Genomic DNA, 144,179 nt, shown 5'->3' with positions numbered 1-144,179 from the left:
TTGGTATTCAGTAAATTCATGTGTGTGTGTACATGTGTGCATGTGTGGTTTGTGTATTTAAATGCAAATATCTTCTCTCCCCAGTCAGGCTGCAAATTGCTATATGACAAAGTGTATTTTGCTAATTTTTAAACATTCATATCACCCAACAGGTCTTTTTTATTAAGTCATTGGTTATTATGATCATAGTTTTAAGTGTATCTTAGGAAAAATATCAGAATCCAATGGATATTTTCTTCAATAGAGAATTCAAAAAACAAAAAATAAAAACAATTAAGTAATCACTCTGAACTTTATCTCAAGTCCCCTATTTCTTCATTCTGATCTCCCTAATTTATTTTTAATTTCTGAATTTGGTTTGGTGAATTTTTAGGAAATCGTTATAAATACATCTGTGCAGAATCCTAAAATTACACATCTTGACTTATAAGTTTCTGTAAAGTTTTACATACTGGCCCTTTTGTCTATAAATCTTTCCTTCCATCCCTGTCCTTTAAGACTCAATTCAAAATGTTTCCTTTCTCAGAAACCAACTCTAAAGATATCTCCATACCATCTTACTGAAAAAAAGTCATCCCTACTCCTACTTCTATTTCACTGCTACATTTGCACATATCTCAATTCTTGAATATATAGGACACTTTCCTATAATTTTCACTTTACAGATTTAACTTCCTTTACTAGATTTTAAAATCTGTGATGTCGAGGATTATCTCTTTTTAATCTTTGTCTCTTTAACTTCTAGCACATTGCCCCTTTGTTTTGCAAGTGAATGAATCAGTGCATAAATCTTAAGTAAGGCAAGCACAAAATTACGTGGTTTTATTTGGTATACAAAGAAATCAAGGCTATGATAAGAAAGTGAGCAGGATAAAAAAATCAGTGACAAAATGGCAATCAGGACCCTCACCTCTGGACACAGTCCAGCAAGTTACCACCATCCCCTACTCAGGGCTGTCTTCACAGCAAAGCAGTCACAGGAATGTAAAGGCAATTTCATGTAACTACCAGAAAGGAGTTATTCAGTAACAAGTGGTTTCCCAGGGTTAAAATCCATCCCATACACATGTAATTTTTCTTTATCCAATTTCAACAATAAAGATGATTGTGTTTATTGAATCCTTAACATATGCTAAGCATAGTTCTAAGCATTTACATCATTTCATACCTTTTCTTTAATTATCACAACATTTCATTTGTTACATATTTGTATGCCCATCTTATGCATGTGGAAAATGAAACATGTAAATTCAGTAACCTACTCAATCAAAACTGGGGTAAGTAAAAAAAATAAAATAAGTTATATGTTCTTAAAATTAAGCCTAATGTTATTATTTAGATTGTCAACAGACTATTTTAAAAATTAGAGCTGTCAGGGCACCTGGGTGGCTCAGTCGATAAGGTGTCCGACTTCAGCTCAGGTCATGATCTCGCGGTCTGTGAGCTGGAGTCCTACGTCAGGCTCTGTGCTGACAGCTGGGAGTCTGGAGCCTGCTTCAGAATCTGTGTCTCCCTCTCTCTCTGCCTCTCCCCCATTCATGCTCTGTGTCTGTCTCTCTCAAAAATAAAATAAAACATTAAATTTTTTTTTAATTTATGAAAATTAGAGCTGTCATGGCCTAATATTTCTTCTTTACATACCTAGTGCTCATTTGCACATTTGGCCAGAGAGCACTATTAAATGACAAGGACAAAGAGTCTCTATTCTTAATTCCTTACCTTAAGCACATAAAACCTCTGAGCCTCTCTATCACTGAAATGGGAAAAATAAATTATGAGAAAAAAAAAAGCAGACAGGAAGGATTTCATGAGCTACAAAAGATCATACAAATGTAAATGGTATTCTTAGACCCGGTTTTCACCACACAGCTCTGTAGTAAGCAAGGGCTTCATTGTGCACATTGTACAGACAAGGAAAATAGATTCCATACGGCTAAGGAACCCTTTAGGGACACAGAATGCATCAAGGGAATGCAAGAGGTTGGATCCCAATGACCTGTGTCTCCTTCCAGCCCCTTCTATTGCACCAAGCCACCTTTCTAGTGGTTTTGCATATGAACGTGATTCAACCCTCATCTTTGAATTAGAAAGAAAGGCTGAAATGTTGTGATTTAACTTATTGATCTAAATTTTGGATGCATAACTGAGTAAAAATAAGAGACTGCACTATCAACTTGTGAATGTTGTTTATCCATTAAACAAAGGCACCCCAACTGCACCTGTGCAAGTCTTCACATGCCACCGTGATGATCAATTTCAGACCTCTCTACCAAGTGGGAATGGATTTGAAGCTTCATGTTAATTTAATCATTTCCTTCTCTACTGAGACTATCAACAAGGCCACTAGTTGGCATCCTTTTGATTTAGTATTTAAAATAGCTCTTGATAATAGCAAAAGATCCTCTCATCATTTTTACAGGGGTTTTGATGATTTCTGTTCCAACTCCAGTCATTTACACATTTTGTACCTACCACAGAGCAGCAAACCACCTGGACAGCCTGATTTGATAGATGGGAAAACATAAGTATATGCCTCTGACATATCCTTGGGCTGCTGTGTTTGGGTTTCTCTTCTGGAAAATAAAAACAAGGATATTATGTGCAATTAGATTAACCAAATAAACATGCTTTTGTTTTTCACTCTCACACACGCAAATATAACACTTTAAAATGTTTCACTTAACAAATCAATAAGAAACAAAAGAATATGTTTGCTAAATATGTTTGCTTTGTCACATTCCTTGAGAATCCTGGATTTCTATGTCCTTTTTGGTGTATCATGTGGTATCAGTTTTTCTTACTCTAATTAGGATTTAATTTCAATTGCTCAGTTTCTGTAGAGTTTGAGTTCCATCACACAATATTAATAAAAATTAAAGATGATAATAGCAGTGAGATGATAATGCATTCAATTTCCCTATCTACTGGTGAAGTAATCAAAACATTGCATCTCAGGGGCTGGAGGTGGGTCCTAGATTCCATTCTCTGCTCTTCACTAACTGCAGGGCCATTCTGGCCAAGTCTTAGGAATTCATTGGATCTAAGTTGTTCAGCTTTACATGAGAGGACAGGTTGACATCTTAGACCCCTTCCACTTTTAAATCTGCTCTGAGCTTAGGAAATATTTAAGGATATACTATACAAATAAAAATGGTAGAGAATACAAAACTATTTCACTGTTTTCAGAGAGCTAATGATTAAAATAATGTAGAGTAAGTGTAAGAAGCTAAGGATGGAGACGTTAGGAGCGAAAACTTTAGACTTTGTATTAAGCTGTTAGGGCTGCCAAAACAAAATACCGCAGACTGGATGGCTTGAACAACAGAAATTTATTTGCTTACAGTTCCCGAGGCTAGCAGTGCAAGATCAGAGTGACATCAGGGTTGGTTTCTAATGAGACCTCTCTTGTTGGCTTGTAGACAGCTGTCTTTCCGTTGTGTTTTCATATGGCCTTTCTTCTGTGTGCACAAAGAGAGTGAGCGAGCTCAGGTGTCTCCTCCTCTTCTTATAAGGTCACCAGTCCTATGGGTTTAGCACCCCCCCCCCTTATGAACCCATTTAACTTTAACTATTACCTCATGGAAGGCCCCATCTCCAAATACCATCACATTGAGGATTAGGGCTTCAACATTTGAATTTGGTGGGGGCCTCTTAACTCAGCCATAATTGCTCTCTTTCAGTTCTACCATATATAGCTGAATGACCAGGAACAACTTATTCAACCTCTGATTCTCATTTTCCTCATGGAGAAAATAATCATTCTTTCCTCAAAAAGACATTGTGAGAATTGAATAGAGTAAAAGACCGTAATGTGTGATGTTAACTACAAAATGCTAAAGGAAAAACCATTCAAAATGATTATAAAAATAAAATGATTAGTGCTGGAAAAATTAAGTGCATTTGGAATTGAAAACTGTTAGCATAATTTATGGACCAGAGTTGTCAAAAGAAAGGCATTGTGTCTAAAATAAGAAATAGAATCTTAGCGATGAGTATTGATATTTGAATCACAAAGGCCTGAATTTAAATCCCATTCTTGATTTATTTACCATGTGAATTTGGACAAGTTTTGAAACCTTTTTAAGCCACAGCTTTCTCACCTTTAAAATGAAAATAATATTGCTTCTATCAGGCTGTCATAAAAGTGATAATACTACAGCTTAATAAGTTATTAGTAAATTAACAAATATCATCATTTAAAAGACCTTAAAGGATATGCGAAAAAATGGAAAAGCTGTGTCAACAGGAATGGGCAAGTATGTTTAGGAAATGAAACAGACAGGGGGTATTAACAGAAACAAATGATACGTTTGAAAAGATGAGATGGAGTTAGGGTAATAGAGCTTCTTGCATAATAAACCACTGCAAAACCTCAGTGGCTTGAAACAATTACTTACTCTCACTGGGTTGGGTGAGTGTTGGCTGGTCTGGAGTGGGCACAGGTAGGTAGCTCTGCTTCAAGCTGCAGATCTGGCAGGGTGGGGCTCTGCTCTGTGCTGGGTTCACATATGCTCCACATTTCTCATCTTCCCTGGATCAGCAGTCTAGGTGGACGATGTGCCTCTCATGGGAGTGGCAGAAACGCAATTAGGCAAACCCAGTAACCTAAGTGCGTTCCATGCTTCTATTTGCATTGTGTCTGCCATGATTCTATTGTCAAAGTAAGTCACATGTCCAAGTCAAACATCAAGGGGTCGCAAGTACTCTCTGCCCAGCATGAGGTCAAAACAAGTCTAGGGTGAGATCAGAGCAAAGTCAAGGGAGGAGGTGTGAATACTTCTGAACAAGAATCTAATATACCACGGTAACAAAAACAAGGTTTTATCTGGAAGGCAAATGGAAAAATTCTAGGTTTTTTGAGCAGAAGAAATGTATGGCATCCATGTGTTTCAGAGAAAAATAATTTATAGGTCCACTACAGAGACTGAAAAAAGGGAATCGGGGAGACTGGTTAAAAGGTTAACACTGCAGCCATCTGGGAAGTGATAGTCTGAACTAAATGGGGGTAACATGACAATCAAATTTCAAAGAAGGGACAGACACCAAAATCACATCAAAGTAAGAAACCATGAGACTTAAACATTCTTCAGATATAGGAGAAGTGAATGTCGGAAGAGTGGCAGAATAGCTAACAATTGCTGCACAAACAATGACCCCAACACTCTGTGACATGCAATAACAATATTTACAATCTGAGATCATTTTTGTAAGCTGGGAATTCTGGAACAATTTAGCTTGGTGGTGCTGGCTCAGGGTCTCTCATGTGCTTGCGTCAGACAGATGTCAGCGAGGACTACCATCTAAAGGCTGACTACCATTTAAAAGCTGGAAGATCTCCCTCCAAGCTACACACAAGCAATCCACTTCCAAGATCCACACACACACACACACGGCTGGCACATTGTTGCTGGCTGTGACTAAAAGCCCTCAGTTGCCCTCCACATGGACTGTGGAGACTGTCCTTACAATATGCTTGCTTTTCCCTGCATGAGTGACCTAAGAGGGAGCAAAGTGGAAGCAGCCAAGTCATTTATGACCTAGCCTTAGAAGTTACACATGGCACTTCTGACACATTCTATTCATTAGAGGCAATTATTAAGTTCATAACACACTCTTTTGAAGAGAAGAGTGTCAAAGGATTTTGGACATAGGATGATAAAAACACCACAGGAAAACAATCTATAGCATTTAGTTTTAGACTTACCAAGTCTGTGATATGTACAACCAATGGAAATATCAAACGGACAGTGTAGCTACTGAAACAGAAATTTGGGTCAAAATGATCATTTTTGGAGTTACCTACATAGTTACAGCAGGTGAAAATTCTTTTATCAAATAGATTTTTGGTTTTCTTCCTTTGAAGCTGAGAAGAAGTAGTAAGATAGGTAATAGGAGGTGACTCAGGAAATTGTTCAGAGCTCTGGACAAAGCAATCGAAATATTGGTAACACAGCACTACCTATGTTCAAGACAATTTTATGAAGTATAAATCATTCTTGAGACAACTACAAAAGAATATTCAGGAAAAATATTCCGTATTACATAGAAAAAGCGAATTAATGACAAAATCACAGGGCAAAACTACATGCATCATCATTAAAGTGGTGTGGGTTTGAAAAAAGGATATTTTAGACTACACAATACAGTGTAGTTGTGTGTTAAATATATCACAAGTCAAACTGTAAAGAAGAAATCCTGCTCAGCCTGACATCTGCTATCCTAGCATTCACACTCACAAAATGTTTTCAAATATGAATTAGTGGGTAAAAGCAGTAGTACAAAAACATGTCTTTCTTTTTATCGTCGCTTCTTTAGAGCTTTGCAATACACTAACTCGACTAGAGTATAAATATATAAGGTAAGACTTTCTGCTAAAATTTCCTTCAGGAAGACCAAAGGACTGTCAGACAAAAATAAAAAATAAGAAATTCTTTCTCCAAATGAAACTTCAGCAAAACTACGAACAGGCTCTGTTTGATTCCATTTCAAAGATTAGGACTGACAGACATTAAGATGTCAGCCAGGTAGAAAATGACGTCACCTTATAAAATCCCCTCCACATCCATGGCCTGGCTTTCAAACAACTATATGTTCTTAGGTGGGATTCTCAGTAGCTTAAAAACAAACAAACAAACAAACAAAACACCTTTAATATTTTTTCTCCAGGCAAAAGGGTTCTAAGTATTTTGCTTCAGGGTTTTGGTTCCCTTTGGTTCTTTAAACTGAAGGAACAGAGCACTGGCCCCAAATCCATAAACACGGAAGACAAGCTTTAGCTTCAAGGTTCTAAAGAAGCTGCCTTTCCACAAAGTGGCCTTGTGATGTCTGTCTGTCTGGGTTCTGTGCAGGTTCAATCGCTTCATTGAAAACATAATAAAACTATGGAGAATGGAACTTGGTGACCCTGTTTCACAGTTTTCCAAAGCACAAGAAAAGAATCGAGGGCATTGAAAAGTGAGTCCAAACTTTTATGGGTTTTCTTTCCCCCAGACCTCAGACAACAGCATTGTCATGAAGCAGCAGTATTCCTAAAAGGGGTCTGTGCATTGATATGCAAATGTGGTCTACAAACATCCCATTGGGCTGCAGAATCCCTGTGTCTAGCACTGTCACACAAATAGTTTTTGAATCTGAACAGTTTATTCAGGACCATAAATATGTGTTTCACCCTGTGAACAAATTCTGTTTGCTTACAGAGTTCGCAAGCAGTGAAATACAAGGTAGACTATAAAACAGCCCCGTTTGATAGGATGCGCCTGAGCAAAGATACTTTTAAATGGACCAGATTTTTATTTACTGCCCAAGATTGTCGTGCAAATGTATCATACCCCAGATTGTAAGGGCTTCTTTTTTTAAATATTATTTTACGATAGGTGCTCTGTCTTGAAATAACTGGCTTTCTTTTAAAAATAGAAGTTGAAAAACAATTTGAGTTTGCATTGTTACCACATTTTTAGCAACATCATAAAAACCTTGCTGTCACGTCTTAATAGGTCAGTGACAGTGGAAGGAAGAAAAATAATTTTTAAGACATTTTTAAGATGGTAAGATATGTAACAGGGGTAGAATTTACTCCCAGAAACAATATAAATTAACTGAAAACAGTTTGAAAAAACATTCCAACCACCAGAATTCTATCTAGCCCACAAAATTTGTACAGATTCTACCCACATTTCCCAATGCTACTTCTAGCCTCTCCTAAGCATCCCACTTCTTTCTGTAACCACTCCACCTCTAGGTAACTACTTACATGTAGCAGACCCACTGAATTCTCAAATTTTCCACACTACCATTGAACACACAGAGAATAGTGTAAGGCAGAGTACAGAAAAGTTCATTTTCTATGAGCTCCATCCTGATTCTTTAAAACACTGAACTCATGATTGTATGTCTATTTTCATAAGAAATCAAAGCCGAAAAAAATTCACAGAGAAGACTAAGATTCCAAGTAAAATATAAAGCATATATGCCTATATAGATGAGTCTGACAGAGAACATAACATCAAAATAGAGAATGAGTTGCTTTAAAACACCTATCACCAGTAAATTCTTTTCCTGATGACTATGAAATAACTAAAGACAACTATCGTCTGTAACCACATGTTGCACACTGATGACTATATCGACTCACCTATTTTGACTAAATTTTCAGTATATGGTTGTATGGTTCTTTGTCCTACACTGAGGTCCTCATTCTTGATCTTCCTTCTCTCTGTTCTTTATTTACTCAAGATGATGACACCAGACAGAAGTGGGAAATGTCTGAGTCACTGAGTCAGTCACAGAGTCAAGGTGAGGAAAAGAGTGATCTCTCAGAAATGTTAGGGAAGTCACCCTCAACTACACTTTTGAGAACAGAGAAATCTATTTCTTTCTTTGAACACCATTCTTAAATTGTTGAATTTTAAAACTAACAAATTTGTATCATCTCCACTCATATTTTTTACTTTCTATTTCATTGAAAGCATGCTATATTAAAGATCAATATAGAAGCAAATGAATGTTTATGTGCTTCCCCCAATCATTAATTTGACCTAATTGAATAAAGAATAGTTATTATAATATGTTAATATAATATGCTATCACATACTCATAATATATTAGGGAATCATGTTTTATTTTATAAGAGTTGTTGATTTTAATCCACCTAATAAAACCCATTCAATTTGAACAATTGAATATCAGAAATGATGAGTCTGTTATAATTAAAAGATATATAAAATTAGTATCTTAGTCTAGTTTCACATAATAAAAGAGAAAGGCAGTAGGGGATTTAAAAAATAAAATTACAACAAAATTACATAACATTTCAAGAAATTGTGAGTAAACATTTGTTCATTTCAGAGGTTAAAGAAAAGGAAAACTGTGGATCATCCCATTGGGAAAAGGAACGTAGCAATATTCAGGAAGGAGGATGTTTTAATTAGGAATCAAAGCTTTCAATGCCAAGAAGACTTTGAACATTAATTTTCTTGGGTTAAATTTTGGAAGCACCGGTGCGTCTTTGCTTTCCTTCTCTAGTTTTCACCAGTACCTAGTGTGCCTCTCCCTTTCATAGTTGTAAACAATTGGTGAGCTGCTGAAGTGTAACCAAAATAAGGGACAACTCACGAAAAGGAGAAATTAAATACTCTTCATTGCTTTTGTGATTATTTTCATAAATTTTGCAAACAAGATATAGCCAAAAGCATCTTAGAAAACGCCCTGACCTTGGTGGGGCCTTTTCTGCAGAAATAATCAACAGTTTCCATTTGTTTCTTTCTATCTAGTCTTTTTTTCTCCAAGAGTAACTGCCATGAATTACAAGCTGAAAACTTGGAGAAACTTTTTCAAAAGATAAACACTTCCTCAACTATTTCATTTCGTATTTCACTGTATAGGTCTGAATATTTGTGTAACAGTCTCTTGGATTTTTATGACATCTGCTTAGTTTTAATTGTGTGCATAATCTGATGCCATTGTTTTTCCTCAGCCAGCCGAGACTTTTCTTTGAGGCACTGGTGCCATCTGCTGGACACAAGTAAAATTAAAAACTTGTGACCATTGTCCCCAGTGTGAAAAGTCCAACCAGTGTGTAGTAACTCTTATTCCTTAAAATTTAACCTTTGTAAAAACACTGATTATTTTTGCCATTGTACCCAGAAAAATAGTTTCATCTCTGTGTTTCAATGGAACATACCAAGAAATAAAATGAAAAGCTGTTTTGGAATATTTGCCACAGCAAATATAGCTTAAAAGTACATTCAATATTAAATAGAACATGCACCGAGTATACTGGGAACACATGATGAAGAGGGCTCAGGAACCTGCCATCAAAATACTAATAGTCTCTTGGGCCACCTGGGTGGCTCAGTTGCTAGGCATCCCACTTGGACTCAGGTCATGATCTCGCAGTTCTTGAGTTCGAGCCCCACGTGGGGTTCTGTGCTGACAGCTCAGAGCCTGGAGCCTGCTTTAGATTCTGTGTCTCCCTCTCTCTCTGTCCCTCCCCTGCTCATACTGTCTCTCTCTCTCAAAATAAATAAACATTAAAAATATACTAGTAGTCTCATGGGTTGATAGGTCAAAAGAAAGAAATATAATGAAATAAATGCTGCAATAGAATAATTCCATCATTCAAACATGTAACAATTGATGTAAAAATATACTCACTCTTAGAATAACAAAGAAAATAATAGTTCTGGGATTTTAGATAATTGCCTACTTTTGCAGCTAAGAAAACTAAAACTGAAATATTAATATTTTATTCAAACCAGAACCCAGATCAACTCGTGCTCTTTCCATGGCTTCCCCTTTCCTCACAATGATTTCTTTATGAAAATATCCAAAAGAGGATGTAGTGTATGTAAATGTGCATGGGGGTGTGTGTGTGTGTGTGTGTGTGTGTGTGTGATGGAATATTACACAGCCATAAAAAGAAGGAAATCCTGCCATCTGCAACAATGTGGATAGAATTTGAGGGTATTATCCTAAGAGAAATAAGTCAGATAAAGAAAGACAAATAACAGATGACATCTTTTATATGTGAAATTTAAAAAACAAAAACCAGAGTTTATAGATACAGAGAAACTTCTAATTATAAAATTAAAATAAATAAGTTCTAGAATATAATACACAGTGTAGTGACTGGAGTTAATAATACTATAGTATATATTTGAAAGTTGCTAAAAGAGTAGATCTTAAAGGCTGTCATCCCAAGAAAAAAATTGTAACTATATAAGGTGATGGATGTCAACAAGACTTATTGTGGTGACCATTTCACAATATATACATATGTTAAATCATTATGTTGTACACCTGTCACAAACATAATGTTATATGTCAATTACATCTCAGTTAACAACAGTAATATCCAAAACATAAAAAGCAATGGAAAGAGTATTTCAAAATCTTCTCGCATTTTTTAGTCATACTGTTTTTTTGTTGACTGGTTTAATGTACGTCCTTTTCCACTAGATTATAAGATTGCATACCAGAGCTCAGCAGAATGCCTGGCATATACACAATAGGTTTGTGATAAATGAATGAATTCATTCATTCTAGACTTGTTTTCAGCCTCTTAGCCTAGTGAGAAGGGAAGTATTAAGCTGGCAGGTTGCTGAAGGAAAGAGATGGTTGATGCCTATCAGTGGAACGAATACAACTCTATAGGCTAAGAAACACATTTAGAACTTGCTCTTATTTTTCTCAGGTATCCATTGAAATTCCTATGGATACGTTAGCTATATTTAAATTAATATCAAAGGATTAACACTGCCAAAAGACTTGATCAAACTAAAAGATATTCCATACTTTTCTCTCTTTAAAACAAATACATATTAATTTGGATAAGAAAAGACATTGAAAGAGCACCTGGGTGACTCAGTAGGTTAAGCATCTGACTCTTGATTTCCTCTCAGGTCATAATCTCGTGGGCATGGTATTGAGCCCCACATCAGGCTCAGAGTGGAGTACAGAGCCTACTTGGTATTCTCTCTCTCTCTCTCTCTCTCTCTCTCTGCCTCTCCCTCATGTGTTCTCTCTCTCTCTCCCTCTCTCTCTCTGCCTCTCCCCCATGTGTACTCTCTCTCTCTTTCAAAATAAATAAATAAACTTTAAAAAAAGACATTGAAAACCAGGAATAGAGAAAAAAGCATTTTCCTCATCACAAAGGTAACTATTTCCTGTGGTAGGCACTATTGTAATTGCAAACCAGCATCAATTTATTTAATCCTCAAAACATCTCTAAGAAATAGATATTATTATTAATTCCATTTTAGAGAAGAGCACACTGAAGCATAAGTTTAATAACTTTCCCAGGATCCTAAAGTTAAGAAGGAAAGGAAATTTGTCTGCACACACAGACAGTGGGAAAGGGCTTAAGCTCTTACTCAATATGTTAATGTTTTTTTGATGTATGCTACAAAGACTATCCAGAGGTATCTGAGACTCTTTTCAGGGAGTCTGTGGAATCAAAACAATATTCACCATATCATTTGAGACTCTGACTATTATGATAAAACACAACTCTCCAAGTCCATCCTAGTTCAGGCTGAAGCTCAACTATACAAAAGTTATCAGTAGAATTGAGAAAAATAAGGTTGCAATAGTAGGTTGAATTAGATCATTGAAGGTTTTGAACACTAGGCTAAGGATGTATTTCTGCATGCTATGGAAATTCAATTAGGATTATGAATATGGAATAGTACCAAATGGAGTTTGAAAGAAGTATATTAAGTAGATTGGAGATGCAAAAACTGAATGTAGAGCAGAACTGAGAAGCAAAAGATAGCTAATTGAATGGAATAAAAATTATTACAAGAAAGTGATGAATGTCCTACAAAAAATATTACAGAAGCTTGGAAAAGAGAGGAAAAGGCTAAGAAATTATTTTTAAATGTTTTAAGTATATAGAGAGTTATTATGTAGAAAAGATAACTCACTGTGTGTCATGCATGAGCCCCCTTGTGGGGAAATGGACTTAAATTTCAGTCCAATAATCTGATTAAATTATAAAGTGAATTATTGATCAATGGGGATGATTACATATTGGAATATACCATAAACAGAAGGCCAACAACATCTCTCCCTGGAAAAATTGTACATGTTATGCTTCATATGATCAATGACTAGAGAAGGTGTCTATTGAGAGGCAGTAAAATGAAAAGTGTGCTGAATCACAGCTCAGAAGTCCTGGCCTAATTATGCCATCTGTTAAGCTCCTCACCAATAAGATAGATACATTCTAAGTGTCTTTGTTTTCATATCCCATATGTTTTTTATAAGGACCATCTTATACATAAAGGCATATAGTAAGTATAAAATATAGCTCAACAATAGATGCTTATGTCAATGCTGATAATGACAGTGACAACTCAACGCCCACCCTTTCCTATGCTTTTATGAAAATCTAGTATTTCTTCTTCTTCTACTCATATATTTTACTCCAGAGTCTGGGAAAATAGTGGTGAGTGAGTAAACAGACAAGACCTCAAACTAACAGAAACACAAGTTTTTAATAAAAATACTTAAATTTACACTGGGAATCTATTTGTTCCCAGATCTATTTGCACTAACAAATATAAGTGAAAAGTTATATGGAGTCCATGTTAGATGATATTGTCTTGATTTGGGGGGATGATTTTGTAAAAAGTTTAACAAAAGAAGATAATTTCAAAATGGTAGAAGTTACAGAAGTTTGCAATTTGTTGATGGGTATGTTCCAAAAGGTACAGTATGTAGCCTGAATTTTAGCCAGCCAAAAATCACAAAAGAATTCATTAAAAATAAACAAAATCAAATAAAGTTGGTAATTTAATCAAGTTTTGTGGTTTATTTTCTTAAAATTGACTCAAATATGTTAAAAGATAATCTCCTTTGAGAGGATTTCCTAGATTTGCATTCTATCCTATAATGAAAAGAGGTAAGGACATTGTATACACAGACATAAACAAAAATGCTGTTTTTACATAAATACATATGCTGTATATACATATCTTTGAATGGAGGGATTTATTTAGGTGAAATATGTTATAGGATTTTGAAAAATGCCTTTAAAATTTTTCTTTCCCATAATGAAATACAGTAGAAAAAGGGTCATTTTACAAGAGTGTTTTATTGTTGCCATCTTTCATCATATTTGAAGAGAAACAAGTTAATCTTATGGCAATTCCAAGCTCTGATAAGCAGTACTATTTGGGTTCTCATGGCAGATTTAGCAATAAATAATAATACTGCCACTATTTGACAGAACAAGCAGATCAACTGACAGTAAGATCAATAAAAAGCTATTAAAGCCTTTCCCCAAATACACACATTCACAGAGCTATTTCACAAAGGCATATAAACTTAAGTCATTTGAGATTGATACCCTAACAACCACTTAGCAAAATAGGAAGGAGAAACTAGGGACTTAAGTTGGTGACTTTGTGACCTCAGTGCAATGGCAGGTATATTTCATATTACAAATACCAAAAAGGAAATTCATTCATTTCCTACAGGTGTCAAAGACAGGAAGATAAAGTCACATATTTAACTCTCACTGTGATGTTAAAAATATTTTAATAGCCACAGTCAATATTTTATACCAGCAGACATTGCAAAAATTATCTAAGCCTTGTTTGTGTTTGAGAAAGTATCTTCAGCTATACTTACTTGAAAGGTCTTCATGCTAAAAATAAAGCTAATTTTTCAAATCTCTAAAACCTCAAAGTTTTTCTTTGAAAAATCAGCATTTACTGAAATTATTTTCTTCTACACTTTCACCTCCTCAAACATGTTTCTATTATACATAAAGAATTAACATATCAAAATAAAATTTTCCAAACTGAGAATTTTAAAAGTTAAAATTCATTTCATTGAAGACAGGAAATACACAGTTTGAAAGTGATATTTGAAATCTTCAACAAAAACTTAGTCATTTCTGACCTTCATTGAAAAAATGAAATAAAATACACTGGAATATTCATTTAATAGGGAATTTACCATTTAATGACAGAAGAGAAACTGTCCAAAACAGATGAAACAATCAACCATAATTGTGAACAGCTGCACACCTTCAGAAAATAAGCAAAAATTCTTACGGAAAAAGCAAAAAGAAGTATTTGTTCTTATTAAAGCCAAATGATTTCCCATGAGGGATAAAGCTCATAATAATCGGTCAAAACTTTATTGGCCAAGAGAAAACTCAACGAATTAAGAAAAGAAAATGCATATGACAAGGGGAGAAAATTCAATAAAGCAGAGCTTAAATTTAATCTTTTAGATGAAAAGGGGCTTCTTATGCCCAATGTTTAAAGTGGCACATATGTCAAAGGTCTGAGAGGACCACCAAGTCATATGGATTATCAGATCACCAAGAAAGTGGGAGCATTAATCTGTGATGGCTGAGGGATAAAGTATCTAAATGTATCCTCTGTGGACCAAATGTCATCACCATGTGTTCAAAATCATGGAATGTTCCTTGCATCAAGTCACTATATGTTTCCAATAATTTCTCTACAAGAGAGATCTATAATTTATCCTGTTGAACTTAGAAGACTCTCTCTGGACCAGCAGACTTAAAAATTTACTATGCCTTCTTTTGTTAACACCATAGGATCATGCATGTTCAAAAATGGAATCCAGTAGAAAGGACACTAAAGATGACACCTGATTCAAGTTCAGCCTTTCTTCCTCTATTTCATCCTCCATTCAGATGTTGAAGGAGAATTCCAGGGGACAGTTCATGCCAAGTAAGTATGAACATCCAGAAGAATACTCATCATTGAGAGATGCCCCTGGCTTAACACATCTTCCATTAACATAAAAAATGCCTCTACACTAAGCACTGAAATATTTCCTCTCTCCCACATCCTGGAAGCATCCAGCCCTCTACTGAGCCTACTTCTGAAGATCCTGAACCACAGCAAAATTCCTTTCTAACAAAACTTTTCTAAAGAAAATTTGCACTTTCTCTTTTAGCTTCATTTCTGTTGAGTGATTACACTACTACTCGAATGAAAGCTTGATAGAAGTATGATTCGGGTAATACTTTACAAATGTAGAACATTTAAGTGTGATTCCTGAGAGTAATTTGCTTCCATTTTAAATTTACTTTGTCTTTTTAAACCATCTTGAAATTTTCCCCTTTTCGTTTTATTGCTGTTAGTTAAGTGAATATGCAATTGCTTATACTGAAGCTTGGTAGGATAGAATTCTTTTTTAAAAAAAATTAATGTTTATTTATTTTTGAGACAGAGAGAGACAGAGCATGAACAGGGGCGTGGGGGGGGAGGAGTCAGAGAGAGAGGGAGACACAAAATCTGAAGCAGACTCCAGGCTCCGAGCTGTCAGCGCAGAGCCTGATGCAGGGCTCAAACTCATGAACGGTGAGATCATGACCTGAGCCACAGTCAGAAGCTCAATCCACTGAGCCACCCAGGCGCCCAAGTAGGATATAATTCTTAAGACATTTTTTTACAAACATAGATTATTTAAATGTGACTTATGAATAAATTGTTTACATTTTATTCCTTGTAGACAGTGTAAATGTAGCTTTTTGTTTTTAGTTTTTAACAAGTCCCCCATAACATGAACTATAGCAAGAATTTTACACGAGTAATTCATCAAATGGAGATATGTGAGACTCAAGGGTCATGTCTGTACTCCAAGGGCTGGGTTTACTGTAAGATAAAATATAGTAGCTTGATATCTACATGAGTAAATTTTAATTTATTTTTAAAAGTAAGTATTACTTGGTTTCTGCCATTGTATCTAATTCTCTGTTATGTCTGTGAATTATTATATATGGGCAGTTTATGTCCTTAGAGAGTTAACAATAAAAAGTAACCTCTTTAGGGATGCCTGGGTGACTCAGTCCATTGAGTGTCTGTCTGGCTCTTGATTTCGGTTCAGGTCATGACCTCACAGTTCATGAGATGGAGCCTGCCGTGGAATTCTCTCTCCCTCTCTCTCTGCCCCTCCCCTTTTTGCATGCTCGCTCTCTCTCTCTCTCTCTCTCTCTCTAGCTCTAGCTCTCAAAATAAATAACCATTTTTTTTAAAAAGTAACCACTTCAAATTTTCTAGTTAAAATTAAAGTTTAAACTTTTACATCACTATCTTTAAGATCATATATCCAGCTTCCACTTTTCTATACTGAATGGCATCATTTTTTTTTTTTTTTTTCTGACTAAACATCCCTTGTAGGCCAGGACCATCCTGTAGTACAGTATCTCTGAACACAGTAGACCTATAAGCATTGTAAATAGATTGATAATATGGTACAACCTAGCAAACATTTACACATTTATTTTGTGTAAGATTAGTGCTAAGTACTTAATGATAACTAATTTAATCTTTATAATATTTCTTCTGAAGTTGGTACTATTGCTACCCCTTTTTAATGTTTGTCTTTATTTTTGAGACAGAGAGAGACAGACCATGGGCAGGGGAGGGGCAGAGAGAGAGGGAGACACAGAACAGAAGCAGGCTCCAAGCTCTGAGCTGTCAGCACAGAGCCCGACACGGGGCTCGAACTCGTCAACTGTGAGATCATGACCGGGGCCGAAGTCAGAAGCTCAACCGAGCCACCCAGGCCCCCCGCTACCCCTTTTTAAATATGGGAAACTGAGTCACGGCAAGGCTAAGTAACTTATCCAAGACACACAGCTCTCAGATGGCACTGCTGGAATTCAAACCCAAATGACCTGGGTCTTGAGCCCACTTCAAACCACGCTATGCTGCTTACATGAAGAGCAGTAGCATCCAGCAATTGAAGCTCGAATCAGCAACTGCTGTTGTGTCATCACCATTAAAATTCTTATATGTTCCCAGTCTTGGGGCATCTGGGTGGCTCAGTCAGTTGAGCGTCTGACTTCGGCTCAGGTCACGATCTCGCGGTCCGTGGGTTCAAGCCCCGTGTTGGGCTCTGTGCTGACAGCTCAGAGCCTGGAGCCCGTTTCAGATTCTGTGTTTCCCTCTCTCTCTGCCCCTCCCCTGTTCATGCTCTGTCTCTCTCTGTCTCAAAAATAAATAAACATTTAAAAAAAATTTGTTTTTAATTCTAATATGTTCCCAGTCTTAATTCTTTTGATCCACATAATTTCTTTGACTCTCTGAGGCTCTAATATTTGGCTAATTACTTACACATTTGACATAGAAACTTGTCAGGAATAGCAATCTGATATTTGAGAAATAATGAAATAAAATGTTCTAGCTAGGGGCTCTTGAGTGGGCTCAGTCAAGCGACAGACTCTTGGTCTGTGTTCAGGTCATAATCTCAGTTTGTGAGATTGAGCCCTGAGTCAGGCTCTGCACTGACAGTGAGGAGTCTGCTTGGGACTCTCTCCCTCCCTCTGCCCTCCCCCCGCTCATACACGCATGCTCGCTCACTCTCTCTGCCAAAATAAATAAATAAACCTTTAAAAATAAATTAATTAATTAATTTAAAAAATGTCCTATCTAATGTGGATGAGTTCATTTATATAATGTCCTTCGCTTGAAAGAAATATCCCCTTTTCTGCCATAATCTTTAGAGGTATGATCAAATGGTTTGCCTTTCTAATAAAATCATTCCTCAGAAGTACTTTCTGACTTTCCAGAAATGAACTAAATGGGGTCTCTGAGAAAGCGAGAAATTATCCTGAAAGAAAAAGAATATACAACATTTTGAAACAATAGTGTATAGTAAATCTAAAGAATCTTGGCACTTTCCCCACCATAAAATGCTAAGGTTATCACTGAGAAATTACCAAATGCTTTTATCCATCAAAGGGATAAGACCATCCACCTGGAGGGGCCCCTGGGTGGCTCAGTCAGTTAAGTGTCCAACTTCAGCTCAGGTCATGATCTTGCGATCTGTGAGTTCAAGCCCTGCATTGGGCTCTGTGCTGACAGCTCAGAGCCTGGAGCCTGCTCTGGATTCTGTCTCTCTCTCTCTCTCTCTCTCTCTCTGCCCCTCCCCTGTTTGCACTCTGTCTTCTCTCTCTGTCTCTCAAGGATAATAAACATTAAAAAACAAAAACAAAAAACTCCACCTGGAACTGAGCAGAAGGCTCAGGCTTCTACAGAGACTTATTCAATATTCGTGACTGTAAGAAACCCAACCAGTGTCTGGGTCATGGTTCACAGGACGAAGGAAGGGCTCCTGCCTTTCCCCTTGGCGCTGAGGCTCCCACGTATCTCCAATATATGACAAATGACTTGTTAGTCCATAAGTTCACATAGCTTTAGCAACTGTTATATAATTCTGTCAGCACTTACAGTTAGATTTTAACCAAGGTGACCAGGAAGGCTCCAGCCTGGAGGTCAGACAGAGATCCTGTTTCTGGCTAGAATCCGGAAGAGAATAGAAATTTTCTCATCCGCTGTTCAAGTATCCAATGGGGCCAGAAGCTGAATCAATCATTGGTCTCTTTTGGAAATATAGTTGAATCAGCCCCTATTCCCAGGGGAAAAAAAAGGTTTATTAGCAAATAGCCGTATAACATAGTGATTCCATTAAAGATTAAAAACAGTGTCCATAATAACTGTATGGAATTAAAAAGATATACATGTTGATTTTTGTTTAAAAGTAACCCCAATTAAAACAAAGTCAGAAGTCAAAGAGTAAGAGGGTTTCACTACTATAATTACTAACCTTGAAGTTAGAATAAACACATTTAGTCAAGAAACTGAAAATACAATAAAATGTAGATGCTGAAGACATCTTCCAATGAGATAACTTAGAAGCTAGAAAACAAAACTTTTCTTTTTTCTTCCTGTTTATTAATCAGAAAAGACCTTTTAATATCACAAATGTGGGGGGAGGGAATAAAGCCGGGAGACACAAGAGGCTACCTTATCAAATCATTTATGAGCCTTTAGACTAAAGATAAATCTTGACTGATATATAGACAGATAGATAGATGATCTATTCTAAGGGGAAGGGCAGAAGTGGCTAATAAATAATGAAACTTAAAACTTATGTCTAATAAATGCTTACTCTAGATCTGTGAGCTAGTAACTCTTATAGAATATATATATATATATATATATATATATATATATATACACACACACATACATATATATGTATATATATAGTATACACATATAAATTACATTATGTATTATATATATTCTACATATATATGTGTGTGTATATATATATATATATATAAATGTGTGTATGTGTGTGTGTGTGTGTGTATATATATATATATATATATATAATATATATTATTATATTAGATCCCTTCTCTGCCACTTACTAGTTATATGACATTTGCAAGACAGTTAAACCCTTTGGGAAATAACACAAGAGGGTAATACTTTAGAATGAAAAAAGATCTTTAACTCAAAAGATATTTTCAAATTCAATGTGGAAGATTGCCATAGCAGTGGTATGGATAAATTTTACAATGATGTCTAGAAAAGGCCCCTTCTTACTGAATTCCTAATTATGTTTGTATAAAATGAGATAATGTTTTATAAATGAATGGTGATTTAACAAGGTTTTATTGCCTCAAACCCATTTGACCCACTGATAAAATTTCTAATATTTATGACATTGTGTAGAACATTCAAAGGCATTCCAGTGGAAGTTCTCACATCATCCATCAGTTTCTTTGAAAACAGGCAGAGTTCTTTATGGTGACATCTGGCTAGTCCCATGATAACCTTTGATCTTTTTATCTGGGATGCATCCACTACAGCAATCACAGGTTTCCATGGCTTTCCAAGTTAACAGCTTAGTACATTCAGGAAAATCCAAATTTTGTATCTTTACAAGTGTGTTGTTAATGTTTTTATTATCTTGGAAGGGGAAGGGAGGTTCAACAATAGGGATAAATTGTATTCTCTTTAGTTAATACTCACAAGACTTGTGGAAAGTTCATTTCACTCCTTTACCTGTAAGATGGAAGGAAGTGTGGTAAAGTAAAAAGAAGCAGAAAATTTGAAATCAGGAGTGAGATGAAGGAACAATCATATATTGAGTATCTATGATGTGCCAGGCACAAGTTTTCTATAAATGTAAATACTGAGTATTCAATACTGTATATATAGTATGTAAAGATATGTCTGTGTGTCTATGTATATATACTGTGTGTGTGTGTGTGTGTGTGCACGCGCAATTTAACTCAATAACGATATTCCAATCTGTCTTCAAATCTCAACTTCATTGCTTACCAGGTGGACAAGGGCAAATTACGTAACTACTCTGACTTTAATTTCCTCTATTAAATGAATTATATTATAACATCTACTTCACAAGATGGCTGTGAGGATTAAATGGGATAAAGTGTGAAAAAGTATCTGACAAACTGCCTAGAACACAACAGGCACTCAATAAAATCATAATGTTTATTATGCAAATGCTTAGCACTTAACATGGGCCTATCATTATTTTAAATACTTTATAAATACGAACTTTTAAAATCTTCATAACAATCCTTAGGTCACCCATTATTATTATCTCTCCTTTACTGATAAAGAAACTGAAAACCTGAGATGTAAAAATGATTTGCTCAAGCTCACACAGTTAATAGAGACAGAAATAAAATTAAAACCCAGGCAATTCCATTCTAGAGTTTCTGCATCTAACCAATAAGCTCTACTGTCAGGGTTGACTCTGAACTATCTGACAAAACTTTTACTTTAAAGGTTTCCTTTAGATATTTTAAAATAAAATAATATTAATCCAATTTTCAAAAATTATGTCAAGATGATTAGAAACTATATTGTCTAGTTATATAGATATACTTCAAATAGCCCATTGCTCAAGTAGAAGATAAACAATATACAGGAGGCCAATGATACACAATTAGGATAATTCAAGGAGGATTTAAATGAAAAACCTATTAACAAAAGAGTGAGCTGGCCATAGGGAAACCATAGAAGAGTACAATATCTCAGGTCAGAAACAGTGAGGCTGTGTAGATCAGAAAGTACAAAAGGAGGGAATTTTACTGGAACCCAGAAAAAGCATATTGTGTAGGGAAGCACCCAGTAGTAAAATTATTGGGTCAGAAGAGGCAGCCATCCCAAAGTGACTGGGCAGAGAGGGAAGCAGGGGAGCGGACACCCTGACCTTATACACCCTTCTTGAGGATCTCCCACCAGACCCCTCACTGGCAACTAGAAGTCAAAGAATCTTGTTGATATTGTCTATACAAATCAACCTCCTGGGTCAGGGAGCAGAAAGAAGGCCAGTTGAGGTATTTTTCTAGATTTCTAAAATATTAACATTTTAAGTATCAAAACTTAACATATTTTTGTATTATCTTATCACATATCTTCTTAAAATTTATAACAGTTTGTCTTCTAAAATAAAGTACATAGTGCACAAATACATTTTTGTACTAATTCTAAAATGGTAGCACCCTCAGGAATAACAAACTTGTATAACCATTGGCCTTACGCTAGTGTTCACAAAGCATACCCTCCCATTTCCTCAGAACACAAGTAACAAGCACATTTTCAGGTGCCATGTGAGAAAGGTTTTTTGGGACAATATGGGATTAAACAAAGTTAAGCAGTTTTCTTAACTGAGCAATTTGCATGGCAGAAACCAGAGCTATTTGTATGGCCGAAAAAAAGATCGGAAGATAATATGAAGTGCATACATAACTAACTAGACCACATGATCTTTATTCTTTCCTAGAAGTATCTTTGCAACTACGGTTGCAAGGAACATGCTTTGAGAAATAATTTTCTTCATACCACTTCCTCACCCTTTCGCAGTGTTGCAAACATGAATATATTTATTCCTTTAGTCAACAAAGATGTATCAGACACCTACCAGATATCAGATGCTATTCTGCATACTGGGTGTTCAGTGGTGCACAGGACAGATGGGATCCCTTCCCTTATACACATGCTCTGTTTCATTTTATCATGCTTTGTTTTTATCTCCTTTACTTTTTTGATAGAGTCTCTGTTTTCCCCCCCTCACTGCTACATATCTCGTGACCTTGTTTGTAACTGTGTGCTTGCTTCTGACAGTACTTTTGCCCCAACTCCTCTAAACTTGCTGTTTGTAATCATTCATGTGTTTGGAAAAGCACATAGCCAAATATATAAGAATGAGGATATGAGGGGCTGACCTTTCCATATAAAATATGAACCATTTTATGTGAATATATACAGTTATTGAGGCCTTTCTTAATTACCTCCTCATGTAATAACTAGTTGAAAGTCCTTCATCAAGTGAGACAGCATACTTCAAGTGGTTTAACACAGAATGTTTGCTTTCTACAGGGAGACCTTCCTGATAGTCTCAATCTTGGCCTTTCTTGCTATGTGACTCATGCCAGCTTCTGTTTCTTCCTCTATAGAATTGTAGAAATAACAGTGCCTGCCTGCTAGGGTTATTACAGAGATCAAATCAGGTAACATACTCATAGCTCACAGGAATATCTAAAGTCAACCATGATTTTTGCAGCACTGAAAGTCCTAATGGATCAAATAGAATAGTATATCTCTACAAGCACTGTGACATGTAGACCATAAAGGGAGCCTTTCACATCAACAGAAACGGCACTGAAGATTAATAATAGGACATCGCTTGATGGCATAAAGCTTGCAGATAGTAGGTTAATACTTTGCTGCAAAGTAATGTTAAAATGTGTGCCCAAATCAATTTTAACCTCACTAAAATAAATAACTTGCTAAATTAAAAAAAAATGGTTTCTAAACCTCCATAAGGATATTAATCCCACCAGAACCTTGGTTTCAGACTTCTGGCCTACAGAATTGTGAGAGAATAAATTCTGTTGTTTAAACTACCCAATCTGTGGTACTTTGCTACAGCAATCTAAGACATACAGCTTCCTAAAATGCACAGCTGATGGAATTTCTGAAGAACAGTGTTTGTGGTTAAGTAGACGCAAAGGTCCACACTCCTGCATACTTAGAGGACCAGGAAACACCATTTTAATCATGTGAGTGGTGAGAGAAATTCTTAGAAAATTCACCTTCATCTTGGGGTTTTCTTTCCTCCCTGCACCTTCTGACATCTGCCTAATAGGCAGCAACATCCCCATGGCCTCCAGGAACATCAGGTCTTTTAAGAAGAAAAAAATTTCCAAATTGGGCTTTTACATTTTAAAAGGGAAGTCCCTGAGGTGAGGAGTGTATGGATTGTATACCAAAGTAGAGACCAGGGGCGCCTGGGTGGATCAGTAGGTTAAGTGTCAGACTCTTGATTTGGAGCAGCTCATGATCTCAGGGTTTGCGAGTTTAAGCCCCACATGGGGATCTGTGCTCCTGCCGGCGTGGAGACTGCTTGGGATTCCCTCTCTCCCTCTCTCTACTCCTCTCCTGGTCAATTCTCTCCCTCTCCCTCCCCTCTCTCCCTCTCTGCCCTCCCCTGCTCGAGCCCTCTCTTCCTCTCTCTCAAAATAAATAAACTTAAAAAAAAAAAAAAAAGACCAGAGAGAAAATAGAGGGAAAAGTAGACGTCCTGGTACCTCAATCTGGAGAGGTGGATAGAAGAGATGGGGCCTTGCCTTTGAGGGCTTAGGGGCCCGGGGAAGGAAGCTGCAGGGAGAGGGGAGATGCCTTGTAGGGTGCCAGTAGAGTATCTGAGATGGCCAGCCAAGAGGCCAGCCGTGTGGGAACCAAGCCAATGCCCTAGACCATTCCTGGCATGCACAGCTCCTCATCCACAGAAGGGATCAGCCACAGAAGCCATCTGTGGACCATCCAGAAAAGGAAGTCAGCCTGTGCTATGTAACTTTGCAGGGCCCCATTTGAATTACTCCTGGGACCATAACCTCCCTGCTAATTGTCCAAAAAGAAGTGGTTCATAACAGCCCCCACATCCTACAGAGTGACGGTGTTGGTACCTAGACAGGTCGAAGGGTTGGGTGGACTTATGCATATATTACTCACCCTTGGTAAAGTCTCCAAATTTAGACAAATTGCTGCTGAAAGACAATTAGTTTCATTTTCTTAGATGAAAATGAATACTTTTTATTAAGATGATAATAAGAGAAACATTTTTATTAATACTGAATCATGTGCTAGAAGCTGATGTACTCCTACTGACAAATTTACAAAGTAGGGGTTTATCTGACCCTTACACATGTGAAACTGCTGCTCATAAAAATCAAGAGTCTTTCCCAAGGTTAGGAAATCAGTTAACAGTCATAATGAAAACAGCCACATAGAGTTCTTACTCTATGCCAAGTAATTTCATGTGTTTCACCTTCTGTTACTTGCAACACATGCTGTTCTTAGAAGGTAGCATCAATATTATTATCATTCCCAATGGATACATGGGAAAACTGAAGTGGGAAAAATCAAATGACCTGAGGTCACCTATCTAATAAGTGATAGAACTGAGTACGAACCAAGGCTATTTGACATGGGGTCTGTGTTCTTAGTCACATTCTCTACACCATCATCTTGGTAAGGAAATCTTTCAATCATCAGAAAGCACATTTAGGTATTTTATGTACTACAGGAACATCTGAGATATATTTTATAATTAACCAGAGGTAAAACATTCTTTTCTGTCAAATCATCTTAGCTATCTGTAACACTAAGTCAACAAACAGATGCTCTAACAAAATATATCAATGTATAACAATGCTAGGAGTAGGTGGCCTTCAAATATTTTTGTGGATTGTGTTGACAGCCTAAACTAAAACAACATAAAGTATCCAAATGTCTTCATATTTTTCAATGATATTATTAATTTGATTTTAGGTAATGGCTGTTCCCATAATTATCTACCAAATCTTTAAAATTTCCAGGAAAAACTTTTTTTTTTACTATCCTTTCAAAACTTTAGCTAGTACCAAGGGTGTGGCGGGGGGGAGGGGGTGGGGGGGCACACACACACATGTGCACTTGTATGTGATTTCTAGCCTAAATCTTTTTTTTTTTTTTTTAATGTATTATTCCTGTTACGTTGGTTTCGGTGAAAAATGGGGGTAAAAGCTGGTCGTTTCTCTATAAAAATTCTCTACATACTTGAACACAGTTATTATTGTCTAGACCTCCCTTTGGGAGGCAAGCACATGTCTACAGATACATTGTAGTTCTAGCATTACTGAACTGGGAAGGCAGCAAGGGTCATGGTGGGAGATCTAGTTAAAAATCTATAGCCAAAAAAATAAGATGATAATAAAAGCATTTAATTTTGGTCTTGGATTCTACTTCACTATGCTACAAAAATATAATAATCTATTAATTTTTTATCACTTGATGTATCTATCCATCTGTAAAAAGGGAATAAAATACTTGGCTCTATAATCTGTGTATGGTATTTTAAATACAAAGATAAGAGGGAATTTTTCTGCCACTCCAGTAAAAATGATTAACTTCAGAACCAGAGATATTTGACCACGGTGAGTTTTCTCTAACAGGAACATCTTTTGTTTTGCTGTCCACCTCCCACTGGCAGCTGACCTCGCCTTCTTTTCCTACTCACTACTGTGATGGCCCCAATCCTTTTTTCCCCCAGATAAGCCTTATTCTTTGTGTCCCTGCCCCCTGATGGGTGGGCTCTGCTCCTCCCCTCTGAAGCTACCACCAACCTCTATACCACCCTAATTCTTCCCAGCCTGACTTCATTCACTAACCTCAATTCCTAGCACCTGCTCCTGCCCAGCACCTCTCTCACTGTTTAAAGTTAGTAGATACAAGAGCAAAAATCTCTGGCAGCCAAACAAACATAAGGAAGCCCATCCTGTAGTTAAAGAAGACACACACATATAGTTTATCAGATTAATATTTTATGCTACAGAACACATGTTAATGGGCAGCATGCTAATTAGCTATCATAAGTTAACTGTTTATACATTATTCTTCCAAGATTTTGAACAATGAACCACAAGCACTGAACAAGCAAATGGGGTCTAGGGAGATAAATGAGAAAACAAATTATTCCCACTATTTATTAAGTTTCAACCAATGTGCTAGACACAATAGGTACTTTTGCATTCAATACCTTATTTAAGCTTTCCAGCAAAACTGTAAGCTAGATATTTTTACGGTTCTTTTTCAGATGAAGAAATTGTGATTTAAAGAAAAGGAGAAACTTACCTGCGGCCACTAAGCTGGTAAATGACAGAGCTGGTAGTCGAACTCCATCTTTCAATACCCAAAGCTGTTCACTACCGTGCTGTAATCTCCAAAATATATCAGCCCATTTTTGGTGGTTGTAGATCTTCAGATCTCTTCAGAGGCCTCAGGAAATCTTTAGAAATGTTCCTCAAAATGTGAGCCCTTACACAACACCATTCATGGATAGCATATAATTGGGATCACAGTGACATGTGCTTTTTTTGTAGCTAAGTTTAGTATAAGATGTACCAGTGGTAAGAAACAACCATATTTGAGAAAGCCTCAGTATAGTAAATCCAATTCCAGAAATATCTTTTCCTATAAGAAACAAATAGTAAAACAGCTTCATGGAAGATTTTCGTAGTAGAAATTGAAGTCTTTGGAAAATTTAAACTTTGTTTTTAAATTAAGCATATTATATAATGCACATACTTTATATTGAATGAAATAAATGTCAAAGGTAAGCATAATTCTTTCCTAAGGTTCCAAAAAACAAAACAAAACAAAAACAAAAAAAACAAAGGAAGAAAAGAAAAAGAAAAAATATTTTTAGCCTCCACACTACATCAAAGTTATGGAAGATTCCTAAAAATCTTTTTTTGAGGTCATGCCCTATTGATTTCATAACCAAATTATCATCACACTAATTTTCCACATCTGTATTTCTAAAAAGCCAAGACCCCAAATTCCTAGAAAATAATATTTTAAACCCTAGATATTTCTCTTAGAATGACAAAAGATAAGTGATAGCTTTCTTAGTTTTAGAATCTTCAGCATTTTACCTCTGATAAGTTTGGATATGGTCAAATATTACAAAAATCTTCATCCAAGACAGAAAAGTAAAAATTTCACTAAATACTGTCTCTAAATATAGACACCTTTTTACTGAGCCCTTGAAATCTATAGATATTCCCTTTTAGGAATCGATTTTTGTGACCATGGAAATATTTTCTTCTATGAATCACTGAGAAGATGGTATCTGTTTTCCCTAATTTATCAACTTTTTCTAACAACTTCAAGTTATCTTGAATATTCAAAATAATGCTGTACCTCTAATATTATTTTAGAACTGTACTATAATAATGATACTATAATATATTAAAATGAATGTCATTTCTCTGAATAAAATGAGGTCTTCTTATTTTTAAGAAAGATCCACATTATGAATTGTATATTTGTTTTAGTAAATATTATGCTTGATTGTGAAAAGAAATGAAGAGTTAACCTCAACTCGAGAATTTTCAAGATTATTTGACAAGTTTTCTAAAAGTTGCAACTTGATGGAGATCACAAAATACACTTTAGAAATGTGAAAGAAAATGAAAATAAATGGCACTTGTCTTTTGGAAACATAAAGCAAAAGATTGAAATTATAGATGATCAGGTGATCTCTTGGCTAACTCCAAATAAATATTTTATTTATTATTCAGTGAGTACTCACTCTTTTGCTATATCTCACATTCATTTCTTCACCCCCTTTTATTCTGGTATATCTCCTGAGTAGATAGCCCAGAGATTTTGAAGGAAGCCACAGAGATAATAGTGGCAATTATAGAGATTCTAAGTGAGTTTTACCAACAACATTCTGTCAGATGGAGTCCTTTCACCCTTTACTACAACTCAGTGAGAACTGGCTCCTAGAGATGTTAAACAGCCTTAGGCAGTCTGACACTTAATGTCAACCAAAGACTGAGGATAGCCATTCCGACCATAAGACTGTGTTTTGCCCTTAGAAACAATGCTCTGTGTATAGCCTGTCATTATTAAACTTTATGGTAAAAAAAAAAGAAAAAACATAAGAGTATATGCAAGCTTTTATAAAACAGCAGTGAAAGTCTGTGTCAATAGTTTTCTCTTAAAAATACTTCAGATCTATAAGTCGAGATCAAATTCAGGGGGCTAAACAAATCAATATTGAAAAATCCTTTACTTTTTTTTCTTGTTTATTTATTTTTATTTTGGAAGTAGAGTTGACAGACAATGCTATATTAGTTTCAGGTGTACAACACAGTGATTCAACAAATCTATATATTGCCCAATGTTCACTATGGTAAGAATAATAACCATATGTTTCCATACATTATTACAATATTTTTTACTATATTTCCTAGGCTGTACTTTTCATCTCCATGGCTTATTTTATACCTGTTTGTACCTCTTAATCCCTTTCATCTATTTCACCTACTCCCACTTATCTCTCCTCTAGCGACCACCAGTTTTCTGTATTTAAGAGTCAGTTTTTTTGGTTTTATTTTTTAGATTCCACATATAAGTGAAATTATAAGGTATTTGTCTTTCTCTATCTTGACTTTTTTCACTTAGCATAATATCCTCCAGCTCCATCAATATTGTCACAAATAGTAACTTTTCATTTTTTTATAGATATATATCAAATTTTCCTTAAGCATTCACCTACTGGTAGATACTTAGGTCATTTTCATGTCTTGGCTACCACAGATAATGCTGCAATAAACATAGGCATGTATATATCTTTTTAAATAGTGTTTTCCTTTTCTTTGGGTAAATACCAAGTGGTAGAATTATTGAATTATAGGGTATTTCTATTTTTAGGGGTTTTTTTAATTTTTTTAGTGTTTATTTATTTTTAGTGTTTATTTATTTTTGAGAGAGAGCAAGAGGGAGACACAGAATCTGAAGGAGGCTCCAGGCTCTGAGCTGTCAGCACAGAGCCCAACATGGGGCTCGAACCACAAGCCACAAGATCATGACCTGAGCCGAAGTCAGATGCTTAACCGACTGAGCCACCCAGGAGCCCCTATTTTTAGTTTTTTGAGGAACCTCCATACTGTTTTCCACAGTGACTGCACCAATTTGCACTCCCATCAACAATGCATGAGGGTTCCCTTTCCTCCACATCCTCACCAATATTTGTCATTTCTTATCTTTCTGCTTTTAGCCATTCTGATAGGTGTAGGGTGATATCTCACTGTAGTTTTGATTTGCATTTCCCGGATAAGTGATGCTGAGCTTCTTTTCATGTTTCTGTGGGCCATCTGTATGTCTTCAAATATCTTCTTCCATTCAGTAGTTTGCTTTTTTGTTTTGTTGATGGTTTTCTTAGCTGTGCAAAAGCTTTTTATTTTGGTGTAGACCCAGTATTTTATTTTTGCTTGTATTTCCCTTGCCTCAGGAGACATAACCATAAATCTGTTTCTAAGGCTGATATTCAAGGGATTACTGCCTATGTTTTCTTTTAGGGGTTTTCTGGTTTCAAGTCTCACATTTAGATCTTTACTCCATTTTGAGTTTACTGTTGTGTGGCATGTAAGAAATTGGTCCAGTTTCTCTCTTCTGCCATGTCACTTTCCAGTTTTCCCAACACCATTTATTGAAAAGACTGTCTTTTCCCCCATTGTATATTTGTGCCTGTTATCATAGATTAATTGAACATACAAGCATGGGTTTATTTCTGGGCTTATTCTGAAAAGCCCACATGATGAAAGCCTTCGTTGATATTCTTCTCTTAAACATAGTTTAGATTTATAAATCAAGATCAAATTCATGGAACTAAATAAATCCATATTAAAAAATCTCTTAATTTTTAAGTGCTATATTACCCTAGCCAGTTTTGCCACATAACAAATATTCTAAAATCTCAGTGGCTTCCTAAATAAACATTTATTTCTTGCTCATTTTACATGTCAATGACTAGGGTTAACTGTTGGTTCTGTTTGTCTCTGCTCCATGTATGTCCCTATTCCTGCAGCCAGTCTAAAGAAGCAGCACTTTATGAAACAATTTCATATATACTTGCAGAAGAGAGAAACAAAAGGCCTGCCTAACTTAAGCAACACAGTTGCACTTAAAGCTTCAGTTTCTATGTGGCAAACATCATATTACATTGGACAAAGTAAGTGACATGGCCAACACCAAAGAACACGGGGGAAGGATGTATACTCCTCCCACAAGAGCAAGCAAGTCACACAGTAATGACAATGATATATAATCCTCTTTCTTGGAAGGAGGGAGTAATTGTGAATATGATCTAGCTCAGTTTACCTTCTTGGTAAAGATACTCACTTTCTACACTTCGGCATACAAAATTCACTCACACCTATAAGGAAGGCTTCCTAAAAGCTTCAGCAAATCAAAACATCTGTCCTGAAGTTCATGATTCTTTTTTTTTTTAAGTTTATTTATTTTGAGAGAGAGAGAGTGAGAGTGAGTGGGGGAACGGCAGAGAGAGAGGGAGAGAGAGAATCCCAAGCAGGCTCCGTGCTGTCAGCACAGAGCCAGATGGGGTGCTTGATCCCATGACGCTGAGATGATGACCTGAGCTGATATCAAGAGTGGGACACTTGACTGACTGAGCCACTCCAGCGCCCTGTTGAAATTCATGATTCTATTTACACCAAGTCGAAATAGCTCCTCTTGATTTGGACACATATGAACTAAGTAGACAAATTATCTTCTCCATGTGCACTCAGCATACAATGGTGGAAGAGAGGCAAGACAAACACATAAGCATTCCCATTTGAAGGAGGGAAAAGTGGAGAACACACAGCCCTTGCTGGCCCATAAAAGCTCTGAAATCCCACTGGGCAAACAAAAGGGCATTGGGGATAGAGAAAACTATTTTAAGAAAGTCTTTGATTAGGAGTCTATAACCTGAGATTACCTCCTCAGAGAATTGTTTCCAGGGCAGCTGATGCCAACTTCTTCGTTCCTTTTCCTTTACCCTCCTGACCACAAGTGAATAGAAATTTGGAAAATACGCCCTCCTTAGAGCTGAGCAGCGATTTTGGCCTACTTCCTGCCCAGAGAGAGCTGGGAGTCCACATGTCATTTTAAGCTATAAAAAAACCCACACATCTGCCATCTCAGGCTGGCAATAATTTTGGCATTAAAACTTTTTTAACATTTTATCTAGATCTATATATCTATATCTTTATTTTGTTTGTTCTATTGTATTCCATGTACTAATAGACACACTCATCTTTAAAAAAATAAAATCTGTTTCTCTCTCTAAACTTAAATATAGGTATTTGAGCTTATCACGCTTCATGAGATCACTCTTCGGTTTTTTTGGGTTTTTTTTGTTTTTTTGCTTTTTTGTTTTTTTGGAGCCATTTTGTCCAATTGAAAGGATTTACTGAGGGACACCTTAATCCAATCAGGTTTTGTGCACAAGCCAGTAATTTGGTCTTTGTCCCTAAACTGAGTCCTAATCTGCATCTTAATTGGCCTTGGTGGCTCACAGAATTTATCTTTTAACCAGTCAGAGATGAGAAACAGTTTGATTTTCTAACCCTTAGGCCCTGGACTTTCTCAGCTCTTTAGTTTCCTTTCATCTTTTATGTGAAACAAGTCACTTATGCTTGAGCTCATTCTCCTCCTTGCATTACTTTATCAAATGCAGCTTCTAACAACCAATTCACATTCGTAACATTTCAAATCCTCTTTACAGAAAGCTTTAAGTACATTATTATGTAAGTGTATGCCTTCCAAGTTATCTCAGGTAACAGTCTGACCAAATGTTTTGCTACTGCATAAAATGTGTCACCAATTTTTCAGCCTCCAGCAAATTTCCCAACTGCTAGCTGTCTGGGCCCTAAAATCAATGCCACATATTTTAAGTTTGCATTATGGTAACACTCCACCTCTAAGTATCAAATTCTGTACTTTTCAACTTTGCTGTCTAACAGCTGTAAAAATCTCATAGGCCTTCAAAAATAAGCATTTCATTCTTGTAAATGTTTCATATAGGCAGCTAGTAGACAGATGTACCTACATTGGCTCTGTTTGGCTCAGCTGTATGGATCTTATTCATAGACACAGGCTGAGATTGAAACCCTTATGTGGTGCAGCATACCATTTGGGGGGCTGAGAAGAAAAGCAAGAGGCTGAGCCAATTCTTAGAATTTCCTTTAGGGTCACCTGGGTGGCTCAGTTGGTTAAGCATCCAAGTTCAGCTCAGGTCATGATCTCATGGTTCATAGGTTCAAGCCCCGCATTGGGCTCTGTGCTGACAGCTCAGAGCCTGGAGGCTGTGTTGGATTCTGTGTCTCCCTCTCTCTCTGCCCCTCCCCTACTCACATTCTGTCTGTCTCAATCAAAAATAAATAAACATTGTTAAAAAAATAAAAAGAATTTCCTTTAAAGCTTCTAACTGGATGTAACGTAGTCATATCTGTTCATATCCCAGTGTCCAGAAAAAATTACACTGTTAAATCCAAAATCATACGGCAAAGGAGCGAACATATATACTCCTCACGACAAAAAGCAGGCAAGTCCCGTGGCAATGAGCTGGGAGGTATAAACCACTTATAAGGAGCAGGCACCATGTACAATTGTAATACAGTAATACAACCTACCAAATGCATATTTAGCAACTTCTTCAGATGATTCCAATGATTTTTTTTTCTTTGATGCAAGTATCCTCGATAAAAACAGTTAAAAAAAAAAAAAAATACACGCATGCCACTTTCCCAGAAAAGCAAATTGTTTATGGAGCCTCTTAAATAGCCTATGTTTTCAAAAATGGTAGTGAGTCTTGTTTTAAGTTTCTATCATTAGTAGGCACTGTTGAGGAGGTTATTTCTCTGTGTAATAAAACCTCCTTTTTCGTTATCTCTATCAGGGCAGGTCAGCACAGCTGAGACTGTAATTACTCCTATTTGCAATGATCTCTGGCACACATCTGGAAGACTAGGGCCACCCAGCAGGAAATAAAAAGGAGTTCAGCGGTCATATCTTGTCATTGCCGTTCATTCATGTCTTTGCAACTATTGCTGACATTATCAACATGGGCACTGCAGTAAGACATGCCAAGACCTCTGAGGCCAGTCAGTGGCTGGGATACAACAGACATTCTAGAACTATCTGTTGAATGATATTAAATTATCTAACATTACCAGAGTATGGGATCAAATCTTTAACTGGTCCCCACCATAATGCCAATCTGCTGATTTGAGTATATAAGCAACATAGTTCTGTCATGGCCCTCATCCCCTTCAGTCCCAAACCATTGTCTAAAACTCTAATTATATTTGATATTGTTTATTTTAAAAAGTAATACACTTTAATATATAATTGATTTCACCTTTTTTTTTTTTTTTAAGTTTATTTTGAGAGAGAAAGCACAAGTAGGGGAGGAGCAGAGAGAGGGAGAAAGCAGGCTCCACGCTGTCAGCATGGAGCCCAAGAGGGGGCTCAAACCCATGAATTGTGAGATCATGATCTGAATAGAAGTCAGATGCTTAGCTGACTGAGCCACCCAGGCACCCCTCATTTCATCCTTTTAAAAGATGTTTTATTTTATTTTACTATTTTTTCATGTTTATTTATTTTTTAGAGAGAGAGAGAACACACGCGCGCACATGTGCGCGCAGGCAGGACAGGGGCAGAGAGAAAGGGAGACACGGAATCTGAAGCAGGCTCTGGATCTGAGCTGTCAGCACAGAGCCCGACATGGAGCTCGAACCCACGAACTGTTGAGATCATGACCTAAGCCAAAGTCGGATGCCTAACCAACTGAGCCACCCACGTGCCCCAAAAGATGTTTGATTTTAAAGGGAGAAATCTTTTTATTCAAATATGTTTTTCTGGTAAAGGAAATATTTTGGAGAGAGAGAGAGCTGCTTTTCCCTCCCCAGCTTCAGAGTTCTGTCCCATCAACTTGTTCACAGTACGGGATGTTTGTTTCTGTCTCGACAATGTACATGAAGTTCTTCTTTGTAGAGCATTCTCCTCCACACACCACACTTCCTCAAGTAGTTAATTCCTAGTTATTTTAGAAAGCAAAGCCAAGAGAAGATTTTCACGACCGCTGGATCACTTTATGACCATCTGATGTAAACTTTGACAGAAACATCTACTTCTTTTTCATAACCCTGAACATACTTGAAAATTTTAAATTATCTCTGTAATTGGTTAGTGATTGATTATCTCTCCAAGTAGAGTTTTAGCTCCATAAGAGTAGAGTCCATACCTAACTTCGTCACAACTATATGCCCAATGGTTATTCTACCTGTTACACATTACATGTATCCCAAATATTTGATGAATGTATGACTATATGAAGAAATAAATGGGGATTTGGACTCTTGTTACATAATGCCTCTATTTAAAGAGAGCAGCGACTTTCTATATAGTGTCCTGAAGTGAAGCTCCAAAGAGCTTTCTTACTTCCCTTCTGAATGTGGTGGTCTCTTCCTGTTAGTCTACTTTCTTTAAATACCCTTTATTTTCTGAACTTTTAGCACTTCATGACCACCCATGACCAAATACATCCTTAGAAATTCCTCCAGTTACATGACTTTAAGTTACATTGTGTGTTTGTGCATGTGGGTGAGTTTGCACGCACATGCGTGCGTGTGTGTATGTGTGTGTGTGATTTAGGAACTATGTCTTGCTTAATCAGGACATGATAATGTTAAGAGAAACAAATAAATACAAGGGTAATTGTGTTTTTTTAAGGTTTGCAATCTGGGAGGTATTGAAAATGATGTCATTCCCTAATGACCTCATTCATGATGGAATTGTGAAGTGGGTTATGACAATGAAAGCATTACTGGGAGAGTTTCCAAATCCATCTGGCAAGCACAGAACATATATTTTTGAAAACGATTGCTCAGTTTCTAAATGTAATATGCTAGGATTCAATGTCAAATGAGTGAGAAAGTAAACATAAAAGACAGCAAACATAAATCATTAATATAGACCAAAAGCAAGAGAATATTTTATATTTTGTAACTTGGTCATCAAGGCTTTCATATATGAATAACATGAACACACATTTACATGGCACTTCTGAATTATGCTTCAGGAACTCAAATTATTCTACTCTGTCTAATAACTTTTTAACAGATTTTTCCCCCAGGAAATGTATTTTTTAAATCAGGTTTTGTAAAGTATAAATTATATACAGTAAAATTCACCAATTTTAAATGTTTAATTCAATGACTTATAGTTTTGACATATTTTTTCTTCCAACTAAAATTTCAAATTTCATGGAAAAGAAAAATGTATATTACACAACGTCATTCTATTTAAAATTATTTAAGATGTGTGTATACATTTTTATTTCACCTTACTCTGAACATAAATGTTACATTTTCAAATAAAACTAAGAGTGTTAAGTCTCTCATATCAAAAATTCCTTTTTAAAGTGAATTTTCAAAACCACATAGGTCTTTTCCCTATTAAGAGGTTTCCCTATTACCTCAGAGAAATAGTCAAAAGATAAGATACATGGAGGAGGTAGGAAAGCAAAAAAAAAAAAAAAATTGTTTTTCATTAAAAAAATAAATAAAATGTAGCTTCTGTATTTAATTTCTAGATACTGAATGTGATATTATTCATTATTCATCATGAAATCATTAGTTTTCATATCATCTTGAAAACCAATTGTATATACTAACTCCAAGTCACCTAGGACATCTTCAACGGATTTATCAGACTTGACCCCTTACCCACTAGCTTGCTCAGGCACAGGTCAGACCTGACCTAGCCTGCCATGCCCAGCAGACAACCAACACTCAAAGGGTCTTTCCAAAGCCCTTCTCCACTGACTATGAAGGGGCAAACACCTCCATCCTGCCCACCGTAGGTTAGGAGAGTTACAGCATCCAAATACTCCCCTCTCAAAATCTTCCTCTTAATCTTTAATTCTCATAAACCTTTTATCTCAGTGCCTCAGCCAAAATTTCAATCGAATTTTAGTTGTTTTTGCATACTGCTACAGCTGAGCATCTTACTAAAGACTTGACTAATACCTCCTAAGGACTCAACCAAACCTTTTTTTTCCACTGCTGTACAAGAAATCTTACCTGACTATTCTTGAGAAGTTCAGCGTAAATTATTAATGGTGGTTAACTCTAGGAGGTGGGAATGGAGAGGATCAGAGAATCTTGACTTCTTTACTATAAAGTAATATACATATTTTTGTATTTTTTAAATTTGCCTCCAGAAGCACATCTTACTTCTCTAGTATAAAACATGTTGGAGACTTGAAAGACAAGTAAAACATAATAAATGTTTTACATAATAAAAGGTTTACAAATAAGGGGTACCTGGGTGGCTCAGTCAGTTAAGCATCTGACTCTTGACTCAGCTCAGGTCATGATCTCATGGTTTGTGTGTTCCAGCCCTGCATCAGGTTCTGTGCTGACAGCATGGAGCCTGCTTGGGATTCTCTCTCTCTTCCTCTCTCTCTCTCTGCCCCTACCCTGCTCATACTCTCTCTCTCTCAAAATAAATAAAGAAACTTAAAAAAAAAAGTTTGCAAATAAAACAATAAAGGAGAAAGTAAAATTTTTCTTGCAAGTAAAGCATGGAATAGGGATAGAAGAAATAAAAGGGATAACTTTTGCTAATAAAAAGGTGGAATTTTTGTATTTTGAGAGTCATTTTGATGTGGCTTCACCAAAACTACCTGATGAAATGTTCCTCAGTCAAAATAACTGCATCAATATGAATGTTAAAAGTGGTTACATCAGAGTGGTCTGCTTCCCTCACTGTGGAAGCATCTCCCATGAACAAAAGTCATTGGTAAGGCAGCACACCCTCGGACAAGTTTCTCAGAGCCATCCTCGCCTACTTTTAGCCTGCTTCTCTTAATACACGCGGATGCCCACTCAGTTTTCTGATGCAGATTTCACTTATCTCCCTGGGATTTGTTCTTGTCTGGTACCTGGCTCCTCTATCTGATAACAAATTTTGCTTGACCCTGGAACAAGAAATCCAGAATGTTGCTTCTATATGTAAGTGCCTCTTATTGCTCTTATTGGTCATTCCAAACAGTCTCTTGAATCTTGAAATGTGAGCCTCCCTACCTACTTCTTTTATTGTCCATACATGGCCCCAGACTCCTTTTCTAAAACTGTTATATCAGTCTTCATCCCAGCTTTTTTCTACCTAAGCAAGGCCACCTAGATGCTATGCATATTCCAGTGTCTTCTCCATAATGTTAACAGGGACATTGTATGATGTGGTCACCAGGCATTGAAATGATATTGCCCATCATTGTTGTCTCCTGAAGATTTACTGCTGTTACACAGATATTGTCATGGCCCTGGCCACCAGTGAAGACATTTCAGGTTAGGTGTCAAATATAAAGTGAGTCCCACTGAAAAGGACTTTAAAATATCCCTCCCACCACCATGACTCAGATACATATTTAGCCTGACAGAGACCCACAACCTTCAGAGACAGTAAGCTACTGTGCTCAAGTGAAAGACCAAAACCTCTCCTACCTAAACCATTCCAGAATTACACATAAAAAGAACAACCAGATTTACAAAGGATATTAGAAGAAAACAGCACCTTGCTAGAAACCGTTGATGAGATTCAGGGCTTAAAGCGTGTGCTTTCTTAAGCAAAGCAGGTCAAATGTATACAAAAAGATAACTGGTGGTGCTCGATAACTTGAGACTTTACTGAGAATGTCTGAACCCGTGTTCTGAGAACTCCCCTTAGGTAACTACATAAATGTATATACCAACTCTGCTATCTTAGCCAAAGTGCCAGAAACTAGAAATAACCCACCTCCTATTACATTTCATGAAGAATTAAGATTTTTTTAGGGGTGCCTAAGTGGCTCAGTTGGTTGAATGTCAGACTTTGGCCCAGGTCATGATTTCATGGTTCTGAGTTCCAGCCCCACATGGCTTGTTGCCAATGTCAGCCTATCAGCACAGAGCCCCATTTAGGACCTTCTTCCCTGCCCTCCCTCCCCCACCACCCCTCCCCTGCTTACACACTGTCAAAAATAAATAAAACATATAAAAAAAAGTATTAAGATTCTTTTAGAGAAAACAATCAAGTGGGCAGGAAAACAAGTTTCATTTGATATGGCAGTCACAAGTTGTTTTTTTACACTGTGATGTGAAAAGATAGATTTGGTGAGTCTTCAGTTAAATTAGATTAGAATTTTCATCTCATCTACACTTATTTCAATGTAATTGCTACCAAAGGCAGTTAGTACAGATACAAGTATGCACGCCACCCATCAGACTTCTCCTTGAGTGCCCAAAGTACCTTACTTCTCCAATAGAACTGAAGAATTAAAAAAAATTCATCTTCATCCCAGTGTAGGAGTGAGGGGAGACAAATAAAACTAAAGATCTTTATGGAGCTCAGTTAATAGAAACCATCCGGTAGAATCCTGAGTATGCTCCTTATTTCACAGGCATTTAAGGTATATCCAAAATGTTTAACCTGGCATCTTAAGAAATCCTACTGCTTCCACGCTCTGGAAAATATCAGAGCCAGGACTCTTCACCTCCATCCCTGGCAATTCCTTCAGCCTGCCATGCCAGAGGAACAGAGACACGGTTGACTGGCCTAGTAGCATGACAGTTTATCTCAAGGCTATCAGACATTTTCATGTAATAAAAATGCCAAAGAATTTAGGAGCATCTGCTTTGGTATCAACTCTTAGATCTTTACTGAATCACACTAAATATATAAATATAAGTATAAATATTTAACACACATAATTACCATAATCTCCAGGGATATTTGGCCAGTCGATTTAATTTCCTACCTTTACAGCCTACTCTGTTTATTTGAAAATGTTCTGGATTCATAGCGGGACACACACAAATCCCAGGAACATGTACTTGTTTGGTGTTAGTTGGGGTGTTTGATTTCTCCTCTGAAAGATCCACAAGCAGCATGAGGAAATAAACGTAGGCTTGCGGAGACCCACTGGGGACTTTTTTTCTGTTTGGTCAGTCATTTCTCTTGTTGGCATATGGCACTACATGTGTGAATTTATTGCTTTGTTGTTGTTGTTTTTTTCTTTTCTCTGGATATCCTCATTACATGAGAAAATGTAATAAAAACCTTTGTTTTCCTGAGAATAGTCCTATCCTTCACTTTCAACAGCACCTGAGGGCTCTTCAAACATTCTAAAGGAAAACTTACAGCCCGACAGATTTCCGAGCTCACACATCCCCACAACACATAGTGGTCACAGAAGACAAATATTTCTTGGTATGAATTACATCCAACAATTCATTTACAACAGCATGCCTAATGAGGCAAAACAGTCAACACGGACAAAGAAAACCCCATGCCACAAGGTGCCAGAAACATGGTTCTACATAAGTAATTCTTCTTTATAATCCACTGACAATATGTAAGTAATCTCCTCAATCACCACACAAACAAAACTGAAACATTAAATTCTAGAAATTGCATAAAAATGAAAAATTATAATATTATAATTTAACAGGAATTGATAACCAAAAGGAGGAGCTAAAAAGAATGTTCCATATTCAATTATTTTTTCAGTTACCAAGAATTTAAAATAGCCTATATAATGACTGGATATTTAAAAAGACTCTCTTTGAAATGATTATCAGTCAATTCTTTCTTGATTTGAACTACAGGTTAAATCCACAGAAAGACTGAAGATGAAATAGCGTGTACAGTTTACGTAGTTTAAACATCTGTAACACTACACAAAGGAAAAGGAGAATAAGAAAAAAGTAGCAAGACTAAAGAAGTACTAATAGAAATGAGGCAAAATATTTCACTGTAGTTGACTAAGCTTTTTGGTTTGGGGTTTCAGGCTTTTTAAGGCTAATCTTCAGTAGCAGTCTAAAACATCTGTGTATCACCATTTTCCCAACTCAAAGGGAATCATAAACAAATTGACTGCAACAGTACATTGGGTTGGGCTACCATAACAAAATACCATACACTGAGTGACTTAAACAACAGAAATTTATTTTCTCACGTTTCTGAAGGCTCTGAAGTCCAAAATCAAGATGTGGGCCGATTGGGTTCCTGGTGAGAGATCTCTTCCTGGCTTGCAGATGCTGACTTCTCACTGTCCTCACACAGTAGAGAGAGGGGAGGCAAACTCTCAGGTGTTTCTTCTTATATGGGTACCAATCCCATCATGAAGGCTTCACCCTCATGAACTCATCTAAACCTAATTACTTCCCAAATGCCCTATCTTCAAATAGCATCATATCAGGGGTTATGACTTCAACATATGAACTGGGGTGAAAGGGGGACACAATTCAGTCTATATCAAGCAGCAACAGTTGCTCTCTTCCCACCACACACACACGCATACACACACACACACACACACACACACACACACACTCTCACACTACAGGCACAGCTCCAGGAAAAACGACTAGAGTTTATCTTTCCTACCATCATCATCACCCCGCAAGGTGTGTAGGCCCTTATCTTCCTTCTCCTGTCTTTACAGGGGTCTTAGGCTGCTGCAACAGTGTAAGTTAAGGGGGTTTGTGGAAGATCTTGAGGCACAGATGGGCAACACTCCATCTGGTCAGTCATCAAAAAAGTTCTAAAGATCACGGAGTGAAAAATATATTCACGGGACATAGATTGGAAAAACAGCCAGTCTACTTAGTCCCTGGGCACAAGAAATGGACAGTATTTGGAGGCAAGAGTACAACATAAGGAAATAATCAGAAACACAGGCAAAGAATTATGTACCAGGATGTTCATAGAAGCATTATTTAAAATTGCAGAACAGGAAAAAAAAATTGGACTCAAACCAAATAGCTCAAAATAGGGGATGGCTAAATAAGATGGACTATTAAACAGATATTAAATATTATGTTTTCAAGATATATTTAATTAAATGGAAAAACACATATGATATACCGTAAAGCTAAAAAACATGCACAGCTATATACATAGTATGTTTTAAATCAGTGTCAAAAGTGCTATATTCAAAATAAGCTGAGACTTGTGAAAAATACTTAGGACAATATAAGGTATCCATCATGTTTTAGGCAATGAGAAAAGAAAAGGCAGGAAAAGAAGAACCCTACTTCTTGAGGAAGAGAGCAATTGGCTAACAGACAATAGATTTTTTTTTTCTCCAGCAAAGGAAACGATCTACAAGTTCTAAAAATAGAATATACAGTGAAAACATAAATTTCAACCCAAAGTGATAAGAAAGGCTAGTCCATAGGCTAGATAAGGGGAAAAATCATATCCGTTTTTGTGTACCATCACATCTATAACACCTGGTACATTGGCACATAGTAGCATCTCAGTTAAAATTGTGACAAAAAATGAAATATAGAAGTGAATACACACTAAGAAATACCCAAAATTGTGGTTATCAGTAGCTGGGGTTTGGGGGAAACACAAAGGTTTTAGTTAAAGGCTGTAAACTTTTCTTACAAGATTAACAAGTTCTGGGACTCTAATGTAGAATATGATGATTATAGCTAATAATACTTTGTTTTATTTATATATATTTATATTTATATTATTATAGTTAATTATATACCTTAAAGTTGATGAAAGAGTAGATCTTAAGTGTTCCCACTACAAAAAAGAAATAGTAACTATGTCACAGGACAGACGTATTAGCCAATACTATGGTGATAATCATTTTGCAATATATAAGTGTATTAAACCAACACCCTGTATACCTTAAACTTACACAATGTTATAAGTGAACTACATCTCAACTATGTTTAATTTCTTAAATATTTTTTTAAAAAAGGATTAAGGAATTTATAAAAAAAATTTCAGGGATATCTCAAGTTGCTCAAAAAATGTACAAGTATGTCTTCAGTATTTGTAGATAAGTTTCAAAAGGTCAACGAATCTCCTGAGTGGTTTCAGAAGAGTGTGTAGAGAAAATTTTCCAATAATTTATCATGGAAATTAAAATTGATGTATTTGATACATTCAATCCTAATGCCTAAGGAGATTTTAGAGCAGGTTGCCATATAGATGATTGGTCAGAAAGGATTTAGGTGTTTAATGTTAAAATAATTACAAATCCTTTTATCCATATGTGACCAAACAGAATTCAGCCTCCACTGGTAATTGTATTTCATTATTTAGTAAAAAAAGAAAAAAATAAGAAAAAATTTTTAAAACAAAAAAACAAAAATAGGCAACCACTGAAGATTTTTGAACAGGAACTTCACTTTGAGAAGATTAGTCAGTTCTGTACCTAATACACTGGAAATTGAAGAGACTGGAGGCCTAAAGATCAAGCATATGACAAACTGGAATATTCTAGGAAAAAGCAGTAATAGAACAAAAAATACAAATTAAAGTTTAAAAAGAGGGGATTAAGAGTAGAGATGTAAAGGGAAAAGCAGAGGAACAACTGACCTAGCTGAAGACAGGAAATGGAGAAAATCACAGACAATGCCAAGGTCTCAAAATTTGATGGCTAAGTGAATAGAAAGAAGAATGTAGGGTTTCCTAACATAGAGTGAGGTGATGCTTAAAATTCAGTTATTGATGAGAATACGTTGGAACTGTCAATCAAATAGGGCAGCAAGCTCAGGCACCTGCCCCTCTGGAGGAAAAAAAAAGGGCACATCTGAGAGAGTTCGGCACCTGAGCAGGTGATACCGCCGTCCTCCTCCCCCCCCCCCCCCCCCGCCCCGGCACCCTCTCCCCCCAACCAAGAGGGAGCCTGTGGGGCCAGGTGGAGCAGGCCCTCTGCTGTGACTGATGGTGGCAATAATGGGTTCATATGTTCTACCAAAGGCAAAAGTCCATTTAGTTTTGAGTGTAGTCCACCTCTCCCAACTGATTCCTCTTTTTCCATTTTTTACTTATGCTAAAAGACCTATCAACAACTAAAGCAGTTTCTCTCTAGAGATTGCTGCATAACACAAAATTTTAGAGATTTTTTTTCAGTATTCTGTATATAAGAATAACAGAAAGATGTGCTGTAGAAATATTTCTATCAGAAATAGTAAAAAAAAATTGGTTTGCCATTTAAATGTATATGCTTCAGTTATTTGGGAAATTTACTGACATGAAACATATCTTGTTTGGGCAATGCTGGGAAAATGAGGTGTTGCTGTCTTGGTTTAGCAATATTAAATCACAGATTATATCTAGACAGTGAAGTGATTGAGAAGTAATTTTGGTTTCCTCTTCAGAAAGGGGGATCAGAGAGATTTTTTTTAATAACAATCATCAAGTACAGTAATGGCAAACACTCTGAAAAATATTGAGTGTTGCAAGCAATTTATTATGCCTATGACATTTTTTAAAAGATAATCAGTCAATATTGCAATCTTAAATATAAACTTGCAGAGTGCTAAATCCTCTTCCAAACTAAACTTCAAAACCCTCAAAGATGATTGTCTATAATAAACAAGACAGAGTAGTTTACTTATGGCCCAATGTTAGACTTTGAAGTTCACTTTTAAAGAATGTATTTGGAAATAGTTCTCCAAAAGAATGTTAATTATGAGAATGAAAAGAAATTTAAATCCTTTAAAATTTTATTTTTCAATCTCTCTGAGAAAGGCTTCAATGCCTTTGATATGATTCATATCACCCCTTTAAAAGACACAACAACAAAAACCTCTTTAAAATTAGCAACTCAAAAATTCTAACATTTCATAATGTATGTTCACTTCACAATCATAATACCATGATTGTAAGGATGTGCCACAAAGAAAGGAAAAAAAATACTGCTATACAAGTTATAAAAGAATGTTTTCTGTAACTCAGAACTTGAACTACATACTTATTGAAAGGGCTTTTTTTTTTTAATTTTTTTAAATGTTTATTTATTTTTGAGAGAGACAGAGTGTGAGCGGGGGAGGGGCAGAGAGAGAGGGAGACATAGAATCCAAAGCAGGTTCCAGGCTCTGAACTGTCAGCACAGAGCCCGATGCGGGGCTCGAACCCATGAACCGCCAGATCATGAACCAGACCAAAGCTGGACGCTCAACCAACTAAGCCACCCAGGCACCCCTTGAAAGGGCTTTTCAATACTTACTAATCTTAGTAAGTTTAGTTAAGTTTTTTTTTTCCTTAGATTTTTATCTTGTGTCATTCTTGAGTCTATATAAACAAATATAAACAAAACAAGTTGGTTAGGGTATTCCTAAAGCTTACTCATGTCCTAAGTCCAACATTTCCAAATATTTTCAACTAGACTCATGGGTGACCATGTTTTCCCACATGGTATTATCATCTATGCCATCATGTCTCTGCAATTTTATTCCAAGTTGCTGACTTTCATTCCGTAGGTCTTCTTTTTTTTTTTTTTAATGTTCATTATTTTGAGAGAGAGAGAGTGCACACACGTGTGAGCAGGGGTGGGGCAGATCAAGAGAAAGAGAGCAAAAGAGAATCCCAAGCAGGCTCCACACTGCCAGTGCGGAAACCTATGCGGGGCTTGATCCGACAAACCATGAGATCATGACCTGAGCCAAAATCAAGAGTCCGATGCTCAACTGACTGAACCACCCAAGTCCCCCTATTCTTCTGGTTTTTATGCGTGTGAACAAACAATGACAACTATATCAGAACCACAAGACACAACCCATTTCCAGAAATGTTAAAATGTAAAATGAGATGTAAATGGTAGAATCTTTGAAATATGATGTATCTTAAGAACTAAGATATACTAAAGAAATTTGGTTTTCAGATCTAAGCACCCCCGCCCTCCCACTCCACGGAAGCAGAGTTGACACACTGTTACATTAGTTTCAGGTGTACAACATAGTGACTGGACAACTCTATCTATTATGCTGTGCTTACCACTCAGCTCTAATTACTTGTAGGCTCTTGGAATTTCTGCACTGTTCATCTTAAATTGTAAATCTGACATTTGAAAAGTGTTAACTTCACTTCAAAGGGTTAATTTAGAACTTTAAAAAAGTAAACAGTGGCCTTCCTGCTGCTTCTTTTACTGTAGTAGTGATGTCAGCACCCACAAAGGAGCCAGCACTGACTGGCATCTTTACCAGCTACAGCAAAACCATCTACTTACTGACACCTTAGGAGCTATTAAATTTACACAGAACTGAACTCATCCTATTCCCATAGCCCCAGGATTAAAAAAAAAATCCTTGCTTCTCAGAGGTTATAAATAAATCTAGGAGAGATGGTGTTTTTGTTGGGGTTGTTTGTTTGCTTGTTTTGAGAAAATATTGTCTTATTTCAAGTTATGGACTGATTCCTGGAAATTAGATTCAAAATTTTTGAGACTACAAACACTGAGTCAAGCAATACTCTTGAAGTAAACACCCTAGCAGTCAGACTAGTATGATACATATGATTAAGGCATTGTGGTGCTGACTTTTGTAAGTTTATACCTAAATCAGAGAAAATCAGCTACAAGATGAATCTAAACAAATAGTATGCCTAAATATATTATGTACACTGAAATTTTAGTTTTTCAGATTTCAAAATTACTCAGGTCAGCTTTGAGATTTTTTTTAACTTACCAAATATCTCATAAAGTAGGAAACACAGAAATGGCAAAAGGTTTTGAGAATTTCAATGTAAAATGTTTTTAAATGCTAGACTCTGATCCATTTGCCACTGGGAAAAATCACATCATTTGCAACTAGATTTTGAATAAGGAAGATTAGGAAAAAAGGAAAGAGCAAACAATACATTTTACTAGGCATTTTTCTTCATGCATATGTTTATTATTTCTTTAAGAAACATAAGTCTTATCAAACTTTAGTTAAAAGCATGAAAGAAAAGCAACCTAAAATGGGTCAACTGAAAACACATATAATAACTACAAAACACTAAAAATAAAATTACATTAATGTGTACTTTTAGTTCAAATAAGAAAATAATTTAGCCTGAGATGATATTCAAAGTATATAATAACTGCCGGGCACGGACCCAAATCAATTAGAACGACACTGTTGTCAACAAGGACAACCATACATCCATCCAATCAACTGGATACCAAGCCAGCAAGTCAGTATGTGGTGTGCTCCACAAATTGTTCAACATCTCAATCTATGAAAAAAATAATGAAACATTTCTATTACTTGTTTTACTTACTAGAAGAGTTCTGTATTTTCTTGTACTAAACAGCTAATGTGGGGGAAAAAATATCTTGATTTTGTTTATTTAGAAAAAAATTGTGCACTTTTTCCATTGATAGGAAAGAGATGATAGAGATATGGAGGCCAGTTACTTGAATTACTAGAGATGACAGAAGGATCTGACAGAGGGAGAAAAAAGGAATTCAGAAAACTGACAACAAAGAAGAAAGATGGCCAAGGAGAAATTTCTAGTAGTCAACACGGCCAGAGGACTTTTAAGAACTAATGCCCTGGGGGTGCCTGGGTGGCTCAGTTGGTTGAGCTTCTGACTCTTGGTTTCAGCTCAGGTCATGATCTCCTGGTTTGTGAGTTCGAGCCCCATGTAGAGCTCTGCACTGACAGTGCAGAGTCTACTTGGATTCTCTCTCTTTTCCTCTCTTTCTGCCCCTCCCCCCAATACTCTGTCTTTCTCTCTATCTTTATCTCTCTGTCTCCCCTCCTTGTGTGTGCACACTCGCTCTCTCAAAATAAATAAACTTAAAAAAAAACTACTGGCCTGATTTAATTTGCTTTTTTAATTTTTTCTGTCTTTAATCCTCCTATATTAACCATCAAACCTAAGCCACTTACATATATACCCTTGTTGTACTATAGCTTGAGGAAACTAAAAACCAAGGTTGAGTCCTACACTTAAGAGAGAAGCAGAGTAGAAAAAGGACAGAATCTAAAGAAAATTATAGGAATTGAGAAATATACAAGAGCACTAATTTAGAGCAGACTAGAAATTATCCCACCCAAACCAAGAATCAGTAGAGATATTGAGCAAGGCAGTATGCTTCTCACAATACTTAAAATGGGAATTCATCTATTACATTTGGATATAGAAAAAAATAAATGTAGGTGATATCAGAAAGCTGGAGTACTTGGGACACCTTTGCTTCACTACATAACATTTTACTATATAATAATGGTTGTCATTAGTTTCTTCTCAGCGTCGAAGAATGTGAAAAACTATTTTAGAATAGGTATATTGGGGCTCCTGGGTGGCTCAGTCAGTTGAACCTCTGACTCTTGATTTCCGCTCATGATCCCAGGGTCAAGCCCCACATTGGGCTCTACACTGACTGTGTAGAGCCTGCTTGAGATTATCTCTCTCTCTCCCTCTGCCCCTCTCTTCGGCTCACATTCTCTCTCTCTCTGAAATAAATAAATAAATTAAAAAGTTAAGAATAGGTAGATTTATGAATTACTTGGTATAAATGTTGCTTTTCTTATTTCTATTCTTTCAGAAAAATACACTTCTAAATTACCCATATCTTTGACTCATTGTTTTCCATCATGTTTTATCATTTCACAATATGAAATGTTTCCATCAAAAAAACCTCAAAAAAACCTCCTCTCTCATCCTAAAAAACACAGACAAATAAATCAGTGCTATTCTCACTCAAATGCATGGATAGGGTGTCACATTATTTATGGACCATTTGGATGGAAATACAGAAAAAGAACATTCTTAATGTCAGTTAAGCATAATCACTCGTATGGACCATAAATGACGCTGAAACCAGTTGCTTTGTCAATGTCTGTGTAGGAGATGTCTTGGAAATCAGCCAACTTTTTAAGGCCCACCTGTGTCAAATCAGACCCTGGGAATTGGTCTAGAGGTAACAATTATGCAATGCAGATAAAATTTTTATTTACTTCTTACAATTCTATTCTTCATCTAAATATCTGACATAAAAAATCCTGGAATATTGCTATTTAGAATATTTGAGTGAAGTAAGCAAGTTAAGACAAAAGATTGAAGGAAATTATGAAACTCCACATCAGACGAGGTCTTTGATTTTTGTGAGGTAATATATTTGCCAATAAAATAGCCTGGAATGCAAGAATTAAGTAGAACAAAAGAAGAATAGAATAAATGGAACAAAGTTGAAGAACTGAAGAGTCCTTCGTAGGTATAACTTCAATCACTGCTGTTTTAGAGGACAAGCAATAAACTCAAGACAGAAAACAAAGTAGATTTTAGTCTCTATATGGATGTTAACAGCTTGGTATCCATGAAAAAGTGATATATACAAATAGGGAGGTACCTGACTTTCAACTAATCCTAAAACAATTCAATTTAGCAAAACTGTACTGGTAGAGGCCATTTTATAATTGATTTTTTGTGTATTGATTTTGTGTCGTATAAGTTTGCAAAATCCACTTATTAGTTTGAATAAGTTTTTGTAGATTCAATTGGATCTTCTATGGAGACAATCTTGCCATTTGTCAATAAAGACAATTTTACCTCTTTCTTCTCATTCTGTAGGCCTCTGGATTTGAGGAGGGTTTTTTTCTCCCTTTATTGTGCTGTCTAGAACCTACAATATTGAATGTAAGTGGTGAAAGCAGATAACCTTCACTTTTTCCTGATCTTAGAGAAGAAAATACCCAGTCTTTCATCATGGAATATAATTTTAATTATAAGTTTTTTAATAATTCTTTAGCAGGTTAAGGAAGTTCTCTTTTATTCCTAGCTTTCTGAAAGATTGGACATTGGATTTTGTCAAATGTTTTTCTGCATATATTGAGCTTATCTTTGGTTATTACATTGAGAGATTTTCAAATGTTAAACTAACCTTGCATTCCTGGGTTTATCTTGGTCATGACATAGTATCACTTCTTTATATTGCTGTAATTGATTTTTTAAAATTTTCTTTGATAGTTTATGTCTTTCAAGAAATTTTTCTACATCAATTAAGTTATCTTAATTATTAACATGAAATTATACATAATATTCCTCTATTATCTTTCTTTATTGAGATAAAAATGACATATAACACTGTATTAGTTTTAGGTTTACAACATAATGATTTGATATATACATATATTCATGCATATGAATGACCACCACAATAAGCTTAATTAACGTTTATCACCATACCTAGGTACAATTTTTCTCTTGTGATGAGAACTTTTAAGATTTACTCTCACCAACTTTCAAATAAACAGTATAGTATTAACTACAGTCAGCATGCTATACATTACATCCCCAGGGCTTATATATAACTAGTTTATACCTTTTAACCACTTCCAACTATTCCACCCCCCCCCCCCCAACATCTGGCAACCACCAATCTTTTCTCTATATTTATGGATTTAGTTTAGGGGGTTTTTTGTTTTGCTTTTTAGATTCCTCATATAAATTAAACCATACAGTGTATGTCTTTCTCTGCCAGTCTTATTTCACTTAGCATAATGCCTTCATGGTCCATCTATGTTGTTGCAAATGACAAGATTTCATTATTTTTTATGGTTGAGTAATATTCCATTACTACATAATGTATAGTACTACATAATGCTATATATATATATATATATATATATATATATATATATATACACACACCCACATATATATAGCATTATGTAGTATATATATATATATATATATATATATATATATATATGTGCACATACATATAGAGACATATACACTACATCTTCTTTATTCATCCTTCCATAGACACTTAGGAAGTTTCCATATATTCCATAATGCTACAATGAACACAGGGGTGCATATATCTTTTCAAGTTGGTGTTTTCATCTCTTTTGGATATATACCCAGAGATTAGAACTGCTGGATCATATGGTAGTTCTATTTTCAATATTTTGAGGAACTTCCACACTATTCTCCAAAATGGCTTCACCAATTTACATTCCCACCAACAATGCATGAGGGTTCCCTTTTTGCCACATCCTTGCTAGCATTTGTTATTTCCTGTCTTTTTGATAACAACCACTGTAACAAGTGTGAGGTCACTGTGGTTTTGGTTCACATTTTCCTCATTATTAATGATGTTGAGCACCTTTTCATTACCTGTTGTCCATTTATATGTCTTCTTCCCTATTATCCTTTTAAATATCTGTATAATCTGTAGTGATGTCACTTCTCTTATTCCTGACATTTACAATATGTGTCTCCTCTCTTTTTTTTTTTTTCTAACCAGTCTGACTAGACTGCTCCATAGCAGTTTGAAACCTCAATACCACTATCAGATTGGCCTCTCCAGATCTAATAATCTAGCACTGACAGCTGGATTTCCTTGACCTATCACCTCCTTCACCAACCAAACCTAGGGTCCAATGAACGGATGAGTAATAAGCCTGTGGTGATCAGGTAGCCAGATCCTGTTGGCCTAATCCATTAGACTGAGTGTCTGGCTCTATCTCCCTCTCTACTTTCTGTCAGATTAACTGGCCTAGAATTCCAGCCCCACGTTTACCCTATTTCACACCACCCCTACACAAACTGTAGAATTGGGATGCTATTTTGAACTTCAGCAAGTCACAAGGGTTCCTTAGTCCTTTGCCTCAATTATGATAAGCCCTCTTCTTTACCTGATTACTACACTCTGAACTTGTCCGCCTCTGGCAGAGGATATGGGAAGATGTGGAGGCATGCACTCTGATTTTCCTGACTTCCAAAAATTGCTATTTAATATTCTTTATTGCTACTCTGATGTAGGAAACAAAGGCAGAAGAAAAAAAATTAAATTTCCTTACAACTGGCAGCCCCTTGACAAACCCTTGAGGCAGGCAGACTGATTTTCCTTTGAGAGCTCAGCTGCCTCCATGTTGGCACTTTGCTAAGGGCAAATAAGGGCAATAAATTTTTAATTTATTTTTGAAAAGAAGCATGAGTGAGGAAGGGACAGGGAGAGAGGGGGACAGAAGATCCCAAGCGGGCTATGCTCTGAGAGCAGCAAGCCTGAGGTGGGGCTCAAACTCACAGACTGTGAGATCATGACCTGAGCCTGAGCTGAAGTCAGATGCTCAACCCACTGAGACACCCAGATGCCCCAAAAGGCAATCCTAACCAGACCCCCCAGGATCCTGTGAGTCTTCTTTAGCATATGAAAATCCCTTTGGAAATTTCCTGTATCTCTACCTCCTCAAGGTACATGTTAGCAATCATCCTACAAACATATTGCCCACTAATAAACATCTGAAGGGACTCATGACTAAGGTTTTACTACAGTAATAAATGACCTTATCTTAACAACAGCTAGCCCCTCAAGTTTCCCCTTGTTTCCAAATTCCTTAGAGACTTACACTATCCCTAACCCACTCCCAACCTGAAAGTACATAATCAGTCACCAGTCACAACCCCAGTGCGCGCTCTTTCTGCCCACAGGTCATGTCCCCTATGCTTTAATGAAACCTCCTTTTTGCACTGAAGACGTCTCAAGAATTCTCTCTTGGCCATGGGCTTTGAACCTCACCTCTCCAAACCGCACTAATTCTCCATATATAATACATAAAATCCATACAATTTTCCATTTACTGATGGAACTTGTATGCTTCCATGGACCAGACAATACATGGGGGTCAGCTTGCCAAAGCTGCTTCTCCTGCATTTTCCTCCTTGCCTCACTGCTGTCCCAGGATATGTCATACCTATGCCCATCCAAATTTAATACGGCTATTATCCTGCCATTTAAAAGAACTCTTTATTAGCCTCAATACATACTGAATAAAGTCCAAACAACTTGCTCCAAATTGAAGTCTCTCAACAATCTGGTCTCAAGCTTCTTTTTTCAATTATCTATCACTATCTAACAAAGCTGATCATTGAGCTGCTCCTGAAATATTACTGCCTTCTCCGTATCTTTGAGGTTTCAGCTGACAATTCTTTCTTAAGCAAGCATAACCAACCACCTCCCCTTCTTACATTAAAATTATATTCAGAAGCGGTGGGAGGTTCAGTTGGTTATAAGCATCTGACTCCAGCTCAGGTCATGGTCTCATAGTTCCTGAGCTTGAGCCCTGCATGGGCTGAGCTCAAGCCCCACTTTGGGTGAGCCCTGCTTCTCTCTCTCTCTCGCCCTCACTTAACTTGTACCTTCTCTCTCAAAAATAAATAAATAAGTAAATAAATATACAAATAATAACATTATAATCCTTTTTCAAGACCCAATTTAAATCCTACCTTCCCTCCAAAGTGATTGACTTAAGGGTATCCTCCTGGTCTGAGGCAACCACAGAATGGCAGGTAATAGAAGCTACACTTAAAAGAAAGTTTCCCAAGGGTGTGATCTCAAACATCATAGACTACAAGGCCTCTTGAGAACCAAGTCATAAAGAAAATATCCTTATCCTTTATCCAAGAGACCTTATAGACTTTTCTCCTTTATCAGACAAGAAATAGCTGTTAGTATGGCCAAAAAGCATTGTTTACATTACCCTAAATTCCCTTTTTTAATTAGTGATGGCAAGATCAGAAGCAGTGCAAATGAAAATGGCATAAAGACACAGCCTGTCACTTTTAGAAGTGTTAATGAATGCCCTGTGGATTTTTTTTTTTTTTAATTTCATGAGAACAGACAAGGAAATGTCTCCATAAAACTGTCGATTCTCAGGGAAAAGTGTTAATGTTATGTAAATTAAAATTTGAAAGTCTACTTAACTGAAATCAGCAACACCAAGGGCTGGGCATATGGAAAACACAATTCCTCTGTCCAATCTGCTGAGAGCTCTACATTATCTGTAGCTTTGCCATTTTAGGAATTGTTCCCATTTTATGTTACTATGTAAGCAAGGAGATCTAATTGACTTCAAAGAGATTTTTCCCTGGTTGGGAACTGGTGGGGTGAGGGTGTGTCAGGGAGCAGAAGACAAACCTGATTTCTCTCTGAGAAAATTTCATAAAGCCTAAAGAATTCTTGAGAAATGGAAGTAATTACACTGCCCTGCATGCCCAGAAGACACTTTTCATCCACTGTGATTTCTAAATTTTTCCATAAGGTAAATAGAATTTTTGTTAAAGTTTGAAATGAACTTTTGGGGGGGATTTGGTTATCAATATTAAGAGATAAATAGCATTCCTACTCTTTCTTTATTTTATTTAAATGTTAAAAAGGCAGTTATATTCCCATTCTTTTTCTCATTCCTTACCAGCTTCAGGCAAAAATGTTACCCTCCGGTAGCACAGTTAAAATAAATCATGAAATTATTAGTCATAGTGCATATAATATTTATAAATTTTTAGCTTGACATTAGCTAAGAAAAAGTCTGAGGCTTTCCAACCCGGAAAAGATAGATTGCTCTGTTAAGAATTAATAGATACAGATTATGGATATATAATTGCTTTGGATGACCAGCTACAACAGTGAAGAAAATCTAAGAAGGGTAGGATTATTTTACATAAAGAAATGTAAGATCAGTAGTTTGAGCTAAAACAACAACAACTTTTTTATTTACTTGGAATAATATTTGCTATACAGAGCGATTCACCACTTTTCAGAAGTACACATCACAGTTTAATTTATTCCAGAAATAGCTAGTGAGCAGGTGCCCTTTGTTCCAGGAGCTGTGCAACTTATTGAGAAACAGAGTCACAGCGCTTGACCTCAAAGAGCTCTGTCCAACAACGAAGACGACAATCTAATATCAGCTGCAGTGCAAAATAATACGTGCTGTGATAAAAGCTATTTACAAAATACTATGGAGAAGGGGGAAAGCAAACAGTTGGGAAGCTGTAGTGGTGAATGTAATGGGTGTTTGAAGAAAATTTCATAGAGGAAGTGACCTTTGAGCTACATCGTCCTTGAAAGATGAGAATGATTTCATGAAGCTGAGAAATAAGGAAAGGTCACTCTGGAGACAGTAAGATCAGACTGACGAGAAAAGCCAAAATTACAGAAACCCAAAATAAGCTTGCAGGAACGTTATGTACTCTATTGCTATGATTCTCAAAGTGTGGTCCAGAGACCAGCAGAAAAGCATCCCTGGGAGCTTATTAGAAATGCTGAACCTCAAGCCTCACCCAGATCTCCAGAATCAGGGTCTGCATTTTAACAAGATGCCCTGGAAAGCTGTAGCCACATGAAAATTTGAGAAGCACTGCTCTGGAGCCAAGAGTAACTGGGGGAAGAATGGTGTGAGAAATGAGGATGCAAAGACAAATAATGTCGTTGGTATGTGCCACGAAGTTTATAGTAATCAGAAGGACTGCAGGGGCGTCTTAAGCAAAGGATTGCTATCATCTGTAACTTATAAAAATATAGTTCCAGTGGCCCTGTGGAGATATGTTTGTGTGAAGAGAGCACGGGACACAGGAAAATCAGTTATGGACTACGACGACATGATACGAATGACAGCTACTACATACTGAGTACCTACTACATGCCAGACATCGTGGTATAAATCTTACATTTTATGCGTTGTTTTAAACTTCCTATAATCCCCATTCTGCAGGTGAGAATAAATATAAGAAAACTTTTTAAAAAAAATTTCCAAAGTCATATGACAAGATGCAGAATTCTAACTTCAGTCTAATATCAAAATTTGAGTTCTGTCTCCAAAATATACCCCAAGTTCATCTACTTCACTTCATCTCCACCCTAGTGTAATAACACCATCTTATGAACTACCTCAATAGTTCATGAGCTTCTGCTTCTGCTTTCTATAATCTCTTTTATGCAGCAGCCTAAATGATCTTTTCTTATTATTTTTTTTATTTTTTTAGAGAGGTGCACACGTGTGCAAATGGGGGGCAGGGGGAACAGAGGGAAAAAGGGAGGGAGGGAGGGAGGGAGGGAGGGAGGGAGGGAGAGAGAGAGAGAGAGAGAGAGAGAGAGAGAATGAATCAGCTCCTCGCTGAGCATGGAGACTGAGCCTCGATCCCACAACCGTGGGATCATGACCAGAGTCGAAGTCAAGAATCAGACCCTTAACTGACTGAGCCACATCCAGGTACCCCAAATGATCTTTTAAAAACAGAAATCCTTTATTTATCATCAGAAACAGAATAAAAGGTCAAATTTTTTAACCAAAACCCACAGGTCCATAACAATTTGGTTCCTGCCTATATCTGAGATCTCATTTTGTGACACAATCCCACATCACTGTATTAATCACACTGTATATTGAATAATATCAAGCTTTATTCCCCTTTCAGGATTTTGCCCAGGTCACTCTCATTTCAAGTTTTTTAAATTATTACTTAATACTTTAAAAATACAATCAACTACTCAAAGTAAAAAATGACAACAATGTATTACGGGCTTAATAACATATGTATAAGTAAAATGTATGACAGCAATAGCACAAAGACAGACAGGGAAGTAATGGAAGGACACAATATCCAAAGTTCTTATTCTATATGTGAGGTATTAGAATATCACTTAGAGGTAGACTGTGAGAGGTTACAGATGTATAATATATACTCTGAAATAACCCCAAAAATAAATAGCAGAGAGTTATAATAAACTGACAAAAGGAAGTAAAATGAAATTCCAATAAATTAAACTATTAGATTAACAATCTATTAGATTTTTTAAAATGGGGAAAAGGAATTGTATATATCTGATATAACCAATTAATTTTGGAATTTTATGATATTAATTTCTTGCTCCTAATAGACTGAATTATATTTACAATAATATAATTTTCTCTTTACCTATTATATTACAATCACTTCAAATGCCACAATCAGTTATTTAAAAATGTAAATTAATACATCTTGTTATGGACCACATTATATTTTAAATTGTAATATTTCTTTCCAAGTATAACCAATGGTTCTTCTTTTTGTCATGATTTTCAAACATTCTTAAACAATTTTTAAATTATCTCTAAAGAAAATGATAAATATAAGATAGATATGTCAATGCCTCATAAAATAAGAACATTTTCTCCAAGTTATACCTACCTTCCACATAATTTGGAAGGAAGATTCCTTAGTGGCATGAAGAATGCTAACTCGTTATTCCCATTTCTTTTTCTGGAATTCAAACTGGAGAAAACAAATGAGAGTCAAGTGGCAGGAAATTTGCTTTGACCTTTCTAACTAAACCTTCTGTTATATAAATTTGAACTTTTCCACTGACTGGTAGGTTATATATATATAGAATATCATCAACTGTCATTTCTTTTCAGGGATGAGACTAGATGTGTTCCTGGTACCTTCCTCTGAGGTCTGCTCAATCTACTGAATTAGTTACCTTTATGCTGATTATCCCAGAGTTAAGATTGGGGGAAGGTTGCTGAAATTACCTCTCACATACTGATAGAGAATATATCTATCGGGAGGAGAGCTCCATTTATCTGGGTTTAGGTTGCATGTGGAAATTTATCCATTGTAGGAACCTGACTGTTGTTCCAACCAGATGAAGAGTGACTTACCTGATTGAGAATTTTAGGAGAATGAATTTATTGGTTCAATATAGACCGCTCCTCTCTCAGAGGCGACCTGACCTTGGAAAGTATACATTGGGGTCAACTTTCTGTGATAGACAGTTTTCTGCCATAAGAAGGAGCTTGTGCCTGTCTAAATTAGAGGTGCATATACCTGTTTGGCATAGATTATAAGAAATCCAAATTGTTATTTTACCCAGGTAGAAGTAGTTTAATGAATAAATAACAATTTATGAATGAATAAATAACAATTAGGGAAGGCTTATACTATGAGAAGAATAAATTACATTTTGGGGTTAAGAAAGGTAGAAATACTTCTCAATGAACATATGGAATCCAGAGCCTAAGAGTCAATTTAAAATGCCTATGCTGGAATACTCTGATTCTAAAATTCAGCTTTCTCTTTAATAAAAGTGATATATTAAGTGATTATTTTCTTCTTTCAAAATCCTGCATCTGTCTCTGGATTGGTTCCAGACTTAGGGTAAGGACGAAGGAGTAGTACTTATTGATCCAGTAAACCCCAACACCTTGGTAAATGGGCAGGAAACCTTGAGAATTAAGTAAGAGATGGATGAGGGAGGGGGCAAAATTACACCGGAAATCAGTGTTTTGATCAGGGCTGGGATTTAGTGTATTGAGCTAAGTGAGCTTTGGATCCTGGGTGAGACATGGAGTCGGGCAAGTAACTTGAGATTCTTTCGACAGTGCTGGCTGAACTTGCAGGTGTGGCTGAGGCAGGGATTAGATATTTTTAGGCATTGTTGAATGTAATAATATTTGCAGCTTTTATTGTGTCTTTGAGTCAAGACACAATTCAAGCTTGCATTTTAAGGTCCAACGGCAGATGTGTGGCATGGCCTTAACATGTGGCTGCTTGCTGGGCCTTGTCTGCTTCTGAGATGTGTGTCACCAGCTCTGGGACCCTCAAGTATATAGTCACTGTTCTTGGGATGAGCACCATACAGTTGCAGAATGTGGGGGGTGGAGGAAGCCCTTTCTAGAGAGAAAAACTGCATCTTTTCACATGGTCCACTTCAGTCAAAGGGTCTCTAGCAGCAGATGCAAATGAATCCCAGAGGGTTCTGTTGCCTACACAGCAAGTAAATGATGAAGGTAAGCAAAACAGAAGAAGTTATGGAGAGTTCTTTGATGATAATTATGACTACTTACAGTGTCAGACTAAAAGGCTTTGTGTGTGTGTGTGTGTGTGTGTGTGTGTGTATAAGTTTACTTATTTATTTTGAGAGAGAAAGAATGAGGAATGGCAGAGAGAGGGGGACAGAAGATCTGACGTGGGCTCTATGCTGACAGCAGGGAGCCCGATGTGGGGCTCAAACTCACAAACCGTGAGATCATGACCTGAGTCGAAGTCAGACACTTAACCGACTGAGCCACTCAGGTGCCCCATTAGACTGAAAGTTTTTAAGAATTGTGTGATTTAGAAAGACTACTCCTGTACTAGTGTGCATGATATATTGAAGACAAGAAAACCAGATTGTGGAAGGAGTGGAAAGGCCATCACAACAGAGCAGACATAAAACAGCCAAGGTGTGAGCTAGAGTGATGGTAATTGGGATGAAAACCTGCATCCTGAGTGAGAGACCTGATAAGACTCAGTGACAGCAAGGATGGAGGCAGAACAAAAGTTGGAAGAGCAGTGCTTCCATGATATAAAGAGCAAGCACAAGGGGTCAGTTTGGAAGATGCCATAGACCTATGGGCTTCATAAAGATAGCCATCTGATTGGAAATGTACAGAGAATACCTGGAAAATGCAGAACCATAGTCTAAGGGAGAGACTGGGATTGGAAATTTAGCTATGGAAATCACAGAGGTTATGGCTAATTGAGAGAAAGTGTGTAAAAAGAGAAAAATAGTAAAAGACAAGACACAACTTCCTGCTGGCCTTAAGGAACTAGAAATTAGAACAAAAGGCCATGGAAACCAAGAAACAGACTCTTAACTCTAGAGAACAAACTGATGGTTACCAGAGGGGAGGTGGGTGGGGGATGGGTGAAATAGGTGTTGGGGATTAAGGAATGCACTTGCTGTGAGGAGCACTGGGTGATGTATGGAAGTGTGGAATCACTGTATCGTGCACCTGAAACTAACAATTCACTGTATGTTAACTGACTGGAATTTAAATAAAAACATTAAAAATTAATAAAATAATGAAATATATGCATAAGGGGGAAAAAGCCATGAAAGAAGACAAGAAAGGAAGAGTCAAAGAGATGAGAAAGAAACAACTAAGATTTGTCACAAAACCCAATTAAGAAGGATGGAGAATCTCAAAATATAAAAGGTGCAGGAAAATATTCTGGAGAATCTAAAGTGCATCAAATGTTCAACGGCATTCATTTAGTCATGTAATCAGCAACTGTTACAGAATTCTTAACAGGTGCCAACACTGTGCAAGGTCCTGGGCATAAAATAGAAAAGCCTCAAACTCTTCCTTCTTAGATCTTACAGTGTAGTAAAAGAAATGGCTATTAATCAACTTGACTGTATAAATAAATAATTACCAACTGCAATGAGTGCAATATATGGAAATCCAAGTCTGTATAAATGAGTGTGCACAATAGGGGAACCTTATCTATTTGGGGAGAGTCAGAAAGATAAAGGATGGTTTCCTGGGATCTTGAATATATTTGATACCCACATGTGCAGGAATCCTCTGTTACTGCTATTGGGCTTGCAAGCAAAGAGTGACATGATTGTTCTCATCATTAAAAAAAAAAAAGAACATGAAAACATATATACATTTCCTAGTGCAAACAACTAGACCTCCATTTTGAAAGAAAAGCAATATTAAAGAATTTTTATAATTCATTCATTGTTAAGACATTTTGCACCACTGTTTACAAGGAAAAGACACATCATGAAAAGCAATGTGTGGGAACATTCAAAATTATTTTTTAATAATAATGTGACATATTATACGAGTGCCATAAAAGGAAATGTGTATTTTGGCTTTGATTTCTGCATAAAAATTTATCACTGAAAAAGATATTTTCATTTGGAAATCAATATTTTGGTTCTTAGGGCTAAAGCAAAGGCTTTGCTTGGAAATGTACTTTTTTTTTTTTTATGTTTGTTCATTTTTGAGAGAGAGAGTAGGGGAGGGGCAGACAGAGAGGGATACAGAATCTGAAGCAGGATCTGGGCTCTGAGTTGTAAGCACAGAGCCCAATGCAGGGCTGGAACCCACGAGCTGTGAGATCATGACCTGAGCCGAAGTCAGACACTTGACTGACTCAGCTCTCTAGGTGCCCTGGAAATAACTTTCTTTTATACTTACTGTGAGGACAGAAATCTAGGAACGTAGAGTGCCATGACAACAACCATTGATCAAACACTGATATTCCCATGCAGTTCCTATCTGTTTAATTCATAAAGTTATCTCACAAAATTTGAAAAGCAAAGGCTTTAACACCTCACGCATGCAGTAAAAGTACTAAAAGTTGATTCACCTAAAAATTAAGAAATCAGGTTCAGAAATTGGAGCAGTACTTGTCAGAAAACAACTTTGATGCAAATTATACCATTACCCTCAGAATGTGCTGAAGATTGTGTTCTTAGTATTGCAATATTATAATTTATTTTTTAAAAGCAAAGTTAGACTCCTTTTAGAAACTTTCTTGAGAAACATATTAAAAGTTTGTTGATGGAGTTTCAGATTTCACATTGCATGTGACGTTCAACAGACTACTACTTGTTGAGATTTGGTGTAATATTAAAGAAGAATATCAACAATTATCTGCAAAGGTTATTAAAATGTTCCTCCCTTTCCTAACTATACATTTGTAGGAAGCTGAGTTTTCTTCATATACTTCAACCAAAATAGCACATTGTAACAAATTGAATGCAGAAGCAAATAAAAGAATCCAGCAGTCTTCTGCTATGCCATACACAAAAGGCGTTTACAAAAATGGAAAACTGTGGGGCACCTGGGTGGTTCAGTCAGTTAAGCATCTGACGTCAGCTCAGGTCATGATCTTGCAGTTTGTGGGTCTGAGCCCTGCATTGGGCCCTGTGCTGACAGCTCACAGCATGGAGTCTGCTTCTGATTCTGTGTCTCCTGCTCTCTGCCTCTCTCTCTCAAAAATAAACATTAAAAACAATTTTTTTAATAGAAAATTGTGCTGTCCTCAACAGATCTTGTTTTGTATTGGAAAAACTATATTACTTATGTTAATATATAATGGTTATTCATCATTATTTTTAAATGAATTAATTTCTCAGATTTAACATCTAATGTAATAACCATAGATGTAATATAAAGAAAAGGCCTTTGAGAGTCTTCAATAATTTTTGAGACTACAAAGTTGTGCTGAGATCCTGGATAAATATATGGTTATTATTCGTTATTTGGGATCATTCTTGGGATGCTTTAAACACAACATACTTCTCACAGTTTAGGATGAAACTGTAACTTTCAGTGAGTGGTTTACTTCAACAGCATGGCCAAATTAGTAGTGCCAAGGAAAGGACAGAGGATTTGTCCTTGCAGGTATTTGCCTTTACAGAGATTTCAGAGGACAGGGAAAAATCATTGTCAAACTACACATTACCTATGCTGAGATTGTAAAGTATATGTTGTTTGAAACTGAAAATAGCTATATTTCTTCCAAATTATAAAAAAAATCATTAAAAATGTAAGCCAATTCCATAAAAAAAAGAATTTATCCATCACCCAAAGACAGTGTTAACATTTTAGTATCTTTTCTTTCAGACACGTTTTTCGTATTATAGTGTTTGTGTGTGCATGTGAATGTGTGTGTATGTCTAAGGAAGAAATAATCCATGTGTAAACTTAGCTACAAGAGTTCTATGATAAAAAATTTCAGCTTGGAAATCTCTGGATTCTGAAAATCACGGGGGGTTGAGTAAGAAAGCTATCATATAAAGTTAAGTGTTAATTCCACTAAATCAAATGTAAACTGCCTTAAATGCTACAATAATAAAATTAAGTTTTAAAACTAAAATGTAGCTGAGTAACATATCTGGACATTAAACTACTTTCCAATTAGGGGCACCTGGGTGGCTCAGTCAGCTAAGCATCCAACTTCGGCTCAGGTCATGACCTTACAGTTCGTGGGTTCGGGCCCTGCATCAAGTTCTGTGCTGACAGCTCAGTGCCTGGAGCCTGTTTCAGATTCTGTGTCTCCCTCTTCCTCTGGCCCACCCCCACTCATGCTCTGTCTCAAAAATACATAAACATTAAAAAAAAAAAACTTTAGGGATCTTAATATACAGAAGCCATTCTAATCATATTTAAATGCTATTACAAGTTAGAATAAGCACAAGTGAATTGTCACAGTACTATTCTTATATTTGGTTTATTAAGAATGCATATATAAAAAAAAAGAATGCTTCTATTTTAAAAATCTTGTCTCACTGGATCTCTACCTTATCTACCAAATTTAGCTTTAAAATCTTACTTAAAAAAGTAATGTAACCCTATACATTCACCAACATTTAAGTCATGTGAAAGGTAGGAAGTAATTAGTATCAAATGTTTCTTAAATTAAAGACCATCTGCTTTTAATTTTTCCTCAGATGTCTTATCCACCTTCACTATAGAAAATATTAACTTTCCACAGATTAAGCATGATTGAAAAAATTTCTAAGAAGGAGAAAAACTGGTAGAACTGACCATTATACACTAAAGTTGAAATGATAACATCCAAAAATGTGCAGGTGAATGCTTTTTTCTTAACTACCTGGCAAATGTTTCAACCCAAGGACTGCGCTCCTAAAAAAGGAAATAAATACTCAAGTGGCCTTCTGAATTATTTTATGTATCATGTTCAGGCATTACTGATGAATTCCAGTAATCAGATTTTGAAGAACAATTATCTGAAATAATTTACTGAAGAGATTTTTTGGTTATACCATAGTAAAAAGTATCATTGTATTTCAATATATCTTAGATTAAATGAGTTGTTTTGAGCAAAATAAACTCAATTTTTTGAGTTTTAACTGAATACAAAGTTTTAACTGAATACAAAGTTTATAAACTTTAATTTTAAATGATTTCTTCTTGGGGCACCTGGGTGGCTTGGTCGGTTAAGCGTCCGACTTTGGCTCAGGTCATGATCTCACAGTCCGTGAGTTCGAGCCCCATGTCGGGCTCTGTGCTGACTGCTCAGAGCCTGGAGCCTATTTCAGATTCTGTGTCTCCCTCTCTCTCTGCCCCTCCCCTGTTCATGCTCTGTCTCTCTCTGTCTCAAAAATAAATAAACGTAAAAAAAAAAAAATTTAAATGATTTCTTCTTGATTTCAAAGTTGTCTTGCACATTGCTCATTTACACATGATACGTATATGAACCAAAAAGGCATCAGACATGAAGAAAGGCAGTTACAGACTAATGTAAACAATAAAATAAGAATCATGTTAACTTGCCATTGTATTTTCAGCTTAAAAAATGCTAACTTAATAATTAAATTATTGTCATTAAGGAGCATATTTAATTAATATGAAGAGCACTTACTAAAAACATTCACTTGTTTTAGATGTTATCAAAATCACAGTTTAATCCAAATGGACATAAAAATGTTGGACTTCAAATAATGCCATTTATATGCATGTAGATGTTCTCACAGGCTGTATAAAGTCCCCACCATGTTCATTTTAAGATGGATATATACAGCATTTACTTCAGTTCACAAAGTGTGGGCATAAAACAATCTACAGAAGCTTTTTATAGGGTTTAAAAGAGTTCTAATCACCCATGCCAACTGCACTCCTCTCTCAACACAAAACTGCTTTTGAAACCAAGCATTCATTTGCTAAAACAAGGCATCTGCTGTTAAAGAGATTGATTATCCTGGGGCCTGACCTAATTGGGAGATTAGATATGCTTCTCTACTATGGATGGCATGGTTTATAAAGAAAAAAAAATTAGACCCAAAAAAGAGCAAACTTCTTTTGGACTCCAGTGCACTTTTATTTATTTCTAATTTTCTTTAAACAGAAACAAACAATATTGTGAGTATCAGGTTGGTGAAATTAGTGTGTTATGAGTTAAAAATTCATTGAGTCTACCGTGTCGTTTCTTTAGTAACAGGTACACATTCACTTTCACCACAGAAACCAAACATTACCAAAAAATGTCATTTTGGTCATATCCTACTGAGTTAAGATCATTATACAATATAGCACACACACACACACACACACGCACACTCACACAAAATCTGGCCTTTTACTGATGCTATCATTTCGGTGTTTTCTATTGCCAGTTAGGTGTCGGTTTTTCCCCCAAACACAGACATCACCTCATTGCTGTGGCTAATTGCATTTTTCTTTCTAGTCTTTGACAACCAGACCTTTGTTAATGCTATTCACCAATATATCAGACTCAGGTCATCCATCCAAAACATGACAAAAGACCCAGATGCTCATGTAAATTGCACTCCCCAAAAGTACTGCCCTCTTCCTCCATGCAGATACAGATCTGTGACCCCCTCCCATTTTTGTACACTCCCTTTGTTTTCACTCAATCTTTCATGGTTGGAAAAAGTGGTTTTTATAGGCTTTAAGAAACACTATACTTTGTTTACAAAATAAGTCAAATAATCAAGTTAATCATGAAATCAGATAAATTTTCCATACAAAATTTAAAAAAAACGCTTATTTCAGTTGAATTTCAAAATGGGGATTCATTTTCCACAATGAAGACATTTTCTATCCACTTTTTAACCTTTCCTGAGCTCTCAAGATAAAACTAAGTTTGATTGTCCTCTTTCACTGAATAAAAAAGTTTTCACGTAGAAGTGTCCAAGCAGAAGTGCAGGGCTAAATCATTTCCAAAATATCCCTTAATTGAAAAGTCAATCTTATGTACTTGATGCTTTCTTATTGCCTTCAGGATAATTTGTGTCAAGCATTAATCACTCAAAATTTCTACTTTCCTAAAGCCTTAAGTAACTTGAAAATAATTTTGAGATACTTAAAAATTACTATAATTCTGCCTTTAAAGGAAGATTATTAGGGATTCAAACGGCATAGGCAACACACTGTGTGTGTGGAGATACATCCATATTTCAGGCTCAAGACTTCTTTCCATTCATTTTCCACCTTTTATATATTTTCACCTCATATACTTAAATGCTCACCATGTTTTAGATACTAAGTCACTGGAAGAGAAGGCAGAAACTGGTAATTTATTAAGTAGAAAAACAATGTATCCAGATAGGAACCAACAGCAATATTCAGTATTTTAAGGAAAGCATCAAGATCAAGTTAATATATATGATATTCTGACTTTAAAGAGTTTCAATTTGAATAAAATTGAGTGAAAATTACTAAAATGATAAGAAATCTGCAGGGTTACTAGAGCTACTGCTATCCTTACCTTCTACTCACAAATACAACCACACTAAGTTTAACATGCTCATCTGTCAGTTATAATACCAAGAAAAAAAAAGGCAGAAATACTTTACGGAATTTATATAATAAAATGACGTAAAACATTAGTAACCATTAAACCTTAGCAAATACTATGGAATATGGCAGTAAAATTAGGAACTGAATGACTCAGGAATGACTCAGGAACTGAATAGCATCAGTTTATTGGAATCTTCCATGGTAAAGCTGAAATGTGCAGTCCTACTCTTTGAATCAAGTCAGAACTTTGCAGGGCTCACACAAAAAGAGCAGTGGGAGACAAACTAAATAAGGCCAAAAGGAAAGAGTAGGAACTAAGAAGAAGACTGAAAGTTTGGAGGAATTAAAGAACCAGAAATCAAAGTCACCAAAAATAGGGGAAAAGAAAGGGGAGACTGATGAATCTAAGAAAATGAAGCAAACCCAGGGATTCTCCTGATTAATTAGAGTACTCACTGCAATTTAAACAGTAAAGAAAACAGTCTTGAGTTCTTCTTGCCTAGACTGTTACTATAGCTTTCCAATGTGTATTTCACATCAGCTACCATCATGTTACTAAAACATGACTTTAATTATATTTTTCCCAACTTCAAAAACTTCCAGTGGCTTTCTCATGTCTGCTGCGGAAAGCCTCAACTTGTCAGCCTGCCACACAAGACTCCCTAGAACCCAGATGTGATTTAAGTACATGAAGACTGCGTCCTGGGTAAAGTGGGCTAGTTTGGGGCTTACACACTTTTGGTCTATTAAGTACTGTGTCTGTAATGTCTACATCCAATGTCTACCTAGATGTCTATATCCAAAAACGTTATTGTCCTACGTTTTCTTTATGACCCACATCAGACTTAATGTTCTCCATTTAACCTTGCCTTACCATCACCTGTCTTTGTCTGATGAAGTTCCAAGTACTCTTCAAGTTCTATGTCCTTCAAGAAATATTCCCATAGTTATCTTTGAATTCATTTTCTATTTACTGCATACATTCACTTGATTTATCTTATACCTCCTTATTTGTAGCTATTTTAGTGTATTGGCTCTGCAACTAGATTTGCCTGGAAAAGACTGTGTTTTTCCCCGTTGTCTCCATACAACTCTACATCATGAGGTAAGTAGTACTCAGTAAAGCATCCATCAAGGAACAAGGCTCTGTACTGTTATTTCTCCTTGGTTGATTTCTCTTTCAATTCCCCATAATGGCTGCTCCAAAAATCTTTCCAACCCTTTTTCTTGTCTGCTTCTCTTTGCTCTTCCCCACTTCCCTATCTTGCCTCCTCATCCGTTGAGAAACTGAAGGCTATTTCTCACTTCACTTAATGTTCCATGAAAAATAAGAATTTACCTATACTCTGCCTCTCCTTTCTTGAATATTTTGATTTTGAAAGAGGGAAATGTCTCTTTTAAGGCTTATTCTCCATTTGGGCCCTTGATGCTACCGCTTTTTGTGGTCTCCAATGTCTGGCTCTATCAGTTACACCTTTCCAACTTTCAACTTCAATTTTTATATTTCTCTGCCTCTCCCTTCCTCTTTATTTTATTCCTAAAAATAAAATTCCCCACACCCAGCAATCACTCATATTATTTCCCCACTCTCCAATTTCCTTACCAACAGACCTTTGCTGTCTCCTTATCCCTTCCAAACTCCTGGTGAAAGACTTCTGTCCCCTACCATGTGACCCAAATTACTTCCTCTTAGTTCAACAAAGATCTTCTAAGTATAAAATCTGATGTTTTCCCAGTCATTATTTGTGGTTTGTGTACTAGACTACCAAAATAGTATTTTTTTTCCACCTAACTCAAATAGGTATCCCAGATTTTTACAGCATCCATTCCTCTCATGATTTGCCTCCTACTTCTCCACTTCCGAGTTTCTTTCATTGTTTCTTTCTCCACGTATCATTGTATTAGTCATTACTCCCAGATCCCTCCCGGAGTCTTTTCTCTTCCTGACCTAAACTCACTTGAAGGAAAACTAATCCAACTGCACAAACTTGGTTATCATCTCCATGTATACACTTCCTCTATGACCTCTAAGATTCCAGACTTTATTCTTCAGAGATCAACCAAACACATCTGATCACATTTTCAAAATGCCTCTCAGATTTGTCATCTCTTTGCATTCTTAAAGTACTGGATATTCTTTCTTGTTCTCTTTTGTCAGGACTATCCAGAGTTGGTAAGCTGAGCAGTGGGCTGGATTTCAATTACCATTCTGTCCCTTGGCCAGAGCATTTATAAAGTGCACAAAATATGAAACTACTTCTATCATTGTAATCCTAGTCAGGGTACCCATTTTGGCTGCCTACTCTTAATCAGAAGAGCCAGTGCTCTACCCTGGGCCCTACCTCTTGTCTCTCTTCCTCCATTTTTGGCCTCTTCTCCTTGCTTCAACCTTTATCTTAAACTGACAGTCTTCCCTCCTACCTTGAGTATCCATTAGGTTTCCAGCCATTCAGTTACATTGTATTCCACTGTTAGATGAATCCTAGGAGTTTCACATCAGGAATGGAGGGAGGGTCAGGACATAAGGACCCACTATGGATTACCTCAAGGTAGATTATCTAAAATATAGCCCAGTATTTTACACTTTCAGAATTCACATCCTGCTACAGTGCCTGGCAGAAAATAAGTGCTCAATGAATGTTAGCTATTATAATTATCTCTTGCTTGCCCTAATGTCAACAGAGTGTCTGTCTGTCCTCACCTTTTCCTTAAGCTGCATTAACTAAGGGCTTCTTTAGTTATCCTAAACCCAACATGTACCAGACTCAAGAAAGGTGCTTGGGAAAGTGGGGGAAAGCTATCTAAATAATTATAATAATAATCATTAGCACTAATTTAACAATAACAATATATTAACCATAAACCAAATTTTTGGTTATATTATCTCATGTAATCTTCCAAAAACTTTATGGAACAAGTATTATTGCTACTTCCAGTTTACAGATGAGGAAAAAAGACCTTATATAATCCTTCTTAAATTGTCCAGATATTCTGCCTTTAAAATGTTTCTCTAGAACATGAGAGGATGACGTCCTTTTCTTGCACACCTGTCTGTGAACTCTGCTTATGGTAGATTGGTTGGAGACTGCTGCTTCCTCAGACAATTCCAAGACTCTCCACCTCTATGCTACCAGTAGTAAAGTTTTTTCATGTGATCCAAGGGGACTTTTACCATACAAGAATTTTTTGAAACTCCTTAGAGCGCTTTTATTCTGTGCCTTCAGCAGGTTTAAGTGGAAAATGAATGGTGTTCAAAAGTTTGGGGCACCCCTTCCCAATGAAAATAATGTATTTTCCTCACAGGATTGGTGTGACAGAAGCCAGCATGGAAAATGATAGTTCAAATTTCCACACAAGCAAGTCAGCCATCCAAGCTACATTTACTCCATATTTACCTGGGAGAGAGGGCAAGCCAGGAACACCATCATCCCCAATTCAGGGTGCCTTATCCTTCAACCAATAGGGTTTATGCACACATACTTTTTTTTTTCTTTTTTTTTAATGTTTACTTATTTTGAAAGAGAGAGAGGAGCACAAGCGCAGGAGAGAAAGAGAGAGAGGGAGACAGAGAATCCCAAGAAGGCTCTGCCCACCAGCTCAATTCATGAACCGTGAGATCATGACCTGAGCCAAAACTAAGAGTTGGACACCTAACTCACGGAGCCACCCAGGCATCCCTCTGCATACATACTTTTAACTGATGATTTCCAGTGGAAAATGTGCACAAAACAATCCGTCGGGGGGCAGGAAGAACTGTTAGAACTTCTATTTACATTGACTTTTTAATCTAAGAAAATGAGCTGTGGTAAAATGTAGCAAATGGATTGGCACCACTACCTTCACACGGTCTACATATCAGAAAGTCACAGATCACTCACTATGGGTATATCTTGAGGAAATGAAGGCCAACCAGTTCAAATTTAATTGCCCTCCCCTAGCACTCAGTACTGTGCTAACAACAGTTTCAGGAAAATTAACACTCAGGATGTTCTTTCGAAGAAAGAGTGACTGTTTTAAATGAATAAGCAAATGTTTTTCAAAAGACAGTCACACTGCTGAGAGGGCATGTTTGTATCAATTTTTTTAAAAAAAATCTATACAATTGAAAAACTTGGAAACCAATTTTTCTAATCTATTTATAATTTTTCTAAACTACAAATTAGTTCCGAAGGCTATTAAAAGATAGAAACAATCAGTTCAATTAGTTCCAAACTAATAGGAAAATGAGTTTTCATATTTTTAAGAAATGGGTCAAAACTGCTTTAAACCTTTGTTTAGACCCATTTATTAAAATTATAAAAATACAAATTAAAATAAATAGTAAGTCAACAATGAACTTCTTCCATTTGCATCTTCATGTTTTTGTGATATATTCTTTTTTAGCTCTGATGGTCAAAAAGCCAAAAACAACAAGCTCAAAAACAAACAAACAAACAAAACCCCAAGTATTAAAATAAGCCAAACTAAGTATCAGACTATTATTTATTTTTTAATTGTTTTTAATGTTTGTTTATTTTTGAGAGAGAGACAGAGAGCAAGCAAGGGAGGGACAGAGAGAGAGGGAGATAGAATCCAAAGCAGGCTCCAGGCTCTGTGCTGTCAGCACAGACAGCCTGATGCAGGGCTCGAATTCATGAGCCATGAGATAATGAGCTGAGGTGAAGTCAGATGCTCAACCAACTGAGCCACCCAGGTGCCCCTAAGTATCAGACTTTTAAATCATTCTTTACAAAAAATTAAACTAAATTTTAAAAAAATAATGAGGCGTATTAACCACATAAATTTTAAGTCATTAATACATTTAGTGAAAGTAAAATAATTTATGTTCTAGTGATATAACAAGAATAATTTTATTTTTTAAGAGAGAGAGAGTGCACGTGTTTAAGTGGGGGAGAGAGATTGAATCTTTAGCAGTCTCCATGCTCAACAAAAAGCCCAACATGGGGCTCAATCTCATGACTGTGAGATCATGACCTGAGCTAAAATCAAGATTCAGACACTTAACCAACTCAGCCACCCAGAAACCCTATAAAAATCATTTTTAAAAGAAACATTTCTTTATCTCATCTTTCTTAATTTCTAACATCTGTGTATGTTTTAAATATATATATAAATATTTATTATGCTTATATACATAAAATATAAATATAGCTTAGAAAATGTTTATAATTTAGAGATAAATAAACTTATATTGATGAGTATTCATCACTTTTTCGGTTACTGACGGGATACACCATAAACAACAAGATCTTGGAGAAAAAGGAGGGTACATGCACATTTCCAGAGTCCTTCAAATAACCTTGCTTCAAGTTCAGATACACTTGAGGCATTAGGTAACTTCCTGCCCTTCCCACACTCCTGATCTTTTTCCTAAAGTGGCAGCCATCCTAGGTATAGAAACACATAACTTCGTAAGTCCTTAAGATGTTCAACCATATTACAACAGTATATTTGGCTGCTTTTATGAGTTAAATATTATAATTTCTTATTAACCTAATGGAAACTAAAGATAACTCAAATTTAATAAAACTCTTACTGTAAAATTCCAGAAATAAAAAGGAACATATCTTATTAATAATTCTTTAATTATACAAACTCATAACCACACCTCACTTAAGAATAACAAAATTCTGTGAACACATTTTAAAATATCTAAATGCTAGTCTGTTGTTTCTCATACTAGGACTGCAAGAATATTCTTGGAGATACACAAATTAAATGAAACTTCAAGTTTCCTTTTATTTTGATATCAATGTAACACAAGCTTAAAAAGGTACATTCTGGATCATCCAAAAGACTACACTAAAAAAGATAATTGCCATCTATTTCAGTGTGAAAAGTTAGCACCTTTATTTACAACTATACTGAGACTAAGCAATAATAAAAAGACAGCATTTAATTTTTAATCCACTTGGTCTCCAAAACTAAACCTGCAACTCTAGAGTTTCAGGAAGCTTTTTTGTTGTCAGTTGATGCTAAATAGATTATGCACCTTACTCAAGAATAAAAAACACTGTCATATTCAATTTATAAGTGGGAAATCCCAGCAGAAATAATAGAATTAATGTGCATGACTGATCTGTAACCTGATAAATACGGCTTGACTACTATATTCTTTGAATGAGCTATAAACACAAGATGCAAGTCAGGTTATAAGAGAACTGTTCCAATTTAAAAAGCCAGTTTATCTAAATAGAAAAATATAACCAAATTTAAAGTAAGGTGATTTTTCATGTTTTCACAAAGCTTTTTCTTCCCATAAATACTTTATAAATTGATATTCATAACTATTTAAGAAAGATCCAAACTTATTGTTTATTTATTTTATTTTGTCTATAGCACTCTTCAAAAAAATATCTTCCATTTACTTAAGTAACATCATGGTCTAATTATCAGTCGATATATTTAGCACAACTAATTCATCTTTATTTACATATTAGACAACAACACAAATAACCCTACATACAGAATATTCAGAAACAACAAACTAAAAATGTACACTAGGCATAAAATGTTAAATCAAATTTAATATGTAATTATAAAATCATTTAAGAAATTATATCTATTTTTATTAATTTAATAGCAACCATGGCTTTTTAATTCTTCACAGAGGCTTTGTGTTGGTAGTTTTATATCTGAAATTGTTCTAAGTTGTTTTGAATTTCAATTATATTTTAAAATACACTGTGCTATCAAATCTAACCGATTGCAGAACCCATTCTTCATATATATATTTCACACACATATTCTATCAAACAGTCTCTGGGGATTAAATATGAGTAAGATTATCACCTACCTTTCAAATTACACCTTTCGTTACCTAATCATGATTGAGCCATGAAAAGACTTCCAAGTGACTATATGCCATTATCATTAGAGAATTATAATAAAATACCAAAACAAAATCATGGTAATACTTTCTGGTAAAAACTGCTCATAATTTTCATTACAAGAACTTATGAATTATTAATATGTTTCAGTAATATTTTTTCCTAACTTTTACTAAAGATAAGATTATAATATTCTATATGTACAACTGGATCATTAAAAATTATAAATTACACCAGTATAGAGATATATATGTTCACTTTATTAAGCCATTGCTTATTAATAAAATGTCATAATTCAAATTGTTGTGCTATCTTTTTGAATATATAAGCCAACAATCAAAGAAAGTCCTTAGGAGGAAAGTATGTGACGAAAATGGGTCTTTATGACAATATCCTTTTTAAAAAAAAAAAGCCAGTTCTCCAAACTGACATAATTAATAATTATTACCTATGTACACAATAATTTTTTCTCAAAATTTAAAGATTTTTTTTAATGTTTATTTATTTTTGAGAGAGAGAGAGACAGAGCGCAAGTAGGGGAGGGGCAGAGACAGAGAGACACAGAATCCCAAGAAGGCTCCAGGCTCTGAGCTGTCAGCACAGAGTCTGATGTAGAGCTCAAACTCACCGACCTGGGCCAAAGTCCTCTGCTTAACCAACTGAGACACCCAGGTGCCCCAGTTTTCCCCAAAATTTATTAAATGAATTTCTTATTAATATTATCATAAAGATAAGTATCCCTCACTGTTTTATCAGATTTAGAATAAACTGTTCTATGTCAAGATATTGGCCTCGAGAATAAAATAACACCTAGTGATTTGAAGGAAAATGCTCATAAGTCTGTAAAAATAATGATTCAACTATCTAAAATGTTTTCTTTTCCATGTATAAAAATATACAAATTAAATGTAAATATGAATAGTGATTTATTACTATTACTGGTTACTATTTATCACTGATACATTAAATGTTTAAAAGAAAGATATGAATTCTATAATATATCATGATTTAACACTTCATTCTGATGTATTCCACATATACAAATACCTTAGAAGCCACTGAATATACTTTTCTTTTATTTTACTTTGAACAGAAGCACAAATTGAAGCATATTTACACTGAATTTTTAAAAGGTATTATTTCATATGCAAACAGTGCCATCTTGTGGCAGCTGAAACTATGTGTATTGACATAAAATTCATTATGGATTGTAATTGCCATTTTCTTGACAAGTTATGTGTACAGCTTATTGAATAAAAACCTTTAACCTAAAATCAGTTGATTTTTGTAAAAATAACCTTTAAAACAAGAGTATTAATTAGCATGTCTTCAAACTGATAAAATTTTTAAAAAAGACTAAGAACCCTAGATTCTACCATTAAATCTTCTAACTAGATATTGAATCTTAGACTAACCATGTAGCCACTCAGGACCTCAGTTTCCTCAACTAGTAGATTGTTTAAATCATTAAATTACTTTCAGTTTAAGGTTCCATTTGATTCTAGCTTTAGAAATGCTTATTTCTGGTTTTAGCAGCCTAATATGGACTATAGGCCTGTTTATGACACACTTTTTCATAGGTATCTCTTTTCAAAACAAACATGTGTTTGGTTATGCTCTCTGCTTGAATTTTCTTCAGAAATAAATCTTAAGTTATGTTTATACTTCTCACTGTCTAAATAGCTTTCCTCTAAACATCAGAAAGACTTCATTGAATTGTAAACAAAACTAAACTCAAGTAACTGAAAATAAGGGTTTTTTTTTTTTATTTATTTTGAGAGAAAGAGAGGGAGCATCTGTGTACCAGAGAAAGAGAGGGGGCACTAGACAAAGAGTGGGGGAAAGGCAGAGTGAGAGGGGGAGAGAGAATCACAAGTAGTCTCCTTGCTGTCAGCACTGAGCCCTACATAGGGCTGGATCTCATGAACTGTGACATCATGACCTGAGCTGAAATCAAGAGTCAGACACTTAACCAACTGAGCCACCCAGGCACCTCCCAAAAGCAAGTTTTTAAAAAACATTCTGTAAAGATAAGATGGTTTAAATAAAATAGGTCAATATCAAACAAAACACTCAAAAATTAATAGGGGGACTCTTGGGTGGCTCAGTGGGGTAAGTGTCTCTTAGTTTCTGCTCAGGTCATGATCTCACGGTTTTTGGAGTTCCAGCCCCACATGTGGCTCACACTGAGTGTGGAGCCTGCTTTGGATTCTCTGTCTCCCTCTCTCTCTTCCCCTCCCCCACTTATGCTGTCTCTCTCAAAATAAATAAAATTTTTTATAAAACTATTTTTATCATTTATTCATTTTTGAGAGACAGAGACAGAATGTGAGCAGGGGAAGAGCAGAGAGAGAGGGAGACAGAGAATCCAAAGCCATGGGATCATGACCTGTGCCAAAGTTGGACGCCTAACTGACAGAACCACCCAGGCATCCCCAAAATAAATAATTTTTTTTAAAAGTTAAAAAAAATTAATAGGAAATAAATCTCTCCAAAGTTTCTAGAATCTTAAGTGTTATTGTGTTAAATAAATAGAATAGGCTCAGAGTTTGGGCAGCTCTTCCTAACATCTCCATAGATTTGACCAACACTATCCTGTTGGATTTATCTATATTCCCAATTCTTGCCTCCAAATACCTTGCTCTGATATAGATCTTCTTATTCAAACTCTTACACATCCATCTAGTCCAGGGTCTCAACTTCCTAGGCCTGCATTACTAAAATATCCATTGTGGTCTACTGTTTTTCAAAAAGTAACATAAGGATCATTTGGGATGCTGATTAACATAGGTCATCTCCTAGAGCCCATAGAGTAGACTGTCCAAACAGAAATCTAACATGAGTCACACATGTAATTTTAAATGTTCTTGTAGTCAGATTAAAAAGCTAAAATGAAACAAGTGAAATTAATCCAATGCATGTAAAAATATCATTTCAATATGTAATCAATTGAAAAACATAATATTTTACATTCTTTTTCTTTTATAGTAAGTCTTTGAAATCAGGTATTTTTATACTTATAGCATATGTCAATTTGGACAAGCACACTTCAAGTGCCTAAGAGCCATCTGTGGCTAGTGGTTATGGTATTGGACTGCATTAGATTTGGAGAAGGGGGAATAAAAGCCAGGAACGTACATATAGCAAAATACCAAAGTGATTCTTTCACACTCTCAAGTATGAGGGCCACCACTCTAGACTGTCCTGTACATAATCCATTCTACAACCACTACTGAAATTTACACCTGAGAAAATGCCCCTTTAATTATGTCAATTCTAAGAAACTACATATCCCTGGTACCTCCAATTAAATCAACTCATGTGGATATTCAAAGCTTCCAAAATGTGGCCTCACCTCATTCATCCAATCGGTTCTCCAATTTGAAAATGTCTTGGGCTCTTCCATGAAATTTTCCTAGGGAAATATTAAAATGATCATTCAATCAACAAATATTGATGAAGTACCCATAAAATGTCAACATGGATCCTCCATGGTAAAAGGGAAGATGTAACACAAATCGTTACATAATTATTACAATTCCATTATTTTCATTGTAACACTGAAAGCAATGCTCTGAAATAGTACTAATGAGATGCTAATATAGAGCAGGACCTTATAGAGAGGTCAAAGAAAATTTCTAGAATACAGTTACATTTAAATAAAAAAAAAGAATATAAATATAATTAGAAATCTGAACAGATAGAAATTTCTAGGCAGAGAAAAGCACATTATGAAAAGCCCTGAGGTGGAAAAGTGACTAACAGAAGAGGCAGATTGGGAAAATAATCTGAAAAGGGGCTGCTGAGTTAGGCAGAAGGCTGATAAGGCCAAATTTATGAGACTTCAATCTGTCCCATCCCTTCCCTTCCCTCCCCTTCCCTTCTTTCTTTCATTTATTTAGAGACAGGGGAGAGAGAGAGAGGTGGTGGGGAGGAGCAGAAGTTAAGGGAGAAGAGAGAATCTCGTGACTGTGAGATCAGGACCTGAGCTGAAATCAAGAGTTGGACCAACTGCCACAACTGCCACGCGGGTGCCACCTTTATTTTTTCAACTATGCATTTTTAAACAAAACTAGATTACAAAGTCCTCAAAAAGTACAGACCTGGCTTTTTTTTTTTTTTTTTTTTTTTTTTTGGAGAGAGAGACACAGCATGAGCCAGGGAAACAGGCTCCAGGCAGTCAGTGCAGAACCTGTCATGGGGCTTGAACCCATGAGACGTGAGATCATGACTTGAGACGAAGTAAGACGTTCAAAGAACCCAGCCACCCAGTGCCCCACAGACTTTACCTTCAAAGGTTAATTATTTCTTACATCTCTTCACAGAGCACAAAAAAACGTATTTAATAAATACTTCTATACATGGAAAACATACATTTTTCTAGCCATTTGAATTCTGGAATCTCCAAAATTATACCAACAATTATTTGCATCTTCAGATAATTTAAAAACTATATTACTATGAAACTGAAGGAAGTCTTACCTGAAGTGTTGAGTATTAATATAAAATTCCTTAGAAAGACAATTTTTATTCGTAGTAAGATGGGCATCATGCTTTACCAGTCTTATGCCAGAATTCTGACTCTAAGTTCCTGGTGGAAAGAGTGAAAAGTTGGTGATTTAAACACACAGATGAATCCTTAAAAGGGATCTCCATGAAGTCAGAGACTGTAAGTATGAGAAAGCTTATAGAAGAGCTATTTGGCAAAAGCCTCTGGCCAACAACTAGCAAAACAAGGAGAACCTCAGACTAAGAAACACAAGGACATTAATTCTGCTAACAGCCAGGGGCTTGGAAGAGAAACCCAGATCTTCAATGAGATTCCACTTGCAGACGCCTTTACTTCAACAGTGTGAGACCCTTAAGCAGAGCACTCGGCTATACCACACCAACTCCGGACCTACACGACTACGATAACAAATGGGTGATATTTTAAACCATTAATTTGTAGTAATTTGTTACAGAACAATAGAAAAGCAACACACTCAGGCACTTCTCATATAATTAAATAGCAAAGTATGTCTGGAACAAAGTTTCTGAGACTTCATTTTACAAATAATTTTGCTAGCTGCTTCAAGGCGAATAAAATTTTTGCGAAAATTGTTTCACAATTGACACGAACATTAATTGTGCACTCCCTGAAATATTTCTCATCCTAATGTAAAGTCATTGAATTTGTGAGTCAAAATTCCCCTGAAAGTTCTTCAGTGTAGATGGGCCTTTTTGGTGCAATGAACTTACTCCTCACCACCTTGCCTGTGGGTGTAAAGTGCGCGGGATGGACGGAGCACAAGCTAGACTGCCAGATGCAGCCTCCAGCCGCTCCTGACCGCTTTACAGTGAGGCCGGGTGGAAGAAGGCTGAGCCCAGGACAGACATAGGCACAGGACAAAAAAGGTTGCGGCTCATCCCTTTAACCCTAACCTAATTTCTCGGGAAAAGCCGCTCTCTCATACAGTAATCGGGCTCTCCAAGGCTGTGGCTTGGCTACCGCGCACCCGGTTTCTTTACGAACTGCCAAAGCGTCTAGCAAAAGTTTCAAGCGCCCACTAGGGATCACTGGGGCCACTTAAGGTGCAGCTGGCGAACAGTTCATATCGCTTTGAAAATATCTATGAAACTTAGAAATTGTGCTCCCTGGCAGGCCTAAGGTGTGGCAACTAAAACCATACCGCCCGCCTCCTTCCTCGACGCAGTCTAGATTCCCACAACTAGAGGAGCCAGACCAGGACGCTCCGGACCCGGACTACCCGGAAATGCGTGACCACGCCTACCTACTGCGCCTGCGCGAGGAAACAGCTCAGGCGAGCGAAGACAGGCCCGACCCCGCCCCGTGGGGCGGGACCTAGAGGTTTGTCACGCCTGCGCAAAGGACCAGACGGCATGCTGCGTCGTTACTTTTGAAACGAGTGGCGGGGAAGTGTTGTGGAAGTCCCTGCTGTAGCTGTCTGCCGGGTGGAAGCGCGGTCCTTCGTTGTAGGCCTGGCAATGGCGCTGCAGCTCTCCCGGGAGCAGGGCATCACCCTGCGCGGCAGCGCCGAAATCGTGGCTGAGTTCTTCTGTAAGTCTTCCTCGCGCAGGCCGGAGGGCGGGAGAACTGAGGCCAGGCCGCCCGGTAGGCCCACGGCTCGGCCACGGAGGCGGGGTAAGCGCGGGGGCGAGGTTGCGGGGGTGCCGAGAGGCCCGGAATTCAAGCCCTCTCTGCCCCAGCCTCCTGCCGGGCTGGAGAATCTAGGAGGAGGCGCATGCAGGCGCCGTTTCCGGATGCGTTGCTAATGGAGCTGGAGGCCTAGGTACTGCTGAACCGAGGCCTGTCTCTTGTCGTAGCCCCATCAGCTGCCGAATTGCTTTAAACTGCTGATCTTACGCACTTCCTCACCTGCCCCTCCCACCCCACCACCACCCGGGTCTCAGCGACTTGAGACAGAACACGACCGGGGTGGAGACCGTGTATGTTTTTAAGAACCCGATCTTCACGCTTTGATTCTGGTGTTGGGGTGATGAACTAGACTTTAGGAGGCTCGCTGTTCTGGACCAGGCCACTTGTACCTTCTGATAGAATCTGGCAGGATTTGTGAGGGGAAAAGGAGGGAAAAGAAAGGAGAGGGTTGCCTGGAGCATTGGACCAGTAAAATCAGTTGCTAACTCAGACACAAAAGCCGATCTTGACATCCTCTAGCCCGAATTTGGACTTGGATTACAATGAGCTGAAATTTGACGGTAGTAGATTAATATAGTTTGGCGTTTTTCTTTTATTGCCACATAAGTGCAGGTATCGCGTTCTTTTACTTAGAAGCAAGATTTTAAGGATTTTTAATTCCACTTTTTACCTATTCTAATTTCAGCGACACACCCATAAACACGTGTCTAGGCATTTACAGTTTTATACCATTAATGAAACCATAGCCACAGCTAAATATGTTTTATTTTACGGAGTTACAAAGTGATAATAACTTTTCTTTAACATTCCTTTTGTTTTCAGCATTTGGTATCAACAGCATTTTATATCAGCGTGGCATATATCCATCTGAAACCTTTACTAGAGTGCAGAAATATGGACTCACCTTGCTTGTAACAACTGATCCTGAGCTCATAAAATACCTAAATAATGTGGTGGAACAACTAAAAGGTATTTAACTGTTGGAAACAATTTTGAGTTTTGCAGGCCTTCTATGACCCTTCCTTCCGGGCATCTTGGTGGTCGTTTTTTCGCTCTGTATATAGAAGTGTAAAACACTACAATCTCAAATATAATGACTCTCAATTGGAAGAAAGCAAAAATATATAAATTGAAAGAAATTCCACTTTTACCCTACATTTTGAGTGAGTTGAATATTTTGATGTTAGGTATCTGATACAGCTTCACAAAACAATCTCCATCAAGTCCCTTAGAAATGATTTTTGGGGGCCCCTGGGTGGCGTAGTCGGTTAAGCGTCCGACTTCAGCCAGGTCACGATCTTGCGGTCCGTGAGTTCGAGCCCCGCGTCAGGCTCTGGGCTGATGGCTCGGAGCCTGGAGCCTGTTTCCGATTCTGCGTCTCCCTCTCTCTCTGCCCCTCCCCCGTTCATGCTCTGTCTCTCTCTGTCCCAAAAATAAATAAATAAAAAAAGTTGAAAAAAAAAAATTTAAAAAAATAAAAAAGAAATGATTTTTGCAGTTCATGTGGCCAGATGGAACAAATTAGAATTTAATGTACTTATGATGGTGTTCATTATCTGAGAAAAATCCACTGTATTTTTAACATGATCTATTTTCTGTAGCTGCCTGGAGTTTAGAGCCATCGTTATTTTAGAATAAAGGAAAATAAAATTAGATCCAACCTGGGAATTAAACTTAAAAAAGTACAACTACTAAGTAATAGGACACCCAGTAGAAGTTTCTCATTTTTACCTATTTCCATTTGTTATTGTTTTTGTTTTTGTTTTTGTTTTTAAATCCTGGGACGCCTGGGGGGCTCAGTTGGTTGAGCATCTGACTTGGGCTCAGTTCATGATCTCAGGGCTCCTGAGTTTGAGCCCTGCAATGGGCTCTGCTGTCAGCACAGAACCCACTACAGATCCTCTGACTCTTGTCTTTCTCTCTTTCAAAAATAAATAAACATTAAAAAAAAAAAAAAAAAAAATCCTGCCTGTAAGTCAGTAAGCCTTTTCTATCTGAACACTCATTGTTTTTCCTTAGCTCAAGAAGTTACTGTATTCGATCACAATACTTATTCTCCATCTATTCCTTTTTTTTTTTTTTTAATCTTGTTTTTCTCCACTTAGGATTCTCATTTCTAATTTTTCTGTGTTGTAAGATGTTTCTCCCTACCTCCCCATTTGACCTCCCAAAATAATAGTTCCAAAAAACACTGCAGTTAGTCACCTATTTTTTTCTTTTTAATTCATAAGCCATCTATGTTTTTTCAAGTAGCTTTATTTTTAAAATTACATTAATTGTGGGGAGCCTGGGTGGCTCAGTCGGTTAAGTGTCCGACTTCTGCTAAGGTCATAATATCATGGCTTGTAAGTTCAAGCCTGCTCTGTGATGACAGCTCAGAGCCTGGAGCCTGCTTCAGGTTCTGTCTTCATCTCTCTGCCCCTGCTTGCGCAGTGTTTCTGTTTCTCAAATATAAACAAACATTAAAATTTTTTTAAAAATAGCATTAATTATATTTTTATTGCCTTTAGAACTAAATCATCTGTAATCCTGTATTAGGGCTGCCCTCAGATTATTTAGCCTGAAACCTCTAAGTATGAATCTATGTTATCTTAATTTGATAGAGAAGCAAGCCTGGCCTAAGCTAATGGTTTTGGGTTTTCTCCTTTAAGATTACACTCATGACATTTCACCTCAGATGTAGGTAGACCTTTCTATTTAACTTTTCCCATTTATTTTAATTAACACGGAGGAATTGTTCTTAGAGGCAAATTGTTCTGTCAATTTGAATCCCATCCCTCTTGCCTTCTTAAGGACTTTACCCTATTTCTTCTCTGATATTTTTGACTCCTTTGTTTTGAGTTACTTTCATTGGTTTAGTCAGTCTTTAGTTTTAAAAGAAAATAATTCCACCTACTCCAAATCTTTAACTTACTAACCAGTCTCCTTTTCAGAACTAAATTGATAAAAAGTTGTTGATATATGCCAAGGGGTCAGCAATGGTGCCAGGCCATATCTAGCAAGTGGCCTATTTTTGTACTGCCTACAAAGAATATTTTCAAATTTGTAAAGGGTTGTTTTTTAAAAGAGTATGCAACAGAGACCTAGGTGGCCCACATGCCCTCGATACTACTAAATTGTTTTGTCTCTTAAAAAACAACAACAAACTGCTGATTCCTGAGTATACTGCCCCAATATCTAAGATTAATTCAGGGCTCATTCTGAGGCCTTCTTCTCATGATAACCTCTCTAGATCTCTGACATACCTAGATAGCTTCACTAATCTTTGTGTAGTTGACTCACAAACGTACATCTAGCCCAGCTCTCCTAACTCTGTGCTCATATATTAAATGAGTCCCTTGATATCTTCATGTGACTATCCCAGTGATATTTCAAACTCAGCATATGAAAAATGGGGCTCCTGGCTGGCTCAGTCAGTGGAGCATGGGACTCTTGATCTTGGGGTTATCTCAGTGAATGTATCAGTAATCCAACTGGTGATAAAAACCAGAAACTTAGGAGGTATCCCTGAGTCTTTCCTCTTCCTTACTCTCAAGTATTCAATAAATCTTAACAACTTTAACCATGAAATCTCTTGAATGTATCTACTGATCCATCTTTACCAGTTTATCCTTCTATAAGCCTTCATTACTTCTTACTTGAATTACTAATTAATTTTAGTGACCCTAGATCCCCTCTTTACCTCCAGTCTACTTTCCACTTCACCGCCAGAAGGATAGTTTTGAAATATAAATTTAATTACATCACACCCTCCTTCAAACACAATAATGACTTCCCTCATTCTTGAGATATAACTTCTTTAATTTGGCCCACGTGGCCTTGAATGGTTTGACCCCTGTGTGTCCTGCTAAACTTGCCTTCGTTCTCCCCGTAACTGCAGTTGTATTGGCTTTTTTTAAGTCCTCTAGTCAGATGCTCTTCCCTTTTTAATATTTAAGACCTATACCCTTTTCTGTATATTTTTGCATATTTAATAGTATTTATTCTTAGAACTAAACTCAAATGAGAACTCCCTGAATGAACCAAAGTTTCCTGTATTCACTCTCTGCATCAAATACCTCACCTTCATAGCATTCATCACAATTATAATAAATCTTACATTTATTGGCACAATGATTAGATTAATCCTCCACTCCTACATTTTACCTTAGATTAAGATGGAAGTACTGCATGTTCACTACTCTGTTCTCAGCACTCAGTACTGTATCTGGTACAAATATGGAGAATTCAAAAACAGGAGCTAGGTTATTGTGGGGCAAGTTTCCTGTACAGGTTGGAGGAGTTCCAAAATACTAGGGGTAGGAATTTGCAGACAATAGGAAGTGAGACCTGAGAAGAGAACTGCTTTGTAATGCAGTGGATCAAAAAAAGATGCCTTGTTATGTATTCCAGATTGGTTATACAAGTGTTCAGTTCAGAAACTGGTGGTAGTCATCTCAAATATTGAGAGTGGTGAAGTCCTTGAAAGGTGGCAATTTGATATTGAGTGTGACAAGACTGCAAAAGATGACAGGTAAGTATGAATTAAATTACTTCCACTTTTATATATTTTTTGCAAAATTTCTTTTCCTTACTAAAGGAGTTCTAATTATATTGAACTTAGTTTTATATAAGGTAATTTGTTTCTAAGTATGCTTGATTTGACCTAATCCCCTGTGGAAAAGAATAGGGCTCATAAACTGTGCTCACAAAAAAATTGTGCATATCATGGACATAATTGCCTTTAGTCTAAATCCATGAATTACAGACTTTAGTGTTTATGATGCTATATGAGAAGCTACACATGATGGACTAGGTGGGCCATTTAATGAGTTTCAAGGTACTTTTAAGACCAGAAAGTATTATCCTAGACTTTTCTCCCAGCTTAACATGCAGCTCTACTGGGGCGCCTGGGTGGCTCAGTCAGTTAAGCATCTGACTCTTGATTTCAGCTCAGGTCATGATCTCATGGTTTGTGAGATCAAACCCCATGTCTGGCTTTGCACTGACAGTGTGGAGCCTGCTTGCGATTCTCTCTCTCTCTCTGTCCCTGCCCCATTCACGCTGTCTCTCAAAATAAATGAATAAACAAAAAATAAATAAATAAAAGATGCAGCTCTACTGTATTTCATTTAATGCCACAAACTTCCTGCAACACTTCATAAACTGAAGTTTGCGGATCCCCCAAATGGCCCATCATTATAGGCTAATTTCTAGCATTGTCTTAAGCATGCTTATCTATAAACTGAGAACTGTTTCTCGTAATGAAATATAGATTGTTTCTGAAACCTTTGGTCTATTTTAGAAAAGTTTTAACTTATACAAATAATTTGATGCCGGATTAACGTCTTTTTTGAGGCAGTAGGGAATTAGACATTTAGGCAATACTAAAAATGCCAAAATGATTATACTGATTAAATATTTTAGATACTACTTGTTATCTTTATTTTAGGAGGTACTGAAGTTTTCCTAATTGAAGCACTTGACAGGTTTTCTAATCATCTGCTACTGAATAACTTGATACTAAGATCAACCCTAAAAACGATTAGGAGGATAAATGAAATAACAGAGATAATACTGTGCCTACTAGGTTATAGATTCTAAGGATACATATTATACTCCTGTATATTTAAATATTTTAAAAAAAACCTTTTGAATACATTACTTATTTGATTTGGGAAATATTTAATCAGTTAAATAATCTTACCAATGTTTTAAATAACTTGTTAAAATTTAAATTAATGATTTGGTTTCTTTGGTAGTGCACCCAGAGAAAAGTCTCAGAAAGCTATCCAAGATGAAATCCGTTCAGTGATCAGACAGATCACAGCTACAGTGACATTTCTGCCACTGTTGGAAGTTTCTTGTAAGTATTATACAAATTTCACATCCTTTTATTAAATTTTTTCTTAATTATCAGTGTCCTGTAATACAAATGAGAAAAATGTTAATAAAGCAAAAGTAATGCTATATGCATCTTATTTAGAAGTGCGGTGAAGGAATGAAAGTAGTTTACAGTACTCACTCTAAAATATTTTGATGTAATTCTGTTCATTATTTTTATTTTCTACACATGTCTATGTATATAATGAAGACTTTTAGCTATAATTGTGTCTTTTTTTCCTAACTTAGTTACTCTTTCATTCATCAAATATATCCTGCATACCTGCTATCTGCCAGACACTGTTCTGGGCACTGGGATACATCAGTCACAAAACCAAGATGTTATTATCTCTTCTATGGCTTACATTCATGCTATCTCGTGATTAATTCTTTCTGCAAATATTTTTAATGGTTTTCTCATTAAAGGAAAAAAAATTGAATTTTTTTTCATAAGATAAAGTAAAAGGAGTACAATGTTTTCTGTACTAAAATTTCCATTGAGGAAAAGCAGTTAGCTAACAATTAACTGATTAGAGATCCGAGTAAAGTAGCTTTTCTGACACTATAGGTGGTTCAAATGTGAGAGGGACAGGGAGAGGAGTTTTACTTTTGAAAAAATAATGGTACTTTAATGATCTTGTCCCCAATTTAGGTTCATTTGATCTACTGATTTATACAGACAAAGACTTGGTTGTACCTGAAAAATGGGAAGAATCGGGACCACAGTTTATTACCAATTCTGAGGAAGTCCGTCTTCGTTCATTTACTACTACGATCCACAAAGTAAATAGCACAGTGGCCTACAAAATTCCTGTCAATGACTGAGGATAAGGACTGTGATGTACTTGTAATTCTCAGATGTGGTTTTCCTGGAACCAAGTCAACTATAGGTGATACGTTTTGTTTCATTGGTTAACTTTTAGATGGGGAAAACTTAACATTATGCTTTCACTGAACTGTGCATAATTGTTCCATTTTTTGGTACCTGTATGACTTTATACAGGGTTGACCCACATTATTGCACACTATTCAAAAGGGGACTAGGAGATTATATCATCATTGTTATGTCAATTACTTTGAGAGTGGTAACCATAGATGGCAAACTTTTGTTATAAAGCTAAATGCCTTCTTAAATCAGACCTTTTTTGGTCAAGTACCTTGACTCAGAATATAGGTAGGGAAATGTTTAAATATAAAATATAGCAAAATAAGTCTGAATATTCAAAGTCTTTGTTTAGATTCTGAAATTACCCAATAAGAATCTGTAAGTAATGAAATATTGCTCCTATTAGGTCCTTTTGTCATTTATTTCATTTGTATAGTTTCCATATTGAAAACATTTCCAATTATTTGATTTTAATTTATATAACCTGAGCCTACAAAGGTATGAATATTTCTACTTCAAATTCCTATGATACAGAACTCTTAAAAAGTTTTTTTTTTATGGTTTATAAAATCAAGCTTTAAATGATGATGAAATAAATGTGTACGTTTTAAATTTGTCTTAAAATATTTTTATTTTTATATTGGTGTGAGTGCTTAGTCTAACTCTTTACATGTATTAACTTCCACTATTAAGTAAATACACATAGCATCCATTCATTCAAAAATTATGGTGTGGACCTGTTAATGTGCCAAGTGGCCAGGATGAATGAAACAATCCTGAATGCTCATTTTCATAACAGTGCTATTCACAGTAACCAAGCAGTGGAAGGAACCCAAATGTCCATCAGATGAATGGGTAAACAAAATGTGATGTATACGTGCAATGAAATAAAATTCAGCTTTAAAAAGGAAGGAGGGGTGCCTGGGTGGGCCTGGCCTGGACTCTGATTCAGTTTTGCTTACCATAGAGGAATGAAAAACAGCATGCTCTAGTTGAGCTTATCAGGGTCTGAAATAAGAGCCTCAGAAGGGACTGAACCACACCTGGTCTTCAGGATCCTTCTCCCAGTGTCCCCAGCTGGATAGGGAAATCAAGCTTCCATGATTACAATGTTTACGATAGAGGTAACAATCTCCTATATTAGTTGACTTTTGCTGCTTGGCAAACAACCATAGAATAATGATAAGCACTTTTTCCCCTGTAAGTCTGGGTCATCTGGGGTGCTTATCTTCTTCTCAGGCAAATCTGCAGGTCACATGTCTTACTCAACTAGTGAAGGAGCAATGGCTATCCAGGATTCTTCAAGCTTAGCTTCAGAACTTTAAAAGCTGACATTTTTTCCCACATTCCACTATGTGGGCAAGTCTTATGGCTAAGCCAAACTTCAATAGGGCAGGGAAGTATACTCCCATGGAGTTGGAGAGAAGGATGTGTGAAAACCTGATGAAAGTGATATTATACAGCAAAGATCAGAATAGCTATAATAATCCTATATTGTAACTCCCATTTTCCACCAGATGTCACTAATGCTGCAATACTCAAGGTGAATTTCTTTTGACTCTAAAAAACTAGACTTTCTTATTGGAAATTAACATTGGGATTTCTGGCTACAAAAATATAAAGACATCAGAGGAAGAAAGCACAGCATCTGTTACTTGTTAGGCACTTTACATGAATTCTTTCATTTAATTTTCACGATTTAGTGCACAAGTAGAATTGTGGGTTTAATGAGCAAGCAAACCACTACCTTTAAAAGTTTAGGTGGTCTCTTCTGTCCATGACCAAGGAAGCTCAGCTGACCCCTCAGCAAGCACATCAAAAGGAGTTCCTTCACCCTTTTCCGAATGGCTCTACCTTTCATTTATTTATTTTTTAAGTTTATTTATTTTTGATAGTGCACGAGTGCAGGAAGAGCAGAGAGAAAGGAGACACAGAGAGAGGAGACACAATCCCAAGCAGGCGCTGCGTTGTCAGCACAGAGCCTGATGTGGGGCTTGAACCTACGAACTGAGGTCATGTCCTGAGCTGAGGTAACCCCCTGAACCACCCAGGTGCCCCAGCTCTTAACCTTTTACATCCCTTTAGCCATTGAGTGTCCAGAATAAATTGGTTTTCATTTGTAAAACTCCATGTTTCATTGGGTGTATTTGTATTTACACTTTCCTCAGATGACTGACCAATGAATGGTAGGAACCAAAAGATAGAGGGCTTAAACCTCTAACTTAGTCTATATAGTTCAAAGAATAAATCAAGTGTGAATTTGCAAGCAGTTGTGAAACAGTTTTCCAGCCAATCAAAAGAATTATTAAGTGACCTCATTTACTCTTTAGGGAATTAATTTTGGGCTAAAATTGCAAGTAATTTCTTATTCCTTTTTTATTAAATATGTGAAATTATAAGTTATTTTGTCCAATGTAACTGATAAAAATTTGTGTTGGCATAACTGTGGAATAGAAATGCTACTAAAGTTCAAACTTTATTAGTTATATGCTCTAAGAACAGATCTTTAAAGATCTTTCCATTCTTCGTGAATATGGCTTTTAAAACTAGCAGTATTAACTGATGCTTATTAAAAAAAATCTAGTTGGGAAAGCTACTTAATCTTCATTAGAGTTGACAGTCCTATTCCAATCTGGCAAAAACATTGTAGCCTTAGCAACAAAACTATTAGAAAAGGCCTGGAGAGGAAAATGTCAGGAGTTGACCCTCTGATTACACAAGTCCGTTTATGTTACCATTTCACCTATTTTTTGCTCTTACTATTTGATCTATTTTTATAATAGAGAAACATAATATAATTTCATTTACTTGTATAAAGTCCATTTTCATCTGCGTTTATCTGCACCATTTTGCTATGCAAGCTTGTTTGCACAAAGGAACTTACATCAGATCAAAATCTTTATTGTTTTGACATTTTATCTGTGCTAAAAAAGGCCTCTGAGTATAAGCACGACCACTTGTGCTCCACTTCCATGCAAGGGAAAGATCTCAAGCCTCTTTAAAAACTATCTAGATATGGACATACCCAGTGGATACCTACATACAGATGGGAATTTCTTTATGGATGGCAGTCTCACTGACCAAGTCGAGGAGTTAGTGGTCTTAAAGATTGAGTCTGTGCTGTCCAAAATATTTAATGTCAAAATTACAGTTCTTGGATAACTGTGTACTTAATCATAAAAATTCTTTTTTTTTTTAAGTTTATTTATTTATTTTGAGAGATGCAGAGACAGCACGAGTCGGGAAGGGGCAGAGAGAGGGAGAGAAATAGAATCCCAAGCAGGCTCCACGCTGCCAGCACAGAGTCCGACGTGGGGCTTGAATCCGTGAAGCCATGAGATCATGACCTGAGCCAAAATCAAGAGTCAGATGCTTAACCAACTGAGGCACCCAGGCACCCCATGTGTACTTAATCATAATAGCCAATACAACTCTGCAAAAACAGAGTCACAGCTTCCAGGACTGGGAAAGGAAATTTGTGGGTAACAATCATCTACTGAGTGGCAAGCACCAATTGGGTGTGTTATATACCTGTTCAACCTGGTTCCTTCTAAGTGAATGGGGTTTGGGGGTTGGTGGGGTTGAGGGAAACTTGGGCCACAGCCTATCATCTTAGAAACTGGTGATGGGACGTGGGGAGAGCGAGGAAGCAAGGAAAATGATGAAGGCTGAGTCCCCAAATGAGACCTCTGGAGTAAGGAACAGACCCCCCCATACCTTAGGTCGGGGCCATGAAGGGACAGAGGGTGGAGAGAGAAGGACTGGATTCAAAACACAAGTTTTACAACTCTGCTGATGCCTGCTGAGTCTCAGAGGATAACCACTAAGGAAACTTCATTCCTACCTAGGCAGGTTGAGTAGGACCCAGCTAGGCAGCAGTTGACCAGAATCAAGATTCTAAGAAAATAAAATACCACGATCACAGTAACAGCCAACGAGTCAGGATTACTCTTTGTCAAGAACAGAAGGATAACAAAGTTTAGCAAAACTTTAAGGAGAGTCTACATATCACAGATTAGTCAAAAGTTAGTATTCCAAAGAGTTGGGCCATTGCAAAGATAGAACACAAGCGCAAACAAACAATATTCCAGAACACTTAAATTTCAGAGCAGAAACTTTTCTGCTTTTACTCCTTCCTGTCTCAGTAGGATCTGACTGTCGGTTTAAAGAGAGAGACTGCAGCTGGGAAGGAAATGGTGCCAAGAGCTGCAGCTGCAGAAAGTTGTTTTCTTTTAACTTTCAGAGTGTAAAATTAATGCATATGCGAATTTTAAAAACCAAGCAGTAGACAGTGGTACCATGAAAAGTAAAATCTCTACCTGAACTCGTTCCTCCACTCCCCATTTCCAGCCCTCTATTTTTAAGTATTTTTTGTTCAGCGGGTGGTTATCACCATTCCTCTGAAACATATGTTGATACTTTCATTTCTTGTTTATCAACTTGAGATAGTATCTACTGAAAGATGAGAAACTTATTTCTTTTATCCATCCACTTCTCAGTTTTCCCAGTTAATACTGTTTTGGTTTTTCTGGTGATTATGTATAATCTTAAAGAGTATGCTTCAACTCTATATTTTGTTCCATCAATTTTAGGCAGTATATCTTGATCTTTTTGCTATATTGAAGTGAGAAAGATCTGTGACATTTTCTTCCACGTCTCTCTGCTGCCTCAATAGTCAGACTTCCATTTTTTTTATATTATCAGTGGTAATATTAGTCAGTTTCTCTTGTGTTGTTGTCTTGCATTGTTGTCTTCCAAGTTTTGTTTATATGTTGATTCTACAAATTAAAACAACATTTACATTATTCCAATTATTAAATTACTTCTTTCTGAAGAACTGAATAGCTCTACTTATTGACAAAGAAAGGGTAATCTTATGTTATTAAAACTGAAAGATGAATGTTCCAAGTGTCAAGGTCAAATGGCTTCCTTAAACTCCATCTTCAAGACTTTCTATTAAATTTAATTTGGTCAATGATACCTTTAATTTCCAAGAACTCTTTCTCTTTATTTGTTCTTGTTTCATAGCCACCTATTCTTTGGCTTCTTGACTCTGAAGATGTTAGTTTTTTTTGTTGTGGGTTGTTGTTGTTTATTGGTTTGTTTTGTTTTGTTTTGTTTTTTCCTCTGTTCTCTTACCTGTTTTCTTCAGGAGTTAATTGTTAAAACTGTTCCACTTGGACCTTCTCATTTTTGTTGTTGGTTTAATCTAAATTTTCTGGGATTTTTTTTCCCGTATGCGTGAATGATGAAAAAGGTTGGTCAATATTAGTAGCATGATTTTCCACTGTAGCATTTGACTTCTTTCTTGAATGAAATGATGAATGACAGGGACTATGTACATATGAGCTATTTTAGGGTACTATTTTAGGTACATTTAGATATTTTCTTCATCATGTATTGTTTGAAATTTGGCTTTTAAAAATATTAATTTAAAATATCATATCTTATTTACTGTTTTGGTGCACCCTCAAATTTTGTGTGCTTGTTTTCACTCACTGTAGTGTCTGCTTTGGGCCAGGGGCCTGAACGGTTACATGTAATTTCCAGATATGGTCAGTAGAGGGCAGCAAAGGGTAGTGGCGTGAGCGCTTTCTGCCAAGGTCTGGGCATCCCTCTTTTCCCTTTCTTTATAGAGGTAAAAGTCAATTCGTGGTGGTAGAAAGTCCGGAGTGCCAGAGGCAGGAGAGAAATTACCTATAGGGATACTGACCCAGGATGGGGATCAAGCTGAGGAGGCACTGGAAAGATTTAGCCACAATTCACAGCTTTGGTATCTATCATAGAGATTAGAACCACTAGACATTTGGAGGAGAACCATTAGCACTTTCACAGTCCTGATCCTACTCCCAGTCTGTCTAAAGCCCAAGGTCTCTCTCCTTCAAGTAACAGGAATCTCCTATCCACCTTGAAACTGATGCACACTTCCTGTCTGAGAGTTAATACATGCTACCGCCAGTGGTTAAGAGTTCCACAACTAGCCATTTCAGGGAGGAGAGATTGAATGGGTTAGGGACACCATAAATATGCAAATGTAGGCAGTTGATGAAAACACATATGTGTCAATTAAGTAATTTGAGAGCCAACCTATATCAGATGTGGCTTAAAATATATTTTCTTTCCTCCTCCAGAAGGGAAACATTGTCTAGGCATGGAAAAACTATATGACTTTGAAATTAGACAAACTTGACTCTATGAATTATTAGATATGTGGTTCTCAGTTACTGAACTTTATTGAGCTTCAGTTTCTTTATCCATAAAAAATGGAAATAATGATTTTTATCTCATAAATCTGCTGCAAGGAAATGAGATGATGTCCGTAAACTGCCTGGCAAAGAACTTGGCAGTTTGTAGTTATTCAATCGATATTAACACCTGGTGTCTCTCCCAGGCTTTGGTAATGGCAGAATACATGGATGGACTAGAGGGAATAATGCTTAGTGAAATAAGTCAGAGAGAGACAGAGAAAGACAAATACCATATGATTTCACTTATACATGGAGTTTAAGGAACAAAACAAATGAATAAAGAAAAAAAGACAAACCAAAACACAGACTCTTAACTATAGAAAACAAACTGATGGTTACCAGAGGGGTAGGGGGATGGGTGAAATGGATGAAGGAGATTAAGGGTATACTTCTCATGATAAGCACTGAGTAACGTAGAGAATTGTTGAAGCACTATATTGTGCAATTCAAACTAATATAACACTGTATATTAATTTTAATGGAATTGAAATAAAAATAAAGTAAAATTTTAAAAGAAAGTAAATTAAGAAAATAGTCCTGTCTTTGCAAAGTGCTTAAAAATGTAGGGGCGCCTGGGTGGCTCAGTCGGTTAAGCGTCCGACTTCGGCTCAGGTCACGATCTCGCGGTCCGCGAGTTCGAGCCCCGCGTTGGGCTCTGGGCTGATGGCTCAGAGCCTGGAGCCTGCTTCTGATTCTGTGTTTCCCTTTCTCTCTGCCCCTCCCCCATTCATGCTGTGTCTCTCTCTGTCTCAAAAATAAATAAACGTTAAAAAAATAAATAAATAAATAAATAAAAATGTAATTATTGGCACAGGGTCACCTTATACTATGTCCTCTATTCGATATTTAAGATGAAAAGTTAAGTGTTCGAGGAAATAAATGAAAACAGACACTATCAATGTTATTCTGTTTAGAGCTCATTCGTCACATTAAAATAAATAACAATGGTATTTTGGAAGAAATTAAGCTTTAGCTATTCCATGTACAGGTAACTATTACGTGACTAAGGAAAACTCCCTCGATCGTTCTAAGAAAAACTTTTCTCGCCTTTGCACCACTACACGGGGGAGATGGTATCAGAACACTACATCTGTCTCAATGAGTTCCTAAAATACTGTCACTCACAATCCTGGTTACATACAAGAATCACTCAAAAAAAGTTTTTAAAAATACAGAGCTGATGTATCAGATTTAAAAATCCCAGAGCTGGGGCGCCTGGGTGGCGCAGTCGGTTAAGCGTCCGACTTCAGCCAGGTCACGATCTCGCGGTCCATGAGTTCGAGCCCCGCGTCAGGCTCTGGGCTGATGGCTCGGAGCCTGGAGCCTGTTTCCGATTCTGTGTCTCCCTCTCTCTCTGCCCCTCCCCCGTTCATGCTCTGTCTCTCTCTGTCCCAAAAATAAATAAAAAACGTTGAAAAAAAAATTTAAAAAAAAATAAAATAAATAAAAATAAAAATCCCAGAGCTGATGTATCAGAAACTCTGGGGGGGGAAGTGCCTGAAAAGCTCCCTCAAGCGAGTCTAATGCATATCAGAATTGATAAACAGGGACTGGATTCTAGGAGGAGAGAAGTTTTCCTGGTCTTTAAATCTCTAAAATCTCTGAAGGGGAGAAGAAGAAAATGGGACGTAGTCTGGGAGTTGGGGAAGGTGCAGAGATAAGTCTGCCTACATTTCTTACCTTAAATAGATTTTGACAGATGCTCGAGGAAAGGCCAAAAAGTGTTGCCCAATGAGCCTCCATGGGTCTAAATACAGCCAAGCATGCCCAGACTAGCACTTGTGCCTGTAAAAGTGGTGAGAAGTCTGGATGCCACTATCTACGTGCCAGTTCTCTGCTAGTTTGGTTTTAAGATAAGAGGCCTTACCACAGTCTAAAAGGACCACAAGGACCTGTGCTCTGGCCTCGAGCTACCTCTGCAGGCATGTCTCACTCTCCTGTACCTTCTGCCTGTGTCTCCAATCTAGCAAACTCTTTCGTGTCTCTGAAACGTCATATATTTGCATTCTGTCCCTTCAGCTGAAAAACGAACCTTACCCTCCAACATACTTCTCTTGTCTCCTCTTCCCTTCCCCCTTCCTTCCCCTTCCCTGTCCTCTCACTGAGTAATTCCAAATTGTTCTTTAAAGCTCCATTCCAAAGAGCTCTTGCTTGCCCTCTCCACAATTGAAATCAGGTGGGTCGAGTCCCTCTTTTAAGTTCTCATTTCACTCTTTTTCTCTGTGGTACTTTCCAGAGTCTGGTGTTACACCGTTATTGTTGGGACTCTGTTTAATTTCTGCTCCCCTGCCCCCTCATTTAAATCCAGGTTTTGTGAAAGTTGGGCCTGGGTCCCTATTGCCCAGACCTATCAAGTGCCTTTCTCCTAGTACACAAACACTAGCTGTTGAATGAATGAAGTAAATGAGAGACTATTTTAGGTCATGCTTTCTCCCCCTCCATCGGTGCCAGAAAACTATTTCATTCACTCATTCAGTAAAATGTTTGCATTGCTCCAATGTACCAATGCTTGTGAGAAGTAAATGATAAATCAGATATAGACTTTTCCCTTGGGGTCCATAGAGTCTAGTGGGGAACAAAAGACATGTATTCAAATACCTGTTATAAGACCCTGTAAGGGAAACCATAAACTTTGTCAGTAGGATCAAATTGCAGTCTTCCACAGTTGTCAAAGGAAAGAGACTGTTGCTGTGAGAAGAGATTGGGGGAGGAGGAGTTTACAGGAAACTGTGTGACCTCCTGAGTCGGCTGGATTTGAATGCCTCATGTTACATCATGGCTGCCTGGATTTAAAGTATCTAACCTGTCTGTGCAGCAGCCTCCTCACCTGTAAAATGGTCAGTTTTCTAGTGGAAAGGGAACACCATCTTTCATAAAATGTTTTTGAAATTTAAAACTACAGGTTCTTATGGCACTCAAGATGTCCAGATGGCAAATACACACATGAAAAGATGTTTAGCATCATTAGCATCATTAGAGAGGGCAGGGGGAGGGGATACAGGGTTCAAAGAACCCAGAGACCTGAGCAGCCCCCAGCAGCTGGGGAGGGGTCTCATGGCAGGTGGAGGTTTGCTATAGCTATGACTCCAGCAACCAGTTGTAATACCAGTCGTGACGTGGGACACTTACCCTGTGCCCCACAGACCTTAGCTGTGCCCTTGAGTACCCCGTTGTCCCAGTGAAGCAGCTGAATTAGTGATAGGCAAAACCTGGAAACGATCCAGAACTCCTTCACCAATTGGCTAAGTAAACTGTGATACATCCATATCATGGCATACTACTAAGAGACACAAAGAAATGAACTATGCCTCCAGCCATCTGGATGAATCTCCAATTACGTTGAATGGAAGGAAGCAAATCCAAAAATGTTACACACTATATAATCCCATTTTTATAACATTCTTGGACTGGCACAGTTACAGAAATGGAGAATGGGTTTGTGATTGCCAGGGATTAAAGAGGTGGTGGGCATGGAAGGAAGTCTGTGTGGCCGTAAAAAGGTGACACGAAGGACCCTTATGGTGATGGAAGTGTTCTGTACCTTGATTGTATCAATGTTAATATCCTAGTTATGATACTGTACTATAGTTTAGAGAGATATTGCCATTAGGGGGAAATGAGTAAAAAACTGATGGAATCTGTCTGTATTATTTCTTACAGCTGGATATGAATCCACAGTTAGCTCAAAATAAAAAACCAAAAGATAGAGACCGAATCAGGGAAACAAGTATGTCAGTTTGTCAGTTATGAACTAAGCCTTAGAACCGTGACATCATAATGGCAGTGATCTTGACTACTGTGGAATCCTCAGGCTTCAAGCATTTTACAGTACTCTGCCACGTGCTGTAGACTCACTTCGATTTTCAGTGCCAAGAACTGAAGAAAAAAGGATGTTCATGTCAATCAGAAAGTATGCTGAACTTTTAGGTGGTCATTCAAGGCTTCACCTTATAAGGTAGTCTTTTAATATACTATTTTTGATCATCAAAACAGACTGACAGTAACTGGAAGTGTTGTTCTCTTTTGTTTCTTCTAACGCATATGGACTAATTCGTAACTTCAGCACTGATTTCATGAAAAGCTACTCATGTTCATAAGATTCAGTGCTGCTGAGCAGAAGGGAGGCAGCTTTACATTCTGGGGGGAAGACACTTTCTTGGCTCCATGAGAGAAAATTTTCTGGTCTGTGAAATAATCTATCCTATTTATGAAAGAATTTTTGCGTTCTGTACAATTTAGCTGTTTTACCCATGATGACCAGAAAGTCCTGTCGGAGTCATAGCTCAGCCAAGTAGTAGCTAAACTCTTATGTTTAGAAACTTTTTGATGTTTCCATGATTTTTGCTGGTCTTTGAGAATTTCCCCCAAAGTTTGAATGTTGATTTAGATAAGACTGGGGTCAATTTTCCAGGATCTTCAGTTATCTACATTTTATGTTAACATGAAGCCAAGTTGTACTTAATTCTTCACAAACATCATTTTATTTTATATTAGGCCACAAATTGTCTTGTTTTTTGGTAGTGGTCTACCTTCTTATAATACTTTCTACCTTTGGCCTCTTGGTTCTCCCCTCCCAAATAACAGCTCGTGATTAGCTCTGTGGCTTTCTCCTCCCCACCTCTAAAAGTTGGCATGCCCCAAGGGCTTTGTCCTTGAAACTGTCTCCATCTGTATCAACTCCCCAAGTGATCTTATCTCTTTTGATAGCTTCCTATAACTTGGTGATTCCTGAGTTTGAGCTCTGGAGTCTTGCTTTGGAGGTTGAGACTAATTTTTAGTGTTCTGTGAACCCTGACATTTAGCATAAAACTATATTGTATATATTTGACTCAGTAACTAGCTGCTCCATGGTGTTTGATGTATTTGCAGGGAAAGCTCTTCTGTTGACATGGACGCCCACAGCGAAAACACTACATCATCTGAGGGTGCCACCCATACCCTGCTTATCCATGGCCCTGTTGAACTCAAGCAAGGCTGGAGGAGGCAGAAACGGCACCTCTTCTTGTTCAATGATTTGTTGCTGATGACTAATACCGAGTATGTATACTATGCTATACACCTTTCTGATTATCATAAAGTTACATTTCCATTAGCCTTTACTGTAAGAAAACACTGTGTTTTTCTTTTGTTTTTGCAAGTGTTTTGATCCTTCATTCATTCAATTATGGAAGTCTTGTTTTGTACCGTGCCCCTGTAGATAAGACAGTTGAGAACGTGACAGGTGGTGTCTCTCTTGCCTGGGACCTACAGATAAATGATAAAAATAAGAGGGGGGGATGTATAGATTGTGATTAGTGCTTCCAGCAGAAGGGTGCCACGTGGAGAAGATGGGAAAAGGTATCAGGGGTTGTCTAGGAGGGCCTCTCCAAGATGGCAGCATTTAAACTAGATAAGATGAGAAGCAGTCACATTCCTAGACAAGATGACTGAAACTTCTAGGATGAGGGACTAAGCGGGCCTAAGTGGGTGCCACCTGGTCCCTTGGGGGGAGCGGCTCAGGGAAGGTGGATTTGACTGGAGCCTAAAGTATGGAGCATGAGATCAGATGTATTCAGGGATCCAGTCACACAGGGTCTACACAGGCCATGGCAAAGGGTAGAAATATTATCCCAAAAGATTTTTTGTTTAATGTTTTTATTTATTTTTTGAGAGAGAGAGAGAGAGAGCACATGCATGTGTGTGCGTGCGTGTGTCTGTGTGTGTGTGTGTGTGTGCGTGTGTGAGAGAGAAAGAGCAAGCAGGGGAGGGGCAGAGTGAGAGAAGGGGACAGAGGATCCTATGCAGGCTCTGTGATGACAGCAGAGAGCCCAATGCAGGGCTCGAAGTCACGAACTGCAAGATCATGGCCTGAGCCAAAGTCTAGCGCTTAACCATCTGAGCCACCCAGGCACCCTGACAGTATATATTTTTATTTAAGGTTGAAAATAACTTTTAAATCTTTCTGATGCAAGCTTATGTTTTGCTTTTGGTTTGTCTCTTGTAGGAAAAAACTGTATAACTATTTTTATCTGGGGCGCCTCAGTGGCCCAGTTGGTTAAGCATCCGACTCTTGATTTCAGCTCAGGTCATGATCTCACAGTCATGAGATCAAGCCCTGAGCCAGGCTCTGTGCTGGGCATGGAGCCTCCTTAAGATTCTCTCTTTCCCTCTCTTTCTGCCCCACTTGTGTTTGTGCACTCTCTCTCTCTCTCTCTCAAAAAAAAAAAAATAATGTATTGTGTATTTTTGTTCAGCCCTCAAATACTTTTTGAAGTAAGCAAGACATAAATGAATAATTAACTGTAACAATAACCATAAAATTATATGTAATAAGTAACAAATCTAACAACAATAAATGAATTAATGGTTTTCTTTAAATGCTTTAAAATACGTACTCTCTACTTAATACTCAACATTCAGAAAAATGGCTAGGGAAAGTGTTTTGAGGGTCTTCCTAGGCCAGACTTTGCTCAACACGCGCTTTGTAAAAGCCCATGTAACCTTTTGCTGGGCTGTGCACAGAGGGTAGTAGAGATGAGGGAGGCACACTGTGCCCTGGAGCAACGAGCCCTGGTGTCTCACGAGCACAGCTGCCCCCATCACATTTACGAAACAAACTAACGGACGTCTTGTTTGGGTATCTTTCTTTCTAGTTATAAAAACACCTTTAAGATAAAAAATAAAATACCACTGAGCACCATGTGGATAACCAACTGTACGGACAAAGTGGGAGATACCAGCATCAATGCTGAGAGGTCCTTCGTCTTGGGCTGGCCCACGGTGAACTTTGTGGCCACCTTCGGGTAAGACTTACAGCTTGGTCTTGTATTTACATGGGTTAGAAAGGAAAACATTTTAACCTGATTGTATATCAAGCCAGTGACTCACTTTTGAACCTCCATCAATGACACTTGTTTGCCTTGTACTTTCTCCAAAAAGGTTTTTATGTGCAAATGTAAGGAATAAGATAACATAGAGTGGGGACTACTGGACTACTGGAGTCACTTCCTTTGGTTTTGATCAGTGGTTTTTCAAGTGGGCTCTAGGAGCCACTTGAGGAGTTGGGTGTTCTGGGTATGTGGAAAGAGAATCAAGAGAGTGTGGTTCTAGGGCCTCACTCCCAATATCCTGCCCCCTAATTCCCAGGGAGTTCTCTGTGTTTGTAAATCACAGGAATGTTTCTCTTGAGCAAGTACTATTAAATAGTCCAATTAAATTTGAAAAATTGCTTGTATATTCCCAAGTTAATTCATTTAAAAATAAGATGTAATTACTACAAATAAATTAATTGTGCCATCGAATATGAGATTGCCTGAATTGCCATGTACAGATTATCTTAGTTGGTATCTATAGAGAGGTGACAGTCTAAAGCAAAAGTTTGATTTCATGGAGTAAAGATTAGTTGTGCAAGACACATTTTCAGGCTGACATGAGGATGGGGAATGTGGCATCCTGAGAGACATTCCTGGTTTTACAGGGGTCATGCAACATTTACATCTGTTGTTTGAAACAACCACACCCCAAGTCTCATTCTTGCTTTACATAATGAGTGAGTGTTCATCACATGAACACATCACCCTTCTTTCTTCTCCTCGCCCCACTCCACCAAAATCTCACGTGTCATCATAAAGATGAGACAACGAAAATGTTTACAAGTTGTTAATTTATTAAATTCTGTAATGCAGCTGTTGACATAATGAAAAATTTTCAAAACTTACTGGGAAGAAATATGGATGTATATCATCTCTGCATGTCTTCTTTTCCACGACATATTTCTGAAAAGATTATCAGTTCCTATTGCTTAATGGCCTCTCCATGTTGCAAATGGAAGGAAATAGTTTCAGTTGATAATATATAAAGTCTTTGATTAGGGAATTTCCAAGAAACTTTTTTTTCCTAATGAGAGAGAAAATGCGGAAGCCAGGTTTGCACGTTAGGTTAGTTAAAAAGCTGTATAAATATATATACGGCATTTATAAGAATGCCTGGCACCTAGTGCTTTTGTTACTTGTTATTATTACTGTTCTGCAGATTGGCATACATATTTAGAAGCTATGTCCATGCAGGTTGGGATGCTAAATGGGTGTTCCATTTTTCTGATGAAACAGGTCTTGAAAATGGTGATGGAGGGAGTGGGGAGCAGTGTTGCTGGTAGGAGTATAAAATGTGGCAGCCACTGTGGATAGTTTGATGGTTCCTCAATAAGTTAAACAGAATTATCATATGACCCAGCAATGCCACTTCCAGATATATACCCAAGAGAAATTAAAAACATGTTCATACAAAAATTGATACACAAACGTTCATAGCAGCATTGTCGATAATAAGCAAAAAATAATAATAATAATAATAATAAATGGAAACAACCCAAGTGTGTATCAGCAAATAAACAAAGTGTGGTATAAGAGCTGGAGACAGTGGGAAATGGAGAGCGACTACTTAATGGACACTGGGTTTGCTTTTGGGTGATTAAAATGTTCCAGAACTAGATAGTCATGATGGTTGCACAATAGTGAGAAGGTACTAAAGGTCACTAATGTTCAATGTTATGTGTAATTTACCACAATAAAAAAAAATGCTAGTAAGTGATAAGTCCACATATGAATGGGGTTTAAAACATTCGCATTTTTTGCTACTAAATCCTAGGGAAACTTTAGCACGGAAAATAACCTTTAGTAATTTAGCCGTAGATGGACTGATTTTGCTCAGAGGATCATAGTAATGAAGAGTAAGTTTTCTAGGAACTAATTTAACATATTACAATATGCTAATATGTATAAAGAAATAAAATATTATGGCTGTTTTTTCCTAAAAAGATATTCTTATTTCTAGGCCAAGATAGTTCCATCCAAATGCCAAATTTCTTAAGTACGATTTAATTTGAATGATAATGTTTCTTTATATTTGATAGCACTTGCAGGGGCAGGAACACTCTAAGGTAAAATTAACTTTTTCCAGTTCTGGAAACTGAAACTCAGAGTGGTTAAGCAACATGCCCATGATCGCATAGCTTGCATCACATAGTTACAATTAAGCGTTTAGATTAGAAACCAACCTTTCTTCCCCTTTAGGGTCTATTTCCCATTATTGTAATACTGCTCGTAAATGAGCAGGGTCCATCAAAAGCTCGATTGTGAGGAGAGTACAACTTACACATGCAACCACATCAATAATAACTGGCTGCTGCTATTTTTGTCTGAATGATGATCTTAATAGTTTGAGTTTGATTTTTATTCCCATTTCTTAAATTGCAGGTCTTCCGAACTAAAGGAAAAATGGTGCTCTTTCCTTCAAAGGTATTTTGTCAGTATACATATTTTAATTCTTTAACCCATGATAAGAGAATGCAAATTTCCTCAAAACCATGCCCTCAAACTCTTCTCCTTCTCCTTAGTATTATTAGACTATTCCAAATAATTTCTTATTTAGATTTACCCTGGCTGCCACTGCAGATAATGTGCTCTCATTTCTACGTATATTTTGCTTATTTTTGAAGTTCTGTTTATCATTCTCATCTTCCCCTTCTTTCCAACCTAATGATTGGAGCTAACATTATTCTCAAAACATACATTTCCTTAAATGCAGATTACTCACTGATTGTCAAAGCAACTGCTAATTCCTGCCCTGGAGCCCAGGAAGGGGCTGGGCCCTCCAGTCTAGGTAGGAAAGCTTTGACCACTGGATCTGCCGCTCAGATCTCACATCATGACAGCGATCTGTTGTTTTTTGAGTCATGTCTCATTTTCCTGAAATATTTTTGCATGTTTTCTTCCAGCCCATAATTTGATTTGGCTATTTATTTATATGCTTTTTTTTTTAAATGTTTATTTATTTTGAGAGAGAGAGAGAGACAGTGAGTGGGGAGGGGCCGAGAGGGAGGGAGAGAGAGCATCCCCTGAGCAGGTTCCATGCTGTCATCACAGAGCCCAATGCAGGGCTTGATCTCACGAACCATGAGATCATGACCTGAACCAAAATCAAGAATCGGATACTTAACCAACTGAGCCACCCAGGTGCCCCTACATGCTTTTAAAAAATGACACAGTATGTTGAAAATATTAGCAACATAGATTGATTTGAAAGTAAGCTAATAGCTAATTCATCCTACTCAATTTGGGTTATTATTGAATTTGATTAGGTACATCAATCTAGCCAAAGAGAAGGACCAGCCAAAAAGCATTCCCCTCCAAATCTTCACTGGAGACATCGAGAACTGTGGCGGTGTAAGTGTTTTTAAGACTAAAAATTAAATTCCAAGTTCCTGATTCAGACAGAATGAAAGAGATGGAGATGGAGGGGTAGATAGGGAGGGAGGGAAGGAAAAAGAAATAAGGAGGTAGAAAGGAGAAAAGAAAAAAGAGGAAGAGAGAGTATTTAAAAAAGTGCCATGTTGGAAAATGGATTTCCCTGTCTACACGTATGTCTTTGTATACATAAAAAGTGACTTAGGTAATATGAAGCAAGAGGAATCCAAGCTAGCTACAGTGCGTAAGCATGGAAAAATATTGCATGTTAAATGCCCATAATATTTCTCTGAATCCTTCTAATAGCAATTACAGTGGCTTCTAGTAAAGTGATTTTCACACGCAGGTATATCTTACTAGAATTAAAACATTTTGTTCCAATGGTCACTACTTATGTACAGAATGGTTTGGATTGTTTCCACAGTTCTTTTTTCCCCATGATGTTTTATTTGGTATAATTGTAAACTTACAGAAAAGTTGCAAAAATAAAAATAGTACAAAAAACACCCCCTGTACTCTTTACCTGGATTCACCTATCTGCAACACTTGACTCCATTTGCTTTACCATTTCTTTTCTTTCTCTGTCTCTATTATGTGTATGTATACACTTATTTTTGAGGCTCATACAACACCATGGCCCTTTATCCTTAAACCTAAGTATTTCCTAAGAATAAGGGTATTCTCTTCTATTACCACCCTGTAGTTATCACCTTTAGTAAATGTAACATTGGTATAATGCGTTACCACGCCATTAGTGTTCCCATTTTGTCAGTTGACCTTGATAACGTCTCCTTTCTAGTACAGGATCCACTCAAGGGTCAGGTATTACATTCAGTCCTTATGTCCAATGCAGAGGAGCTTTGAAAGGTCTTTCGTTCCAAGGAATATCAGGATTGACTTGAGCTCAGAGGGATGACACTTTTAAGGGATCAGCATATTTCTATCTCACTTTCTTTATGCTACTGGAGAAAAAAAAATCAAACCAATTGCCCCAGTTATTTGTATAAAGTTTGATTTCTGAAATTGTAGTGCAGTAGCCAAGACATTTACAATGATATTTTTGGGTATTTTTAAATGACACTTTTTTTTCTGTAACACTTTACAGTAGCTCGAGATCACACAAAATAGTATTTGAAGGTGGAAAAAGACGTAGTTGAAGACAGTTACTTCCTGGACAAAGGAAAGGCCACGCAAATATTTTGATCTGTTTCCAAGCACCAGATAGATGCACTGAATGGAGACGAGAGCAGAGACTTCTCCACAGCAGAGCACATTCTCATCTCTGCCCGCTTTGATTTCAACTGTGGGAGTGGGTTACACTCAGAATGCTTCATGGAAAATTACTTTGAAATTTTTTAAAAATCAACTTATGTATAATTTACACAAAAGAAACATTTCTAATGGTCTTCATTCATTCCTAAGATCCAAGTTTCCCCCAACACAGTTTCATTTCATCCTAGAGAAATGATCCTCAGCATTTCTTGTTGTGCAGATGTGGTGTAGGCAGATTTCCTTCTTTTATCTGAAAATGGCTTTATTTCACCTGTACTCTTGAAAGATAGTTTTGGGGATACAAATTGTTTGCAAATTGTTTCCTTTCAGCCCTTTCAAGGTTTTGCACTCTCTTTTCGTTTCTGTGCTTTCTGATGAGTAGTCTGGGGTCATTCAAACACCAATCCTCTGAAAGTGATTAGTCATTTTTCTTTAGCCACTTTCAAGATTTTCTCTTTATTTTTGGTTTTTCGTAGTGTGGCTACGAAGTATCAAAGCATGGTTTTCTTGAATCTGTCCTATTTGGCATATTCTGAACTTCTTGAATTTATAAACTTGTCTTTCATCAAACTTGGGGACTTTTAGTCATTATTACCTCAAATATTTTCTTCCCCATTTTCTTTCTTCTCTCCTGAGATTACAATTATATGTGTATTAGACCCTTTCATACTGTTCACAGTTCCCTCAGACTCTGTTAATTTTTTTCAATCTTTCTTTCCCCTTTTCTTCCTCAGACTGGATAATTTCTATTATCTATTTTCCAAAATCACTGACTGCCATTTGTTGTCCCCATTATACAATGTTCCCTAGCCAGTAAATTTTTTCTTTAAGATATTTTTCAGATAAAAAAAATTCTATTTTTAAATATATTTAATTTCTGTGCTAAGATGCATCCCTTTTTGTTTATTGTGAACATATTTTCATTTGGATCATTGAGCATTATTGTAATTGCTGTTTTTGCCTAACAATCTGAATATCTAGATCACCTCAGAGTTGGCTTTAGCTCTTGAGAATTGATCACATTTTCCTGGTTTTTCATATGAGAAAAAAAGGCAACATTTCCCTTTCTTTTAAATAATTTCAAAAAACAGTTTATTTCTTTAAAAGTTATTTGTTTATAAAGAGCTCTATCTACTGAAATTTGTGTTTTGGAGAACATACGACATGCAGGAAAATTTACATACATCCTTGGAATTACTATTTTGAACACAGTATTTCCTTATGCCATGAAAACCATTATCTGGCAGACCAAATAAATTAAGGAGTGATATTAGCATTTCAAAAGAGATCTTTTTTTTTTTTTACATTAAAAAGATTTCATGGGAGACTTGTTAAGTTGTATTGAAAGGTTTTCAGACATCTTAAAAAATAGCAGAACCATTACTTTTAATTAAATCTCAAGCTAAGACCCAGTCAGACTTTTGAATCCTCCTAGATAATTTAGCATAGGAAGCCCCTTACATCCCTCACTTTGAGTGCTCTGATCTCTGCTGCTGGGTTCTAAACATTTTTTTATACTCCTTAAAGCTACAGGTAGTTTGAAATCAATGAATGCTTTTGTTTATAAAAGTCTGATTATCAACTTTCATAGCCATCTGACATATCAAATAATTCCATTCCATTCATAAGAAGAAAAATACAATGAAAGGCCAAGTAATGAATTATGAAAGTGTTTCTTTTAACTCTGTTCTTAGTATTTTTAAGGCCTATGAGTGTCCACTTTTGCTGTTTGCCTTCTTTAAGCACTCTTTATCAAAGGACATAGGCCTCATTGCCTAATAATGTTATATATTGTCTTATTGGTTACATATTGTCTTATTTTAAAAAGAATTTTTTTTTAACATTTATTTATTTATTTATTTTTTTATTTTTTTTTTTTTTTGAGAGACAGAGCATGAGCTGGGAAGGGGACAGAGAGAGAGGGGGAATCACAGATTCCGAAGCAGGCTCCAGGCTCCAAGCTGTCAGCACAGAGCCTGATGCAGGGCTCGAACCCATGAACCATGAGATCATGACCTGAGCGGAAGTTGGCGGCCTAACCGACTGAGCCACCCAGGCACCCCTCATATTGTCTTATTTTAAAATGTCTTTTGGAATTCAGATAGTCTTATAGATAATATCTCAGAATCCTATTAATCCCTTTCAGGTAATTTTCTGTAAACTGTTTTCCTACTTTTGTGGAGCAGTTTCTCAATGTAAGGTATGGTAGAGAGCTATTATAAATAATAAGCCACTCACTGGCAGAGTTGGGAATGGAACGTAAATTTCTAAACTTTTCAATCTCACCTCCTAGACTCCTTGGTTTTATTTGTCTCAACAGATTTCAACAATGAAAACCTTAGTAACTATGATGCCTGACACAAAGAAAGTACTGACCAAATAGTAATTTTTTAAAAATGTCTTTTATAGCTAGTTCTTATTCTGATTTTGCTGAAACTGAGTGTGTAATTGCAAATGAATAAAGCCATACTATAAAAACACAACTCAGGAAAAGAGAAAAACATCCAGCTCCTCTTTTTTAAACTATCCCCTCTGCTCCATTTTGGAACTAGCTTTATGGAGCTGAGGATCAGCCCATGCATCTTCTTGGGATTCTTTTGTTTGTTTGTTTTGTTGCTTAAGCTTCTGTATTTTGTGTGCCTCAAATCCTTTAAGAGAAATATATGTTTTATTGCTTCCCACTGGCTTCATATTATATAAAGAAACGAAAATATAATTAAGAGTGTATGCTCTTCATGTGCTTTATTTTGTCATTACCTGAAAGCAAGCTTTGCCTTTAGAATATGGGTAATAATTTGACAATAATTAGTCACATGGTTTCAATTTTTTTCAATTTATAGCAATTTTTCTTTATTTCTTTTCTATAGTCTATAACTGTAACAGTGGCAAATTCAGACACAGCGAATGACATTATCAACATGTCACTACCAATGCTAGGAATAACTGTAAGTTGCCTGCAAACTATTTTTAGTGAAAAACCAAACTTGACCTTTGAGATTTGTGTGTGTGTATGTGAGTGTGTGTTGTGCATCTCCCATTATAAAGCAGCTGATTATTAAAGATATCATAGCCATATTTTGCCCCCCACCCCAAATTGAGAAATTGAAGGCAGTGAAGCTATATACATGGGCGCCCTTCTGGTATTTCCATTTTCAATTTTGTGCAAATTCAAAATCAGAGCAAAAAATTGGGCTATAATTTTAGAGTGCTAATAACAACATGCAGTTCACTGTATACATTCTATACATAGACAGTAAAATATTTCAAAATTTCTAAATATTTCCTTCTCTAGTGGACTCTTCTTTCTGTGTCATCTTTCCTGATTCCTCCCCATCACTATTTACCCTGGTCATCACCCAAGGACTCAATCTCAATTTAATGAGTCTTAAATTACATGTTTTGCTGTAAATGTTGACATGAAGACCACATGGCTAGAAGCTACATCCCCTTGATACAGGTCCTAAGGATGAGACTGCTAATGCCCCTTCGGAACTGGTAAAGAAGACAAGTTCTGACTGAGAACATGGATCTGGGGGCATCTGTGTACACATCACTTTCATCCAGTTTTGGTTTTAGCTCCTTACGTTTTGATGGGGCTAGTATGAGTTGCTGAATTTTTTTTTTTTTGATGAAAGAAATGGGTAGATATGTATTTTTTAATTTTTGTAATGTTTATTTTTGAGAGAAAGAGAGAGAGAGAGAGAGAGAAAACATGAGCAGGGGAGGGGCAGAGAGAGGGAGACACAGACTCTGAAGCAGGCTCCAGGCTCTGAGCTGTCAGCACAGAGCTCGACATGGGCTCGAACTCATAAACCACAAGATCATGACCTAAGTTGAAGTGGGATGCTTAACCGACTGAGTCACCCAGGCACCCTAGGGTATATTTGAGGGGATGCTTTGTAAGGGAAAAGAGAGGGTGACAGTCAGGTTGACAAAACTGAGGGAGCACTTATAAAGCACAGCTTCTTATATAAAATCCTCTGTAAATGTGAAAGTGTCTTGTTATTGTGACATGACATAATTACAAGATTTGTATTGAAATTCTATCTGAACCAATGGTATAATAAAGGCCCTTAAAAATTCAGGGCAACCAGAATTTGGCATAAGAACTCAATTATTTCTGTAAAAACAAAATTTAATAATACATTTGAAATAAAATTGAATTGATATGTAGTGAGTAAAACACATCTCTACATTGATTTCTAACAATGCTTACGATTGTATATCATACACATCTCTGTATGATATATACACCCTGCGTAAGAATTAAATCTTGGAAAGAGAGTGAGTGGTTTTAGAGATGAAGTTGGGAAGACTGATTAATGATATTGTTCATTTTATTTCATGTTTATGATTTTCCTTTGCTTGAAGTGACCCATCTCACTAGACAACAATTTCCATTTTAATGAAGAACTCGGGTTATTTGCTCATGTGTGTCTGATTTAAGGGATTCCAACATAGTGTTTCTGAACCCTACCTTAAGAGAAAAGATTCTTATTAGCTCTTACTTCCTATTTGCAATACAATTTTGAGCTGATTTAGCTGTGTGTGTGTGTGTGTGTGTGTGTGTGTGTGTGTGCTTGTGATTCTTTCCATACCTCTGACCCTCCTCAAGGCAAGGCCATGATTTTTAATCAGAAGTCAAGGACAAGCATAGTACCTATCATCAACAACTCCATTTCAAACATATTTTACTTTATCCTCCTAGAAGACTGTTTAAAATAGTTCAGCAATCTTTATAATTTAGACTTGTTAGTTTCAAGTGGGATTTCCAATATTATTGGGCAATAATTCTTCACAGAGTAATTGTTTTCTGCATCTGATTTGTTCTCTAGGTTAGACTTCTTGTCCCTTCTCTCCCTGTAGTGGGGCTTGACTTCACTTCCTATCTCCTCAAAGCTTCTTGGGCATTTGTCTGCTCAGGGCTGTTGAGCTATTATGGCCTTTCAAGTTACTTTGCTCGGGAATCGTCATGGCAGGGTGTGTGGCTCTCTGGACAATATGCTTGTCTGTGCAGGGACATTTGGAGGCAAAAACCAACATTATCCAAGGAGTCTAGAGACAGCAGAAGGCAGGACTTCTGAGATTAGACTTTTCCTCCTTGGTGAAGGGGCACAACTGTGGTTCCTTATGCCAAGGGCCACCCACAAAGTGAGGGCTGGATTGTACTGTGGTTCTCCAGCCTTTATCAAGAAATGACAAGAATCTGAGAAGGTCTACTGGAGGCTGTGAGGGGAGCAAGTTAACAAGTGTTGTTAACTCAAAAATTGCAGCTACCTCCATAGACCAAATAGCATTTATACTGGCCCTAATTCTTTCTTTTTCAAAACATAGAAATGCTAAGAAAATGTGCTCTTCAAGTACTGTGAAAGATTTGTTGTGATGCATAATCTTTTTGTTTCCAAGGGCTCTGAGAAAGACTATCAGCTGTGGGTCAGTTCTGGCAAAGGAGAAGCCCCACAACCACTAATTGGTAAGTGTCAGGGACAATCTAAGATGGGATTGAGTAGGTTCAGAATTGTAACTCTAAGTCTCAAGGTAATGATTGTTCTGTCTTTAGCTTAAATACCCTTAAAAGTGAAAATCACATGCAGTATTCACTCGTACATTTATCAAATAATTCCTGGGTACTTACTCTTTACCAGGCACTGATAACATCTCTTCATTCAGCAGCTTATGGTCTAGTTGGGGAGAGAAATGTAAATTTTTCTTCTCTATCGTTTTTTTACCTGACAAATAGACCTGTATTGAAAGTTTTTGTTTATTTATTATTTACTCACTTATTTACCCACTTACTTAGGTATGAAATCAAAATGGATTGGAATTTCTTTTTCTCATACATTTATTTTTCATATTTCAGTCTTGAATTCCATTTCCTAACTACTAAGTAGCCTCTATTTTGAGAATCCTCTAAAATCCAGTCATGTCTCTGAATCCAGGTATAAATATGTACCGAACACTTGTCCTGTGCCCATAAGTTTTTCAGCATAATAAAGAAAATGAGATAATCACATTTAAACTCATCCAGTCTTCACTGACTAAACCACCCATACTTTGCTGTTTCTCAAGCTTTTTCCAGCATGGTTCTTAAGGTTGTTGATAAACACATTGCACCTCTCCTAAAATAGTGATTAGCATGAGTGATCTAAAAAAGAAAAAAAGAAAAGGAAAAAAAATCTTTGGATTAGCAAATTTATTCAGTGTTTACCAGAAATAGAAAAATTAAAACAAGAAGACAGGATCTGTAGCAGACCTTGAAGTACAGTAATGTATAGTAATAGTGACAATGATTTCTGCTCGAAATCTTAGAGCATTCCCTCTTACATGCATTTTTTATCCTTTTAATAATCCTGTGAGGCTATTACTCTTTTTCAAGTGATCTAAAGAATATCTTCAACTGACCTGGAAATCTAAACAAACACATTTTTTCTATGAAACATATAGTCTCAGAGAATCACCAACCACATAGCTGACTCCACCATTTAAAGTTTTTGTGTTAACGCTGACATCTTGCAAAAGTCGTTCAGCAATAAAAGGGGAAAAAATTAAATACTTAAATATATTTATCTTAATAAAGTGCATTGATTTAGATAAAACAATGTAGATGATAACTTTTGAGACTTGGAACAGCTTCACGCATGAAGGCAGCTCTAAGGAATCCGAAGAGCCTGTCATTCATGATGATCCTTTAGCAGCATTCGAAAGGTGTTTCTTAACGTGCTCTCAATTCTCAATTGTGGATTGGCTCCTGGCTATCTTGGTGATTTGGTTGTACTGCTGTCATAGGAGCTTCTTTTGCCTTAAAGGAGGGAAGTCACTGTGGTTCTCGTGAACCGAGCATTGACGTTTCATCTGTGCCAGATGAAAAGGAGCAGCAAAACCTCCCCAAGTTACATACAATAATAAATCAAAAATGACAGAAAGAGAACTTTCATTCTATTCTTAAAAACTGAAATCCGTATCACAGCACAGGGTCTTTTGAAAGTTCTATGGAGAGGAAACAATTTAAAACATGAAAGAGCAAAACTAATCACTTGGCAGGCAACTGTTCATGATTTGGGGTGTGGTTTTCCACTTTGTAAACACCGTTTTGCACTTTGCTGCTGAGTTTCCAACACAGTACAGCCTTCCCTCTGATCCTTGCTTGCAGGATAGCCCTGGTAGGGAGGGTGGCAGTGGGAGGGAAGCACAAAGCATAAAGGCAACCCATCCCATCCCATCACCCTTGAGTAGCTCTGGCTCTAGAACTGACAAAAGGAAATGAAAAATCTGTTTGACTGATATCATGTGTGAGAGAATAGTGACCATAGCAAGTCTTAATACTGTGGCCAACTGGGGTGCCTGGGTAGCTCAGTGGGTTAAGTGTCAGACTTCAGCTCAGGTCATGATCTCATGGTTTATGAGTTCGAGCCCCGCGTCGGGCTCTGTGCTGACAGCTCAGAGCCTGGAGCCTGCTTTGGATTCTGTGTCTCCCTCTCTCTCTACCCCTCCCCCGCTCCTACTCTCTCTCTCTCTCTCTCTCTCTCTCTCAGGAAATGAATAAATGTTAAAAAAAATTTTAAATACTATGTTCAATTGTTGAAAAATATTAATCACCAATTTTTATTAATATATTTACTCATATCCTTATAAGTTTGTGGGTAAGCATTTCAAAGGATGAATGTAAGACTCAGAGGGGTCAAGTAGTTTGCCTAAGATGTACAGATCTAGTTAGTGTCAAGGCAGAAACTAGAAGGCCTTAAATATTCTCAGATGGAAACAGCAAAAGCCAACATTGTGCAGAGCAATGCACTGATGTATCTATGTATTCCAAGCAAAGGAACATGATTTAACTTTTCTCTTCTCTTTTTAAAATCTTCTCCTTGAGCACCTGATTTCTGCAGCGTGTCCCCCATAAGAGGGTATATGGTGTATATGGGTATATGGGAGAGGAATCCCCAGGAGAATAGCAGCATATACCAATGTGATGCACACACTCATGTTAAGGTAGGTTTGATGACAGCCATCAGCACCAGCCTGAATTTACATTTAGACTTTTCTCCATTTAGGACATGAACATCCCTATGGAATTAAAATGAGCCATCTTCCATCTACTCCACGGCTGCCACAGGGACCAGAGGCCTCCATCTCTCCTTCCACCCTCCAGGAGCCCCTCCTTCCAAAGGAGGGGTTCCCAGAGATGCAAGGCCAGTTCATCCTGAAGCCCAGGCACCCAGTGCAGAACCAGCAAGGGAAAGGTGAGCCCCTTCCCTTCCTTCAAGTGCCTTCTTTTAGCTCATATCTCCACTCTTGAACACAAATTCATGACACAGGGCCTATTCTCCGTGTGGGGGTGGGGAGGGACAGTATAGGCAAGAACCCAATACCCACCCAGAATGAGGCTTAGAGAAACTCCCAAAGGTCTGAAATCAAGACCTGACTCACTTCTTGGAAGGTCATTTGTTTTAATTCTTCTAGGTAGACCCTTACTCTTTTCTCTGTATCCCCAGAGCACTTTCTACATAGTATTATGTGTGTACACATCTGTGTGTCTTCTTAGAGCACAAGATTTTTATGGTCTAGAAACTTGTCTTCCCTATTCCAGGGTTTTGTCTAGTATCTCAGGCCATCACAGGAGGTGTGATGTCTAGTCTACGTGGCTTAAACACACCTGGAACAGAAGAACTTCAGTGGAGTAAAGAGTTACACAATTGACTTGCATTTATTCTGGGCTTAGGCTGAAGTGGCCTTGGGTTCTAGTTAGAACTGAACTCTTAATTCTACCCCCACTTTCCACGTCTGTTTCAGACCCATGTCAAGACTGGAACTAGATGATCTTTATTGTTAGGGCTTTTTAATCTTCCGTCTTACTATTTTTCCCTACCATGCCAATATTCCCTCATTGATATTTCATTCTCTGATGAAAATGTGATATTAACCTGAGAAGCATTGGGGTCAAAAAAGGAAGTATTTTTATTGTTATTATTGTTATTCTATAAGCTCAAAGTTTCAAAAATTTTATTTTTTTAATATTCATACTCTAACTCGATCATTAGGAAGTGCTAACCCAAATCTTGCCAGTACTGTTTGAGAAAGGATAGATTTCTATCGAGTTAGCTTGTTTAGTCATTCCCATATTTTTCATGTCTATGGCATATATTTTTATTAGTCACAGAGGCAACATGAACTCTAACACCAAATAATGTACATTACAAAAGGTCCAGCTAAGCCCAAAAATGTCTTTGAGAAAGTATAGGACTTCAGATATACTTGCTTTTTTGTTTTTAAATGTTTGTTTATTTTGAGAGAGAGAAAGAGACAGACAGAAAGTGCACATGAATGGGGGAGGGGCAAGTGGAAAGGGAGAGAGAGAATCACAAGCAGGCTCCACGCTGTCAGTGCAGAACCCCACATGGAGCTCAGTCCCATGAACCATGAAATGACCTGAGCCAAAATCAAGAGTCAGACGCTTAGCCACTCAGACTCCCCATGTATTTGCTTTCTGTATATACTCATGGAGTAGCTAGATTTATGGCTTTGTATCAAGGGATACGACACTCTTCTTAAAAGCATTTTTAATTAAAGCTCAATAATGGAATATATTTGGATAGTTTCGAAATAATAAAACTAGGGTAAGAGTAGGGAAACCAGGTTGCATACAACTCAATTTATATATTAACTTGTATCTTAAGCAAACATTTGTACGTTTTGATGTACAGGAATCTCCTTCTAGATTTAAGAATGTATTTGCTTTCTTCCTTCACTCCTTTTAAAATGTCAGGGGTATGGACTTCAAGGTGGGAAGAAAGAGCCTTAGTAGGCAAAGTGGTGGCATTTCTTCATGATTGCATGCCTTCTAGAGGTTGCAAAATGAAACCGAGAATGGGAGCAAGGTCTCCTTTGGGGGGGAAGAGACTGATATCTAGACTGCCCTAGGCCCTCTCAGCAAGGAAATTACTTTTATCAAGGCTCCCATGAGCCAAGCCTTGTGCTGAGTAGTACATTATATTTAGTTCAATGAGTTGTAGGTAGCATCATTTACGTTAAATTTGAGCAACCCGAAGCTTAAAGTTTTTTGAGCAACTTGTCTAAGTGGCAGAGCCAGGACACTTCTGGTTCTTAGATCTAGTCTCTCTGATCAAGCACCAGGAGTGTTGCCACCCACATAAGTGATGCCCTCACTACATCCCAGAGAAGCCAGTGGATGGGTGTTTAAGGGTATTTGGTGAAATGTTGCTCATCTGTTTATCCAAGTTGTAACTTGACTTTTCTCTGGACTTTTAAAGAACTCAGTTATTTAAGCAGATTATTTAAACAAATGTTAAGGTACCTTATAAGGAAAACATTGATAGGTGAGCAGTAGAAACTTTGAACTCAGCTTTTCCATTGCTGATCACCTTTTCTTTGTAAAGCTCTTCTTCTGCATGCCTTTGATAGGGAGTGTTGGATAATTAAAAACCATCTCCAGGTAGCTTGGTGGGGTGTCACAAGAAACACAGCCACCTGGGGGCGCCTGGGTGGCTCAGTCGACTAAGTGGCTGACTCTTGATTTCCGCTCAGGGTCATGATCTTACAGTTCGGAAGATCGAGCCCCAAGCTGGGCTCTGTGCAGGCAGCGTGGAGCCTGCTTGGAGTTCTTTCTCTTCTCTCTCCCTGCAGCTCTCCCTGCTCACATGCACTTGCATACACACACTCTTTCTCTCTCTCTTTCACAAAATAAATAAACTTGAAAGAAAGAAAGAAAGAAAGAAAGAAAGAAACAAACAAACAAACAAACAAACAAACACAGCCACCTGGATAATCTTCCCACATAGCCAGCGTGTAAAGACTACTTCCCATGGACCCCCTCTCCTACCCCCCGCCCCCGCATAAAGTCATCCATGGAGATGGCTCAGAGTAGAGGAGCCTCAGGCTGGCTGAGAAGTGGGGTCAGGCAGATTGTGTCATGAAAGGCAGATCCTTTTGATCAGAGACAGTGGAACATTCAGAAAACCAAAGAGGAAATCTAAGTCTGGGAGAAGACTCACTGTGAAAGCAGATGATTACCAAACTCTGCTTGATTTGAATACTCAATCTTTTTAGCTTTTAAAACTGGATCTGACACTTGAATCCACTGATCATACTTAACAAGAGGACACTAACAACTACAGGCTAAGTGCCTCATGATGCAGTATAATAGGTTGTAAATGGCACCAGAAGTATTGACTCTGAGTCTGATCAAGTCTCCAGTTTTAACTATCAGTTTGCTGGATATGGGGAAGAACACAGTAGCACCATAAGGATAGTATTAGCCAATTTCAGAATGTGGAGAATACTACACAAATGACTCAATTTCCCTCTTCTAGCCATAGCAATGAACATGCAGTAAAACATAAATGGAAAAAATTAAGGTTAATTAACTTCTACTACTACTACTCCTCTCATTTCTTCCTTAGGTTCAGGCCAGAAGACAGTTAAAAGGAATCCTTTCATAAACTGGGCCCTTAGGTGGGGCTCCAGAGCTTGCCAGGACAGCCAGTGCACAGCTCCACCTTCTGCAAAGCCAGCACAGCTCTTCGGAGTTTCCCTCATGGATGTGTGTGATAATGACCACCTGCCCTCCCCCATTCTGGTAGGTCTCATTTCGGTCTCTTGTTAGCCCTCCTGAGGAGGGGGAGCCCCGAGAGGCCAAGTGTTCTCATCCAAATCTACAACCAAATGGAAAAATAATTAGCCAGTTCCTGGATTTGGCTGAGAAGCTTTGTTTCTATTATTTCAAAGAATAAAATCTGATTTAGGTACCGCAGAGTCATGAGGCAAATACAACAGGAAAAGATAATTCTTGTCCATTCTCCTTGTTTCCACAAAGACCCACATAAGCCTGTTCAGACCAGCCAAAATATGGACTCTGTGTGCATGAATCTCTGAGAGTCTATCTCATCTTTACATTCTCTTTTCATTGCCTTCCTGAGCTCATATTAGTCTCCTTCAGCTGAGTCTACTCAATCGTACAACTCAAAATATCTCATGAAGCATAGTGACTCATCTTCTGGCAAATATGAATCTGTTAATACTAACAGAATATGTCAAATGAAAGCCACAGACTTTGGCCTGTCCTATCTCAAATTGGTGTACTGAACTGTCAATGTTAACATTTATTGAGTATCCAGGGTTTCTCTGAGCACTATACTAGATGTAGGGAATGTTATGCTACATATGAAGAAATTTATGATGTTACTTACATGCTAGCTACTAACCCAGTCCCTGCACTACAGCAAATTTAGGGGGTAGCTATGAATATCATCATCCCAACTCACAAATGAATTAGAAAAGCCTCAGTAAAAATGTATGTGCCCTGGGTCACACACCAGATAAGTAGCATAACAGAGTTCAGATCCTTTGGATTACCTGGCTCCAACCCCTATTATCTTTCTACACTGCAGACAGAGGACATGAAGGTACAACAAAAGGCAATGAAACACTCATGGGAAGGGAATGTAATCAGAGAAGGAGGAGAGAGTTTTTGAGCCTGATTTTAAAAGAGGGAAAGAAGGAGAAGAAGTAGGAATGGAGTATACAGTCACTTAAAGAGGAATAAGAAAATGGAAAATGAGCGTGGCAAAGAGATTCCCACACTTGGGGAATAGCATGTATGTAAGGGAACAATGAAAGAAGAATGGTGGGGTAGGAGAGAGAAGGGTGATTCTACAAAGGCCTTGACACAGAGACTAACTTTTTAAAAGTATTAATTCACTGAAAAGGAAAAAATCTGATTAAAACAAGTGTTTAAAATGGTTTAGTGTATGACTGTAAAGTGTATTTTTGGGTAGACAATATATTTAAAGACGCTGAAAAAACAAATCCAAATTTACTTTAGTCCTTCCAGCTCTAAAACACGGTATGGTCACATTCCCTAGCTCTTTCAAAAAGGAGGCAAGCTTGTGTTCTGAACTTATGGATATGAAATGTCATGTACTTTTCATTTCTTTCTATAGGATATGCTTTGCTTTATCAATCAAAAAGGGCCATTCACAGAAGGCATCTTCAGAAAATCAGCCAATATGAAATCATGCAGAATCCTGAAGGAGAAACTAAATTCTGGGGACAAAGTGAACTTGGACAGTGAATCTGTTCTTGTGGTAGCATCTGTCTTAAAGGTAGGGAAAGTTCTAGCATTATCTACACATGAGTAACTGAAGCTATTATTGGTGTCCTTCATCATGATTGCCCAAGAACCATAATAGGCATAATAGATTAAGTATCTGACAAACTGAAATACACGTCACAAAGTCAAAATTTAAAGAAGCTACTTTAGGAGTTAAAAACCCCATATTTCATCACACTCCACCCTCCCCACCTTCACTCCTGAAGACACCATGCAAAATACTAATACTAGTAATAATAAATTTCAAAAATATATGCTTACACACACAGAATATTTACCAAAACAAATGTCCTGCTTTTGATGACTTTCTCACCACCCTCATAACAATGAAGGCAAAGTTTCCAAAAGAAAATTCATATTAAACATTTGAAAATAAGTTTATGATGAATCAAAAAAGGCTCAATGAGACCACCAAAAATGTCTGTCCACTTAATCACTCTTTCCCATGTTTTTTAATGTGTTGTACTTTAAAAGCATAGGAACGACTTTACCAATTGTACCTTTCACCTTTACCATCCTTGGCATCCTTTGTTAATATTTGTCATGTTTTATCCACCATCCCAAGGTTAAAACCACATGGTAACCATTTCCTGCCACATGCCTCTTCTTATAAATATAACTTTTAAACTGGGTGCAATAGACAAAATTAGTTTGGAATTCTGAAAATTCAATGGATTTACACAAAAAATAGATTAATTTTGAAATGGTACAGCTAAATCACAAGTATCCAGTTACATTTCTATAAGAGGAATAATAGAACAGAGAAAGAACTTAATCCATCTTGACACTTGTTAACAGCTCTGAACAAAAATATGTTAATGTAGTAATGACTACAAACAAGTTACTAAAATTATCTTAGAATCTCAGTCACGTTTGGTCTTTCCTGATCTCCCATTAATGTTTGACCATATGATAAATAGAAATAGTCCAGAAATGACTTAGCTACCACAACTACACTGGGGCCATAGTAATATATACCAGTAATATGCATAGAGGCATCAAGAAACAGGGGAAAGAATGATGATACACCAGGTATGCAAATAGTAAGATGAGTGTTGCCTTGCTTTTCTACCAAGAGTTTGTAGATTCTTTCCTATTTCCATGTTATAAGCACAGACTAGGAAGGGGGTGGCCACTTATGGATATGGTTCATAGACATTTCTAAGGTATTTTCTTCATAAAGTTGACTGATCTTGGTGGAGAATCAGGCTTTGCAACCTCGACCTTCATAATATCATGTCAAACTAACTGAAGAATTGGCCTAAACTAGAAAGGAATATATCACAAGGATGACAATGAGTTTGCCATTAGACTGTCTACTTTTATACAGTTAAGAAAAGGAAAAATGATGCAAGTATGAGAGTAGCATTCTCCCAAGGAGCACATACACCTCAAGTCAGAAGACTTAGTTCTTTCCTGATATGTATGCAAGAGCACACATGTGTGTTTTTTTTTTTTTTTTTTTTTTTTTTTGCTTCAGTACTTTTCTTGCTAGAATTAGGAGCTAGCACTGTGTCTAAAGAGCTAGCACTGTGCTATTTGCTATTTGCAAAAATGGGTATGTGTATTTCTGTCCAAGAAGCAAATAGAATTTAAGATGGTCTATCTCTGGACCTGTCACTTTGTAGTAGTTTGTTAAAATGTACACAAAAGAGTAAATTACAGATGATAGAAGGGAGCTTTATCTTCATTTCTACCAAAGCCTCGGCTCTGCTTTTATGCTCTTAAGTTTTAGTTGGGAAAAAATCCAAGCACTGCTTGTGTGTGTGCAAGTCAACGGAGAGTGAGAACCAAGCTCTGTGTGGGTCACAGTTTGGGTATCTGTGAAGGAATGGGGACTGAGCTGTATTTTTCAACTAAATGTTTTCCAGTATATATTTTCTATAAGAATTATATTTATTTACTTATTTATTTTTATCTACATAAGGATTTTCTTCGAAATATCCCAGGAAGCATATTTTCATCCGATCTCTATGACAAATGGCTTGCTGTTGCTGATCAAGGGAATGAGAAGGAGAAAGTAACTGCAGCCCAAAGGCAATGATGTAGTAATTACTCTACTCTGGGCAGGTCTCAAAAATACAACCAACGTACTATTAGAAAAATATTGGCTTATAGTTTATAGCTTTGTCCACTAAAATAATGCCAAAGAGTTTCAATTCTTCACACCCATGGAGGCCAACTTAAAAACAGAAGCATGCCTTAATGCTATTATTGAATTCTTATGTTTCTCCTGATCTTATTAATGTGGAATCCCTGACCATGTTATACCTTCTGAATATATGAAACTGGTAGACAAAATCCACTGAGCTAAAAGGGCTGCTCCAGCATCAACTGCCAGTGATACGAACTTCAGTTTGTCAAACATTTAACCAGAGATGTTTTATCTGGTTCAGGAACTGAATTCAGTGAAACATTATTGTATACGTTCATGTCTGGCACTCCGTTACAGTGGGTTGTGTTCTAGATACACAATGAAGTACTCTGCTCCCTGTCTTTATATTTCCAACTTCCTAAGTGAAATGACTTGCCTTATTTAAAAGTGCATTTTTCTAACTTTAGGCTGTTAGACCAGCTGCCAAGAGTGAATGTTGTTCTCTTGCAATACCTTTTTGGAGTGTTACACAACATTGAGCAGCATTCCTCATCCAATCAGATGACAGCTTACAATTTATCAGTGTGTATAGCCCCAAGCATTCTTTGTTCATCTAATTCCTGCAGCTTGGGATTAGAAAGCAACTTCATAAAAAAGGTAATGAGAGCTTTCATTTTTATCCTCTGCTGGGTAGAATCCCTACTTTGAACCTGAAATTTGCAGTAGCAACTCTGATGGATCAGTTTCGTAAAGTGCACATTTTTGTCATGCTGCCCTGAAGAGGCAGGGTCCATTGTCTTGCTCTGGTGGGGTATGGCAAGGGGTGTTGTTAAGTGGGGAACTCAGAGAAGTTGAGTGGCTTTGTCCCCATCCAGGAGACTAAACACTAGATTGCCTGAACAAACCAGAGAGGAGTGCCATGATACAACAGAAGAGAGCCTGGGCTTTGGAGTTTGACAAGTCAAGGTTCAACTTTTAGCCTAATCCTTGAGGGACATGTAACCTTGGGCAAAGCCATGGTTTCCTCACTACACAATGGTGACCACATCCAGTTCCTCTGGTCATTACTGGCACATCTTAGGTGGCTTGGGCAACATGAGCACCCATGGCTCCAAATACATCGGCCTTCCTCTGCCAGTTGTGGTTCATTTAGAAAAATACATGGCTACTATTTTGCCTCTGCTATGTCATAAGGAAACTGGTAAAAGATTCCAGAATATCCTAATGGAGCCACAACATGCTTAATAAGATCACAGCTCTTCCCCAAGCTCACCCAGAAAGCGAGCATGAAGCAAGGTGATACATGAGGAAGTACTGCAGTTAGACAGACAGCCATGTTTTCTCTCCAGCTGCATGAGTTTTCCTTCACAAAAAAAAAACAAAAAACAAAAAACAAAAAAAAACCCCAAAAAAACAGAAGTCACTGCTTCCTAAGTTTAAGATACTTCTTCATTTAAGAAGTGAATTTCATAAGTTTTTGTCAATGCTTTATTGTTTTATTTTTTTAAGGCTTATTTATTTATTTTGAGAGAAAGAGAGAGAAAGAGAGCAAGGCAGGGGCAAAGAGAGAGAGGGAGAGAGAGATACCCTAGCAGGCTCCTCACTAGCAGTGCAGAGCCTGATTAGGGCTCAAGCCCACAAACTGAACCATGAGATCATGACCTGAGTCAAAATCAAGAGTCAGACGTTTAACCGACTGAGCCACCCAGGCACCCCTATCTATGTTTTATAAATTTTAATAAGATGTTATATACGTCAGTTACAGCTCAATAAAACTGGAAACAAATTTTTTTGAAAAGAAAAATTTAATAAGGTAGGTTATACTTTGAAAATTATCCTAGTTTTCAAGATGTAACCATTGATATCAAAATGTTAGCTATTAAACAAGGTCACAAATTATAACTTTAGCCCACTTTTGAACAGCATTTTAAAATCTGTACCCAAATTATATTGGAAAGTATCACAGTTATTACTTAGAGAACTCTGCTTTCTATATATTTTTATCAAGTCTGAATTTTTCCTCAGAATTCTTTCACATTTTTTGTTAGATCCAAGATTCACATACAAAATGTGATTTGTAACTATGCCATATGAAAAAAAAAGTGCCTCATTTTTGTCTTTTTGTGTTAAAGGTTTCTCTTGTACAACTTCTCATTGAAAACTGCCTCAAGATATTTGGGGAAGACATCACTTCCCTCTTGGGAGAGAGCTCAACGAGCTGTGATAACAGTGAGAATGCTGCAGGTACCGTGAATAATTTAATTGGCTTTGGTGAGAAACAGACAGCAAGGTTGTCAGGGTTCATGGGAGATGCTTAGCCAGTGCTGTTCTGGAGCCCAGAGCACATCCCCAGGGCAATGATTTCCATCTGCGCCTTCTTCCGAAGTCTGGTTCACAGGTCAAGGGAGGTCTCACCCTGTTGCGAGACTAAAGAAAGGATAAGATGAGGTCTCTGGCTTCAAGAAGTTTCTAGTGTGGATCATGATAGCATTAGGAGACATGATGGTATGATATAGTGTTTGGGAATTTTTTCAAACAAAATTTTAAATGGGTCTCGTATATATATATTATATTTTTATATATGTGGTTATGTATAATACATAATTATGTATTTATATTTATAATATATAAAATATAAAAATATTTATATATTTTACACATATATACATGTGTATATATATATATGTGTGTGTGTGTGTAACATATATGTAGATATAAAATAGATGTGATTTGGTCAAAACCAGAGTGAGGGGCACGGAGCACTGCCTGTTTTATTCCCTCCTCTTTCCTTTTTCTGCCCAGTGATCCCTGAGGCACCACAGGATTCCAGTGCTCTTTGAAACAGGTTGAAAATAACTGGCATCATTGAGAAAAAAGGACTTGACTTGATGCTAAACAGCTTTCCAAAATGTAAATTCCTGTGCCTCTGTTTACCAACTATGTTACCTTTGGCCAATTATGCTAGCTCAGTATCAGTTTATTCATCTCTAAAATGTGGATGGGGGCACCTGGTGACTCGGTTGAGCATCCGACTTTGGCTCAGGTCATGATCTTATGGTTCGTGAGTTCGAGCCCCACTTCGGGCTTGCTACTGTCAGCCTGTCAGCACGGAGCCCAATTCGGATCCTCTGTCCCCCTCTCTCTGCCCCTGCCCCCCTTGGCTCTCCCCAAAATAAAATAAATATTTAAAAAATAAATAAGTAAAGTGTGTATGAAAATAATGTCTAAATCCTAGAACTGTTCTAAAGATTAAGTAAGATAATGGATGTAAAATAAATTTGTAAACAAGGAATTAACAGGGCTAGAAGTTCCCCTGAGACTAGAGCTAGTATTATTTTGAGCCTAGTGAGTCACAGCTACCTGGCGGCAGTCCATTTTATAAGACTGCTTAATTTTATATATATTTCTTATATTTCTTTAGGAAAATACATGTCTTCAGGAATTACGATGAGTCTAGTGTCAGGTCTGAGAATGTACTTATATAAGACAACTGTGTGTTTTTTATTTCATCAGTGACAGCACAACAACCTCTTGAATCCAAGCCAGTGACGGTGATAGTGATTTACAAAAAGGCACAACTGCAGGATAATACCAAGACTTCATCTGGCATGGATCCACATAGCCACCTGTCTACAGTTCTCAAAGTCACTGAAGACTAGAATCTCCATAATGACACTTGATCCTTCCTTTTCCTTTATTTCATATAAAATAGGAAATATAAAGAACTCTTTTTCCAGTGAATGAAAAATGAGCCCCTTCCAAGGCCCCAGTTTATCCCATTTGAGTTTTTCTTTTCCTTGATCCCATTTATCCCTATTGAGGTAAGCTTCCCACAAAATATCTCTTCTGTCTTCAATGCCTACCACATCATATTATATATTTATTGTATTGTTTTGCATTGTATAGTTTTATATTAATACAATAAAAATCACTCCCTAACTCAGTGGATCAAATGACCATTTTATTTACTTATGATTCATATTATGAATTCCATGTATCTAATGGATTCATATTAACACTTCAGTGGAGGCCATCTGAGCAGTTCTGTCTCCTCTAAGGTCATTTGTACACTTGAACTAAGCTTGCAGTTCATCTGGAGTTAACTTATCTGTCTGTATATTGGTGTTGACTCTCATGTGGTCCCCATGTCTTCAACAAGCTAGCCTGGTCTGCATATGATAGAAAACGAGCTTCCAGAAGCAAGAAGCTAATGTGGGAGAGGACTATGCAAAGGATCATGCAGAAGGCAATGATTTTCAAGACAAAGAGGCATTATTTATTGAGATCACACATGAGCATCAAAACTCAAGGCAGCACCACTACCACTCACATCCTTTTATCCGTCAACTTTTTTTTTTTAATCTTTATTTATTTTTGAGAGAGAGAGAGAGAGCGTGAACAGGGGAGGGACAGACAGGCAGACACAGAATCTGAAGTGGGCTCCAGGCTCTGAGCTCTCAGCACAGAGCATGATGCGGGGTTTGAACTCCCGGACCGCGAGATCATGACCTGAGCCGAAGTTGGATGCTTAACCGACTGAGCCACTCAGGCACCCCTATCCATCAGCTTTTAATCAATTCTGTACACTGGAATTTCCTAAAGGGTATTCCAAGTGTAGTAGGAAGTATCTTTGAAATAACTGATTTTTACCTCAAGTATTCCTTGAGTATATCCTTCCCCCGTCCCAAGCTGTCTTAAGAGACATTTCCTTAGGGAATAGAACCCTAGCAGAATATGAGGAAAAGGGAGCTCTTTGTTTCTTCTGAAATTTAAAAAATTTAGCTTTTTAGGAAACAAAAACGATTCATAGCATAGAGTAAAAGATTTGTGTGGAAATCTCATGGGAAAAGCCCCAAACCATTAGATACATGGACATCAGCCCAATTTCCTAGAAACCTAAAGAAAGCAGGAAGCACTCATAGAATAGCTAAATTTCATGATAAGAAAGATGGGGCCCTGTATATTCACACAGTTTCTTGTATATAAACATGGAACAGATCAGTAAGTGGTATTCCCATCAATCTCAGAATACTATGAAAGAAAGAGAACTACTGGATTTGAAAGACATGTCTCAGCAACAATAGTACAAATCAATTCCCCAGGACCAGATAGCATTTAGGACATCACAGCAGATACTAGCATATATCAATGACACTGAGCACAAGATACACGCCACCCCACCATTTCACAGCCTCCTAAAACCTTGGCGCTGGAAGACCCCAAAACACAGACACTCACAGAGGAAATTAAGAGATCCTGACTTTCTACCAATCTGGGAACAAAGGACCAAACTAGATACGAAGTGAGTTACTTAAAAATACAAAACTGTACACTTCTTAACATATGTCAATGTATAGACCGAGATTAGTACCAACACATATAGAATAATTGATGCATGCATTGTTTTCCCAGAAAGGGTTCTCTGGTCAAATACGGTTGGGAAATGCTGGATTTTCCTTTTGGCAGTCAAATGGCCATTAACATATTAAAGTCTTAGAGAAGACCCACAGTAAAAGTAAAAGCAAAAACAAAAACAAAAAAACAGCATTTTCCACATTTATTTGATAGTACTTGACCCTTTTGGAGTAACTCCATTAATTAATGATGCTGGGAACATACATTAATAAACATTGCGCTAGGGTCAGCTGGGTGGCTTGGTTGAGTGTCAACTCGTGATTTCAGCTCAGGTCATGATCGCAAGGTCGTGACATAGAGCCCTGCATCAGGCTCTGCACTAAGCGTGGAGCTTGCTTGGAATTCTCTTTCTCCCTCTCTCTCTCTGCTCCTCCCCCCGCCGCCACTCTCTCTTTCTCTCAAAATAAACATTAAAAAAAAAATAAAAATTGCTCTAAATTTATTTCTCCTTAAGTCACAGATTTTATCATTTCACTCATCTACTAACAAACCATCAATGGACTTCAAATAATCTTTGGATTTTTTCTTTTTTTCAGAAAAATGTCCTTTCAAAAAGCCTCCACAACGCAACCTGCTCTAGTGATCAGTTTTGTCTTTACTCTTTCCCTCTGTAAATCCTTTGCTTTAGCTGGGTCAGACACTTCACTGGTCCCTGAGCAAGTCACACTCATTTTTCTAACTATAATTCTCACCTCTCCCTCATCTCTACATTTCCACACACTAGCTAGGTAGCCATTTGGGTTCTCCACTCCCAGAAATTTCACAAAGCCTTCCTGATTTCAAATTAATTGCTCTTTTATAACACATGAGCACTTGACCCTACTACATTGGCTCATATGCTGCTTTGCACCATCAGGATTTATGCTGGTAGGTTCATATATCATCCAGCCAATCCAAATTCCTGTGGTAAACAACTGTATTTTGTGTTAGTTTTGTATTACTTTTAGGGACACCTGGGTGGCTCAGTCGGTTAAGTATCGACTCTTGATTTCGGCTCTCTTATGGTTCGTGAGATTGAGCCCCAAGTCAGACTGCTCTGAGTGTGGAGCCTGCTTGGGGTTCTCTCTCTCCCTTTCTCTGTCCCTTTCCCACTCATGCTCTTTCTCTCAAAAATAAAAATAAATATTACTTTTTTAAGAAGTTTATTTATGTTGAGGGGGTGAGAGCACATGCAGGCTCACGTGAATGGGGTAAGGGCAGAGAAAGGGAGAGAGAGGATCCCAAGCAGGCTCTGCCCTGTCAGTGCAGAGTCCAGTGCAGGGCTTAAACTCATGAACCCTGAGATCATGACCCGAGCTGAAATCCCAAGTCAGATGCTTAGCCGACTGAGCCACCCAGGTGCCCCAATGTTGTATAACTTTTAATGCCTGGGTTTATATCTACTCAAAAAATGAATGAATGAATATGTTGAATTCTCTAAGTGTAGAGATTTTACATAGATTGGTAACAACTGCAGATTTTTAAACTGAAGAGGTAGAACACAGCACATATGAAATTTCAGTGGGTGGCAATAAGACATCAGTTTGACTAACTTTTTTTTAGCCATGACTTCACAGCCTTATTCACAAGTTCTGAGATATACTATTTTTACTCATTATGCAAAAATGTGATATTGATGTAATATGTTTGAGAATAATTGCATGTTTGTATGACATCTCTTTTAAACATCAATAATCCAGAATAAAAGGGGCAAAAAAAACATGAGTAGGTAATGTATCTGTGAGTTTTTAAGCCCAGGAAGATATAAAAAACATTGAAAAGAAGAGATACAAACAACAGGAATAAAGAAAAGCTGAAATTTAACTGATTTGTCAAATGCAACTCGTAGAGGAGATTCTTGACATGGGGAAATAGTTCATAAATGTTAGTTTTTCCCTCAGGGTACTCAAGCATAATATCTCTCTGAAAACAGCAAGTTCTTTCTTTTTTTTATTTTTTTTTAAACATTTATTTATCGTTGAGAGACAGAGAGAGACAGAGCATGAGCAGGGGAGGGGTAGAGAGAGGGGGAGACACAGAATCTGAAGCAGGCTCCAGGCTCCGAGCTGTCAGCACAGAGCCCTATGCGGGGCTCAAACTCACAAACTGTGAGATCATGACCTGAGTTGAAGTCGGTTGCCCAACCAACTGAGCCACCCAGGCACCCCACAGCAATTTATTTCTTAATTTTGAGGAAAGACCCTAGAAACGCCAATAAACTGTAAAAGGACTTACCTGCCTAATTTAGAATGAGTACAAGGCAATTAGACTTCTGATATTGGCCTTTACCCTACCTGGAAGTAAGATCTGTGTCATCATCAGTCAGTCTGCACTTAGTGATGTAATTAAGGTTAAACATCTCCAAAAGTAAAATAAAGGGACTTAGGATGACTATCTTATTCCAGAAAGAAAGCTACTCACAGGCTACCAATATCAGAAAACGAATTCTCATGGATGGTCAGGGTTAATTATCATGATAAAATAAATGGAATATATATAAAATCACTCAATTTTTATTCCAAAAAAGCAACATGTAAGAGTTCAGTAAATGGAGTATAAGTACAAGAAGCCACCTTTTTTCAGTGAGCACCAAGCAATACCTTTTATATTTTTCTATAATTGTTTCCATGCTAGCTGAATCATCCAGTAAATACTCGAAAGATTTACAGTGGATGGTGACTCTATTTTCCAGTTTTGTTTTGTTTTGCTTATCCATAGCATAATTGGTGCTAAGAAAAAAAATTGGTTTCTTTATGGTCTTGGGCCTAAATATCAGTATTAATTTAATTGGCTTAGTTTTTTAAAGAATGAAATCATTCTTTTGTCAAGTAAAAGAAATGACTAGAAAACCAAATTGTAAATGGAAAGTTATAACTTCCTAAAATGGAAAAAGAGAAACTGCTTTCTAAGAATGGGAGTTTTTCCAAAATGTAAAGGTATAAAACTAGTTGGGAAAGAAAAAACAAAACAAAAACAACACTGTCTTCAGGATAATGGTTACCTCTGTGGAACGAAGGGAAAGAATGGGATAGAGGAAAGGTGACAAACTTCAAGCACACATAATATTAATTTATTTTTTAATATAATTTATTGTCAAACTGGCTAACATACAATTTCTTGAGAGATTTGAAAATGCTAACATTTTGCCATGTGTTTCACATTTCTTAGGATCTTAAGAAAATGTTATAGGTAACTTTATTATGTAAATATCCACACATACCCATGCATACACACACACACACACACACACACAATTTGTATATATAAACATACAAAACATTTTGAAATGAAGCAAACTATAGAAATTTTTATCATTCGACAATTTTCTTTTTAACATGTTTTTGTGATTCCACTATACTGATACATGTTGACCTGGTTCACCCAATCTAGTCACTGGATAGTATTCCATTATGTGATAATGCACTTATGTATGTACACATCTATCTTTATCAAACTTTCTAGAGGCTTGCCTAGTTTATTAGCTTTCAAGTAAATAGATTTTAAAAATTACCTCCACTGATGTTTTTCCTAAGTCATTAATTTGGATTTTGTTTTTATAGTTCTGTTGCTTCGACTTTCTTACTGTTTTGATTTCTTCGTCTAGCTTCTTGGATTAAATGCTATATTTACTTGTAGTAAATGTATTTAAGACTTCATAACTTCTAAGTACTGACTGCTTTAGCTATATCTCACAAATTTATTTTTAGTATTTTAGTTTTTTGATAAAACTATTAGTTTATGACTTTCCTTGTGAAGTATTTTTGAACCCATTCATTGTTTAAGCTTTTGGTTTTTTTTTCAGATTTTCTACCTGTAGGATATTACTATTTGTAATAATTAATTTCTAATTCAATTGCATAGTAATCAAATAACATGGCTTGAATAATTTTGACTCTTTGCGACTGAATTATACAGTTAATTTTATAAATATTCAAAATGTTGCATGGACACTCTAGGAGAATGTGTATTCTCTGTTGGGTTCTCTTTGAGTGCAGAGATATGTAAATTCACAATTATGTTATATGTGTTATTCAAATTCTCTATATATTCTCCAAATATATAGTTTCTGAGAGAGGTGTTAAATCTGGCTATTATGTTTATATGAACTTCTTGATTTTATTTTGTAATTCTGAGATTTTGTAGTTGTTGGCTTTTGGTGTTTTATAGTTTAAGTCTATATTGTTAGACACATATAAATTTATAATTTCTATAGCCTTTTCATAAATTGTAGCTTATTTGATTTATTTATACTAATGCTTTGACTTCATATTCTATTTTGACAGATATTGTTGTACCAGCTCTTTTAAGGTTCATATTCTTAGTATATTTCATTTTTTTCCTTTTTATATTTTCTGTTTTAGGGTGTGTGTGTGTGTGTGTGTGCATATGTGCGTGTGTGGCAGTGTTTCTTATAAGCAGTATATAACTGATTTTTTATATTCATGCTGATAATTTCTGATTTTTAATATTCATTTAACCTATTTACATTTATTGTCATTATAACGTGCTTAGAGTTACACTGACCACCTTATTTTGTTTTTAAGTTTATTTATTTTGAGAGAGAGAGAGTACAACTGGGGAAGGGTCAGAGAAAGAGACGGAGAGAGAGAATCCCAAGCAGGCCCCACACTGTCAGTTCAGAGCCCGACCCAGGGCTCAATCTCACAAACCGTGAAATCATGACCTGAGCCAAAATCAAGAGTTGGATACTTACTTAAATGACTGAGCCACTCAGGTACCCCAGTAACCACCTTATTTCATATTTTTGTTTCCTCAGAGATTTCTCTTTGTTTCTTTTTTCTTCTTTTCCTAATTTTTGTTGGATTGGTAAATTATAGTTTAGTGTTTTCTCTATCAATTTTTATTTATATATATTAAAATTTATCAGCCATTTTCTCTTTGACTATGTTGCTCCAATATTCCTCTATTATCTTTTCCAGAATTCTATTAAAATTTTATGAAAAAAAAATGATTCTCAAAGAATACTCCATATAAGCAACTCTTTCCATTTTTCTTCTTACGCTGCATCCTGGGTAAAATTCTCAGTTTTGTCTTCCATTTTATTGATTCTTTATCTTTGGTCATTCTAGAGTTTATACTTTCAGTTTCATGTCTTTTCCTTCTTTTTTTTTTATGCCTATATGTTTTCTGGGATTACTAATTAGATCTTTTTCCTATTTCATATAGTTTTATATTTTTTTCAATACATATCATTCATTCATTTTCCTCTCGGATTTTGGTACCAAGAAGTGGGGTGCCACTATGATAAATACCTAAAAAAGGTCAAAGCAACTTTAAAAGTGGGTAGTGGGTAGAGGCTGGTGGAGTTTGGATGGGTGTGCTGAAAAAAGCCTGCATTGCTATGAAGGGACTATTGGTAGAAATATAGATGGTGAAGGTGATTCTGGTAAGTGTTCAGAAATAAAAGTGGAGAGCTTCAGTGATAGACTATATTTTCTTGGAGAATACATAACTAATCAGAAACTGTTAGAAATATGGGTGTCGAAGGTCTTTCGGAGAGATCTCCGATGCAAATGAGGAACGTGTTATTGGAAACTGGAAGAAAGAAGATCCTTGTTATAAAGTGGCAAAGAACTTGGCTGACTAGTGTTCTGGTGTTTTCTGGAAGGTCAAACTTGTAAGCAATAAAATCAGGTATTTACCTCAGGAGATTTCTCAGGAGAGTTTTAAAGAAGATCGGTTCTTCCTGACTGCTTATAATAAACTGCAAGAAGAGAGAAATGAGTTGAAGAAGGTATTAAACAAAAAGAAATCAGAACTTGAAGATGTGGAAAATTCTCATTTCCCCCAAACCAGTTTGTCATTTCCACTCCAGCATTGTGCTCATGCTGTGGCTGCTCTGAGATGGCTCCCTTCTTGTCCTCTTCCCTGTCCAAATCCAACCTATTGAGTGTCTGCTTCCCAACAAAGTCTGTCTTGATTTGTTCAGTCTTGTTGCCATTTTCTCTTGTGAATATCTATAGCCTTGTAATCATTTTCACATAACTTTTATAAAATGTAGTCCTTAAGGCATGTCTTTTTTTTTAATTTTACACTTTCTGAAATTGAAGTGCCCCTTTCTTTATGTATATATGTATATGTTCTTCAGTGATTCTCTGTCCACTCCTAAATGCTTTTAAATGGATACCACATGTATAATCCATGGGTTATAGAAAATGAGGAAGTAGGAAATCTTGACTTCTCAATGCTTCTCAGATGGACCTCCATGGCACTTCTGGAGCTACCAAAAGATGGCTGACGTGGTGGGATATGTAAGTAAACCAGAGGAGACCTGCTGTAGTCACTCCTACAACTTTGAACGAGCAGCTCAACTCTTTTTTTTTTTTTGGTAAATTTTGCTTTATTATTTTATTTATGGATCTGAACAAAAAGTTTTGCGAACCTGAAAATATTAGCATAAACGCGAAGTACATTTTAGCTTTGTCTCTCTCACTTAGACCACAGGATTCTGCACCCAAAGGGACAGGCACAGTTATGGCTAGATAATTGGGTCAGCTTGTTCTTGATTGGTTTGTGTGCAAACATGCAGACTACATCCACAATGATCATTCCTCTTAATCTTTTCAAACAACCCTGTGCCAATCTCCTAAATGTTAGTTCCTGTCTGTGCCCTCATTTTCTTAAAAAATGTTGCCTTAAGTCTCCCAGAATAAACATGAATTATAGCTCTAGTATGTCTTTATAGACGGCAAGTTTTAAATTTCTTTCCAGAGCACATGCATAGATTTTAAATGGCTATAATTTAAGATCAGAAGGTATTCTCCTTAAGATAAGATTAGAACTTGGAAGGAGAAAAACACAACCTTTATTTAGAAACTTTTTATCTTGAACATAAAATTCTGTTCCTGTAGAATTTCAAGTTATACATCTAGTTTGGATGCAAGAAGTAAATGTTGGAAAACTGGAAGTAGGTGAGGTTTAAAAAGACTACACGGGGGGCGCCTGGGTGGCGCAGTTGGTTAAGCGTCCGACTTCAGCCAGGTCGCGATCTCGCGGTCCGTGAGTTCGAGCCCCGCGTCGGGCTCTGGGCTGATGGCTCAGAGCCTGGAGCCTGCTTCTGATTCTGTGTCTCCCTCTCTCTCTGACCCTCCCCCGTTCATGCTCTGTCTCTCTCTGTCCCAAAAATAAATAAAAAACGTTGAAAAAAAATTAAAAAAAAAAAAAAAAAAAAAAAAAAGACTACACGGTGAGTGAGTTTACACTGTTATCTACTTCCCCCTTTACTGGGGAGGCCAGGGAGAGAGAGAACAGCATACATTTTATTGTAAGAAATTGGCTCATGCAATCATGGAGGCTGGCGGGGCAAGCTGGCAGACTAGAAATCAGGTACAGTCTTGAGCCTAAATTCCACAGGCTGGTCAGGAAGATGAGGAATCCAGGCAAGATTTCTGTGTTGCAGTCTTGAGGCTGAACTCCTTCTCTGGGAAACCAGTCTTTGCTCTTAAGGCCTTCAACTGATTAGATAAGGCTCACCCACACTAAGGAGGGTAATCTGCTTTATTCAAAGCCTACTAATTTAAGTCTTAATCACATTTGAAAATTATCTTCACAACAACATCTAGACTAGTGTTTGACGGAACTACTGGATACCATGGCCCAGGCAAGTTGACACATAAAATTAACCACTCTGCTCTCTCACATCTTTTCCTCAGTCACCTCTATTCAGTTTCACGTCACTCCACCAAATAAAATGCAAATGACTTCAGCTTTGTAAGGGTCTACAGTTTGGTGCAGACCTGAAATCCCTGAACTAATCAAGACTTCGGAGAGCTCTCTAGATAACACAACCACAAACACCAAATCGCCAGCATCTTTGTGTGTCGGAGGCTTTCCTGCATGGTAGGTTTGGTAGAAGACACAATGAGTGAGAGAAGTGGAATCTGTGAGGCAGGTTGATCTCAAAATGTTAATACAGATTTGTCAATGAGTTGACATTATGGATGGTGTACCATTTGTGTCATTATTGCCAGAAGTAAATTTTCGTGAAGTCTTTAAAGCAGTCCTTTGGCCAGATACGTTATGTCAAGACTGATGGGGTGTGGGAAAGTAAGGGTGGATCTGAACTGCTCTTTAATCCTACATTTGGAATTGCATTGGTCATCTCCCAGATTTGTTTACAGCAGAACTGGGGTATACAGCACATTTCAAGCTTTCAAAATGACATTTGAATGCATTCAAATGAGCGCAAATGGCTGTATACAGTAAGCGCTAAAAAATGAGATTAACCAGTGCTCTGCCTTATGAGCGCTTGCATGTTTTTCTTCTAGCACCATGGTAATAATAAAACTTATTTATAGAGTTCTTGGTGGTTTAAAAGCAGCATGCATGCATTTCCACATTTGATTCTCCCTCCCAATAGCACTATGGCCAAAATATTGTTGTTCCACACACATGAAGGACATGAAGGATAAATAATAAATACTGGGGTCAGAACTAGATCACAGCTTTTTCCACTACATCATCGAGTCTGTTAAGCATTCTTAATTGCTGTTCTGGGAAATAAAAATCATTATGTTTCTAGAGTAAATTATGAACCAACAGCACTGACTACTTGTTTTAGAGGTAGGGGTTCTTACAGAAAAAAAAAAAAAAGCAACTATTTGAAGCATTACTATGAAAGCCTCTCACTGTGAAATGTCAGAGAAAAAAGTTAAATTCACATGAATATCGTTGATTTAAAATGTAACATTAAAAAAACTGGAAGTAAAAAGAAATGGTGTTTTCTAGTTATGATAATAAGGGAAGTAATTTTCTTTTGTGCCTCTTAATTACACTGGAAAACAACAACTTACAACAAAAAAACCTGCAATTCGAATTTAACTGGATCTTTGAAGAAGTGGAGGAAGGAGGAGATTCATTTGTGGATTCTGAGGACCAGTTTGATCTTTCCTTCTTCCACAGAGATCAAAAGATTTATTGTTACTTGAGAAGGAAAAGCAGAATTCAATTACACATGAGAAGAAGGACGCTGGAAACAAAGTAGCTGCCTTTTCAATACTTCCTAATTGGGTACCCTGTCTCCAACTAGATATTATTTTAATTGATTCTTCAAAATCTTAATTCCAATAATTAAGCTATTCAGACATCGGAAGGATGTTAACAGAGTCCAATAAGAGCAACAGGATTCAAAGTCAATGCAAATGACTACAGTGGCAAAGAGGAATCAGAATTGACGAAGGAACTGTAAAAGAGGCAACTTTTTTCCTGACCCTCCAAGGTTAATCTGCAATGCCTCACATGAGTTCATTTATCCTTCACAGGCCAGACAATAGGTCTCAGAAATTTCAGAACTTGTTCTCTCCATATAAATCCATCCTTCGTTTTAGGCACAAAACCTAATTATTCCCATTCTGTCATCAGCAGCACTGTGACTTCTGGGCCCTGCCCAGCTCAGGAAATTTGCTGATTGAAAATATATTTAAGAGCCTGAATTGTGTGGAAAATATTCTTAACTTTCCCAAAATCAAACTCATGCATAATACAGTAACTTCTAAAGTTGTTGGCTTTTATTCTTTTATAAAAAAGCACAACTGGGGTGTCTGGGTGGCTCAGTATGTTGAATATCCATCCGACTCTTGATTTTGGCTCAGGTTACAATCTCACAGTCATGAGATAGAGCCCTGGGTCAGGCTCTGCTCACTGAGCATGCAGCCTACTTGGGATTTTCTTCCTCCTTCTCTCTCTGCCCCTCCCTCACATGCACGCTCTCTCTCTCCCAAAATTCATAAACTTTTTTAAAAGAAAGAAAAACCATGGTGCGCCTGCGTGGCTCAGCCAGTTAAGTGTCTGACTTCGGCCCAGGTTATGAGATTGCAGTTTGTAGGTTTGAGCCCTGCATCGGGCTCTGTACTGACAGCTCGGAGTTTGGAGCCTGCTTCGGATGCTGTGTCTCCCTCTCTCTCTGCTCCTCCCTGCTCATGCTCCCTCTCTCTCTCTCTCTCTCTCTCTCTCTCAAAAATAAATAAATATTTAAAAAGTTTTTTAAAAAAAGCACAACCATGACAAAAGTAAGTGATAAAGCCTCAACTGTATTTAATTTCCATGACATGAACCATGAAACAGTCTCTGTTTCTGAGAGGATCATAAGTTCTATGGAACGTAACAAGAAGGCAAATCTTAGAGGAGTCTCTACTACTTAGAGCAGTACAGACGTTTAAAATTTGGGCCATGTATTTAATTGTGCTTTAAATTGCAATTGTTACTCATTCTCGGTCTTTCACCCTTTGCTTATCTCAGCTGACAAGCATATTCTCAATAGTCTTCATCTTTTTCTACATATATGAAATACCAACCATATACAGGTGAAAATCAGGAAGGAAATTAGCATTCCCTGAACACCAGTCACTTTCTTTTATAGTGCCACATTTTATTTATTTCAGAGCTTCTATCAATATTGCCTGGAATGACCTTGCTCTTTTGTTGAGTTGTTCATGGTTGATTTTCCCTGAACAGAATGTAAGTTCCATGAAAGCAAAGACCTTCTCTGTCATTTGCTCTTCTAGATCCTGAGCACCAAGAGGTGTGCTTGGCACACAGTAGGTGTTTATGTTTTTTAATAAACTCCAGGCCTAAACTAGACACACTGTGGACATTACCTCCTATAGTTCTCAAAGTCATCTTGAAAGGTAAATATCGTTATCCCTCTTGCACAAGGAGGAATCAAGTAACACGTCAAAAATCAAACAGTTACGAATTTAGGTCTGATATGTGTTCATGGTTTAGGGACCATGTTCTAAGGAATGTTTCCCAAAGTGGGCCTTGGCTGTAAGCAAAATGATTATGGGAAGTAAACAAAGTGGCATTAAGTAACAATAGCATTAGACCATAAAAATTAGTCCCTTTAAAACTTCTTTGCAATTAATTTTATTACATTAAGGGCAAAATCTCAGATTGGTGCCAGTGACGTATTTAATGGTTTCTCAGTAATTGTTACTCTCCCTCTTTATTTCACTGAAGGGCAGGTAAGAATATAAAGCAGAGTGTCATTTGCAGTGTATCGATGTTTTCACAACTTATTTAAGGCAAGTGGTTCTCCTTGCCCATTTGCAATAGTTATATAGTGCCTTCATCAATAAAATTTTAGATAAGAATCCTGAATTTATTTAAGGAAAATATTCAGTAATATTTTAACAGCACAGGCGATATATTTGGCAAAAATTGTGGAGGTGGCACACGATGTCTGGTTTAGAAAACCCTGCTCTAAAGCAAATTTACAAGGCCCTGAAATAGAAACTAGCAATAGAAAGCATTGCTGTGATAGGGAAACTCAAGACACATAACATAATTATCTCCAAAATGTTTTTAAAAGTGATGCGCTTAGGGGCGCCTGGGTGGCTCAGTCCGTTAAGCGCCCGACTTCGGCTCAGGTCTTGACCTCATGGTTCGTGGGCTCGAGCCCCGTGTTGGACTCTGTGCTGACCACTGGGAGCCTGGAGCCTGCTTTGGATTCTGTGTCTCCCTCTCTCTCTGCCCCTCCCCTGCTCATGCTCTGTCTCTCTCTCTCAAAAATAATAATAATAATAATAAACATTAAAAAAAAGTGATGTGCTTAAAATACAAAAAACTAACTTGACATAACTGGGGAAAATATCACATATAATTGCTGGGTGTACAATTAAGTTATAGCCCCTGACTACTGGTGCCAAAAATACGGTGGTAGACATATGAAAGTAATCAGAATACAAGTTAGGAAATAATGTCCAAAAGAAGAAAAAAACACAGGTGATGTGAGAAATCATAGTTCTACAGTGTTGATGACCTCCCGTTATCATTAAATTTGTTCATTATAGTTAATAGTTATATTAATTATACATTTTGTTTAAAGTTATAATATATCTTATATAAATATTATAAATTAATTTACTTAATAATGTGCGTGCTCAGAATAATAATGAATATCCTTGCCGATTCTAATATATAAAAAGAGAAATAAGAACTGATAGCTTGTAATCTCATTTTAGATGGGTATACAAATAAGAAATATTCCCACTTTCAAAATTGCTGGGCACTCTGTCTTATTATTTCAAGAAAAGCCTCAGTGGGTTTGGCAAACACGACCTGCTAAATTGCTAGCCATTTAAAAGTAATCAAACTCATAACCCTGGTAAATCTTCCACGTCTTTAATATGGCACCACGTTTGTGCTTCATTAAGATAGGGTGCTGCCCAAGAAACTGTCATCACTGAATATGCTCTCACATAAACCTTTAACAATGAAGGGACTGGTTTTCCTCTTATATTCTTTATGCTGACATCTGTTTATTGGGAGTATTAGAGTAAATTCACGTGTTTCAAAAGCTTGGGCTTTCTGGGAGGCCACCTGTCAGTTGCTTGCTACTTTCTGCAAACAGCTTTCAAATGTATAAGCTTCACAGGACATCTGCTGCTCTCTTCTTCAGAAGAGGCTATCTGGTAACGTGGAGAACCAGGACCTGACAGCACAGACACAACATTCCAATTCTGATTTTTCCCATTTATTTAAGCAAGTGGCTTCATTTCTCTAGGCCTCAATTTCTCCATCTGCAAATTGGGTGAAAGAATCTCATTAGGTGATTTTGAAAATGAAATGAAATAAAGCAAAAGAATATTCAGCCGGGTATCTGGCACATAAGACCTCAATTACCATCAACTACTATCAGCCTGTGTTAGGAAGTATACAATGTTTCCTCTGGGCTTTCCAGAGCCCTCCAGCAAACATGAGCCTTTTAATCTTACTGTCTTGTGCTTGTACCTACTTCACGGCTTCAGGCAAGCTTCCCACGCGTGATTTTGGGCTGTTTCCTCAGCTCCTACAAGTTCTCTCTCTCTCTCTCTCTCTCTCTCCCCCCTCTGCCTCCCTTGCCAGAAGAGTGAATCTTGAAGCGCTACTTCCCTCAGTGACTCAAATCTCTTTCCTTCTGCTCTACAACCAAAGAGAAAGCCTGTGTTAAAACTCAAAACAGGGACTTTTTGATTTCTCCAGAGAGGTGACCTTCACCATGTCTTCTGCAGTCAGTCCCGAACATCCTTCTCATTTGCCATTCTTTTCTTCAGCTGGCTAAGAGTAACATTTAATAAGCTTGTCCTAATCTTTTTATAGCCACTAATTGCTGCTCCCTGGAAACTTTTACATTTTGTTTCTGACAAACATTTGCCCAAACAAAACATAAAGAAAATGTTTGAACTCAGCCTGTGCTATTTTTGCATACCATTTCTTCATAGTCAAGTGCTATGATAAAGCTGATGTATGAGTTCAGTGAGATAGAGTATATAAGGCCCCTGGACTCATTCACCTATGTATAGGACAAAATGTTTTAATTCTTTAGATTATCTATTCAGAGGAAGAATCATTCCCAAATGTTATGTTTTCATTCACAGTTGTGTATGCTGAGTATGAATGTTCTTTTCTGTGGCCCTGGCAGTCTGGCTGAAGCTGACTGATTCAACAGCCAATTGGCTTCCTGAGAGCCAACTGGAACTGAGAGACCACAGAACTCTTACTCGTTACCTTGGCGTTTACTTATCCTGAGGCTCGATTGTTCAAATCTCCTTGGATCCTCAACACACCGCAGTACCCTTATTATAAATTACCTCTTTTGGCTTAAGCAAGCACAAGTGGAGATCTGCTACATATAACCCAAAAAATCCAAATTTAAAACTGAAATTAAAAAAATTTTAAGGATATTAATTAAGCTTGTCAGCAATATATTAGACTTTTGTATGACTTAGTACATATTTTTTTTTTTACTATAAAACTCACTACTTGTTTCAACAGCCAACAGGTAAAGTTAACTACCTCTAAAAATATCAGTAAAGAAAAACTCTCTTATTCAGTAAATTTCTCAAAGTAATGAGACCTATAAAACACACACACACGGCATTTCAGATGTTTTCATTATAGCCTCACCACAATTATCTTCTTATTAAAATGACCTTAATCTTTTGAATTAAAATAATAGGAGTTTCTTTTTTTTTCTTTTTCAGGAATTCTTTTTTTTTCAATATATGAAATTTATTGTCAAATTGGTTTCCATACAACACCCAGTGCTCATCCCAAAAGGTGCCCTCCTCAATACCCATCACCCACCCTCCCCTCCCTCCCACCCCCCATCAACCCTCAGTTTGTTCTCAGTTTTTAAGAGGAGTTTCTTATCATACTCAATATTCAATATTCTTGTGATATTAGTAATATATGTTAGCGCTAGAATTTTAAGTGGTGATACGATGTACTTTTGCAAATGTGTATCATTTATTTTGGCAGCAGATTTTAAGCAAAGTTTTACTAGGAAGTCACAGTAGCTGTTTTACTTCTTTTTGTAATATAGATGTTAGGAAATTCATTCCCACTATACTTCCTCAGATTCTTCTTCGACTTTTACACGTACCCTTCTAACATACCACACACTTTCTTATCTCTGCACTTTTTCTATGATGTTGATGCTATTTAAAATTCTATCTCCACGTCTCCCCTCAAAGCTAATTTGCAAGGAAAACTTGTATTTATCCTTCAGGGCCCTATTTAAACATCACCACCTGTGGCAAGCATTCTCTGTGAGCTTTCTGTCTATACCTCTTTGGGCAGAACCAATTTTTTACTTCCATTTATTTTTTATCATATCACTGTGTAAAAACATCCAGTGTTTTATGATCTGCTGCTTTATTAGTAATTTCAGGTCTGTCACCCCAAGTTACCTGTGAATCCCTTTATAGCAACAAACTTGATCTTGTTCATAATTGTGTTTTGCTAGCACATTGGACCATTTCTCATTGATAACTGACATTTAATACATGTTTGTTATTGTAAACAAGAAATTTCAGTTCAGAAAAATGTGAGGAAAATTTCAGGTGGTCCTAGAGTAATGGGGGTGAGAGTTATTAAAATGTTCTTAAATACAGTATTAGGGCCCTTTATGGTTTCAATGTATTTTTTTCAATTTATGATTTTATTAAGGTTTGCTAAGAGTTTTTCAAAGTAGTTTTATCGATTTCTATTTTAAGCAAGTGTATGAGAGTTCCAGTTGTTCCATACCTTACCAACATTTAGTGTTTTCATATATTTACATACACACACACATACACACACACACACACATATTGCTTAATTTGATTTGACATCTTATTTAGCATTGTGTTTCTAATATGTATAAGTGAAGCTGGATTATATTAATTCATTTCTGTTCTTAATTTGATCATCTTCTTCATTCTACTTTCTTTGTGTACACTCTTGCTTTTTTCTAATTTCTTATACTGAATGCTTAGGTTCATACAGATTTAATACTTTCTATATTTGTATATATACATGTGTGCATATGTATATATGTATACATATATTTATATATTATATACCATTAGATGTATATCTTAGTATATTAATAGCATTCTTATTATATAGTATCAATCTTTTATATATTCTTATTAATATCTACTTTTTCTGTATTGTGTATATTAATATATTATATAATTAGTATATTAATATTGGCTATATTAATATCAGGCAAAATATATCTTAAGGTAGAATTATTTTCTGATGAAGTTTAAGACCTAGTGATATATATTTAATATATGAATATATAATATATATCTAATATATGATATATGTCATATATAATCTAATATACAATATTATGTAACATATATAATGTTATATATTATATATTATATGACATATAATATTATCTGCATTATATATTTACATATATATTATATATAATTATTTATATAATTAGTATAACTATAATTTTATATATGTCATATAATATATATTATATAATGTATGTCATACATAACTTACATGTATATAATATACTATATATTATATGTATATAATATATAAGGTATGCTATAATATATAATGTTATATATATAATATATATTATATGACATATATTATATGTCATGTAATATGTTACAGTATTAATATAATTATATTTATGTTATATAATATGTTTTACAAGATATATACTATATATTATATGACACAATATTATTATACACATTATGTATTTATATGATATCTATGATATATATTATATATCACCTATGATATATATCGTATAATATAGTATATAAAGACATATCGTATACATATACTACACATGTATAGTATATAATAACAAAATATATCATAAAACTTATTATGTATAATATGCATCTAATATATGTATATTGATTATATAAGTATATAATATATAAGAAGTTTTAGATCTAATGATATATATCTAATACACACATAAATACATATTAGGCTTATATATGTGAAAAATAGAAGACTATACATTTTATATATATTTATATACAATTTATTATATAACATACATGTATAATGTATAATTGATATATATTATAACCTTAGGACCTGGTACTAATATTATATTGGATTAATTAATGCATAATTTTTGACTATTTGGATAATTTCCACATAAAATAGAATACTGAAATATTGATCACTAATTTTTGCTTATTATTTACATATATTATGAAATGATTTTCTTTTGGATTATATTATTGAACATTTACATTTTTACCACTTTATTAAAGGGTAAATGGTGTGTATAGCTATCGGTTGTCATTTTATGTGTACTCATGAAATTTGCTGGTATGTAAACATGACTATGTGGGAAACAGTTCTCACTTACCTCTCGATTTTCTCTGAAAAGTAAGTTGATATTTTGATTAAAGGTGAGTGTTGATGCTACCCTGGAAACAATGGTTTCAAAAAAAGACTAAATGTGTATGCAAAGCAACGGACTGTGTTCTTATTTATCAGTAAGAAAAGAAGATAGTTTTGTCTTAAAGCAAAGATTCTGTACAGAAAGTTAAAGGAGACGGTGGAAGAAAAAAACATGTATAGACAGAGAAAGTTTAGAAGAGTTGCAGAAAATAAATTTTGTCTTAGTTTATAATAACAGCATATAATGAGTCTGAAGAGAAGAAATGAAAGCCATGAAAATGTTGGCAAAGTAGGCTCAGCTTTCTTAATTTATAAAATTAAAAAAAAACTCATGAATTCTTTATTGCAAAAATATTACATTAATAGAACATTAGACATAGTTTTTCTTTGTTAAGATAACAAACTGGCATAAGAGTATTCAGTCTGATCTTAAAAATAGGTAGTAAGGTAGTAAGCCTACCTAGGTGGCTCAGTTGGTTAAGCATCTGACTCTCCATCTCAGCCCAGGTCATGATCTCACGGTTGGTGGGTTTGAGCCCATCATTGGGCTCTGTGCTGAGAGCACAGAGCCTACTTCAGATTCTCTCTCTCACTCTCTCTCTGCCCCTCCTCTGCTCATGCTCTCCTCTCTCTCTCTCTCTCAACATAAATTTTTTAAAAAATTTTAAATAAAATAAAATAAGATTAACATTAAAAAAAGAAGTCTTTTTAAGAAAAAAAAAGAATTAGTAAAAGTTATTTGTTACCATCTGTGTAATCTGCCCAGATAGGTGAGATTTTTTTTCTCACCAGATTAATTTTGCTTATGCTACTGTGTTATGCCCTGATTGCTTAAAACAAACAACAACAACAACAACAACAAAAAAAACCCCAGAAGTTCCTTACTTCTGAGAGAGCTAAGATTGTTTACAGTTATCCTAACTTCTGCTTATGTTCATTTATAAATATTGTGCTGTCATTTCAATTAGCAAGAAACCAAGCTACGACTGTTCATTGTTCTCAGGTACCTATGCATCCAAGTTAAAAATCAAATGACCGGGGTGCCTGCGTGGCTCAGTTAGTGAAGCATCTGACTTAGGCTCAGGTCATGATCTCACAGCTTGTGAGTTCCAGCCCCGCATCAGGCGCTGTGCTGACAGCTCAGAGCCTGGAACCTGGAGCCTGGAGCCTGCTTTGGATTCTGTGTCTCCCTCCCTCTCTCTGCCCCTTCCCCACTCACACTCTGTCTCTCTCTCTCTCAAAAAATAAATAAACATTAAAATTTTTTTTTAAAAAATCAAGTGACCAATCTCCTCTGCTAATGCTTTTGAATTTGTCATCTCAAAGTCAGCCACAAAATTCAGCAAAATCAAAGGTAAATTAATAAACAAATTCAAGATGTCTTTTTAAACCATTTTGTTTTCTTTTTTTCCTTGCCTTACAAAGGAAACACTACTGAAAGTAATTTTTTAAGTATATTCCATATTTCATAATTAGCTCAATACCATCATAAAAGCTGCAAGGGAAGAATTGTGAAATCAGAGTCATTTCACCTGTATTGGTTGTCACATTCTGGTAAAAATGTTATTATTCTAAATATATTCCAGAGATCATATACTTTTTAGGAAAGTACTCACATATCATACATAATATCTTAGTACCCAAAACAGAAACTGATTTAATCCTTATGTAACATGTGTATATTATAACCAAGAAGAGGATTTTACTTTCCTCCATTCTGATATTGTTGGTTACTGATATAATTAAACACAGTCATTCATCCTTATCCTTAACTTATAATTCTGACTTCCTTTCCTGTTTGTCCAAAAGCTCTGACATGAGGCAGAGGCCAGACTTTGAGTCCTCTACAAGGTAGAACATTTTCAGAGCCTCATGAAAGGGATTGTACCAGGAACTCTAATGATGCTTCACAAAATGGACTCATAATACAGCACAAAAGCAGCAGTTCAAAAAGACACCTGGAAAGAGATTGATTTCCTGATCTCCCAACTTGTGCTGGGGGTGTAGGATCTTTAGGAGACTTCTCCAAGAACAAAAGAGCTTCTCCAAGAACAAAAGAACAAAAGTGCAATTTCCGTCCCCTCATCGCCACCCCCACCCCCCGCCACAGCCTAGAAACTTGGACACCTGCAGGATGCAGCACGAATACTTTCTACTTAGCTTGCTAGCATGGCATGATCACCCCACCCCCACATTCTCTTGCAGACCTGCCTGCTTCAACATACCCTCAGCAGAGGTCAATCCAAAGCTGTGTCACAAGTCTGGCAGCATGCAAGCAGCCCCAACAGGGGCCAGCACCAGTCCAAAATGACTCCTGTTCCGGGGGAGAGGAGAATAAAACCACACACACCAGTTTGACTATGGCCCCAACAGCAGACTGGGGGTGGACATCTGGTCTGAGTGCAGGTCCCCTCCACCAATGAAAGCTTCTCGGGACAACACAAGGAAAGTCCCTTGAATTTCATGAGACTAAGTTCTGGCAAACTGTTGGTCTGAGTAAACTTAAGCCTATGGTGGCCCATTAACAACACAGGGACCAAAACCTGCCCAAAACAGGCAGAGAGAGCCACTGCAGATGACTGGACTAAAGGCAAACATGGCTCAGCCACAACAGTAGGGCACATACAACACACAGAGAAGACACCTCTGAAGCATCAGGTTCTGATGAATAGGGGATAATGACTACAGGGCACTACAGAAACTTTTCTTCATAAGACCACTACTTTATTTATTTATTTATTTATTTATTTATTTATTTATTTTTTCCAATATATGAAATTTATTGTCAAATTGGTTTCCATACAACACCCAGTGCTCATCCCAAAAGGTGCCCTCCTCAATACCCATCACCCACCCTCCCCTCCCTCCCACCCCCCATCAACCCTCAGTTTGTTCTCAGTTTTTAACAGTCTCTTATGCTTTGGCTCTCTCCCACTCTAACCTCTTTTTTTTTTTTTTTCCTTCCCCTCCCCCATGGGTTTCTGTTAAGTTTCTCAGGATCCACATAAGAGTGAAACCATATGGTATCTGTCTTTCTCTGTATGGCTTATTTCACTTAGCATCACACTCTCCAGTTCCATCCACGTTGCTACAAAGGGCCATATTTCATTCTTTCTCATTGCCATGTAGTATTCCATTATGTATATAAACCACAATTTCTTTATCCATTCATCAACTGATGCATAGGGGCACTTGTACCCCAATGTTTATAGCAGCACTCTCAACAATAGCCAAATTATGGAAAGAGCCTAAAAGACCACTACTTTCAAGAGCAAGAGATGTAGCTGACATTCCTAACACGTAGAAGTAGACACAGAGAATTAGACAAAATGAAGAGATAGAGGAATATGCCCCAAATGATAGTACAAAATCACACCAAGAGAGCTAAATGAAATGGGGATAACTAATATGCCTGATAGAGAATTTAGAGTAATGTTCATACAGATACTTACTAAACTTGAGGAAAGTGTGGAAGAACTCCGTGAGACCCTCAACAGATAGAAAATAAAAAAGAACTAATCCAAGATAAAGAACTCAATAACTGAAATTAAAATTACACTAGATGAGGGGTGCCTGGGTGGCTCAGTCGGTTAAGCATCCAACTCTTGGTTTCGGCTCAGGTCATGATCTCACAGTTCATGGGATCAAGCACTGCGTTGGGCTCTGTGCTGCCAGTGTGGATAGAGTTGGCTTGGGATTCTCTCTCTCTCCCTCTCTCTCTCTCTGTCCCTTCCCCACATTTTCCTCTCTCTCTCTCTCTCTCTCTCTTTCTCTCTCATAAATAAACTTTTAAAAAATACACTAGATGATGGGGCGCCTGGGTGGCTCGGTCGGTTAAGCGTCCGACTTCGGCTCAGGTCATGATCTCGCGGTCCGTGAGTTCGAGCCCCGTGTCAGGCTCTGTGCTGACAGCTCAGAGCCTGGAGCCTGTTTCAGATTCTGTGTCTCCCTCTCTCTCTGACCCTCCCCCATTCATGCTCTGTCTCTCTCTCTGTCTCAAAAATAAATAAACGTTAAAAAAAAAAATTAAAAAAAAATACACTAGATGAAATAAATAGTAAACTAGAGGAGGCAGAGGAATGGATCAGTGACCTGAAGGACAGAGTAAGAGAAGGCAATCAAGCTGAATAGGTGAGAGGAAAAATAATAACACAAAATTAAAATAGACTTAGGTAGCTCAATAACACACCATCAACTGTAATAACATTTGCAAAATAGGGATCCCAAAAGAAGAAAAGAGAGAAAAAGGGGAAGAAAGTGCATTTGAAGAAATAATAACTGAAAAGCTCCCAAATCTGAAATCCAGATTTAAGAGGCATAAGAGAATCCCCAACAAAATCAACCCAAGGAGGTCTACACCAAGACACACAACAATTAAGATGGCAAAAAAATAGTGATAAAGAGAATTTTAAAAGCAGTAAGAGAAAAGAAAGACAGTTACATACAAGGGAAAACCCCTAAACTATAAGCTGATGGTCAGCAAAAACTTTGCAGGCCAGAAGGGAGTGGCATGATGTATATTCAAAGTACTGAAAGAAAGAAACCTGTGACCAAGAATACTCTATCCAG

General features: G+C 36.9%; 2 protein-coding genes and 2 long non-coding RNA genes across 4 annotated transcripts; 2 read left to right on the top strand and 2 right to left on the bottom strand.

Moving 5' to 3' along the window:
- Positions 1–2,478: 2,478 nt before the first annotated feature.
- LOC132693270 (uncharacterized) lies at positions 2,479–4,779 on the bottom strand. Its single transcript, XR_009616696.2, has 3 exons — positions 4,398–4,779; positions 3,342–3,458; positions 2,479–2,573 (listed from the first exon to the last, which is right to left on the bottom strand). It is a non-coding gene; the product is annotated as an uncharacterized LOC132693270 (long non-coding RNA).
- Positions 4,780–44,249: 39,470 nt separating this feature from the next.
- Positions 44,250–77,440, bottom strand: LOC132692147 (uncharacterized). Its single transcript, XR_009616207.3, has 4 exons — positions 76,162–77,440; positions 75,035–75,094; positions 55,968–56,051; positions 44,250–44,315 (listed from the first exon to the last, which is right to left on the bottom strand). It is a non-coding gene; the product is annotated as an uncharacterized LOC132692147 (long non-coding RNA).
- Positions 77,441–77,542: 102 nt separating this feature from the next.
- Positions 77,543–85,199, top strand: MAD2L1 (mitotic arrest deficient 2 like 1). The gene is made up of 5 exons (XM_060654276.3): positions 77,543–77,740; positions 78,662–78,808; positions 82,232–82,352; positions 83,581–83,684; positions 84,354–85,199. Exons 1-5 carry the CDS (start codon positions 77,668–77,670, stop codon positions 84,524–84,526), a joined length of 618 nt encoding a protein of 205 aa, XP_060510259.1. The 5' UTR covers positions 77,543–77,667; the 3' UTR covers positions 84,527–85,199.
- Positions 85,200–94,501: 9,302 nt separating this feature from the next.
- On the top strand, positions 94,502–121,487 carry LOC132693019 (rho GTPase-activating protein 20-like). The gene is made up of 14 exons (XM_060655822.3): positions 94,502–94,790; positions 95,705–95,872; positions 97,468–97,617; positions 100,069–100,110; positions 100,953–101,037; positions 105,198–105,275; positions 107,737–107,803; positions 110,379–110,567; positions 113,745–113,920; positions 115,284–115,445; positions 117,381–117,498; positions 118,024–118,205; positions 119,681–119,792; positions 121,062–121,487. Exons 1-11 carry the CDS (start codon positions 94,726–94,728, stop codon positions 117,495–117,497), a joined length of 1,299 nt encoding a protein of 432 aa, XP_060511805.3. The 5' UTR covers positions 94,502–94,725; the 3' UTR covers position 117,498; positions 118,024–118,205; positions 119,681–119,792; positions 121,062–121,487.
- Positions 121,488–144,179: the final 22,692 nt, after the last annotated feature.

The sequence above is a fragment of the Panthera onca genome, chromosome B1, assembly GCF_046562875.1.
Source record: "Panthera onca isolate mPanOnc1 chromosome B1, mPanOnc1 haplotype 2, whole genome shotgun sequence".
In the NCBI taxonomy this organism is placed as follows: domain Eukaryota; kingdom Metazoa; phylum Chordata; class Mammalia; order Carnivora; family Felidae; genus Panthera; species Panthera onca.
Note: the sequence above shows the minus strand (reverse complement) of the source record. Positions and strands in the feature narration are given on the sequence as shown.

Bases quoted from the DNA above. Each gene is read 5' to 3' on its own strand.
- MAD2L1 (XM_060654276.3), top strand. From the start codon at position 77,668: ATGGCGCTGCAGCTCTCCCGGGAGCAGGGCATCACCCTGCGCGGCAGC. The intron at 78,809-82,231 runs GTATTTAACTGT...TATGTATTCCAG, and splicing joins TGTGGTGGAACAACTAAAAG to ATTGGTTATACAAGTGTTCA. The intron at 82,353-83,580 runs GTAAGTATGAAT...TTTCTTTGGTAG, and splicing joins AAGACTGCAAAAGATGACAG to TGCACCCAGAGAAAAGTCTC.
- LOC132693019 (XM_060655822.3), top strand. From the start codon at position 94,726: ATGTTCATGTCAATCAGAAAGTATGCTGAACTTTTAGGTGGTCATTCA. The intron at 97,618-100,068 runs GTAAGACTTACA...CTTAAATTGCAG, and splicing joins AACTTTGTGGCCACCTTCGG to GTCTTCCGAACTAAAGGAAA. The intron at 105,276-107,736 runs GTAAGTTGCCTG...TTTGTTTCCAAG, and splicing joins TACCAATGCTAGGAATAACT to GGCTCTGAGAAAGACTATCA.